The sequence below is a fragment of the Populus alba genome, chromosome 9, assembly GCF_005239225.2.
Source record: "Populus alba chromosome 9, ASM523922v2, whole genome shotgun sequence".
In the NCBI taxonomy this organism is placed as follows: Eukaryota; Viridiplantae; Streptophyta; class Magnoliopsida; order Malpighiales; family Salicaceae; genus Populus; species Populus alba.
The window spans coordinates 10412053-10533948 of NC_133292.1; the positions used below are offsets into that span (position 1 = coordinate 10412053).

General features: G+C 36.3%; 17 protein-coding genes and 2 pseudogenes across 22 annotated transcripts; 9 read left to right on the forward strand and 10 right to left on the reverse strand.

The window, feature by feature from the left end:
• The first annotated feature begins 10756 nt into the window (after positions 1-10756).
• LOC118058762 (auxin-responsive protein SAUR21-like) lies at positions 10757-11499 on the forward strand. Its single transcript, XM_035071514.2, has one exon. It carries the CDS (start codon positions 11026-11028, stop codon positions 11320-11322), a length of 297 nt encoding a protein of 98 aa, XP_034927405.1. The 5' UTR covers positions 10757-11025; the 3' UTR covers positions 11323-11499.
• A 3002-nt stretch (positions 11500-14501) lies between these two features.
• Positions 14502-15102, forward strand: LOC140955963 (auxin-responsive protein SAUR21-like). The gene has a single exon (XM_073411455.1). It carries the CDS (start codon positions 14806-14808, stop codon positions 15100-15102), a length of 297 nt encoding a protein of 98 aa, XP_073267556.1. The 5' UTR covers positions 14502-14805.
• Positions 15103-37452: 22350 nt separating this feature from the next.
• Positions 37453-41342, forward strand: LOC118058764 (uncharacterized). Its single transcript, XM_035071515.2, has 5 exons — positions 37453-37997; positions 39796-40092; positions 40196-40414; positions 40543-40671; positions 40772-41342. Exons 1-5 carry the CDS (start codon positions 37716-37718, stop codon positions 40976-40978), a joined length of 1134 nt encoding a protein of 377 aa, XP_034927406.1. The 5' UTR covers positions 37453-37715; the 3' UTR covers positions 40979-41342.
• Positions 41343-41434: 92 nt separating this feature from the next.
• Positions 41435-42862, reverse strand: LOC118058765 (uncharacterized). The gene is made up of 3 exons (XM_035071517.2): positions 42721-42862; positions 42487-42580; positions 41435-42315 (listed from the first exon to the last, which is right to left on the reverse strand). The coding sequence occupies exons 1-3, from the start codon at positions 42795-42797 to the stop codon at positions 41563-41565; spliced, it is 924 nt and encodes a 307-aa protein (XP_034927408.1). The 5' UTR covers positions 42798-42862; the 3' UTR covers positions 41435-41562.
• A 4592-nt stretch (positions 42863-47454) lies between these two features.
• Positions 47455-49225, reverse strand: LOC118058766 (uncharacterized). The gene is made up of 4 exons (XM_073411456.1): positions 49076-49225; positions 48859-48974; positions 48636-48723; positions 47455-48447 (listed from the first exon to the last, which is right to left on the reverse strand). Exons 1-4 carry the CDS (start codon positions 49223-49225, stop codon positions 47695-47697), a joined length of 1107 nt encoding a protein of 368 aa, XP_073267557.1. The 3' UTR covers positions 47455-47694.
• A 385-nt stretch (positions 49226-49610) lies between these two features.
• On the reverse strand, positions 49611-50257 carry LOC140955946 (aquaporin PIP-type-like; annotated as a pseudogene).
• Positions 50258-54860: 4603 nt separating this feature from the next.
• On the reverse strand, positions 54861-55945 carry LOC118058767 (aquaporin PIP1-2). The gene is made up of 2 exons (XM_035071519.2): positions 55864-55945; positions 54861-55707 (listed from the first exon to the last, which is right to left on the reverse strand). Exon 2 carries the CDS (start codon positions 55609-55611, stop codon positions 54958-54960), a length of 654 nt encoding a protein of 217 aa, XP_034927410.1. The 5' UTR covers positions 55612-55707; positions 55864-55945; the 3' UTR covers positions 54861-54957.
• A 1674-nt stretch (positions 55946-57619) lies between these two features.
• Positions 57620-58446, reverse strand: LOC118059032 (aquaporin TIP3-1-like; annotated as a pseudogene).
• Positions 58447-59787: 1341 nt separating this feature from the next.
• LOC118058768 (uncharacterized) lies at positions 59788-61415 on the reverse strand. Its single transcript, XM_035071520.2, has 3 exons — positions 61261-61415; positions 61065-61146; positions 59788-60713 (listed from the first exon to the last, which is right to left on the reverse strand). Exons 1-3 carry the CDS (start codon positions 61341-61343, stop codon positions 59958-59960), a joined length of 921 nt encoding a protein of 306 aa, XP_034927411.1. The 5' UTR covers positions 61344-61415; the 3' UTR covers positions 59788-59957.
• A 6791-nt stretch (positions 61416-68206) lies between these two features.
• On the forward strand, positions 68207-73141 carry LOC118058772 (5'-methylthioadenosine nucleosidase). 5 transcript variants are annotated; one of them, XR_004689231.2, is made up of 9 exons: positions 68208-68497; positions 68584-68647; positions 69362-69453; positions 69821-69927; positions 70282-70356; positions 70788-70862; positions 71372-71464; positions 71741-71845; positions 72352-72491. XR_004689231.2 is itself a non-coding variant. In XM_035071526.2 (8 exons), exons 1-8 carry the CDS (start codon positions 68410-68412, stop codon positions 71704-71706), a joined length of 609 nt encoding a protein of 202 aa, XP_034927417.1. In that variant the 5' UTR covers positions 68208-68409; the 3' UTR covers positions 71707-71825. The 5 variants fall into 5 exon arrangements, 4 of the variants coding, with proteins under 4 accessions (XP_073267384.1, XP_034927417.1, XP_073267385.1 ...); XM_035071526.2 differs by lacking the exon at positions 72352-72491 and having other exon boundaries at positions 71692-71825; XM_073411284.1 differs by lacking the exons at positions 71741-71845; positions 72352-72491 and adding an exon at positions 71695-71721.
• Positions 73142-73281: 140 nt separating this feature from the next.
• On the forward strand, positions 73282-75373 carry LOC118058769 (type III polyketide synthase B). Of its 2 annotated transcripts, none has more exons than XM_035071521.2 (2): positions 73282-74072; positions 74268-75373. In XM_035071521.2, the coding sequence occupies exons 1-2, from the start codon at positions 73889-73891 to the stop codon at positions 75257-75259; spliced, it is 1176 nt and encodes a 391-aa protein (XP_034927412.1). In that variant the 5' UTR covers positions 73282-73888; the 3' UTR covers positions 75260-75373. The 2 variants fall into 2 exon arrangements, with proteins under 2 accessions (XP_034927412.1, XP_034927413.1); XM_035071522.2 differs by having other exon boundaries at positions 73931-74114.
• A 136-nt stretch (positions 75374-75509) lies between these two features.
• LOC118058770 (uncharacterized) lies at positions 75510-78785 on the reverse strand. Its single transcript, XM_035071523.2, has 6 exons — positions 78424-78785; positions 77610-77809; positions 76787-76927; positions 76610-76690; positions 75863-75987; positions 75510-75763 (listed from the first exon to the last, which is right to left on the reverse strand). The coding sequence occupies exons 1-6, from the start codon at positions 78644-78646 to the stop codon at positions 75715-75717; spliced, it is 819 nt and encodes a 272-aa protein (XP_034927414.1). The 5' UTR covers positions 78647-78785; the 3' UTR covers positions 75510-75714.
• A 335-nt stretch (positions 78786-79120) lies between these two features.
• LOC118058773 (probable alkaline/neutral invertase B) lies at positions 79121-82554 on the reverse strand. Its single transcript, XM_035071527.2, has 4 exons — positions 81686-82554; positions 80883-81314; positions 80219-80777; positions 79121-79657 (listed from the first exon to the last, which is right to left on the reverse strand). Exons 1-4 carry the CDS (start codon positions 82121-82123, stop codon positions 79362-79364), a joined length of 1725 nt encoding a protein of 574 aa, XP_034927418.1. The 5' UTR covers positions 82124-82554; the 3' UTR covers positions 79121-79361.
• Positions 82555-85619: 3065 nt separating this feature from the next.
• On the forward strand, positions 85620-92123 carry LOC118059033 (uncharacterized). Its single transcript, XM_073411457.1, has 13 exons — positions 85620-86063; positions 86202-86720; positions 86954-87270; positions 87834-88500; positions 88606-88752; positions 88926-89266; positions 89334-89478; positions 89577-89605; positions 89712-89850; positions 89993-90076; positions 90157-90175; positions 90462-90528; positions 91751-92123. Exons 1-13 carry the CDS (start codon positions 85620-85622, stop codon positions 92121-92123), a joined length of 3291 nt encoding a protein of 1096 aa, XP_073267558.1.
• A 5469-nt stretch (positions 92124-97592) lies between these two features.
• On the reverse strand, positions 97593-100973 carry LOC118058775 (triosephosphate isomerase, chloroplastic). The gene is made up of 9 exons (XM_035071530.2): positions 100634-100973; positions 100213-100239; positions 99861-99930; positions 99432-99555; positions 98908-98992; positions 98669-98801; positions 98399-98572; positions 97924-98006; positions 97593-97776 (listed from the first exon to the last, which is right to left on the reverse strand). The coding sequence occupies exons 1-9, from the start codon at positions 100829-100831 to the stop codon at positions 97720-97722; spliced, it is 951 nt and encodes a 316-aa protein (XP_034927421.1). The 5' UTR covers positions 100832-100973; the 3' UTR covers positions 97593-97719.
• A 4043-nt stretch (positions 100974-105016) lies between these two features.
• On the reverse strand, positions 105017-107717 carry LOC118058776 (transcription factor bHLH121). The gene is made up of 7 exons (XM_035071531.2): positions 107563-107717; positions 107399-107487; positions 107100-107212; positions 106402-106529; positions 105841-106320; positions 105542-105724; positions 105017-105362 (listed from the first exon to the last, which is right to left on the reverse strand). The coding sequence occupies exons 2-6, from the start codon at positions 107476-107478 to the stop codon at positions 105554-105556; spliced, it is 972 nt and encodes a 323-aa protein (XP_034927422.1). The 5' UTR covers positions 107479-107487; positions 107563-107717; the 3' UTR covers positions 105017-105362; positions 105542-105553.
• A 253-nt stretch (positions 107718-107970) lies between these two features.
• Positions 107971-111508, forward strand: LOC118058777 (protein XAP5 CIRCADIAN TIMEKEEPER). The gene is made up of 12 exons (XM_035071532.2): positions 107971-108245; positions 108377-108442; positions 108564-108628; positions 108713-108825; positions 109447-109525; positions 109661-109737; positions 109823-109884; positions 110015-110146; positions 110250-110303; positions 110746-110811; positions 110948-111022; positions 111225-111508. Exons 1-12 carry the CDS (start codon positions 108075-108077, stop codon positions 111273-111275), a joined length of 1011 nt encoding a protein of 336 aa, XP_034927423.1. The 5' UTR covers positions 107971-108074; the 3' UTR covers positions 111276-111508.
• A 982-nt stretch (positions 111509-112490) lies between these two features.
• LOC118058778 (translocon-associated protein subunit alpha) lies at positions 112491-116495 on the forward strand. Its single transcript, XM_035071533.2, has 8 exons — positions 112491-112714; positions 113293-113457; positions 113561-113611; positions 113794-113882; positions 115085-115162; positions 115273-115476; positions 115861-115932; positions 116136-116495. The coding sequence occupies exons 1-8, from the start codon at positions 112654-112656 to the stop codon at positions 116184-116186; spliced, it is 771 nt and encodes a 256-aa protein (XP_034927424.1). The 5' UTR covers positions 112491-112653; the 3' UTR covers positions 116187-116495.
• A 2321-nt stretch (positions 116496-118816) lies between these two features.
• Positions 118817-120561, forward strand: LOC118058779 (proline-rich protein 2). Its single transcript, XM_035071534.2, has 2 exons — positions 118817-119064; positions 119277-120561. Exons 1-2 carry the CDS (start codon positions 118899-118901, stop codon positions 120251-120253), a joined length of 1143 nt encoding a protein of 380 aa, XP_034927425.1. The 5' UTR covers positions 118817-118898; the 3' UTR covers positions 120254-120561.
• Positions 120562-121896: the final 1335 nt, after the last annotated feature.

Sequence of the window (121896 nt, forward strand, 5' to 3'; positions counted from 1 at the left end):
CACTAAACAATTTGCTCTTTTGGACCCTCTTGCTACTAGAACTTATATATTAATTGGATGCTAATTTTTAGAGTAGCTTGGGTAAGATTTATCTTAATCCTAAACCCTGTTTTGTGTATATATATTTTCTCTCGTAGAATGAAATTATGAGTGTTCACATTAATATTAGAGTTTATATTAAAAATTATTAAGGTTTTAACTTTTTTTATTAGCATAAAACACAAATCATCACATTAAAAAAATAAATGAATGAATTGTCTCCAGTACTGAAAGATGTTCAGAAGGAGGGATCGACAGCAAATCATAAATCAAGCGTGCATATTCATAGCTTATCAGAAAAGGAATAGAAATGCAAATTAATTAGTTCGTCAATGGTTCAAGTTAATTTATGTTGGTGGGAGGAGCCACTGGTGGTGGCTTTGAAACACTCAGAGGGGATAAAACACACTGGTTTTATTACAAAAACTGAAGCTTACAATTACAACAAAACAAAAGCTTAACAATTACACGCCCTCTCTCTCTCTCTTTCTCTTTCTAGTGTTCCTTTCAATTCTCTCCACACGAAATAACATAACTGAGCACCCTATTTATACATAAATTCAGAATACAAAAATCTACTGTTCCAGGTGTGAAGGCGGCTGTTGACCGGCGGTGTGAAGGCGGCTGGCGGCTGGCGGCTGGTGGCTGGCGGCTGCGGCTGGTGGGTGGTTGCCTTCCTTGACTATCTAGGTGCTTCTAGATTGAGTTTATTCAACAAATCTCCCCTTTAAACTCAATCGAGGGATGTCATGCCAAGCATGAACTTTAATCTTCATTGCCTTCTCTCTGCTTGTAGCCTTTATCCACTAATTTGGCTTTCATCTTGTAGACCCTTTTGACACCTATTGCTTTCTTCTTTTCTGGTGGGTCCTTATCTGCATGGAAACAAAACAGAGTTGTATCTTCCATGACCTGAGTGGTATCGTACAACTCTTCAAGATTCCACATCTTTCTTGGTCCTTCTGACGAGGATGCTGATGGTGGTGTTGATGATGATGCTCCTGGTGTGTTCCTCCTGTTGAATACAGGAAAACTGTGTACCGGACTTTGTGGTTCAGCTGCTGGCACAATTGGTTCTTCGACAAGTACTGTTGGTACTTCTTCACCTTCAAGGATCAAATCCATGTTGATCCATTTGACTGCTTCTTGATCACCATTCCATTCCCAAGATTTATCTTCTTCAAAGATAACATCTCTACTTGTAATCACCTTCTTCGTGATGGGATTATATAGCCTGTATCCCATCCTTCTTTCACCATATCCGACAAAGATGCATTTCTCGCTCTTATCATCAAGCTTTCTCCTTCTTGCATCTGGGATCTTTGCATATGCCACACAACCAAAGACTCGTAGATGAGTAACACTTGGTTTGTGACCACTCCATGCTTCTTCTGGAGTAATACCTTGCAAACTTCTGGTTGGGCAGCGATTCAACAGATACACTGCACATGATACAGCTTCAGCCCAGTATTGCTTGGGCAGCTTCTTTGCTTTGAGCAAACTTCTGGCCATGTCAAGAATCGTGCGATTCTTCCTTTCTGCTACACCATTCAGCTGTGGTGTATAAGCTGGCGTTGTCTGATGTCTTATGCCTTGTTGTGTACAGAAGGCTTCAAAATCATTGGCTGTATATTCTCCTCCTTGATCAGATCTCACTGTTCTGATCGTATAACCAGTTTGCTTCTCCACAATTGCTTTAAAATCTTTAAAACAATTGAATACTTCTGACTTCCTCTTCAGAAAGTATATCCACGTCTTTCTACTAAAATCATCAGTAAAAGTGAGGAAGTACCTATTTTGTCCAGTCGACATAGGCGTGATTGGGCCACACACATCTGTGTGTACTAACTCCAGTGGCCTCTTTGCTCTCCAGTTGACTTCTTTAGCAAAACTGGATCTGTGATGTTTGCTGAGGACACAACTCTCACAGACTTCATCTGGATGATCAATGTGAGGCAAACCTTTGACCATCTTCTTGCTTGCTAGCATCTTCAAACTTGTGAAATTCAGATGTCCAAGCCTCAGGTGCCAAAGCCATTCTTCACTGTTGGTGATGGCGCTCAAACACCTTGCTGCATCATACTGGATGTTCAAAGGAAACATCCTGTTCTTGGACATTTTCACGTAGGCCATTAATCTCCCATTGTTGTCTCTAATTGCCAGATGACAATTCTTCGAGTAAAAACTATATCCTCTCTCCAAAAGTTGGCCTAAGCTGATCAGGTTCTGCTTTATGGCTGGGACATAATACACATCGGCGATGTAGCTGGAATCGCCATTCTTCAACTTGACTGGGATGTTGCCTTTACCTTTGAATGGAACCTTTGTGGTATCTCCAAAAGTAACTAGACCTTGCTTGGTCTCATCTAGATCACCAAATAACTCTCGGTAGCCGCACATGTGATTGCTGGCTCCAGTATCTAGATACCATATGTCCTCCTTTTTCTTATCAAGTCCTTGTTGGACAAGAAATGCAGTTTCTTCTCTGTCATCCTTCTCTACATAATTGGCTTGCTCACGTATCTCCAACGGAGCTTTTCTTCTGCATTCAGTGCTATAGTGCCCAAATTGATTGCAACTATAACATTGGATATTCCTCTTGTCACGGTTATTGTAACCGCCTCCTCTTCCTCTGGGAGTGAATGCTTGTTGTTGGCCTCGGCCTCCTCTGGTGGTGTTTCTACCACCTCTTCCTCTGAAGCTTGTATTCCAAGATCCTCTTCCTTGGAATTGCTGGAATCCTCCTCTGGATTGTTGACTTCCTCCTTGAGTGGTGTAGCCACTTGATGAAGTCTCCCCTTGCTCATATCTGTCCTTGAGGGACAACTTTGCTTGTAAGGCATGCTCAATTGCCTTATCTCCATTTCGCTTTACAATCTTCTGCTCATGAGCTTGCAAAGAACTCATAAGCTCATCTACTGTCAACTTGTCCACTTCCTTGGACTCTTCAATGGCGACAACAACATGATCAAATTTTGGATCTAGGGATCTCAAAATTTTTCAGTAATTCGAGCATCGATGATGGCTTCTCCATTTCTCCTCATCTGGTTGACTATCACCATAATCCTTGTGTGATAATCAGAAATAGACTCCGAGGACTTTATTTGTAATAACTCAAATTCACCTCGCAAAGATTGAAGACGAATCTTCTTGATTCTGTCAGCACCTTTGTATTTCTGTTGGAGAGCCTCCCATATATCATGTGATGTTTCAGCGGAAGCTATGATCTCGAATGTATCTTCATCAAGACCTTGGTAGATGATGGTCTTGGCTTTGTTGTCCTTCTTTCTGTTGACTTTCAAGGCTTGCTTCTGAGCCTCTTGTAAAGCATCTTCTCTTTCTTTGGACTCTGGTTCATCATAACCAGTTTGTACAATATCCAAACACTCTTGTGACCCAAGAAATGCCTTCAATCTGATGCACCAACTATCATAGTTGTCTTTGGTCAGCTTAGGGATGAGTGTATGTGTACCTTCTGTAGTCATTTTGTTCTTGGAATGACTATATCACCTCTTTGGAAGCTGAATTTGGGAAAACGGACACTTTAGATCGATCCGGAATGGTCCAAATAGCAGGGAACCGGTCTGACTTTGTTGAAATCGGGTCAGAAAATGGGTGAACCGGTCAAAAAATCACTTCTGTACGGCGGGCGGTTCGCTGGGTTGAACCGGGAATATTCTGTGGAATATTCTGGGAATATTCCTTCGGCTCGGCTGAGGCTTGAAAGCGGCTCGGCTCGGCGCGAGGTACGGCTCGGCTTGTGGCTCGGCTGGACTCGGCGTATACGGCTCGGCTAGGACTCGGCGCGACTCAAATATGGCGCGCGTGTGGCTCAGTCGTCTTCAACCTCGTAGCGCGTGGGATGCGCGTGGGCGATCTGGCTGAATTTTCAGGCGGCGCGTGTGGGCTACCCCGAACTCCGATTTGGCTGATTTTTGCGGCAGTGAGTTCGTCTTGATGAGCTCTACACTGTGGAATGATTAAAACTTGTTTTTGACAATTTTGAAAATTCGGATATACCCCAAAACACTTCTGTTTTCCGACGAACGGGGCTCTGATACCAATTGTTGGTGGGAGGAGCCACTGGTGGTGGCTTTGAAACACTCAGAGGGGATAAAACACACTGGTTTTATTACAAAAACCGAAGCTTACAATTACAACAAAACAAAAGCTTAACAATTACACGCCCTCTCTCTCTCTCTCTTTCTCTTTCTAGTGTTCCTTTCAATTCTCTCCACACGAAATAACATAACTGAGCACCCTATTTATACATAAATTCAGAATACAAAAATCTACTGTTCCAGGTGTGAAGGCGGCTGTTGACCGGCGGTGTGAAGGCGGCTGGCGGCTGGTGGCTGGCGGCTGCGGCTGGTGGGTGGTTGCCTTCCTTGACTATCTAGGTGCTTCTAGATTGAGTTTATTCAACAATTTACACAATCGATTTTTCCTACCAATCTACGAGCTACAACAAATCAGATCATGGAAGACTTGCTCACTGCATGGGATGGTGAGACCTCCCATGGGATGGTTAAAGCCATACTCTTCTTCAACATGTCTAAGCAACTTCTGAAATGAAGGGTTCTTCAAGTAGGAGATGGGAACAACACATCTCTTTTGAGTTTCTCCAACATACACAACAAAATGGCCTCTTGGCACATTACTGCGTTCTTCTGAAGACAAAAGAATACGCCTCACAACCTGCTTAGCATTGAACAAACGGATACCCATGATGGTCAGAGAGGTAATCAAAAATCTCTGATGGAAAGAGATGAACGTGGAGCTAAAGAATCTGAAAGTGTATAAGAGATGCTATAAGTTGCACTGAATTGGCTTATCGACGTATGGCTTAGGGGTTCATATATAGGGCAAAATCTCACAATATAGCTGGCTAGTCAGTCACTCAATAGATTAATAATTGGTGAAGATCATACTGTTGCAGTGGGAGCAGTACTTTGAGGACATGTCCGTGGTGAAAACACGGTTTACGCGTCGGAAATGATGAATCTTCAATGGATATTTCGTGTATATATAGCGTACGTTAGGTTGCAATGGCCTACCACGTTGGAAAAGAAAGAAACAATGGTGGCCTAGCTGAAATTATTAAGGTTCTGTTTATGGTCTCCTAGCAGTACAATGTATAGCAAGCAGGGCACTTGGGAGGAAAGACAAGCCACTGAGGGCTAGCTAAGATTTCTTTTTACCAAATGATATGTCTCTATATATTGATCATTTGATAAAGTTATTTCCAATCGAATCATGGATCTTATTCTCCTAGCAGAATGGTAGATATTACGGTATTCTTCCTTAAAGATTTCGTTCTATCAAGTCATTCATATTCTTTTAGCAAATGGACATGTCACCATACTACATGTTTCTTAAAAGTTTTCGATTATATCAAACACACAGAGCTAGTTCAACTAGTATCATGTTTGTTAATAACGACCTACCAGACACAAGAGCAGACACATGAGGGGAGAGTTTGTTGTGATCACATGAACCTTTTGAAGGGGTGATAGGTTGAATGGTAGCATATCAAACTAGCCGGTCGAGCATATAAGTATACATTATTGCTCATAATAATTTCATGACCCAGTTGACTCGAACCTTAAACCTAGTAATTAGAGAAAGTGGCTTGAATTAAGACTTCAGAAAATGCATTTAGTGTCAGGTACATGGTCGTCGTAATGGATATTTAACATTATCCACAATTCTCCACCTTCTATAATTAAAACCTTATATGTTCTTGTTTCTATTCGATGTTGAATTAAATTACGCGTTCTCGGTCTTAAACTTATCCTTGTATTTATGTTTCTATATATGAATATTGGATTAAGTTTCCGAGCGAAATGATTTCGCAGACAGATCCTACATGTATGTAAGCAGGAATTCCTCGATTGGAACACTTTTTAAAACGTCTTCTTCCTAAAAAATAAAAAATTGAAGGCACACCAAATGCCATGTTATCCTAAATAACTAGTTCATTTCGAGGATTCAATCCACTCAATATTTCTCTGGCATAAAGCACTTCATTACTTGACAAAACATCGAGTCAAAGTGGCCATTTAATCAGTAATTAGACCAGGAGATATTTAGAATCACTGGAAATATTTGTGCGCTTCGATCTTCCACACCAATCTGACTGCCAGAAATACAAATTTGATCCTAAATGGGAAATATTCAATTTGAGTTCATGCATATATGGTTAGCTACCTGGGAGCATTGCACAACAATATTCGTGGCAGGTGGGCTGGCTACTCCGACATTTCAGACAAGTTACGAGATAAGAACCTGCGATACCATGTATATTGAGCTTTCTTGTCATTTTCTCTCTACGTGAAAGTCAAGGAAATAACTACCACTACTCCATGTCCATGCATCCATCCTCCTATGTCACAGCTAGCTTTGTTTTATCTCCCGGTTTTTCAGGACGCCCATTTGTTCTCACCTGATCTGGACAAGAACGATATTCATAGATAAACGAGTAAAATAGCACCCCTACCAACGAGATTTGTTGTCTAAGGGCATGGTGTCACTAGAAGCAAACAAAACAAGCCATGTGAAACTTCAACTAGTCCTTCATTTCCTAGTATCTTGGTTTTAAAACTTGATCAGCATCTAGAAAAATCGTTGAATAAAACGATATTTGGGCTTTTATAAGTGGATAGAGCAAAACCTAACCTTGATATAGAACTATATAAAAAAATTAAGGTTAGCCCAGACCCTCTAAACTTCAACTAGTTCTGTTTAGTTTCTTGTGTCAACGGGATTGAACAGAAGCGGAAAGGGATCGAGTCAGCAACGAAGGGAGAGGCGAGGTTGAAGACAACCCAGTTGCGTTTTGACCGGGTTTATCCCGGGTCAACTAGACAATGGATTCACTCAGGTTTTTAACCGGGTTAATCTAGGCTATTCCTTCTATTATTTTCGAGTTCTAGATTAACCCATCATGCCAGTTTAATTTTTAATACTATGCTTAATATTCCTTTAAAAAGAGATTTGTTGTTCCAATATCATACTTGAACCATCCTTTGTTCAAGACTTGCTAAGCTGAGGAAGAATTCGGATTCGATCATCAATGGATGGTCTCACAATACCTTGCAGTGAAGAATTAACCTCACTTCATTTCTTGGAGGTACTTCATAAATATTGAACCCACAAATCACATGATTTTTCTTGGTTCATTCATCGTTCTTACCCGGCATTAGTTTATAAACAATTTGCGATGACAAGCCTGTCTCTTGATCAATTTTGTTTTTAATAATTACTGCTTTGCATTTCAGTTCTACAGAGGTATTCTGTAATTTGTACATCCACTCTTTGTCATAAAACTTTCTTAATTTGCTCCAACTATAGTGGTTTAGCTTCGTTAATCGCAATAGTTAATTGCTCCATTCCAGGTTTTATGCATGCGGTCACATCACTAACAGAGAAAGAAACACGCATACAAATATAAACTGGACTTTTTCAAGCTTGCGATGATCATTCATATATCTAAATTTCTTGGCAAAAGAAATTAGTTTACTTTGAATTTGGCCTTTTAGATGATCAGTAATCGGTGAAGACACTGTTGCAGGACATGGTGTAGGTGCATGCGCCATCGAAAGGATCCTGCATATGGATAAGATCTACCTAGACATTTCATGGGATACCTTTTACTCTCCAGATTCTCATGTCTATCTCTTTCAAACTTACAAATGCTGGCCCACATGAAATTATGAACAATCCGTTGTGGCCTGCTCACACAATTGAACTTTTGTTTTCACACCAATGGGTCATTTTCCTCTTGCAGGATGAAAAAGGGTGCTCGTTTTTCTATTAATGCCTGAAATTTTTATTTGTCCATGTACTTTCCGGTTTAAGAATATATTTTTCATCAAATAAAAAAACTTTTCTATTAGTATAAATATTATATTCCAGGATACTAAGATTTTGCCAATTTTTATTTAAATATGTTTTTTTTTCTTTTTTTCCTGTCAGCCAAAGACAAAGAGAGTGTTCAAAACATGGACAAACTCACGTTTTCAAAAATTAAAAAAAAAATTTGTTAAAAATTAATTATTTATTTTATATTTAGAATCACACACTGATTTTAAAAATTAATTTTTTAAAAATAAAAAAATTATTTTAATATTAAAATAAAAAATATTTAAAAAAATAACTATAATCACATTACCCAAATTATAACGCAACACCTCTCTCGCAAGTATTGCCGCATTAAAATATTTCTCACAAAAGTCTTAGCATCGATATTTAGCATTAAGGAGTCGAGACCATCTTGGGTTATTGCAGGGGAGCTCGGGCCTAAGGTTGGACTAGTTGGGCCAATGGCCCAGATGGCCCTTGTTATTATCAATGAGGAGAAATAAAATCACATGGAACCACCATATAAGAAAAAATTAGTAAATCCGCGTATATTTAAATCAGTAATATGCATATATATGAAATAAATAATTAAATAAAAACATTTAAAAAAAATTTAGTACTGAGTATATCTGAATTAGTAAAATTACAGTAAGATTAAAATACTAAATTATTTTTATAAGAACTTGGGGTTATTATTTTTTTGTAAATAGTATCCTTGGAAGAAATCACTAAACCGACCTCGTTCGTCACCTAAAATCATAAACCAGATTTATCATAAAAGTTAATCGTTGCTAATATTATATCTAGAGTTTTGGTTATTGTCATTTATACACACTCATTTGTAATTGTAAATTAGTTTAAGAGATTATTAATCATAATATTATAATAATAATCTATTTAAGTAAGAATTTATTATATGTTGTTTGTGGATCATCCATGATCTGAGAAATGATGAGAAAAGGAGTCCAAAAATAGATGATTCTTGCTCCTAAGGAAATATATGAACAACGTGGGGAATTCAGTCATTTTATACATAACTAATACCTAAAAATAATTCAAAATATAAACATGGCTCTAGCTAGCTAGCTAGCTCGTCATCAACCATTCAAGTGCGAAGAGAGAACATTAATGAACTTATCTTCGGCACATGGAATGGTAAGACCACCCATTTGATGATCAAAACCAAACTCTTCTTCAGCTTGACTTAACAAGATCTGAAACAATGGATGCTTCAAGTAAGAAACTGGGATCACAAATCGCTTCCTCTCCTTCTCTTCCTCCCCGACATAAATTGCAAAATGGCCTCTCGGCACGTCTAGCCTTGCTGATCTCTTATGCGAGAGTTGATGATGATTCAGTGCAGACGTTCTTCGAATTTTATTTGTAACGTGAAGGAACATCTCCTTCAGTCGATTGGTGCCCATGTTGATCTTGTTCCAGCAGTCAGGAAATGTTGGTGGGGTGAAAAAACAAAATTAGCTCGGTGTAGTTTTTCAGTGTTAGAGCTGTTTATTCTTCTCTACTGACCTTTATAGGTTCGAGAAACATTACGAAATGTAAAACAAAAAATTAAATTAAATTAAATAGAGAAAAGAAAAGAAAAGAAGCAATTATCGATGTTGCCACGGTGCAGCAACTAGTACTTGGATGATTTTAAGATACCACGAGGATAGCTTGGATATGTAGGGTCCATTGATAATATGTATATATATACAACCCACTGTTTTCTTAAAACAAAAATCTTTCCATGGCCTTTTATATAATTTGGGCATGTTCTTGTTGTCAGTGTGGCTCAACTGATTGGCTGCTCGATCCAAGAAATGATCAACAAATTAATGGCTTTCTTCATTCTCTTTCTTTGCATATTGTTGTTCATTACTGCGGCCATTTTTAACCCAAAAAAAATAAAATAAACCCAACCTCTATTATTGTACTCGATTTAAATTAACGGGTTAATCTAGATTTTAGTTTAAATTAAATTAAAAGTTAATTTGAAAATTGATATGATATTATCAAAACCTGAATTCACTTTTAAGCTAATAAATTCTATAAATTTTTTTGATTTTTTTAATGTATTTGTCATTTTTTAATACAAAAAGTAGGGTAATTTGTCTTAGAAGTAATCTGAGCTTTACCCAAATCAGGTTTAATAATTTCATACTTTAGCCGCTCAAACTTGTAAGAAAAAAAAATAGTTAATAAATTAAATATGCAAAATTGTCAGAGTGACCAGTCTCTCTATCCATGTGCTTATGAATGATGGCCTCAGAAAACTGGCACAAACGTGCAACTTCAATTTGCTTGATATCGGCATTGATTGAACAACCTCGCCAGAGAGATATACTTCTTTATTTTAATTTCTTTTTTCCCGAAGATATATCTCAAGTGATTCATCACAATTCTTTGGTGACCTACGTGTAGAGCTACCATTGCATCATTGATAGGAAATCAAACTTTTTCGTGGGCATATTTCGATGGAAATATCATCATTACCAAATATCAAGTGTTCTGCCTTCAACTCAGACTAATTCAGTGTATAGACCTCGAAGTTGTTGCCCAAACTGACGTTGCTTCCTACATTATTATTTTGAAGTCACAAATATAAGAACCTAGTTACTTCAAGTTTTAATATAAAAAAGCTCGATTTCTTTTTCTTGTTTCCCAGCACTCGTATCAGGAATTAAATTATCAGGATATAAACTACTCCACAAATTCCTGTACAAGACCTGAGGAAAAGCATGTGAATCTCTTGAGATCTTATCATAACACTATTCATTAGACAATCTTTTTTGACAACTTGAAAATGTTGCCCTAGCTAGGCTTACCAGTGTACGGCCCCCTGTTTTATAAAGCATCCAATATATATAAGCAATTTGATATATAGCCTTCAGCAAAGCCATGTGAGCCTTTGTTGCAATGGGTCCTCCTATAATACCCAAAATAGCAAAACAGCCAAAAAGCTGCGAGTCTCCACTGGAAAAGTATGGCAGTTCACTCTTCAAAAAACCTATAAAATACAGACTCAAAACGAGCCTTCCAACTCCACAAACCTGCACAACTTTCACCACAAAAATCGATTTCAAATCATTCTCTCGGATTCCTCACTGAAGCTTAAAATCAAGCATGGGTATCCGTTTACCATCCATGATTATCAGTGTCAAACATGTAATAAAAGGGAAGTCTGTTCATGGTAGAAATCAGCCTGATGTACCCAAAGGACATGTAGCTGTATATGTTGGAGAAATGCAAAAGAGGAGGTTTGTGGTTCCAATATCATACTTGAGCCATCCTTCGTTTCAAGATTTGCTTAACCGAGCTGAGGAAGAGTTTGGCTTCAATCCTCCAATGGGAGGTCTTACGATTCCATGCAGGGAAGATGCCTTCATCAAGCTTGCCTCTAGATTGCAAGCCTCATCATGAATTCAAAAGGAAGAAGAGAGCTATCTTTTCCAATTTTGTCTTTGTTTATGTATTTATTTTAATTTCTAGTAGAATAGTTGTATTGATTTGTGTAGAGAAGTATTTAAGGGATGTCTTCGATAATTCTCCATTTTTGTGAATTATTATTTTTTATCTTAATTATTGTTAAAATCTACAGGGAGGACTCTTATTTAAGCAACTCTTTAAGTCCTTATAAAGGAGTTTTAAAAAAAAATATATATTCTAAAAAAGTGAATTATTTTTAAATGTTTGGTAGTATTATGAAAAATAAGTTAAAAAATATTTTTTAATATTTGATTATATCATGGAAAATAAATTGAAAAATAACTTATTAATTTTTTTTCAAGTTTATTAAAAGAATAAGAAACAAATTTTACAAATTAAAAAGTTGAATGAGAATAAAATTGAAATAAAAAAATCTAATTTCATAAATGGTCTCAAATAAAATAAATAAAAATAAAAATAATAGAGATCAAATTTGACAGATAAAAAAATTAATAAATAGATTAAATTTAAAAAATTACAATTTCATAAATTATTTCAAATAAAATAAATAGCAATTAAAAGAATAAGAACCAAATCTGATAGATAAAAAAATTTAATTAAAAAAATAAAAATAATAATAATTAAAAAATAAAAATCAAATTTGATATAATCAATAAATAATATGATATTTTTAAGTTTTTTCTAACTTTTAGAAAGTGTTTTTTTACTTTAAATAAAATAAAATATTTTCTTGAAAATTAAGTTAATTTATTTGAAGTAAAACTTATTTTTTATTGATAAATTTTTTTATTAGCAAATAATTACACAAAAATTTTAAAAGTAATTTTTTAAAAAACTACGGCCTAAGGAAATAACAGCAAAATTTCACACGAAACAAAGTGCACTGCGTAACCAATGATGAATATTACGGGCGGCTATTTAAACAACGAATTCGACACCACACAGGTGATAAATCCTCAATAGAGTAATTATTAACAGTGATAAATTATTAATGATTGCATTAAGAGGCACGGCTATATATATATAAATTATTAATGACAACACACAGGTGATAAATCCTGATCAATAGAGGAAGTATAAATCCACAAGAAATAATTTTTTAATGATATTAAATTATAATATAATAAAAAATCCTTTTATTTTTGGTATAGCAGATCAGTTTTTTTTCTATTAAATTTGTTCCTTTTTTTATCATATATTTAGCTTTTATTATTAATTTTATTATCTTTCTAATATATTCTCAATGATTAAAAACAAAAGAAAAAAGCCATGTGAATATTTGATAAAGGGGCCTACCAAAGCCAATCTTTTCTGAATATGTTGCCTTGACTTGATGGTGTACGGCTGTTTCTTTTAATGCATTTGATATAGAGTCATCAGCCTTGAGGTAAGCCATGTGAACCCTTCTCGCCATGGGTCCTCCCCTGAGAAAAGAAACAGCCCTTCTAGAAAAATTAATTAGTTTAAGGTTATTTGTTTACATGAAAGTAATTTTTTTTATAAAGTGAATTTTAGGGAAAGTAAATTTATAAAAAGTAAATTTAAAGAAAATATTTTTTTATGTTTGGTAGTGTTATGGAAAATGAATTGGAAAACACTTTCCAGTGTTTGGTTGTATTATGAAAAATGAACTGAAAAATAATTTATTAATGAATTAATTTTTTTTTCAAGTTTATATAATATATATAAAATATTTAATCACTTACAATTGTTATAACCTAATTTTTGACCTTTTTTATTTTTTATTATTTTAAAAAAAGATGATGAAAAATAAAAATAAAATAAATGAAGAATGAATTAAAATTTGGGTTAAGGGCAACATGATTGGAAGTTTAAAGATTTAATTAAACTCTTGACTAGTTTAATTAATTAAATCAAGGGTTTAATTGGAGAATTGATTTAATTAAATTTTAGATTATTTTAATTAATGAAATCAAGAGTTTAATTGAAGAATTAATGAGTTTGAGGACTTAATTAAACTTTGATTTAATCAAAAACCCAGGACTTAAATAAAATAAACCAAGAGAACCGGCTTCGTCTTCATTTTCAGGAGCAGCAAACCACAACTTTGCATTTTAATTCACTTGCTACTGTAGCAGTTAATTATAATTCATTAGGTAGACGTGTGCTATGCACGCCAAAAGGAAAGTGTTTTCCTTTCTTTAACAGAAGGAAAACACTTTCCTTTCTCAAAGCAGCGATTTTATGTTGACCGGAATTAAGTTTTTGTTGACTTACTATTTTATATTGTTACCAAACATGAAAAAGTAAGGAAAATGAATTCCAGAAATTCATTTTTCTTGAAACAAACAAATCATAAGAATATAATTGCAATTTTTATGCTAAAAACTCAATCTCAAAAGCCCTCGTACACCTTCTCTCTCAGTCCTTGTGTTTTTCACGCCCCTAAACCACTCACCTTCTCGCCTATTTATAATGGTCAAAATATTTAAAATACAAAGAAAGAATAAATTTGATGAGCAAGAGTACAAAGCTTGGAGTCTACTCAGCACTCTTCTTTAATCCTCACTCCATTTACTTGCCTCTTATTTCAAGGGAAAAAAACAAAGCCAAATCACCAACAAATCTCACCTTGGCAAGCTGTTTTCAACCTCTTGGATGATTTATTAACTTCGAGCTCTTGTAAATACCACAAAACAGAAATAGAAATAACCATTGATCTTGAATTTTTCCATTTACACATGACCTAAATCAACAAACAATCTTAAAATTACGAATTCATTTCATAGGTAACATCGAATGCCTTTATCCTCTTTACTTGGACACAGACATTGTTACAGAGTATATATATCATTAAAATCTTAATATGAATAATATTCACAAAGTCATCCATGGCATTAAAGGGTTTTTAGTTCATTTCAATCATATCACAATTATGACTTGAGATTTCTGTTTAATGGTTTTAGTTTTAGACCTTGGAAAGAGTGGAAATCTAAAACTGAAGGCGGGTTACTTCCTATAAGACCGTTGGAACCAGACAAGTACAACGTGTAGCAACGGGCAATTTCTGGACTTAAATAGTAGACACCATTGATGAGTGGCTCTTTGCCTTCGAGAACAAGAATCATAGTGTTATTAGATGCATGTCCATAAATATACCAGTGTTCAGCTGCCTGTTTTGAAGAATTAATAGTGAGTGACGCCAGGCTTGGACCAAGATGTGTGTCTCGATTAGGTCTCCAGGAATCAAGTGGTATCTGTGGATAAATAAGAAAGAGAAACTCAAAAACGCTGTCGAGCTTATCCTTGCTGAGCTTAAAGCCATCAGCCAAGTGGTGTGTGAAGCGTCCCTTTTGGAAGAAATACAGGCACCCATTTCTCATCTCTATAAATGCAGCTACCTCATTTGACCCTTCCAACTCCCAAGGTGCTTCACTTACAAATTCTCCCCTTCACTACCAGAACCATTTCTATTCAAATCATACATTTCCTGACATGGGTATCCTTAGTTTTCCCTCTGTGGCTCGTAATGCCAAGAGAATCCTCAAACATCAGTCTCTTCTGAGTAGAAATCACTCAAATCTTCCGAAAGGGCACGTTGCAGTGTACGTTGGAGAATGCCAAAAGAAGCGGTTTGTGGTCCCAATTTCATATATTAATCATCCTTCTTTCCTAGCCTTGCTTGATCGATCTGAGGAAGAATTTGGCTTCAATCATCCAATGGGTGGTCTTACAATTCCTTGCAAAGAAGATGCCTTCTGTTGCTACCCAATTTTTGACCCATCTTTTTAATAAAGTTTTTGAAAAATTCAAAAATAGTGAAAAACAACAAAAATCCAAAAATATGTTTTTAATATATTTGCAATGTTTTTAGCATTTTCAACGTCGTTTAAAAAGAATTTAATTTTTCAAAAGATTTTCAAACGCGTTCGACTTTTCACGCGTCGTTTTTAAAATCATTGATTTTCCTCATCGAGTCGACGTTGATATTGCTCGTTTTCAAAAAAATACAAAAAAACAAGAAAAATCAAATTTTACAAAAAAAAAAAAGAAAAAAAAGAAAAAAAAAGTTAAGAAAACAATTTTGAGACCCAAATAATATTTTTGCAGGGAGTTTTGAATATTGGAGGGGGAGGCAACCTAAGAACTTTTTTTTTTTTTCTCTTCACCCGAAAGCAGCCGCTCCCCTTGGCCCAATAACATTTAATCCCTCTCTTTTAGCTGAAAATTAGGGACTTAGCCCCCCACCCATGGTCTTCTTTTCCTTGTTTCCAGCCGACATGGAGGCCCCTCCTCATGAGGAGAGCCCCTATTTCTTCTCATCCCCAGTGATGTCAAAGGGGGGAGAGAGGGGGGATTGGTGAATTTTTTGGGGAGGACCCGAGGGCAGTGGGCAGAGACCAACGGATGTCCCTCACCTTTTGAGTTTTCTTCTTCTCCCTGAACCGGCCAAGAAACACAGCCGAGAGCCCCCTCCAAAGCCATTTTTTTTTTCTTCTTCCTCAGCCTCCCGAAGACCCCACCTCCACCAGACCTCCACTTTACCCATCGCAGCCACCGAACCAGCTCCCCCTCACTCTCTTCATCAGACCACAAGGAACAATAACCCAGCACAGCCAACACCCCAATTCCCCCGTCTCCCTCCTGGCCATATATATATATATATATTTTTTTTTTCAGCCGACCCACTCTGCTGTCTTCCTCACCCTCACCGGATAAACCAAGAGCAGCGTCCTCTTCTCCTCTGATCTCATTAGCAGCAGCCGGTCAACGAACAGAGCCCATAACAGCGGCGGCCGAGCTCCTCCAGCACACCGAGACGCCGCCCCTCACCGCTGATCTCCCTTCCACCAAGCCACCGATCTGCAGGCGATCTCCTCAGCACCGCCACCGATCTCCCCACGATTGAAGAACCCAGCTCAGCCACACCGCGAGACAAGCTCCCCTCCTCCAGCCGTTTCTCCAGCGGCGGCCCGCAGCAGCGCCGTCCACAGATCGGCAGCCACCGCCTCCAATACTCCTTCCACAACCACCAGATCAGCCGTAAGAAAATGGCAGAATAACGAAACTGAACAGCAAAAAGGAGAAGGAGACCCGAAACAAAGAGGAAGAGAAATAAATTGAAAACAGAGAACAAAAATTAAAATCGACTGGTGTGCGTTCTTTGCTTGATCTGCAGGTCGGCGCCAGCGAGGAAAGAAGAGGGGAAGAAGTCGATCCGGACCCCCCTGCTGTTGGATTTTTTTTTTTCTGGTGGCGCCACGCGCCGCCCCTGTTCCCGCGCCTAGAAATCCTGCCGAACACTGTTCCCGCTGCATCCCTGTAATTTCAGTCGATTTTGGGGTTAATTTTGTAATTGTAAAATTGTTTAATGTAATATTTGTGTAATTTTGAGTTTATTTTTTTTATAGTTTGTATTTTATGTAAATGTGGATGACAAAGAAAAAGAAAAAGAAAAAGAAAAGGAAAGGAAAGAGAGTGATAATAATAATAATAAAAAAAGAAATGTTTGTGTGTGTGTGTTTGTATTGTTTTTGTTTCTATGTATGTTATTGAATAAAAAAAAAAACAAGGAATTTAAATGTTTTTTTTTTGTTTTGGGCGGGCTGGAACATCAGCTCAGTCTCTTTTCACTCCGGGCTGGAATATCAGCCCAGCCCATGCGGCTGGGCTGAGTCCATTTTTTTTTCTTTTTTGGGCCGGAACATCAGCCCATGCCCATGGGTCTGGGCTGAGTTCATATTTTTTCTTTTTTGGGCCGGAACATCAGCCCAGCCCATGGGTCTGGGCTGAGTCTGTATTTTTCTTTTTTTGGGCCGGAACATCAGCCCAGCCCATGCGGTTGGGTTGAGTCCAGCCCTGTTACCAGAGGGCTGGAACATCAGCCCAGCCCATGCGGCTGGGCTGAGTCCAGCCTTGTGGCTGGGCCAATACAGGCCCAGCCCAAGCTATTTATTATATGTATATATATATTTATTTATTTATTTTGTGTTTTTTTTTTTTTTTTACATATAATTTTTTTTTTATATGATAAAATTGCAAGAATAAAGAAGAATTTAATATTCTGATTTCATCACGGATAAAGAATCATGAACTTACATGTAAGTTGTATTTTTTGAAATTCGATGAAAGAACAGAATTTTTAAAACTTCTTTAACACATCAAGTCCACAAAGCAGCTTACCTCAGGTAGGGTGCGTTAGGGGTGCTAATACCTTCCCTAACCACAACCAGTCCCGTACCCGCGATCTCTGACAAGACCAGTACATCAGGTTTCCTAGTAGCCCTCAATGAATTACTAGGTGGCGACTCCAAAGAACCAAATCAGCAAAACAGGACGAATAATCGCCAGCCGATGCCGTGCGCCTGGTTTTTTTTGGGGTGCGACAGAATGGCGACTCCACTGAGGAAGGTATTGTTTTCAACATTATTGGACTAAGCTTTGTATATTTGATGTGTATGTTTTTGCATTTTTGTGTTTTATTTTTATTTTTTTTATCCATGCATTTTGTAGAATTATCTCATGCATCACATAGTTAATTTTTTTTAAAGCACACACAAGCTTCAGGTTAGGAGGGGGACTAGCAGCTTACCTTATGACTTTTAGTCAAGGTTTAAGTTTGTGTAAACCCTAACTCTTCGTTGAGTGCTTAGACTGGTAATAGTTGGACACATACCATCTCATTGCCTACAAGCCCCCATATTGCCTCCACGAGGGCGATCACTGGGACAACAAGAGACCTTTTTTAGAGACCGAATAGTAAACCTACCTTTTGTCTCACTTAAAAAGATTAGAACCTGCCTGTAGGATGTATGCTCCGTAAATATTTGTTTTGCATCCGAGCAAACCCTTCTTGAAGCATCTTGAACTCAAGACTTGTGGGTGACACATTGGTCGTCACTCCGAAAATTTTCATTGTAGAGTTTGGGCAAAAATCATGATTCTTGTTCCATCATACAAGAGTTACGACCATATTGTCACCCCTCGAAGGGCGAGTTCATCATATAGATTACATATTCATAAATTTATCATGCATGTACCGGGTTGAAAGGTAGGTCCCCCGCACAAGCTGTGCTGCACGTGATTGAAGAAAGATGATGGAAGTGAAGAAAGGTGTCGGATAGAGGCTCATTATCAGATTAAGGTTGAGAGCCTCAAAGGTGAAATAGCTAGACTCAGATTTGCTTGAACAAGTGTTGAGTATTTAAATGGAAAGAGAATGTCTGCACAGTCTTCTGTGGGAACACTGTTTGTCCACGTCCAAGTGAAGCTGTATCTCTCCTTTTCAGTCATGAACAACAGCAACAATGCCTTCAGTCATCAACTAATGACAACTCTGATTCTTGTCCAGTTGTACTGTTAAGTGTTCATCGCCTCCACATCATCTAATAGAACCAAACGACTACTAGTCTCCTGTTCATGGTGCATTAGTCTGCTTTGAAGTTACCCCAATTATGAGCTCAATTCCAATTCAGCAACACAAGGTGTTAGTCTGAAAAATCATGATCAGATACTGAACTTCTAAGTGTGGCACGAGCAAAACATTATACTAGGCAAAGGAGTCAGGCCTAGTCTGAAAATATGAGTAGTTGTCGAACTTCAACGTGGCAGAGCTCTCTCTACAAAAATTTGTTTATGATGCTGCAAGTTGAGAGTGCAAGAGAGGATCTACTAATTACATATGCTACAAATATTTCTCTCGTCAATTTCAGCACGAAGAAATTATAGCATGTTGAAGAGCCAGATTTGGTTTGAAAACATGGAGCAGACATCAAACTTCAACGTTGCAGAGATCTCTCGGCAGGAATCTACTTGAGGATTTGTAATTGGGAAATCCAAGAAGGGATGCAGTGGTTTCAGATTGTCCACAATTTTCTCCTACCAGTATTGGCATTAAAACGCAAAAGTGGCTGTTTGCTGCACCGTCAATGAGGAATCAAAGAGAAAATAGAGGAGTTGTGGATTCATCAGTTTCTCTTCCAATTTTGACAATATATGATTCCATACATTTTTGTTTTTGCGCACTGCATGGATTACCTAGATATTGACGGGTTTCCAACAATCCTAAAACCACAACAACATTGGAAGATTGAAATGATGTTGTGAGGATTTGCCGAAGGATTGAACAAGCTATGAAGAGAGGAAAGATTGAAGGATCTGCCATGGATTCCAGAACCATGATGAGAGGTGAATCAAGAGATGACTTTGACAGTGTGAAACCTTAATTATGTGGTCTAGCCAGGTCTCACGGTAGCATCAATTGCTCAAATGTCTTTGCCAAGTTTGACATTCCTCTGCCGCTTAAGTTTGTCGACCAGGATCTACCAGATTCCAGAATTTTGCTTGACTCCGACAAATCCCATGTAATCACTATTTTCCAGGTGGTTCAATCCAGATAAGAGATGTGATGTCATGGTGGGGTCCTCAACCATTTCAATGGAGCAATTGCAAGAATTTCAAGAAGCGATTCTGAAAGTTGGTGAGCAAGGGACAAGTGGAGCTTGCAAAGGAGGGTGTCATTGGCTATATTGTCCCCCGAACATCATCAAAATGACATGTGATCGAAAGTGCTTAGGCAAAACACAGATATTGCCAGAAAAGCTGATTCAAGAATGGTGATGAACAGTCAATCATATTGTTTTGGAATTCTGCATTTTGTTTTGATATCACATCTCATCCTTCAACGAAACATGCCTTGCTTTTGTCTCTTTGTTGTTTTGAAATCAACAGATGTTTATCATTTTATTCTGATAAAATATTTTGATCAAACTCCAACATGCAATAAAGGCTAATCAATCCAGAAGATTAAAAGTGTTTTGATTACAGAAATGACTCGATGCTTGAAAATAACATGAGGTGACTAAACAATTTTAAACTCATACCTCCTGAAACTGAACCACACATCATATAGCTAAGTTTTAGCAGTATGCATAATGACATGTAGTGGATTCGGTAGTTATGGACTCGTGAATCATGATTCTTACAAGTCCCAATCATTACATTGGATGAGGTCAAAATTTATCAGTTCTAACCGACCTTGCTTGAAATGAGAAAAGGCCATCTTTGATATTCCCTTCACTTTCTAAAAATTATATCCCTTGTAGTCCCATTTTGAGCTTGATAGAATATTTTTTTTTTTATGAAAACCCTGACTAGGATCACACCCCACACTGGGGGCAAATGAGAGATATTTTGAAGACATTGATGTAATTGATGGATAAAGGGGAAGGCTTAGAACAAAAGTCCAATGATTGAGAGAGAGATAAAACAAAACACATAGACTGGGGGCATATGGGAAATTTTTAAGGAAGGCTATGATAAAAAAAAAAAAAAAAAAAGAAGTTGAAATTGCCTTCACTTAAAGACAAGTCAAAGATAAAGGAAGGAGAACACCTATCAAGTCTATGAAGAGCAAAAGAAATTTCAATCAAGGAAAGGCACAACAAAAGTCAATACCAAAAAAAAGACTAAGTTATAAACGTGACTTTCGGTGTCCATTATAAAGCCTCTGATGTTATCAGATGATTAAGGTTGGTTATTCATCAAGGAAAGGTGGATTTGCATTATAACTTATGTTAAGAAAAGTCTGAACTTTGAGGATAACAAGGTTATGTGTCATTTCCTCTACAAAGACAACAATAGAAAACAAGTTGATGAATAATTGATGTTGATCCTAGGTTTTTGAAACCCTCAAACACCTTTTGAGCCTTTGAAATTCCTTTCTTTTATAGCCATGAACCATAGCCTGCATTACGTGCTCTTAAAAGCCCTTTTTAATCAAGCAAGCAATTTGAACCGATAAATGACGCTCTCAAAACTTGAAGAGCTTTTCCATAAGGGTCGTGACTTCATGAATTAAGCTATTGGTTATTATGCATGCTGATAAAACAAGTGCTAAGAAAAGAAATAATCTTTCTTGATAAAGCCTAAGTGTTGACTTGGGTGCCTTGCTTTTGAAATTCATAAAAAGGTCACCTCATCATAGACTATCAAATGATATACTCAATATCAAAGATTCAAATTGATACAAAGAACCATGGAAAAAGCCATTTTAATCCTACAACGGGTCGATTTCTGTTTTCAAAATACAAGACAATCAAAGGACTGTGTATTTCGAATAACGTGTGTTGGGTCTTTGATCAAAAAGCTTGATTTTCAAAAGATTTTCAAAAAAGGACATCTCTGATTTCATTTCAACAAACTAGACTTTGAATAGACATGATCTTTGAAATATGAGAGTTGATTCCAGAACAAGGAAGATTATCAAACACAGAAGAACATTGATTGAGTATGCAAAATCATTGATAGAAATGACATTGAAGTCCTCGACACTCCTTGAAAAGTTGAGCAGCTGGGGGCAATACAGTGGACCTTAAGAAGGAAAACAAACAGTATCCAGATCAGCTGGGGGCAAAGAAAGAATCACATGATGAGTCATCAAAGTCCATCAAAGTCGTCCCTGGCATTCACAAAAGCCATTTGGTTGTAAACAAAAGAATGAGCATGTTCAGATCAACTAGGGGCAATGTTGTTCAAAGACAATCCATGATTTAGTAAACTTCAGCAGCAATTGATGAGCAACACTGCACTTGAAGGATATTTTCATATCTTCATCTTGGGTCACCCTCTGAAACATGGCTATGACTCCTGACAGATGTTATCGGGTGAGTGCATTTGAATGAACATCGAACATATGCACACCACCAAGACTGACTATGGAACAATGCTGCACTTGAAGGACAATCTCATATTTTCATCCTTTGAAACATGGTTGTCGACAGACGTTACCACGCAATTGCATTGAATGAATGTCAGAAAGGCACCCACCCCGAAGACTGACTGTGTGGGACAATTTGTTTTGAAGCCAGATGAGCACTTCACCACATGAGTATGGGTGATAAAAGCAACATCATTGATGAGGCTGAGACATTTCTTTTCACAATCTGATTAGAAGAGTTGAAAGGAATCTATGAGAAGAGCACTGAGCATACAACCATGAGCCTTTGTACTGCAAGCTATGAGATGCATGTCTGGATGACTGATTGAGTTCCAAGGAGGCTGATGATAACATGTACTTGAATAGTACTGTTTCAACTAAAGGCCAGTTCATGACTGATTAACAATCTTGATGGGTATTGGCATGATGCACACAATCAATCAGAGGATAATTCTCAGAAGAACCCAGGAGAGAAAATCCTTCATGATGAATCAAGCAGTACCACATTTGGGGGCAGGGTCAAGCTTGATGAACGATGCAAGCAGTAATTGTCAAAGACAGCCCGAGATGGGCACTGCATTTACAGTTGAGTGGATAGCTAGCACATGAAGGAGCCAATGTATCGGAAGAACAAACAATGCTTTGGGATACAAACAAGGGCACCCTATGACGATGGAGCATCAAAGAGGGGGGGACCTATATTTCAAATCAGGTAAGGATGCATGCATATCATCTAACCTAAAAAAAAAAAAAAACATTTGCACATATTTTTGAATTGTTACAGGAAAATCCTTAATGAGGTCCAACAAGATGGTGGAAAAAGAAAGAAGCATTGTGGTGATGATGATAATAAAGAATCAGTTTTGATCATGGAATAAAATGGAAGATGGGATGAACCCTACCATTAGGGAAATCCTAAAGAAATGAAAAGATCACCCTTGTAGTCAGGAAACACCGAGTTTTCAAATCCTATGATCGGGAAGTATCAGGAAGCACCAAGTTTTCCAGCCCTTCTTCTGTCATCCCCTCAAAGACTTCGCCAGGTAAGTCCTATTTTTCACACTTGTCATATCACATTCTTTCCATCTGGGTAGGTCGCCCATCATAATAAGACCGTTTTACACTTCATATTTTTTTCCTGGGTAGGTCACCCATAAGAATGAGACCACTCTTCCTCTTTTCCATTTGGGTAGGTCACCATCACAATGAGACCACCATTTTTTTCCTGGGTAGGTCACCCATTATAATGAGACCACTTTTTACACATTCTTTTATTCCAGTTGAATGAGGTCGCCAGATGAAATCTCATATAGCTTTGGTTAAAGGGAATCGCCAGATGGGGTTTCAGGTTGACCGAGCTACACACATTCCTCGGTTATGGTTAAAGGGGATCTTTAACCTAATTGGAAAGGATTTTGGTTCTGGTTAGAGGGGATTGCTGAAAGGAATCTCAGTCTAGCCCAACCCTACACATTCCTTGGTTATGGTTAAAGGGGATCGACGAAGGGATCTCAGTTTAACCTAATTGGAAAGGATTTTGGTTCTGGTTAGAGGGGATTGCCGAAAGGAATCTCAGTCTAGCCCAACCCTACACATTCCTTGGTTATGGTTAAAGGGGATCGACGAAGGGATCTCAGTTTAACCTAATTGGAAAGGATTTTGGTTCTGGTTAGAGGGGATTGCCAAAAGGAATCTCAGTCTAACCCAACCCTACACATTCCTTGGTTATGGTTAAATGGGATCGACGAAGGGATCTCAGTTTAACCTAATTGGAAAGGATTTTTGGTTCTGGTTGAAGGGGATCGGCGAAGGGATCTCAGTTCAGCCCAACCACACAGACCTTGGTTATGGTTAAAGGGGATCGGCGAAGGGATCTCAGTTTAACCTAATTGAAAAGGATTTTGGTTCTGGTTGAAGGGGATCGACGAAGGGATCTCAGTTCAGCCCAACCACACACACCTTGGTTATGGTTAAAGGGGATTGACGAAGGGATCTCAGTTTAACCTAATTGAAAAGGATTTTGGTTCTGGTTGAAGGGGATCGACGAAAGGATCTCAGTTCAGCCCAACCATACACACCTTGGTTATGGTTAAAGGGGATCGACGAAGGGATCTCAGTTTAACCTAATTGGAAAGGATTTTGGTTCTGGTTGAAGGGGATCGACGAAGGGATCTCAGTTCAGCCCAACCACACACACCTTGGTTATGGTTAAAGGGGATTGACGAAGGGATCTCAGTTTAACCTAATTGAAAAGGATTTTGGTTCTGGTTGAAGGGGATCGACGAAAGGATCTCAGTTCAGCCCAACCATACACACCTTGGTTATGGTTAAAGGGGATCGACGAAGGGATCTCAGTTTAACCTAATTGGAAAGGATTTTGGTTCTGGTTGAAGGGGATCGGCGAAGGGATCTCAGTTCAGCCCAACCACACACACCTTGGTTATGGTTAAAGGGGATCGACGAAGGGATCTCAGTTTAACCTAATTGAAAAGGATTTTGGTTCTGGTTGAAGGGGATCGGCGAAGGGATCTCAGTTCAGCCCAACCACACACACCTTGGTTATGGTTAAAGGGGATCGACGAAGGGATCTCAGTTTAACCTAATTGAAAAGGATTTTGGTTCTGGTTGAAGGGGATCGACGAAGGGATCTCAGTTCAGCCCAACCACACACACCTTGGTTATGGTTGAAGGGGATCGGCGAAGGGATCTCAGTTTAACCTAATTGGAAAGGATTTTGGTTCTGGTTGAAGGGGATCGGCGAAGGGATCTCAGTTCAGTCTAACTACACAAGACCTTGGTTATGGTTAAAGGGGATCGGCGAAGGGATCTCAGTTTAGTCTAATCACGCAGAATCACTAGATGGGATTTCAGGTTGATCGAGCTACACACCGATTTTTGTTCTTGTTAGATCGCCAGATGGGATCTCAGGTAAAACCTAATCAAAAGGGAAGGTCGCCCGTGAAAATAGACTAGTGTGAGAGTGTGGGTCGGTCGCCCCTGAAAATAGACCAGAGTGAGTATGTGTGGGCAGGTCGCCCGTGAAAATAGACCAGTGTGAGTGTGTGGGCAGGTCGCCCCTGAAAATAGACCAGTGTGAGTGTGTGGGTAGGTCGCCCCTGAAAATAGACCACTTTGAGAGCATGGGGGCAGGTCGCCCGTGAAAATAGACAAGTGTGGGTGTGTGGGCAAGTCGCCCAAGATATTGAAATCATTTTCCTTTTGTTTTCTTTACAAAGCTTACTATGCAAAATTTTGAGGAATTTTGCTTCGTAAGCATTGTAAAGAGGGGGCAACTGTTGCTACCCAATTTTTGACCCATCTTTTTAATAAAGTTTTTGAAAAATCCAAAAATAGTGAAAAACAACAAAAATCCAAAAATATGTTTTTAATATATTTGCAATGTTTTTAGCATTTTCAACGTCGTTTAAAAAGAATTTAATTTTTCAAAAGATTTTCAAACGCGTTCGACTTTTCACGCGTCGTTTTTAAAATCATTGATTTTCCTCATCGAGTCGACGTTGATATTGCTCGTTTTCAAAAAAATACAAAAAAACAAGAAAAATCAAATTTTACAAAAAAAAGAAAAAAAGAAAAAAAAGAAAAAAAAAGTTAAGAAAACAATTTTGAGACCCAAATAATATTTTTGCAGGGAGTTTTGAATATTGGAGGGGGAGGTAACCTAAGAACTTTTTTTTTTTTTTCTCTTCACCCGAAAGCAGCCGCTCCCCTTGGCCCAATAACATTTAATCCCTCTCTTTTAGCTGAAAATTAGGGACTTAGCCCCCCACCCATGGTCTTTTTTTCCTTGTTTCCAGCCGACATGGAGGCCCCTCCTCATGAGGAGAGCCCATATTTCTTCTCATCCCCAGTGATGTCAAAGGGGGGAGAGAGGGGGGATTGGTGAATTTTTTGGGGAGGACCCGAGGGCAGTGGGCAGAGACCAACGGATGTCCCTCACCTTTTGAATTTTCTTCTTCTCCCTGAACCGGCCAAGAAACACAGCCGAGAGCCCCCTCCAAAGCCATTTTTTTTTTCTTCTTCCTCAGCCTCCCGAAGACCCCACCTCCACCAGACCTCCACTTTACCCATCGCAGCCACCGAACCAGCTCCCCCTCACTCTCTTCATCAGACCACAAGGAACAATAACCCAGCACAGCCAACACCCCAATTCCTCCGTCTCCCTCCTGGCCATATATATATATATATATTTTTTTTTTTCAGCCGACCCACTCTGCTGTCTTCCTCACCCTCACCGGATAAACCAAGAGCAGCGTCCTCTTCTCCTCTGATCTCATCAGCAGCAGCCGGTCAACGAACAGAGCCCATAACAGCGGCGGCCGAGCTCCTCCAGCACACCGAGACGCCGCCCCTCACCGCTGATCTCCCTTCCACCAAGCCACCGATCTGCAGGCGATCTCCTCAGCACCGCCACCGATCTCCCCACGATTGAAGAACCCAGCTCAGCCACACCGCGAGACAAGCTCCCCTCCTCCAGCCGTTTCTCCAGCGGCGGCCCGCAGCAGCGCCGTCCACAGATCGGCAGCCACCGCCTCCAATACTCCTTCCACAACCACCAGATCAGCCGTAAGAAAATGGCAGAATAACGAAACTGAACAGCAAAAAGGAGAAGCAGACCCGAAACAAAGAGGAAGAGAAATAAATTGAAAACAGAGAACAAAAATTAAAATCGACTGGTGTGCGTTCTTTGCTTGATCTGCAGGTCGGCGCCAGCGAGGAAAGAAGAGGGGAAGAAGTCGATCCGGACCCCCCTGCTGTTGGATTTTTTTTTTCTGGTGGCGGCGGCGCGTGGAATCACGCGCCGCCCCTGTTCCCGCGCCTAGAAATCCTGCCGAACACTGTTCCCGCTGCATCCCTGTAATTTCAGTCGATTTTGGGGTTAATTTTGTAATTGTAAAATTGTTTAATGTAATATTTGTGTAATTTTGAGTTTATTTTTTTTATAGTTTGTATTTTATGTAAATGTGGATGACAAAGAAAAAGAAAAAGAAAAAGAAAAGGAAAGGAAAGAGAGTGATAATAATAATAATAAAAAAAAGAAATGTTTGTGTGTGTGTGTTTGTATTGTTTTTGTTTCTATGTATGTTATTGAATAAAAAAAAAAACAAGGAATTTAAATGTTTTTTTTTTTGTTTTGGGCGGGCTGGAACATCAGCTCAGCCCCTTTTCACTCCGGGCTGGAATATCAGCCCAGCCCATGCGGCTGGGCTGAGTCCATTTTTTTTTCTTTTTTGGGCCGGAACATCAGCCCATGCCCATGGGTCTGGGCTGAGTTCATATTTTTTCTTTTTTGGGCCGGAACATCAGCCCAGCCCATGGGTCTGGGCTGAGTCTGTATTTTTCTTTTTTTTGGGCCGGAACATCAGCCCAGCCCATGCGGGTGGGTTGAGTCCAGCCCTGTTACCAGAGGGCTGGAACATCAGCCCAGCCCATGCGGCTGGGCTGAGTCCAGCCTTGTGGCTGGCCAATACAGGCCCAGCCCAAGCTATTTATTATATGTATATATATATATTTATTTATTTATTTTGTGTTTTTTTTTTTTTTTTACATATAATTTTTTTTTTATATGATAAAATTGCAAGAATAAAGAAGAATTTAATATTCTGATTTCATCACGGATAAAGAATCATGAACTTACATGTAAGTTGTATTTTCTGAAATTCGATGAAAGAACAGAATTTTTAAAACTTCTTTAACACATCAAGTCCACAAAGCAGCTTACCTCAGGTAGGGTGCGTTAGGGGTGCTAATACCTTCCCTAACCACAACCAGTCTCGTACCCGCGATCTCTGACAAGACCAGTACATCAGGTTTCCTAGTAGCCCTCAATGAATTACTAGGTGGCGACTCCAAAGAACCAAATCAGCAAAACAGGACGAATAATCGCCAGCCGATGCCGTGAGCCTGGTTTTTTTTGGGGTGCGACACCTTCATTGATCTCACTTCTCGGTTACACGACTCGTGAACAAAACCAAGAATGAAACGAAGAAGTTCTCAACAATTTTGATAGGGAATTCTTTTCTTAATTAGTTCATTTTCTTGGACAGCAGAATCTTAATAGGAACTGGCTCCTGCATGGGTTTTTTTGTCTATCTATTTTTCGGTTTTATCATTGAAATGATGCACGTATTATTAATTGGTTTTCATATTAATTTCTTATAATTTCTCTGGTTAAATAATAATAATTAAAAACATATATGAACTCTTGGCTTCTCAAAAATCTCTCAATGAATGACAGGCTAGATGTAGACTTTCGTATTGCAGTAGCTAGTTAGGGGATGCTGAAATTATTAGCTGCTTCATTATTCAATGGATCAGACCAATTAAAACAACGGCAATTCCTTATTTTTGTTAATGGGAAGGTCCAATAAACCTTATTTATATATTTAGATTGTCATCCGCTACTGCAACAATCCTTTTTATTTTAATATTTTTTCTAGTTTTTAGTTTTTATGGATAAGATTTTTTGTTTCAGAAATTTCTTTTATATGCATGATTTATAAAAAGAAAAACTCAATTTTAAAAACTTTTGTTTAGAAAGTTCAAAATTTTAATTTTTCTTCGATCATGATCCACCAAAACCTTGAAGTTTTTTTTTCACATAAACGTGTGTGCGCGCGGAATCGCCAACCTTCTCTATTGCCTAGAGAGCTTCGCCGCTATTTTCTTGCACATGAACATGTCTTCAATGTTGTCAAGAGATCAAACTTCTGGGTAGTGACGTGATTGGTTGACAACCCGTTGTCAATGAATGAGATGACAACAGGAAAAGTGTCATGAACGTTGAGAGAAGCTCGTGCGCGGTATCTTAAGATAGGAAATGATGGTTAAAAAAAGGCTATGGACGCAGACAATGCTTTACAATTTTAAATCCAGTCCCCTCTCGTATAATTAAATTTGAATTTAATTACCCATAACTCAGTCCTCTCTCACGCAGGCAAAGGTTTTTATTTTCATGGAAAGACCCTCGATCCTTCATAGTGTGCAAGTGGAAAATCAGCGTTCAAGTTAATGAGAATTACAAGGTGAATATTCCCTCTCTAGTGCAGTATTCTCAGGGAAGAAGATCTTTTGCTTTTCAGCAGAGAGGCATGGGGGAAAATGCTTCTTTTAAACCTAAATTTGATGCAGATTCTACCACTGATTGGTTCGCCCCGTATATAAAAGGTGTAAAAGTCTTCTCTAATAGGTTCACTAATGGCTTCATAGTTAATAGCTAGAATAAGAGATTCACTAGACAACTCAGAACCAGACTCAGTTCCTTCTACACTTTTTTCCTGTGTCAACTCAGCCATCTTTGTTGGAAAAATAAGAGGTAGGTCAGAGCCTGATTCCCCAACCACCGACTTCAGTTTCTTCAACAACCATGTGAACACAAACATTAGAGCAGCAAAAGTAGCACCAGAAGACTCCACTACTGTCTCCGTTGAAAGTGAACTACCATACAAAGACGTAGTCTCCTGAAATTGTGCACGTGTCTCTTTTTCCTCGAGCTTGTGGCTATTTTCACTTGCCTTATCCACTGATTCTTTGCTTTCTGCTTGAGGGGCTTCTTTATGAAGCTCTCCAAAATGTAAAAAATTGGGTTCCAATCATCTGGTTCACTATGTTTCTTCCTAATTGAGATAGTGCAAGACTTGGAGAACCTAATTCCTACATCATGGCAAGATATTAGAATTGATTTATTTTTCCAATTAAAACTCAACTAAATTGCAAATTAATTTAACTCAAAAAAGGTAAATTTGGCTAGTAGTAGAATAAAGTAAAATTAAATTAAAATTAAACTGATTCCATATCTTAAATTCACGTAAGCCATAAAACAATTCTTCCCAAAAAGAGTAACTTCGCGAAGAGCTAAAATCCTCTTTAATTTTGATTTCACCTTATTATTAGTATTAATAATAATAATTTTTATAAACATGATCTAGCCTAAAGAATCAACTTGGTAACTGGGTGACCATATCCAAGTTGAGTTTCAAAATAAATTGGGTAGAAATTAATTTTGTCAAGCCTGATAGGTTAACTTGCGATTTGATCGACCTAGTTAAAATCTTATATAATTTTTATAAAAAAAATCAAAACAACTTCATTTTAATTTTTTCTAAAAAAAAATCTTGAAACAAGTAGTTTTAGATTTACTAGTTTAGCTCAAGAATTAAACCCAAATTTAATAATAATAATAATAATAATAAACTCTCAATTTTAATTTAACTCATCAAAACTCTGATTGCTATTGTTGTTCATGGCTATGATGATTTTATGTAAACAATTAAACCAATTCACAATTTTTTCCGTCCAAAAAGGCAACTTGAGCAAGTTACATATAGGAAAATTAAATTAACTATTCCATATCTTCTAAGCTCCTGAAAATAGATGGTAAATCATTAAATTTCGAAATTCAATAAAACAACACATTCAGAGAGAGACGCTGAATTTTGAGATTTACATCAATCCTATGATTCCTATCTCTTTGAACACGTAATTTCCTTCCACGATATCGAAATAGTCGGCCACCACCACCAGGAGGTCTCATCAGCTCGTGGCCAAAGAAACCAAGAAATTGACGATGACCTCTTTGATTTATGAAGGTTAGTGTGGAGATATGAGTTAGAGTTAGGGTTTGTGATTTTGACAGCTCCATTCAAAATTTTATCGGCGAGATCGAGGATTCGAGAGGGAAGTGTTATTATTTCGAGAAATGATGATGGAGGTATACCGACATTTGGATATTGTTGCTTACGTGGAATTATGGCACTGAATTTTTTCAACGGGCTTTAATCTTTTTATTTTGGGCCCCCTTTTCAAGTTCTATAGTCTGAGGAGCTTCCGGTTTTTGTGCATATTCTGGTAAATGTTATATTTTAAAGTATATTTTTATTAGAAATATATTAAAATAATATATTTTTTATTTAATTTTTTTAACATATTATATTAAAATAATTAAAAATATGCTAAAAAAATTAATTATTTAATAAACAATATTTTAATCTCAATATCAATTATGCACTTTGTATTTAATTATGGACTAGTTAAAAAAAAGGTTTTGAAACAACATCATTGAAGTCTATAATAAGCAAATTGTTCTTCTCTCCCTATTCTTTGATCTAATCCAAGTGAAGTGTTTATTAGTGTTTTTTTCTTCTTCTTATTTATTATACAGTTTATAGTTCATTTAGTTCAAATTTTGTAGTTAATATATTTGATCATATTTAATATCCTAAATTTAATACTGCAAAATTTAATAACATTTATGTATATTGACATATGTATTGATTTAATTCAGCTTTCTTGTAAGAAAATCAAGCTTCGGCATAGAACATAATAATTATAGCAATCAACGATGACGATGATGTTGTAGGCTTCTAGTATAATGATAATCGAAAAAATGAGGTGGTAATAAGACAATAACATGCAGGTGGAAAATGAGCATGATATGATAACGGTGATGGCAGTGCATCTACATTTAAAATAAAAAATAATATTTATAAAATTCAAATTATACTATAAATAGAATATAATTCCTTTTATTTTTTTTATAATTAGAATTCCTTTTATTTCAAAAAATGAAAAAAAAATAAAAACCTGCAACAGCAGAGAAATTACCTTTTTGGGCCTAATTTTCAAGCAAACCAGCCCATGGCAAAGTCTAGCTACGAAATCTCGAAACTTTGTGCCGTGTTCATTTAAGAATCTCCCAAGCCGTGGCTAACTACTGTAAATCTAAATTCAATCTAAAAAAATGGTTTATACCCAGCTGGAATAGGATTGGTTTTGCTTGATAGCAACAGGATTATAGGTCAACTCAGATGAGATTACTAAGATTTGACTGAGTTAATGTTAAAATTAATTTAAATTAAAATCTGATTGGAACTATTATCTGTATTGTCGGTTTAACAAGTTACATAGTTAAGCCATGTCGTGTCAGATAACTATAACCAAAACTACTTCTATCACTACAACTTCTCTATAAACTTTTTTTTTTCTGTTAATTCCTCGACTTCGATCATTAAACAAGGAAACATACAATTCAATCTTTTGTCATACTCTAATGTTCACTTCTTATTTTTCGCTACATTTTCTTTCTAGAAAGTTCCTAAAAAAATCTTAACTTGGAACATTCCATGTTAAAATAATTTTTTGTCTCATTGCCTATACAAGAAGCAGAAGAAGAAGCAGCAGCAGCATGATGAATTGCCTTCTGTATCTTATGAGATTATTAGTACATTAGTGAATCATATGCTTTAGGATGATAGAATAGCGATGGTCACATAAAAACTATATTGTATATAAAACAAGCAAAAAGACTTGTATTAGACAAACTTCATTTAAAGTTTTTGTTTTTTGTTTTTTTTTTTTGTTGCTAATCAAATAATTTTCATGTGGCTGTTGCATTATTTTATGTTTTGGCCTGCATTAATAGTTTAGGTCTTTATGAGTTTTTAAGTTTTTGGTCGAACCCATGTTGTATTTTTAATTTTTGGGCTTCGGCATTCAAGGAATGAAATTTTCTGTGTTCTTGATCAAGAAAAAGGAAAAGGAGTTATTGTATTGTACTTGATGTGCAACGCAACTTCGACCATTATTCTGTCTTTCGATTTATTTTAATGGTGGCGAGGTATTTCGTCTGTCTATCTACTGATTTTATTTATTTATTTTTCATGCTTTGGATTTCAGATTGGATTGTGTGACAAAGTCGATACGATTGCATGGTAAGCAAACAGGATGATTGGAACATTTCTATGATTTTTGGTTATGCCTACCCGGCCTATGGGTGTTTTAAAGTAGCGGAGAAGAGAAGGACAGACATTGAGCAACTCCTGTTTCGATGCCGGTACTGGTATGCATTTTCACACTTCATTGGAAAAATTCTAATGTTTTTAAGAAATTAATTACAGTTCTGATATGGTTCTTGCAAATTTCTGTAGGATTTTAGTTGCAATGCTTGCAGTTGGTGAGAGAGTAGGAGTCATCTAATCTCTTGGTATGATATCTTGAAACTTAGCTTACGGTTTTTTGTAATAAGTTTCATGCTGTTCTGTTATGTCTATGATTTTGTTTCTGGTTTTTCCTGTCTTGGAAAGCTAACTGTGTACAGTGAAGCAAAGCTGGCACTCTTTATATATCTTTGGCATCCGAAAACAAAAGCATGTATAGTCATCCTAAATCTGTAAAGCAGCATCATCCGGTCGGTTTTCTATCTTTTTATTAGTTATCCCGATCGACTGGCTTCTTCTTTTGACTGCTTCATAGCACATAATATGTTTGTGGCAGTTTTTTCCGGCTTTCTGTGGCAAAACACGAGACCGATATTGATTGTAACTTGTTGGAGTTGAGGTGAAGGCTGAGAAGATTGCCCTTATTTATTGGCAAAAGGCTGCAGCTTGTGGACAGGCTATTTTTTTTATAAAAAAAAATTTGCAGTATGTTTCTTCTCAATCACTATCACTGCCTCATTCTGATTAGGTAACCTTAAGCAAGTTTAATGAGATTGATGATTTTGTGATTCTGTAACCTTTCTTCTAGTATAGCCTTGATTCTGCCTGCGTAGTTTTCTTCATTCTGGTCTGATATGAAAGCAGCACAATTCCTTCGTCTAAATCATTATTGTTTTCAGTTATTTTTGTCCCATTATTTTGAATCCATGATTCTAGTACTGCAATGTTTAAAGCCACGCTAATTGATTCCAATATGCCAATTCTTTTCCTGCAGCAAGAAGAGCCAAATGCTAAAAATGGAGAGCCTGATCGTGCATCAGGTTCAAGGGGAGAGTACACGAAAAAGAAGCCCAATCTCATCATCCTTTGAGAATGGAGATTCAGATGCCCCTCAGCAAGAAGTCGTTTTAAAGAAATCAGTCCAGCTAAAACATGGAAGATGGAAACCTTTCCAGAGCCCACAAAAACAATCAAATTCCTAGTTTCTTACCTACATGTAAATGCCGGGTTCTAAGCTGAGCAAACTGTTGGTAGCATCATCTCTTCCCATTGCATAAATTATAGACACAAACATTAAATTTTCATGGTAGATAGGAAAATGCATGGAGAAATGCAGACCAGGTTAAGTTTGAGGTGAGCATGGCAGCATCGGTTGTTGCTGAATGCCTTGGCAGGAAACTTGCAATTACATGACTAATGTAAGAAATTAAGACCATGGCAACTTCTAATTTCTGGACAAGATATATCAGTAAGATTGCAAATTCCTTGCGCGTGTTCTGATTTTAGTTAAAATCTATGATAAATAAGGCAGTGGATTTTCTTGCAACTTAGATTAATTTAACCCCGTGCTCAGGTCTACTGCATCTAGGGCACTGTTTTGGACTTGTTAAATGGCTATGCATTGCAATTGCGAACACATGTAATAAACACTCAGGGCTCGGTGCTTTACGCCAGCTATCTTGTGATCAATTGTATGCCTTACTAACCAGCTAACTCCGCACAAATTTTATACCAGTGCTGTTAAAATTGTCCTCCGACGAGCCATGCAACTAAGGTCACTGTCTGCTCCCATCCGGACATATCAGTGCAACCGAAAGTCCAAAGTTAAAAGGCCAGCGAATCAACATGGTCCTGGTGTTGATTCTAGCTAGACATAACATTCCCTGTTGTTCAACTTGTCCTGAAATAAGAAATGAGAGTGCTGATGCAGCACCAGAGAAATGGACAATAATTATGTCATTCTATCCTGGCAGATAAATTAAGGCACGGCCGCACAAGGCTAAACACCGCCAAATCTCAAAATGTTAAACCACATGATTAGTTGATTATGGCTATGTTTGGGGCTATTTCGATTACTTTACAGACTTCAATTAATGCCAAACTGGAGAGGTTGGTTTATACTCCCTAAGTCCCTCCTCATTAAGGTCAAGTTTGATCAGTTTGGCATTCAAGTCTCTGAAGTCTTAACAAGAATTTCACAGCCCATGATTACGTACGGTTCAAATTTCAAAACCATTGAAAAAAATCCCCATAGATTGATTAACCTCGGTATGAATATCCCATGTTTGATAAAAATTAAATAATTTTAGTCAAAGATATCATAATTTGATGTACCCAGTTTGCCTCACCATGTTGACCTAGAAGATATCATATTCAAAACTAATATCAAGAGGAAAAAACTAAACAAAACATTATAATTTTAATAAATAAAAAAAATTTGATCCGATGGATTAAGGGTGTAACTAGTAATCGGGTCTCACAACTATAAAACATAGAAAGTTCATCTTAGGCTCCGTTTGTTTGCAGGAAAGTGGTTTCTTTTGGAAAGTGAATTCCGGGAAAGTATTTTTCGATGTTTGGTAGTGTTATGGAAAATGAACTGGAAAACACTTTCCAGTGTTTGGTTGTGTTATGGAAAATGAACTGGAAAATAATTTATTAATGAATTAATTTTTTTTTTCAAGTTTATCTAATATATATAAAATATTTAATATCACTTACAATAAAAAAAATTGAAATCTAAAAAGTATAATGATGAATTTTTTTTATTATATCTTATATTCATACATAGCTTATTTTATAAAAATATAACTATATATGTCATATCATATTATAGAGAAATAAGATTGTGAAATATTTTTTTACGTAAAACCTATTAATATATATTTTTTTAATTTTAAAAGCTTAAAATAAGTTTTTTTTTCCATATGAAAAAAGCCAAATTAGTTTATGGTAAGAGTTATATATTTGGGTTTTTTTTCTGTATAAAGAATTTTTTAAAAGATAAATACATACAAAAATATTTTTATGGGTTTTTTGGATAAATATTTTTTTTGTACAGGTAAATGCAATTATCTCTTTAATATTTAAAAAAAAAGAAAAAAAAAAAAGAAGCAATCCCCACCAAAATTATTACAAAACCAAATTATTACAAAACCCCACCAAAATAAATAAATAAATAAAACCAAATTATTACAAAACCCCACCAAACATTCCTATCACTACAAGCACTCCCTCTCCATAACTGATCCCAAACATTTTTTTTCCTCCTTTCTTAATATTTCTCTCATTCATTCATTCCCTTCCAATCTCACTCAAAATGAATTCAAATTTTACACAACACACACACGCAGAGTAATTATTGTAAGAAATGGCGATGGCGAGGGCAAGCTCTGGCCCCACATACCCGAGCGATTCTATGCAGCTCTCTACCAACAGGTTCCCTCTCCAATTCTCCATTTCCATTCCCGGATCCAATGCCTTCCCTTCTAATTGAATTGAATTCATCATATTGTTTGTTGTGACAGTGGTTATTGTTTGTTGTGATAGCAACAATGGCGAAAGGAAATAATTTAGCCGTGTATGTGTATGGGTCTGTGTTTGGTTAATTCTGGGTTCAATTTCTAGGTTTGCTGTGGTTGATTTTTCCTTGTGATTTCGGTTTGCTATGGTTGAATGGGTTGCCTTCCCATGGGTTTCGGTTTACAGAGGTTCCAGTGAAATTAACAGAGCATGGGAGGTTGCAGTGAAATACCCGGCTTCTAACCATTTACAGAGCATGGTTGCAGTGAAATAATAGATAAACAAGGGAAAAAAATTACCTGGAAGATGAAAGATGCTTGCAGTAGATCTGCGTGAATTATTTGGGAGAGATTTTGATATTGAGACAAAGAACATTTTTTGCTAATAAAAAAAAGGAAAGTGTTTTCCGGTTTTAAAAACAGGAAAACACTTTCCTACTCTAATGTATTAATTTTTTCGTTGACTGAAATTGAGTTTTTTTTAATTGATTTTTTTTATGTTTGCCAAAGAAAAGTGGAGAAAGTGGTTTCCAGAAAAATAAATTCATGAAAACAAATAAGGTAACATGGATGGAATATCAGGTTAGGTAAAAATTAAGAAAAAAAAAAAAAAAAACAAAGACGCGGAGCCGATTCAGTTGACAAGTCCACGTCTATCAAGGACGGGCCAGCCAAAGTGTAATAAAGGACAGTGAGAGGCAAAGACTTGTAGGTGTTTGGTCGGCCTGCTATCTAACCTTTTATTTTAAAGGCTCCCTAACCGCCCCACGTGTCCTATCCACACAAAGGATTAGTGGTCACCAGCCACCCTCTTGGTTTAAGGGCCTGCTTAGTTCCATCTCCAAATGTGTTTAAGGCTACTGATTATGCTTAAGGGGATTTATTTAACGTTAATTAGAAGAGACTTGTCATGTTCCTCGAACCCAAGTTTCTATTAAACAATTATTAAGTGAGATGGAGCTCAATTATTATTATTTTTTTATCAATTTAATCCCTAGCTTCTGTTTGTATATTCTTAAAAGAAATATACGTCCATATATTTTTTTAAGTTCTTATATTTAAAGAAATAAAATTAGTAATAAATGTTAATATTTTAACAACTGCTAGCATCCTCCTACCTTTAAGTTTTCTTAATTCTTTCTTTGGCCGACGTCGTACACTAGAAAATGCTTCTTGAAAAGGAAAAGGATAACGTGCCGTAAATGAGCCACACTCTCGCAAAGCAGAAACGCCACTCTGATGATCCCATTCTCTCACATGTTTAAAAGCTAAGGACCCAAGAAGCAGAGAAAGCAGCAAAGGGAGACGAGACTCACCTAGAGCAGACCTTCACTTTAGCTCGTGTGTGATTCACGAGATATATACACACACAAAAACAAAGCCAAAGAACTCACAGGAAAGGAAGAAAAGAAAGGGAAAAGGTTGTGAGAATTGATGGAGAAGAGTAAGGGTAGCAGTAGCGGTAGCACAAGCACAGAAAAGATAATGACAAGTGGGGGAAATGGACAGGTTTTAGACGGTTCAGATATAATGGAGTTGGTTGGGAATGAAGAGGTGTTTACCAGTTTTGTGGATCATAAGTTCCAAGAGCTCGATAGGGATAGAGATGGTAAGCTCTCTTTGAAAGAACTTGAACCTGCCGTTGCTGATATTGGCGCTGCCCTAGGCTTGCCTGCTCAGGGTTCATCTCCTGATTCTGATCATATCTTCGCCGAGGTTAGTAATATTTCATCGCTCTCTCTACTTTGATTCCTTGTTTTCGTCCTTTCCCCCCTCTCTTCAACGAGGTCTCGTTCTTTGAATATAGACACAAGTTAATCAATCATAGGTTTTATTTATTTTTCCCTTTTTTATTAATCAAATTAAGGACACAATTAATCCTAGCTGCCACAATCTAGCTGCATTAATATGGTTTAAGAATCAATCTAGATATACCCTAAAAAAAAAAACACATAAACGTTTTCACTGCGCTTTGAAAACCTAATTCTACCTTGAGTTTTATAGCCTTTTGCTGGCTATAAAATTAAGTCATTCATTAAATTTATTTTCTCTTTAAAAGATCTCAAATTTAAATCTATATATGTATATATAAAGAAATATTCTAGAAATAATCAGAATTTTGTATTTTGCTAGCTTGAAGCCAATGTAGGAGATGGGTGTGTTACGTATGATTAATTTGACTTTACATCCCCTCATTACGTCTTAAGTTGTATTTTTAATTGCACTAGAACTCCTTTAACTTCAACAATAACCTAATAATGTCTCATCGCTTTCATCATTCTTTCGTAATTTTTAATTAAGTTAATTGCTCCCAAACTTTTTTCGGATTCGTTGTTTATGACATTGATGATCTAATAAACTTTCAAGTTTTAGCAGCGAAATCACTAAAATATTCTCCATCTTTAGCTTCCCTCGAGAAACACCTAAACTGTTTTTCGGTTTAGTCGGTGTTGTGGCCGAGCTTTTCAGTTCGCCTTTAGTACTTTTCCCACTTGACTTCTATCATTCTTTTCCCTTTTCTTTTTGTCATTACATGTTGGAGAGGAATCTGCAGATGAATGTTGTGCAAACGACATGAACATTTTCCTTTCTTTAGTGTGTATTAGATTGATTTCTGTGAGTAATAAAAGATGATTTGTTAGCTCAATGATTTCATAATACTTCCAAACTTGAGGGTAATTAAGTAAAACAAAACTTATTAGGGTTGGTGTATGTAATATTATTAATTAGAAGTTAAGAAATTATATACAAGGAAATTTCTTTGCTTGATTGAAGGGGGGAAAAACAGTGCAAATACCCCGTGAAAAAATCGAGAGTTGAAATACTGTCAATTGAAAAAAAAAAGATATTTATAATGTGTGTTTGATATATATTGTAGTGCGGAATAATTTTTACGTGAAATACTATAGAATATTTTTTTTATTTTACATTAGTACATTAAAATTATTAAAAATATATTAATTTAATATTAATTCAAAATAAAATATATTTTTTAAAAACATTCAAAACCAGAAATTACCGTACTCCAACCAAGTTCTTAGCTAATTGACGAATTTAGAAATACATATTTTTATTTTTATTTTGAGTTTTTATATGTGACCGAGTATGATTTTTCTGTTTGTCGGCCTGCTTAGATTTAAAAAGGCAGTGCTTTAGTGTGGACATGACCAAAAATAGGAATGTATAACCAGCTGCTCCTAGCATCGTAATTAATTTGTGGAACCAACAGCTCCATTGATGAAATTATGAATGCAGGCTCCATATCATATTTTAACCTGTGATTGAGTGCATGATAAACGTGGGAGCAGTAAAATATCATCTCATGCCCCCAAGAACATGTAGAATTGTCTAGCTAGGACCACCACCGCAATAAATTGTGATTTGTCTCTTTCTAAGAATCCAAAAGGGTTTGAGAAGTTAGGAGTAGGGAAAAACTTATAATAATGTTGCATCAAATATCATGCTTGTTACAGCTAGCAATTTCTTGTAGTAATAATAATAATAATTATTGTAGGTTCTAAATGAATTCACACATGGCAAGCAAGAGAGAGTGAGCAAGACTGAGTTCAAAGAAGTTCTATCAGATTTTCTTCTAGGCATGGCTTCTGGTTTGAAGCGAGACCCCATAGTGATCCTCCGTATTGATGGAGAAGACCTCTTAGAGTTCATCAATGGACCAGATTATGAAGCAGAAATGGTGCTCTTGTTTTCACAGTTAGAATCACCTGATGGATCTCTCCATGACCACATTGTCAAAGTTTTGGAACAACTTACAGTAGATCAAGGGATGCCCCCGTCTTCAGATTCTTGGGTAAGTAATGGAATTTTATACCATGAAATTAATTCATTGTTGTAACATTAGTTAATATGGGGTTTCAGTACAAATTGTCGGAGTTATTTTCTCATGTTCGCAGGTAATGAGCAACATTGTGGAACCAGCTTTACAATCTTGTACTGGTCAAGATCATGACAAGCCGCTTTCTCAAGAGACATTCCTGGCGGAGTTCAGGAAAGTGGCGGAGACTGTAGCTCAACATCTCAAAGAGCAGCCTGTGATTGTTGCACACTGTGAAAACACCTTTGATGGAAGTGGAATTAGGAGACTATTATCCAACAAATTTGAATTAGACAAGGTTTGGATCTTACTACATAACCTCTCTCTTTTTCCATCATCATACTAATCAGCATTAATTTCATATTTTATTGAGAAAGATTATCATAATTACTATTTAAGTTCTACAATTCATTATGAGCTTGGCAGACACTAAACACAGCAACGGAGAATGCCCCAAAGGATCGCAATGGGAAAATATCTAAGGAGTATTTGCGTGTGGCACTAGATGCGGTCGCTCCGTCAGCTGGCCTGCCTCCAATCGGTGCGATCCAAGAGGTAGCAAAAAGCCAGCCATTAATAATTCACAATTAAGCTTTGCTACTCTGGTCTGAAATGGGATTAAAATGTCAATTACTTTTGAACTTCAATGTTTCAGATGGACGAGGTTATAGGCGAAGTGTTTAAGATGATGAATGCAGATGATGGGAAACTGGTTAAAGAGGATGAGTTTAAGAAGACGTTGACTGAAATCATGGGAAGCATAATGTTGCAGTTAGAGAGCAACCCCGTCTCCATTTCTTCAAATTCTGTTGTCCATGAGCCCCTCGCTTCCTCCACTACACTTTTGCAGCCATCTTCCTAGTTACAAAAATCGAATCACAAAATCTAAGTTCTTGTTTTAAGCATATCGAGGAAAATATATTTATAGTAAAAATAAAATAAAAAGTCGAATAAATGTTTGTTTAATTAGGGCTAAGTCGATCAGTAGTTCGGTTCTTGTGCTAGCCTCTTGAGTGTGCAGATATAATAGGATAGAGGGTCAAGGCGTCGAGCAGTATTTCAACGATAATCCTTCCCTACTTGGTGTTCTTTGTTCTAATTCCTTGATATACTAATCTATCTTGCTAGTCCTTTATATTGGCAGGGTGTTATGATCCAAGTCATATAAAGTTTTAAGTGTAAATTTATGTTGATTTTAAGCAATCTAGTGATTTATAACATGTCCACTGCAAACTGTAAATTATAGCACTTTGAAGCCATGCAAGCAGTTAGTTAAGCCTGATCAATGATTTGTATGATCAGTTAAGGACGACGACTCTACATCTTGATGATGATCATATTATTTCAATCCCATTCAGATACAAACATAGACAGAACTTAAATTCCCAAACTGAACATAACCATCCTCTTCCATATCCTTGAGGTATTGTTGAATATAGTTTTATTCTATTCTATTGTGTGGGAGAGCTGAGGTGGAATTAGCTTTGTGTAGAGAGCAAAAATCACAGAAGCAATACCAGGCCCAACCCAGAATACCCAATGACCATCCCAAAGATGGCCCCCTCTAACAATTGCTGGCCCTAAACACCTTGCTGGGTTCAGCCCAGCCCCAGTATAGCCTTTCGTAGCCGTGACAGTGGTTGAAATGTAAACAAGAAGACCCAAGACTACTCCGATGATGATAAAAACATTAACCCTGCCTAAAGCCTTCGCTTGGCGTCGATCGAAGGCCATCCACACTGAAGCAAAAAGAAACACAAACCCACAAATTATCTCCAGCCAAAGGGCCTGGCTTGTCTCCAAGCCTATCACAGTACTCTGCCCATCTGGCCCTGGAGCAACGACGGTGAGGGTGCAGCCACCAAGTGAAAAGGTTTGTTGAATTTCGCTGTTTACCACAGCTTTTAGCGCTAGGGCACCAAAAATGCCACCAACACATTGAGCCAAAACATAGATGATAGCTTTTGACAGAGAAACAAGGCCAGTTAGCAAGGCAGCGAAGGTTACAAGAGGATTGATGTGGCCACCAGAAATGGGAAAGGTAGCTAGTATGAGAATTGTGATAATGATGGCAGCAAGAATTGATAATACGAGGTTTGGTGTTTTTGTCTCGATCTGAATAGTTGAAATAACGATGGTGTCCAATGTAAAAACAAGAACAGCTGTGCCTATGAGCTCTGCCACCGATGCTCTCCATACCTGAGCAGACACAACCCTGCATGGTAAATAAATTTGCTGGCCTACAAACGTAGCATGTTGCCTATACCTATCAACAACAAAGTCTCGATGCCTACTTATGTTGTGCTTCTAAAATCAACAGTAATAGTGGCTGGTTTCAAGGTTGTGAACGACAATTTAAGTACTAATTACCGTCAAAGAAACAAGGTCTTCCAAGCCCAATATCTCGCTCAATATAGTGGATTTTTGCTTCTTCATCCCCTTCTCGTTCTTAACTACCTCTGCCCTGCAAAATTATATGGACAAAAAAAGGCTTAAAATTAAATATTATAGTTAGTTTCTAGCAACAATACATCATGATCTTGTAAATTATAAAGGAGAAAAGCATGATATGTCATAGAAGTAATAATAATAAAGTGGTGGTACGTTGGTGTAGTGGCAAAACGTTGTATTTTGTTAGCCCTAAAGAGGTTTTCTTCATCACCCTCAGTATATCCAGCCATCTTTTCCTTCTGTCTATAGCCAGAAACGTAACCTTGTTAATCAAGGAGACAAGGGATTTTAAATAATTTATTCTATCACTTGATTTCAAGTTTCATTTCAATTTGCTGCTGATTGGTTTGGTGTCATTCCAGATGACCAGTAATTAATTTTGATAAAGTCAAAATTGCTTTCACCTCGTCACATCTAAATTAAGATCCATTATGCCATTACAACTTAATAATCTTGAACTACAACATTATATCATATGAAACCACATTTCCCAATTGGATTAATATCTGTTCATGTGATTTGTCGAGATTAATCACTCCTGTTTTGACCCACTACTCACAGTTCACAAGTGCATGTATATGTTGTGTATATCTATACAGATCCAAGCGCGCATGATCGTGATCCCTCCAGTCCTGGGATCATGATCTTGTTCTGTATAATTATCTTCCAATAAACATGATTTCGCCCTTTGACGGAACAATTTGGAAATATTCTGATTCCATCACACTCATTTCTCTAATTTTTATTTTGACAAATCAGATAGCAATGACAACTATATAAACAGATCGATATTACAATGTGTTCGATAAATATTGGGGTCCTGAAGCATCTGATTAAATCCAATTGTGTGAACGTGGTATGAATATTATAGGTCAAGGAAAAATGTTTTTAATTTCTTTTAATTTTCTTGGGGAAGTTGAATTAGAAGAATAATGGATCTGAATGTAGATTTCACAACGAAATATATTAAAATCTTACAGCTAGATATGTGGAATTGACACCAAATTAACAGTTAATTAAAATTTTAACCATCATTAATGAACATGTTCTAAACTTTAAACTTTCACTCTCCATGTATTACAATAGTACTTGCATCAACTGAAAGAAGAAATTATTTAAAGCCCGATTGCTGGCTAGCTTTTAGACTTTGGTTAACCTGGTTTCTGGGCTACATATTTAGAGTGCAAAAGAGGGAAGAATGGAAAGAGAAGAATAAGATGGGTGGATACACACACACAAGAGCTTTTGAGGATATTGAAGAAAGCCTCAGTGGTAACAAAACCCAGCCTTATGCCACTACACCACTGTAAGTTCAGAAGTTGATGTTACATAAATTGTAGAAACAGATGAAATTAATTAAGAAAGGATTTGAGCGTGGACGGTATAAACCGGAAATCAAAAGTAAATCTCGAAGTCTTAAGTGTAAATTTGATAATACTGTGCAGAATACTTTTTGAAAATATTTTTTAATTAAAAATAAATTAAAATAATATTTTTAATATATATTTTTTTATATCATGACATTAAAATCCTTAAAAAATATCTAAAAATATTTATTTATATAAAAGATAGTTTCAAAAACATTTTAAAAATCAGGATAGACTGCATCTCTAGACTCACTTAGAAAAAAAAAAGTAATCTTATGCATCACACTTCAGATTCCTAGCCGTTTAATCGGAAATTGATTGGATGTAATAACCATGAAGCATAATTGCTTAATTTTTAAAAAATATATATATAATTTTTATTATGGTTAAAATCGTGGTTCAAATATCAATTCAATAAAAACTTGAAAAATAATAATGATATTCTAAAAAATCTAAGTAATCTAGAAATATAGTTTTCGAGTTGAATAATTAATTAATTAATTGGTCCTGATAATTTTATTTATTTTTCTCAACTAAAGTAGTTGATAGCTTATAATTATTACTTGGTGAGCTAAAATGACTTGTGCCTAGTACCTATAAAACGTCCCTTTTGATAGAGGTGGGGACTCTTTGATAATAAAATTAGTAATTTTATAAAGAGAAAAATTGTAATGATATTTTAGATAAATAAACTCTAAAAATATATATGATAGAGAATGAAGAAATAGTGAACCTTTGACTTGAAAAATTTATGATATATTTATAGTTCATGAATCTTATCATTTTGTGGAGAGAAGAAGCTAAAATGTAATTTCACTTTTATGATATTTTGAGTTGTATTATACTCAAAATAATATGTATTGGATCAGTATAAAATAATGAGGGACTCCCATAGAATCTTGAAAAATTATTTGGTAAGTATTGGGTTCACACCTATTAGAGATGAAAAATAAGTCTACGTGCATTGCCTAAACCCAAATATGTTAGCCTTGGGATGCGCTCCCGAGCTCAAGTTCACAGGAATGCTAGGGTGCACGCCCAGCTTGCTCGGCATGTCATGCACACAATGGGTGTGCATCCAATTAGACAAACGTCCTGTATGGAGTTGAGTTTCTTGACCTAGCTCATATTTTTTAAGGAGTTAGACTCGGGCTACAATAAATACCCGAATTAATCTTATTTGGATTTTTTATTGTATATTGGGATCAAGCTTAGTATAATGAGTATTTTTATGATTTATTTAGAGAGAATTTTTTAGGTTTGTCTTGAAAGGATTGTGAGGGTATATTTTATTTCAACCTATCAAATACAATGCATCTTCGAGCGAGCGAAAAACCAATTCACTCGAAGAGTTTTTTATTTTTTAATCAAAACTCACTTTGACGTACGTTACCATATATATTTCCGAATAAAGAGGCCAATTATATATATATAATGCATTTTCGAGCGAGCCAAAAACCAATTCACTCGAAGAGCTTTTTATTTTTTTAATCAAAACTCACTTTGACGTTACCATATTTCCGAATGAAGAGTCCAAAATACGTCTTCCATTGTTTTGAAGGAAGGTATGTGTGTGTATACATATATAATGCATCTTCGAGCGAGCGAAAAACCAATTCACTCGAAGAGTTTTTTATTTTTTAATCAAAACTCACTTTGACGTTACCATATTTCCGAATGAAGAGTCTAAGTGTGTGTGTGTAAAGGGAAAGATTCCAAAAAATGTCATGTCAGGTGCCAAATTCAACCAGCTCGTGGGATCATAATGAGAATATTGAAACATAATATATGATTGAATGTCGTAATTATAACATTTATGCTTTCTTAGATATAATCATAACATTTTTGCTTGCTTAGATCATTTTCCACCATGACATAGTATTCCACTGCAAATTGAGCAAAGGTGGTATAAATATCTGTTGTGGGTTGATTAAGAAAAAAATTGTAAGCATGCGGTTGTTTTTAAAGTGTTTTTTTAATAATAAGTTTTTTTATTATTATTATGAACAGAAAATTTGATATATATATATATATATATATATAATAAAATATTTCAAGAATTAAATACATTAATAAATACTATAAAATTGTTAACTACATTAGAAAGCTAATTTTTTTTAATTACATGGTAACAAAGTTTTTATAAACAAAGCAATAGTTTAATTCCATTAAAATAAAATAATTTGTCAAGATAATTCCTCATTTTTTTTATTAATATTTTTAACTTTAACTAATTTTTTACTGTGTTATTTATTTAATAAAAAAAATAACCCATATTAAAAAAAGTTTGTAATTTCATGCTTTTAGGTGTTTATTTTTATGGCTCAACCGTTGTTCTAAAAAAAATGATTTTTTTTTGTTTTAAATAATTTTTTATTGTATTTTTTATTATTTTGATATACTAATATTAAAAATAAATTTAAATAATAATAAAATTATTATTTTAATATACTTCAAAATAAAAAATACTTTTTAAAAAAAATCATGATTAAATGCTAATCACTACCTAAGATCCTCGACAACCATGCTTTTCTTTCAATTCGATTTCAGTTTTTCCCATTCTATTCTATAGAAGCTTTATTTATTTATTTATTTTATAATCATCGTAGAAGCTTTTTCCATTATATATTACCACTCTTTGATACTTACCTTTCCTTGTATTTTTAAATAATAATAAAAAAAAACCCCTATTTGCAAAATTTTGTTTACCCTTTTTTTATCATTTTCCTATGAAGAACTATGTGTGTCCCTATTGCCCATGATCAAAATCCTTCAGGCCTTCAGCAATTTTTCAATTACACACTGGGATTTTTATCTAAGCTGGCCCATCTTCAAGTCTAAAAATGACTTCATCTACCATTCCAGCAGACGACAAGGGAGCATAACAAGAAGAAAGATATAGCTATAATTAACGAGGATATATTGTCCTGCTCCATATGAATTAACGTCGTGCTAAAGAAAAATTAAATCTAAAAATTTTGCATGAGGGAAAAACCCCATAAAGTGCAAGTAGATCAAGTTTATTTCAAGGCATTGATGAATATCGATTGATGAAGAAATAAGATTATACCTCTAATGAAAAGAATTCATGGGTAGTATTAATGTACTATGTAGAAAATATTATAGCCTTACTCTCTTGTTGTAACCTCATTATTATTATTATATATTGCCTACACGTATATATAGAAAAAGATTGACTAACCAATAAGTTAAACCTCTCAATTATTCTCAACTTAGTATTAGAGTTTTCTGTCATCAGAACTCTCATTCTCTTCCTCTTTGCAGCCGACATTTTTTCTTCTTCTCTTAAATGGACTCTGTTACTGTTGTCGCCGCCTACTCCCCTCACCAAAACGACAGTGCAGCCCAACCAACTAACTACTCTAAAGTTGTTGTCGCTGGTTCTTTCTCCCACTAGCAACAACCCCAACTTGCATAGCCGAACCTTGGCTCTTTCTCACATGTTTTCGTTGTTCACCTACACATCATAGAGACAACGAATCATCCTTTTTTTTTAATAACTTTACATCCTTCTCCTTATTCTTTAACATAATAATCTTTAACAATATTGAAAAAAAAAAAACTATAATTCGTTATTCTACTATTGAAATGAGAGATCATTCTTGAATCAAGCATAATAATAAATAGCATTAATAGGACGGACATGGTGATCTTATTACATCAATCATTACCGTAGATAGTCACACTCAAATTTAAAATCTAAAAAATAACATGAAACAAAGATTTCTACTTAATGCTTTTATTCTATGGTGTGGGCAAGTTGGCGTGGAATGATCTTCGTGTACACGGCGAAGGCCATGCATGCAATAGCTGGTCCAACCCAGAACACCCAATGCCCATTCCAAAGATGACCTCCTCTTACAATCGCCGGACCCAAACACCTAGCTGGGTTCAGCCCTGCCCCTGCATAACCTTTCGTAGCAGTGACTGTGGTGGAAACAAACACGAGAAGGCCTAAGACTATTCCCCCGATGATGAAAACACTAACTCGGCCTAAGCCCTTGGCTTGGCGATGATCCAAGGCCATCCACACTGAGGCAAAAAGAAACACAAACCCACAAATTATCTCCAGCCAAAGGGCCTGGCTTGTCTCCAAGCCTGTCACAGTACTCTGCCCATCTGGCCCTGGAGCAACAATGGTGATGGTACAGCCACCAAGTGAAAAGGTTTGTTGAATTTCTCTGTTTACCACAGCTTTTAGTGCCAGGGCACCAAAAATGGCACCAACGCACTGGGCCAATATGTAGATAAAAGTTTTTGAAGGGGAAATAAGGCCAGTTAAGAAGGCAGCGAAGGTGATAAGAGGATTGATGTGGCCACCAGAAATGGGAAAGGTAGCTAGTAGGAGAATTGTGATAATGATGGCAACAAGGGTTGACAGTATAAGGTTGGGCATGCTCGTCCCTGTCTGAATCGTGGAAATCACTATGGTGTCCAAAGCAAAAACAAGAACAGCTGTTCCCACTAGCTCTGCTACTGATGCTCTCCATACCTGAGCAAACAAAAGATTATTTGCATGGTAAGGCGTTGCCCTAAAAATTCGACATGCTACTTCTGTAGTTCTGCAGACAATAATGATATTTAGATCTCCCGCACCAACTTCTAAGACAATTTCAATCCGCATGAGCCCATAAATCCATGTAATAATTTATCACTTGCAAGATGTAATAATATAGTTACCGTCAAAGAGAGAAGGTCTTCTAAGCCCAATATTTCTCTCCATGTAATTTGCTTAGTCTTCCCTCCCTCGTTCTTAAGTGCCTCTGCCCTGCAGAATTATATGAAAAACAAAAGGCTTATTAGCTCCATTGACTGGCAAAATCTCAGGACATTACAAACTGGAAGTGAGAAAAAAGGAAAAAAAAAAAAAAAAAGAGAAAGAAATATGAAGTTGGGCACTTGCATTGGCGTGGTGGCAAAAGGTTGGTTTCTATTTCCACTCTCGAGGCTTTCTTCGTCCGGAATAGCCCCTGCATATCCAGACATCGTTCTCTTCTGTTTGCATGTGTCCTCTTTGAACTGTACAAATATATGTACCCAGAAACCAGAAACTAATCAAGTCTTACAATAAGCTGGCAGAATTAATAAATAATTATTAAGAAAGCCATGGTTTTCAGGACCTGCAGGACGTCTGCCTCGACACTTTCTACTAATGTTTTATTAAGAAAGCCAATTTTCCAATAGAACCCTATCTGTAAAACATCAAGTTCGTCATCTCCCCTCATCATGACGTCCCTGTAGGCAAGGTCAGAGTGAATCCATAAAAGCATCTCCGCTATTTTGAAGAGCTAAATTAGCATTTTAAATAGTATAAATATAGTTTTTTTTATTATATCTACTTCAATAAAAAAACACTATTTAAAAAATTAATTATATTAGAATAGAAAAAAAAAAATATTTTATTATTTCTTAATAAATTTGATGTTATTTTTTTCAAAATAACTATATTTAATTGATTTATATTTTTAGTGTTTTCCATTTTGTTGGTTTTGACTCTTTTAAAAGATATATAGGAATAGTATTTGTGGGAAAGAAAAAACATTTTATTATTTTGTTTAGCATTTTCTTTAAAGTATGTAAATTAAATATAAAAAAATTAAAATAATATTTTTTTTAAATATGTGGCTTTTCATTCAACACATCCGTTGTATTCCTCTAATAAACAATACAAGCAACAAAACGACGTCCCACCCAGAATACCCAATGGCCATACCATAATCGGCCTCCTTTCAGTAATGATGACCCTGAGCACCTTGCAGGGTTCAAGCCCACACCAGCTCTTCCCGTTACAGATATGGACACAAAAAAAGCGAGTGCCATTGCCCCTGCCAGTATACCACACACCATTTGTAAGCCTAGCTCTTTGCATCTTCTCTTGTCAAATGCATCGGTTTCACCAACAAATAGCACAATAAATGTGCAAGAGAATTCTAATATAAATGCATTTGTAGGGCTTATCCCTTCCCCATTTCCAGCAATCATGCACCCACCCAGGGAATATTTTTCTTCTGCATTTTTGTCCATTACGCTCTTGATTACAAGATAAGCCACGATTGAGCCTACACATTGACAGGAGTTATAACACCTTCAAGGGCAGCAATAAATGTGAACACAGGGCTCATGTGACCGCCTGATAAATGGACTGTGGTCAACAGGAAGAAGAAGGCAATGACGAAGATTGCGAATGGGATTAGAAACTTGGGCTCGGCAGTGGTTGATTCCAAGCATGAGATTATGGAAGTGGTTAATGTGAATAACAGGCAAGCTGTTGCTACTAGCTCAGTTAGGGTTGCCCTCCACATCTGGAAAAATGAAGGCACACGATAGCAGTTGCAAATTAATAATCCTGTTTTTGCTAGAAAATTATAAAGAATAACTTGTAGTCACTGATATAACACTAGACATTTGATAAATCAAGCTGACCTCTGATGATGAAAAGATTTCGTGGGCACCAATGGAATTCAGTACTTTTATCATTATGGATTTTTTTTTTCTTTGAAGTCTGTTGCTTCGCAACCCTCGAGCGATTTTGAAAATTCTTGATTACCATCATCTTGGTGGTGGCGGTGGATGACCACGTCCATTTGGACTTCAATTCCAGGGAAAAGTATGAAAGCTCCCTACGTGTATATATAAAGAACTAGGTTGCCAGGAATATATGCAGAATAATTCGTTAAAAAATAGGATAAAACAAAATAAAATGGACAAAATCAAGAGGAGGAGGGCCATTGTCTTTGCCATTGGTGGTGGGTTAAGTGACTTGATCTATCCGCCATGTCCTGAGTGAAAAGTCCGAGGACATTCTACATTAAAATCCTCATGCTTCGATGCAAACAAAAAATGTTGCGGTTAAATTATGAGCTAAGGTGACAGGATATCCATTATAAAAAACTAAGGATTCTTTTGGATAATGATTAGATATATCTTGCATACAGCTAGATCTCTAATGAGAGGCAAGGTTGCTCCGATGCATTGACTACCTGTTGCCATAGTTGAAATATAGTTTCATCATAGGATATAAAATTCAGGATCAGCTGCAGGTTCTTTCAATATTGTGCAAAAATCTGCATCCTCTTTGATTTCATTTGAACTATATACTAATTTCTTGCTAGGTTTAGCGGATTAATATGTTCTTCAATTCAAATTCAAACTCGATGTCCAAGTTGTAGACCTTGTAGACTGTTTAGGTCACCTCGTGGTGCCATAAGTTTTTTAATAACTATATACATCAATGTGACGAGATTGATATTATGGGATAGGTTTTTTTTTTTGGAATGAATACCACTAGAGAGAGGATATACTCTAAAAATATTAAATATCATTGTCGCATCCGACATTGCGGCGGCCCTAAAAATTAATTCTCTTGAATTATAGAAAAAGAATAGATTTCTGGTATCTTGTTCTTTTAGGGGAAAGGTCTTTTTTAAGGAGTTGCCACCTAGTATTATGGTTACTAGGAACCCTAACTGGTCAACAGAGATTCCATGGTACGGGATTGGTTACGTAAAAAGAAAGATATTATCACCCCTTAAACGTTCTGCCTGAGGCAGACTGCATTGCTGGTTTTGTCTTAAATTGCTAAATATTTATTAGTTTATGCTATGATGATTTGTTTATAATATTCCTGACTCTGGCGCCAGTGAATATCTGAGCTCGAATAATTCCAACTCTCGTGTTGGTAAAAATTTGTAGCTACGAAAAAAATTAGATCAATATTTTTTTATTCCCTACTCTAGCATTCGTGAATAAATAAATAAAAACAAATTTATTTTTACGTATGCACATATTTTTTATTTATCTGGCTAAATAAAATAAAATACAACGAATAAAAATAATATAAATTTAAACCGGTACTTTTATTACTGACTCTGGCGTCAGTGAATAAACCAATAAATTTACATTATTTTAGTCATGCATACATATTTTTTTTATTTTTTCTACTTTTTTTGTTTTTCTATTTTTTTATTTTTATTTTTATTATTTTATTCTTTTTGGCTGGATGGTAAAAAAAAGTTCGGGTCACTGGTCCAAACCAGTGACCCGGCTGCCACTGTTGCATGCATGCGTGAGTGAATCTCGCATGCATGCAACAGTAGCAGGGTAATTAATTTACCAAAAGAAGGAGAACTGAAGCACTTACCTGGCAAGGCTGAGGGACACGGCTGCTTCAATGGAGAACTGATGGATGCTCACGGTGTGGAAGAGCTGCTGGAGTGGTGCAGCTACGGGGTGAAGGCGAAGAGTTAGCTCTGGCCGGACGATGTCTGCTCCCTCCTGGTTTCTTGTCTCTCCCGGTCTCTCCCTCTTTTCTCCTTCGCCTTCTGTTCCTGGAATCTGCTGCTTTGCAAACGAAGATGGCGGTGTGGAAAGGCTGTTCCACCAACACTGCTTCCTCTCCTCTGTTTCAGCTTTCCTTGTTCTGTCGTCTTCTTCTTTTCTGTTTCGGTTTGTTCCCCTACTCGTCGTTCTTTTTCTTCTCTTCTGCTCGCGGCCTCCTCTGTTTCTTTGAGAAGAAAACAGAGGAATGCAAGTCTGCTCTTCTTTCTCCTTCAGCCCCCCCTGGTTTCTCTGAGTTATTCCTCTGTTTTTTATTCATTTACGATCACTTTTCTGTTCTCTCAATTTTGCCTTTCTTCCCCGTTTCCCTGGTTTGTCTTTCTGCCGTTCGTGGCTCCCCTCTCCTTTCGGTTCTGCCCTATTTTCTCCCCAGTTTTTCCCCGGTTCTGTCTTTTTTTCTTCCCCTCTCCTGGGTTTTTTCGTGTCCTTTCCTCCTTCCTCTCGCGCTCTCTCATCTTCTCTGGCTTTATAGCCAGGGAATGCCAAGCATCTTTGGAATTGAAACGGCTTCAAAGCCATTACTGCAGAAACCGTTCCTGTGGAAGGAGACGAAGAAGGCGATGGTTGGTTTCTAGAAACGGCGCCGTTTGTGTGATGGGAATGGCCATTTGCAGTCTAATCACTGAAGTTCTGAAATCATGCAATCAAGCCCCTGGATAAAATGTAATTGGATCCTTGTATTTCCGCGCCATTTTCAAGCTGGTCTTTGGATTTTAAGTTTTGCAATTTGGACCCCAATTAAACTCTAAACTTTGATATTCTTCAATTAAGTCCCTAATTTCATTAATTTAATTAAATCCAAAGTCCAATTAAATCTCAAAACTTATCGATTCTCCAATTAAACCATTAATTGGATTAATTAAATTAATTCCAAGCTTAATTAAGTCTCAAAACTTATCAATTCTCCAATAAAACCCTTAATTGGATTAATTAAATTAATTTCAAGCTTAATTAGATTAATTTCAAATTTTAATTAAACCCAAAACTTCCAATCATTTTGCCATTAACCCAAATTTTAATTCATTCTTCATTTATTTCATTTTACTTATTTTTTTCATCATCATTTTTTTTATCATTTTCAGTAAATAAAATAATAATAATAATAATTAAAATTAAATGGTCAAAAATTGGGTTATGACAATCATTATATTTATTAAGGAAAACTAATATATATAAATATATAGTGGCATAATCTGATCTTAAGATCAAACAAGCTTGTATTTTTAATGTGTGTTCTGATCTCAAGATTAAACGAGTTTGTATTCTAAAAGCATATTTGAGAGTCTTTTTATTTATACTTGTACACATTTTTTAAAAAGTACTTTTAAATTAAAAAAATATTAAATTTTTTAGTATTTATAATAATTTTAATGTGCTAATATTAAAAATAAAATAAAAACTATTATTTTTTATATATGTTCAAGCAGAGAGTTATTAATAAAAACATATTATTAATTTATATTTTTAACTTGAAAAAACCTAAAATTAATTTTAAATAATCAGAAAGGGAAGAAAGCTCTCATTATTTAATCAGAAAAAAAATATGCAAGATGGAGGTATGTTTCCACAACGTTCAAGATGATAAGGAAAGTCCCAAATGAATCTTAAAAGTAGTATTTTGGCTTTCTGTTGAAGAGAAAAGTTTAAGTTTAAATGAAATATCGAGGTTACTCTTTTCTGATTTAGGTTACTGATATTGAACAAGCTGATGCGACCTTGGTTAGCCCTTTATGCAGGAATATCGAAGCGGGACATTTAATTAATTAGTTGGGAGTGGCCTGATGAAGGTGGATCAGACTAAATTCTGATGATTCAAGTCGAGGCTCACCTGGGAAAGCTGCTGCTTGAGGTTTGTTACGGGATAGCAGTGGTCGGTAATTTCTTACATGGTTTTGCTGCTAACCTGGGGATTTGTTCTTCTCTTACAGCTAATGTATGGGCAGCCTATCATGACTTCAGCTAGCATGGAATTTCGGATGCCAAAAAGTGGAGATTGAAGTGAATTCAACGATCTTGGCTGCTGCTATGTTGGGGAAAAGTGACAGATTGATAAACGACCTGTGTTTAAGGAAATTCAGAGTAGCTGCTGCTTCGTCCTTGGCAGGTCCGTGTATTCTTCGTGAGGGAAATCGTTTTGCTGATTAGCTTTGCTTATTTTGGCCATGTTTTTTGGCTGTGTCGTCACCGGCTACATACTGTTCCTGAGGAACTATTTACTTGGGTGCTGTATGCAAACTTGATGGGAAGGAGTTATATATAAACAACTAACTTGGTTAATTAACCTGATGATCTCTATACAATGGAACATAATATAATATAACTAAGCTTATATCTAAAATTATGTTTAATAAAAATCTTACTCGTTTGAACAATATAATTTTGTAGTTTTTAAACTTTAACCCCTTGATTTACAATAAAAATACTCTTCACGAACAAGAAGGAATTATTCCATAATCATCTTTAACAATATTGAACAGGAAAAAAAAAACTATAATTCGTTATTCTACGATTGAAATGAGAGATCATTCTTGAATCAAGCATAATAATAAATAACATTAATAGGACGGACATGGTGATCTTATTACATCAATCATTACCGAAGATAGTCACACTCAAATTTAAAATCTAAAAAACAGCATGAAACAAAGATTTCTACTTAATGCTTTTATTCTATGGTGTGGGCAAGTTGGCGAGGAATGATCTTCGTGTACACGGCGAAGGCCACGCATGCAATAGCTGGTCCAACCCAGAACACCCAATGTCCATTCCAAAGATGACCTCCTCTTACAATTGCCGGACCCAAACACCTAGCCGGGTTCAGCCCTGCCCCTGCATAACCTTTCGTAGCGGTGACTGTGGTGGAAACAAACACGAGAAGGCCTAAGACTGTTCCCACGATGATGAAAACACTAACTCGGCCTAAGCCCTTGGCTTGACGATGATCGAAGGCCATCCACACTGAGGCAAAAAGAAACACAAACCCACAAATTATCTCCAGCCAGAGGGCCTGGCTTGTCTCCAAGCCTATCACAGTCGGTCCATGTGGCCCTGGTGCAACAATTGTGAGGGTACAGCCTCCGAGTGAATATGTTTTTTCAATTTCGCTGTTTACCACAGCTTTCAGTGCCAGGGCACCAAAAATGGCACCAACGCACTGGGCCAATATGTAGATAAAAGTTTTTGAAAGGGAAATAAGGCCAGTTAAGAAGGCAGCGAAGGTGATAATAGGATTGATGTGGCCACCAGAAATGGGAAAGATAGCTAGTAGGAGAATTGTGATAATGATGGCAACAAGGGTTGACAGTATAAGGTTGGGCATGCTTGTCCCTGTCTGAATCGTGGAAATCACTATGGTGTCCAAAGCAAAAACAAGAACAGCTGTTCCCAATAGCTCTGCTACTGATGCTCTCCATACCTGAGTAAACAAAAGATTTTCATGGTAAGGCGTTGCCCTAAAGATTCGACATGCACCAACTTATAATACAATTTCAATCCGCCTGAGCCCATAAATCCAAGTAATAATTTATCACTTGCAAGATATATTTTGTTAGGAAGTATGCTATATAGTTACCGTCAAAGAGAGAAGGTCTTCGAAGCCCAATATTTCTCTCAATGTAATTTGCTTAGTCTTCCCTCCCTCGTTCTTAAGTGCCTCTGCCCTGCAGAATTATATGAAAAACAAAAGGCTTATTAGCTCCATTGACTGGCAAAATCTCAGGACATTACAAACTGGAAGTGAGAAAAAAAGGCAAAAAAAAAAAAAAAAAAAAAAAGAGAAAGAAATATGAAGTTGGGCACTTGCATTGGCGTGGTGGCAAAAGGTTGGATTCTATTTCCACTGTAGAGGCTTTCTTCGTCCGGAATAGCCCCTGCATATCCAGCCATCGTTCTCTTCTGTTTGCATGTCTCCTCTTTGAACTCTATACATTTATATAACCAGAAACCAGAAACTAATCAGGTCTTACAATAAGCTGGCAGAATTAATAAATAATTATTCTATCACTTGGGATATTGTTTTAATGGGAAAATATCTTACGTTTGAAACAAGATTGATATTAAAAAATAAAGAAAAATGCGCCCAGTATTTTCACATCTAAGATCCATCAATTAGGCTTCCAGATAAAACGAAATAAAAATAATTTTCCTTGAGCCATGGGCAACTCAATTACCCTTTTTTTTACTTTGCTTTATCACATTAATTGGTCGAACTGGATTTAATTCCAGATGATGCAATACACCAATTATAAAACAAAATAGAGTAAAGGTGTTCATATTGCAAGCTGGTTTGCCAAATAACTGAGGCATTGACTTATCCACCAAATAATCTTCAAAAGGCAAGAACAAACAGCTATAAGCCGATGCTTGCCTTAAATGCACATGCATGTTATCAATAAGGATCACAACTTGATCCTATCCCTTGAGTCTTGGGATCATAATCGTGTTTAATATAATTCTACTCCTATGCCAGTGCTACACTTTTCGTGCACGATTCTTCATTGTTATTATTTTAACCGTCCTACATTTTGGGAGGACTTGTTATGGGGAGAAATTAATTTGAGATTGAGATGCCCCTAGTAATTCCAGCACAATAATCGATCATTCCTTGAAGCTCAATGTCTCAAGAATCGGATTTGAAACAATTCATGACTTGATGTTTATGGAGATGTGTGTGTTTCTTATCCTTCTCCTTGCGTATTATGATTCAAATTTTAGATAAAAAGCGAAAGTGGAATCGTCATGAATTTTATGTTTTTGATAAAAAGAAAAATCATATTTAATAAAACTAAATAGATAAATTAAGTTATTTATTTATGGATGAAACTACTTTCTAATCGGGGCTTTTGCATTGTTTTTTCAAAATCTGTTGATGATATGTGCCACCAATGGTCTTTTATGGTTAAAGACAAGCAGCAAAATCTCTCATGGTAACTTCTTTTCTCATGCGTTGTTTGGAATCTTTGGCTTCATTGAAATGATGTTATTTTTAATGATGTTATCCCTAATCTTCAAATCTGTTTCTCTACGATGCGTCAAAGTATTGCTTTATGATTGAGGCTTGATTTCAACTCTTTAGAGTTTAATATAGAGAATGTTTAGTCGAGAGGAGTTGGTTTCTTATAATTTGTTTCTTATAATTTTCAACTATTAACCAAAAACAAATAGATAAATTAAGTTTTGATATATAAAAGTGAGTCGATACATATCAACTAGCTATAAAAAGAAAAAAAAAAGATCGAAGAACCTGAACTTGATATATAATTTCATGGACCAAGATTGAATCTCTCATCTAGTAGAAAGAAAAGTACTAAGGTACAGGATGGCAAACATTTCTTCTTTTTCTTGTAGCTGGTCGCCATGGTTTTCAGGACCAGGACGTCTGCCTCGACACTTTCTTCTAATGTTTTATTAAGAAAAACCGTTTTCCAACAAGAACCCTATCTGTAAAACATCAAGTTCGTCATCTCCCCTCATCATGACGTCCCTGCAGGCAAGGTCAGAGTGAATCCATAATAAACAATACAAGCAACAAAAGGTCCCACCCAGAATACCCAATGGCCATACCATAATCGGCCTCCTTTCAGTAATGATGGCCCTAAGCACCTTGCAGGGTTCAAGCCCCCGCCAGCTCTTCCCGTTACAGACATGGACACAAAAAATGCGAGTGCCATTGCCCCTGCCAGTATACCACACGTACACCATGTGTAAGCCTAGCTCTTTGCATCTTCTCTTGTCAAATGCCACGGTTACACCAACAAATAGCACAATAAATGTGCATTAGAATTCTAATATAAATGCATTTGTAGGGCTTATCCCTTCCCCATTTCCAGCAATCATGCACCCACCCAGGGAATATTTTTCTTCTGCATTTTTGTCCATTACGCTCTTGATTACAAGATAAGCCACGATTGAGCCTACACATTGACAGGAGTTATAACACCTTCAAGGGCAGCAATAAATGTGAACACAGGGCTCATGTGACCGCCTGATAAAGGAACAGTGGTCAACAGGAAGAAGAAGGCAATGAAGAAGATTGCGAATGGGATTAAAACTTGGGCTCGGCAGTGGTTGATTCCAAGCATGAGATTATGGAAGTGGTTAATGTGAATAACAGGCAAGCTGTTGCTACTAGCTCAGTTAGGGTTGCCCTCCACATCTGGAAAAATGAAGGCACGTACACGATAGCAGTTGCAAATTAATAATCCTATTTTTGCTAGAAAATTATAAGGAATAACTTGTAGTCACTGATATAACACTAGACATTTGATAAATCAAGCTGACCTCTGATCGATGAAAAGATTTCGTGGGCACCAATGGAATTCAGTACTTTTATCATTATGGATTTTTTTTTCTTTGAAGCCTGTTGCTTCGCAACCCTCCAGCGATTTTGAAAGTTCTTGATTACCATCATCTTGGCGGTGGCGGTGGATGACCACGTCCATTTGGACTTCAATTCCAGGGAAAAGTATGAACGCTCCCTACGTGTATATATAAAGAACTAGGTTGCCAGGAATACATGCAGAATAATTCGTTAAAAAATAGGATAAAACAAAATAAAATGGACAAAATCAAGAGGAGGAGGGCTATTGTCTTCGCCATTGGTGGTGGGTTAAGTGACTTGATCTATCGGCCATGTCCCGAGTGAAAAGTCCGAGGACATTCTACATTAAAATCCTCAGGCTTCGATACAAACAAAAAATGTTGCGGTTAAATTATGAGCTAAGGTGACGGGATATCCATTATGAAAAACTAAGGATTCTTTTGGATAATGATTAGATATATCTTGCATACAGCTAGATCTCTAATAAGAGGCAAGGTTGCTCCGATGCCTTTACTACCTGTTGCCATTGCTGAAATATAGTTTCATCACAGGATATAAAATTCAGGATTAGCTGCAGGTTCTTTCAATAGTGTGCAAAAATCTGCATCCTTTTCTATTTTATTTGAACTATATACTAATTTCTTGCTAGGTTTGGCCGATTAATATGTTTTTCAATTCAAATTCAAACTCGATGGCCAAGTTGTAGACCTTGTAGACTGTTTAGGTCACCTCGTGGTGCTATAAGTTTTTTAATAACTATATACATCAATGTGATAAGATTGATATTATGGGATAGGGTTTTTTTTTTTTTTGGAATGAATACCATAGAGAGAGGATATACTCTAAAAATATTAAATATCATTATATTTACTAAGGACAACTAATATATATATACTATATATATATATATATATATAGTGGCATAATCCGATCTTAAGATCAAACAAGCTTATATTTTTAAAGTGTGTTCTAATCTCAAGATTAAATGAGTTTGTATTCTAAAAGCATATTTGAGAGTGTTTAATATTAAAAATAAAAAAAAAATATTATTTTATGCATTTTTAAGCAAAGAGTTATTAATAAAAACATCATTATTTATATTTTTAACTTAAAAACATCAAATTAATTTTAATTTTTTTAGTATTTGTAATGATCTGGATATACTGATATTAAAAATAAAATATAAAATATAAAACTATTATTTTCATACAAGCAACGAGTTATTCATAAAAACATCATATACAACCCAACCCCCCTAACTCCAGAACATTGTGCCCATGAAACGGCAAGAAACATATTATTACATTGACAGAGACGCCAGCATGATGCACCGTATAAAAGCCTCTCTATTTTGATTCTGCTCCAATGAGGTGTTCCCGTGGAATCATCTTGGTGTAGAGTGAAAACGTCACGCTGGCAACTAGAGGCCCAACCCAAAACACCCAATGCCCCTTCCACAGATGACCACCTCTAACGAGTGCCGGACCTAAACATCTAGCTGGGTTCATCCCAACTCCGGCATAGCCTTTGGTTGCGGTCACCGTTGTCGAGATGAACACGAGAAGGCCCACTACCAGCCCAATTATTGAGCAAAAAACAACTCGGCCCAGGGCTATGGCTTGCCGCCTGTCAAATGCGATATATATCGAAGAAAATAGAAAGACAAATGTACAAATTATCTCCAGCCAAAGGGCCTGGCCCGTCTCGAGCCCTATAGCAACAGGCCCACTTGGTCCTGGTGCAACAATTTTCAGAGTACAGCCTCCAAGTGAAAATGTTTGCTCTATGGTGCTATTAACCACAGCTTTCAGAGCTAGTGCACCTAGTATGGCTCCAATGCATTGAGCCAAGATGTATATGGCGGCGCGTGAAGCAGTGATAAGGCCTGCAAACATAGCCGATAAAGTGATGGCCGGGTTGATGTGGCCGCCGGAAATGGGAAACGTGGCTAGGAGGAGAATTGCAACTGTTATGGCTATTAAGGTTGCCATTATAAGGTTTGGTGTTTTGGTTTGGGTCTCGTAGGAGGAAATTACGATAGTGTCCATTGCAAAGACTAGGACTGCTGTGCCAAAAACCTCTGCCAAGGATGCTCTCCACACCTGATAACACCAATTTTGTATGTTAGTTGCTGCCTCTGATTAAATGTTAAGGTTCCGAGGACTCAGATAATTTAATTTAAAAGACATAAGAAGCAGCAGCTAAGCTTAAGCTAACACAGGAAGAATTTCAACCAAACCCAGATAATCTTGGGCTAGCCATCTTACTACCGTGAACCCCGGCAAACCCGCCATGTTTACTGGACTAGTTCGCTCAGGGCCGAAGGATGAATTTAGGCATTGGAAATTAGAATATTCTATCTGGTTATATAGTAACCTAACAAGCTTTGTGAAGCTTGACCAAGGAAATTAGTCAGATGCAAAGGTAAACTGCACAAGCTTGAAGGTACTGACATTCAAAGAAACAAGTTCATCCAAGCCCAGAATCCTGCTCAATGCAGAGGAATCTCGCTTCCCTCTCTCAGTTTTTGACGGCCTGCAAAATGAAATGATTTACCTTCTAGTTAACAAGAAACCAACCCTCAAAAAACTAATAGTTAAGGTTAAGATTAAGAAGCAAACCAGAAATTTAAGACATTCTGACTCTTACCTTGGCGTAGAGGCAAAAGGTTGGACCTTGTTCCCTCCATAACCAATTTCTTCATCCTGAACAACTCCTGCGTTTCCTGCCATATTTTCACTAACTTTCTAGCATCATATCTTTGCAACAACACATACACAGAATAAATAAACAAGATTAATGGTGGTTGGATAATAATATCTGTATAGGTCTATCACTTTTTCTCTCAACTACTCCTTTTTCCCCCTTCAACAGCATTATCGGCTACAATGCAACTTCACATTTATTACACTTAGATATCTCCGGATAGCCTTATGGCCCTTATCACATGCCTATTCAATAATCAATTAACCAAAAATACAAATCAAGTTGCAAATTGGAGTAACTGTGGTACCGAAGGTCAACAACATGTAGGGATAATCCTTGCACTGTTGCGCTGAGCACATTAAAGCTATGCCGTTGGCTTTTAATGTTATTGTTGAGAATGTGAAAGAGCAGGTCTAGAAATGTCAGAGAAAATGTCCACTTGTTCGAAGGAAAAAAACAGGATATATCATATTCATAGACCAGAAACCAACCTTTTCTGCCTTTGGCACTGTGAGAATTCCATGGTTATGACTGTTATATGATGGCACTGGTATCTGTAGTCTTGATACTTGTGTACATAAACTAAGTAGTTGCTCCTGATTCAATTGCCTGATAAGTTTGGAAAGCGAAATTAATTAAGTGGCAGTCCCTCGCCTAACCCTAAAAGTCAAGTAATCTTGTTATTTGTGAAAGTCAATCAGTATCTAACAGCTAATCAAGCTATTAATTCTTCAAACGAAAATCTGGGAATTACATCTATAAGAGTTGAAGTTCTAGGACTGTAGTAGTTAGTAAGTAAACAGAATAGGGAAGCGGTGGAAGTGAATGAATATACTAATAAATAAGTGTCCATGCACCGTTTCCTGCGACGTGCGCGCCATTCTGAATTGGGGTGATGTATCTTTCTAACAGTGAGAAGGGTGCGCAAAACCTCAAACCAGACCCTGCTTCTGTCATCCTTACGTTGGCATGTCCTAGCATAATAGTCCAGTGCGAGCAACTCTATATCTGACAATTCAGCTCTTCCAGAATATCTTGCATCACTACGTCACAGTAATGTTTGCTCATTTCTCTCTTAAATCAGCATTAATGCCTGGCAAGATAGTTTTGAATTTTTAAATTCTCGAAACAATTACTGGATGGCTGGCTGGCTCTAGGAATTCATTTTATTCATAAACTATGTTTCTGGTTTGAGAAATTCTCATTGTACAGTAGTCATGTTTTTCAGATAGAATAAGAGTGCCAAATACTGAGCAATTCATAGTATTTGCAAGATACCTTTATATGTTTCACTAATCTTGCTTCCATCCGTGCTTATAGATAATCCTGAAGAATATGATCTAAGGAACCATTTGAAGTTACAGAATCATGGAACAGTGAACTGCTGTTAATTTCAGGTTGTCAACACATCGTTCTTGTAGGTTATGTCCTCATATATGGGTCATCAAGTGCAGCATAAATGTCGACCTAAAAGAGGAGATAAAGATAATAGGAGTATTAAATAAACAAGAATGTCTCTCTGATCCCCCCCCAATGATCGCGATGAACACTATTACAAAATGGAACGAGAAGGGTTTTATGAGCCGAACAGAACTTGCCTGGGCGTCTTAATTGCAATTTCTCCATCTATTATATGACAATCAGTATCTACCAAAAGTTAACGAAGAATCTCCAAATTTGTCATCCTCCATGGACTTTGGCCAGTTTAGATTAGAATATGCATGCTCGATTGATATTTCCAATGATTATTATTTAATGTCATCCATGTTGTTGCGAGTACTGACTACACTTATGATGGCACCAGATGGAAATTTCCCTGTTGATGTAGTTCCTGAAGACCCTTTTTTTTATCTCATGCATTTAACTATAAAAACCTTTATATCTCTCCCTATCTTGGCAACCTTTATCCATCTGAATCCATTGATCCGCAAACGAAGATGGAAATAATTCTTTCTTGCGTACGGTCGTCTGCGTTGATGTTAATATTTTTCCTTTCTACCTGCAATTTATCAGGCATGAAACTTTTCCTTGCTTTGCTTCATAAAAAGCTAATTAATAGATTCTTGTTAAATTATTCTTACTTCTGTTCTGATTGCTATCCAAATGGAAACATTAAAGTTACTTTCGATATCCTTGATCAGAGAAGTGATGGATAAGTGGTCAGTATGTTTATTCATAACTTGGTTTTGTTTCAATAATTCCACCACACCATGTACAACATATAAATGGATAATTTGTCTGGCATTCTTGAGATAGGAATTTGTACATTATGATCTATGCGTCACAAACAAGGATTAAAAGCTGAGAACAAAGAATTTGGGAAAATGTAAAAAGCTAAGGATTGAAAAATGCCAAGGATCGCCACAATTGTATCCAACAAATTTCACTAGTGAAAGCCTGAAAGGGGAAGAAGTAGATAAAGACAACCTGACTTGACCTCATGATAGCTTGTCGAAAGCTTTGCTCGAAATAGAACAGAAAGGAGGAAGTGGATACTTGTAGATGAACCTAATTAGTTTGAAATTGAGACTTATTAGTTAAATTTAGTGTTTTTATTTAATTAACTCTGTTTTCTTTATTTCCAGCACTTTGTATGGTCAACTTGTTTAAACCCCATATATGTCTTTAAAGTCTTCCCGTCCATACATGTCTGTCTAGGTCAGAATGCCCAAGTTTAAGAAAGTTTCCTTTCTTTTTTGTTTCTAAGATAAAATATGCAATGGAGAAGAATCTTGATTTTACTAGATGATAAAACTTGCGGGCAAGAGTAACTATCCAAAATTACTAAAGTATCCCCATGTTGATAAACCACTAGCTGATAAAATTTGCAGGCAGGAGTAACTATCCAAAATCACTTTCAGTATCGCCATGTTGATGAACCAGGTTGGAATATAGGGTGGTCATGGACCAACAAGGAGATCATCCGGTAAATGCTTGGTGCATTCGCCACCAAGCAAAGGCAACTGCTCATCCGTTGAGTACCAAGGCGCTCACTCTTGCATGCCAACCTCTGTCATTGCCGATCTCATGGCAGACTCCCCACCGATGAGAATGTCCGAGAATTACTGCCATGTTGGCCTTCTTTCTACCTGAGCCATTGATCCTCTGAGGTCATTCTCCTCCTTTGAAATGACAGTATTCAACTTGAATGGGAATTCTACTGTCTATCCACCTGCAAACCTTACATTATTGGCACCAGGTCCCTGTTACAGTTGTGGCCTGGTTGTAGAGACGAAACCAAGTCTCTTCAGATATTGAGGGTAGAAGCGAGTTCAGGTTTACAGTGAGTACTCCATCCAAAATTTAGCCTGGTTTAACATAAGACTTTAATGGCTGACAATTTGTTGACATAGATCCATTACAATGTTCCCATTCCTAAATTGCTTCTGCTCCATACAATTCTACCAAGGAAAATTAAATGTTAGATTTAAAGATGGCTCTGTAGTTATTGATAGCTATATGTCAGCAGACACACAGAAATCAGTATTATGGAATTGCCTTGTAACGATCTAATTTTGTCTTTGGCTTTCAAATATGCTATGCTTGAGAGGATTCCCTTTTTTAATCCTAGAATGATATGTTTGCCCTCATTTTTACTGTCACTAATTTCGCAACTTTGTTGTTTCAGAAACATGGAAATCAACATGCACTTGCCCACTTTCTTGGCCAACAAAACACCCTGGTTGTTGTGTTTCGCTTTTCTCTATAATCCTAAAATCACAGCGTGCCCTGATTTCAGTTGTGGATGCAGAGATGCAGACCGAGGTACTGTTCCATGTGTACGGTACATATCTGTAATTGCCTAAATTTTATCATGCAAGCAAGTAGTTCAACCCATTTTAGGAGTTTCCTAGTTATCTGTTATCATAAGACAACAGTTTGCCAGATTAGATACAACTCATCTCTCTGTATGGAATAGCAATGAAGGTGATTCCTTGCCACTATCAAACGTGGAAAACGCAGACATAGGGCAATGCACTAATCAAATGCGCCCCGTCATAGTTCATTGGCTGTGAAGAACAATTATATTGATCATTGGAGAGTGGAAATGGCAATTTCTAACCACAACAATAAGAGAAATTACTCAGACTGGAATGTGCTGGTACAGCATCTGGTTTCAGGCAGAAATCAACTTAATTAGCTTCAACAGCAGATTGCTCCCTGCTGTCGGGTTTGCAGGTACTTATTGTCATTACATATTGATTTCTTTTTTTTTTTCTTAAGTAAAGAATTACAACGTGAAAATTAGCATCACAAGGAACCATGAAAATCATCTAGAATAGATTTTGAATGGAAATGCAATATAGCTAAGCTGCACTCTTTTTGGTTCAAGCCTGGAAATGGAAACTCCCATAGGGCTGAAATTAATAGGCCTGGACATAAACTCAGAAAACGATGGATTTGTTGTCCTGCAATTATGGCAGCCACGCAAACATTGGAAATTAACTATGGTTTCTTGGACTACCCTGTAGTTCAAGGGTGGTTGAATAATTGATATATGGGATTAACTTAATTATTTTACATTGACCGGACGAATAATGCACTCTTGATACTTCTCCGATCCCTTGTTACTCTCTTCCAACAGTAGCAACAGCAGTGATAGGCAACACCAATCCCACCTCCTCTCTCCTTTTCTTAACAAACAAAAAGGCCACAAAAACTCCATTTTGATTTTGAGGTTGTTTCTCATAAAGCCATGGACTTGTTCCTCCAACTTGACTCCATTAAGGTATATCATCAATGGGTCTCTTTCAAATTTGCTGTAATATTCTTTATGAGATTACTATTTGTGGTTTTTGTTAGTAGGGTGATATACTTCTATGATCGGAGATAGAAAAACGCCATTTACGAGGGAATTGGCAAGGTTTTTGGAGTTTATTGATGAATCTGCAGTTAAAAGGCATGAAACAAAGAGAAACAAAGTAAGATGTTTCGGTGAGAATAATGTACATGTACTTCACACAAAAAGGACGGTGAAAAATTTTGAGAAGAAAAGTGCAGAGTCGGCTGTGGTGATGATGGAAGACAAGGCAACAAATGGTAATCATTCTTGTCTTTTTGCAACACAACGCACCGAATGTATCATCAACATTGAATATCTAATCAAATTACCTGACAGACCAGAGGTTCCTTAACTCATCTTCTCTCTGTTCATCTCAATTATACGTACAAGGTGTCAAATCTAGTTAAGACAAGCATATAACTTCGAACTTTCTCCCCCCTTTGTCGCTCCACCTAACAGCTTTTTGACAAGGAAAGATCAGCACTTAAGCTTCAGACAGGTCGCAAATAGCTTCTGAATTTACAATGCGATCATCAATCCTTCACGGAACTCTATATATGTTCATATAATTTTAGTAGCAAATTACGTAGTGTGCTTGTGCAGACAAACTACGTCCGTGGGTAAAGGCTGCACGCAAACTAGCCGAATCAAAACAAAAATCGTGCTGTTTGATTTAACTTCTCCGTTCAGCCATGTCGTATAACCACAAAATAAACATGATACTTTGTGATAAGATTTTCGAATGAGAATTTTCATGACCACCTAAGCCACTACATAATATCTTTGTTTATGTTTTACTTGATTTCATCTTTGCTTATTTAAGATTACAAGTTTATGTAGATTCATGTATTGAAAAATCCTTTGACTTTCATGAACCAGGTGCATGAGGATCAATCATCAACAAAATATATATATACACGAGCACGCAAACACGCATCTTTACATGAATTAGATTTTTGTGAGCAAAATCACTTTAATTATCAGTTTGGTCCAAAAAGATGGGATTCTAAGTACTGTAATAATCCAACTTTGTGACAATCAAATCGACTTGGATTCATGGAATAATTTGAGCACTGATAATTTATCAAATGATAAAGAATGATGTTATTTTTTTTTATTTTATTATTGTGGTAATAGTTTTTTTTTATTATTATTATTTTAGAAATGTATTGATATAATTTTTTTATTTTTTTAAAATTTATTTTTTTAACATCAATACATTAAAAATTTTAAAAAAATATATAAAAACATTAATTTTTAAAAAAAATACTTGTAAAATACAAAAACAAAATTTTTCATTATTAAATAGAAATCTCCTTTTCTGTTCTTTTCATTTTTCAAGACAAACTTGAACTGCTGTTCCTGAAGGCAAGGCAATGATAAATAAGACCACATGCTTGCGTGGACTTCCCCAATGATAATGATTAATAGTACAACCTTAAAAGATTCTGCCTTGGAAAAGGTCCTTGTGCTGTGCTGTGGATGCCCTTTCCATTTATGTCCTTAACAAAAATATATAAAGTATTTTATTGTCAGATCAAGTTTTATTTTTTTTAATTAATATGAATGTTTGGATTTTGTATATAATTAGATTAATTTTATAAATTTTAATAATTATATAAGTTTCCAGTAATTATAATAATTAGAGACCCAAACCTAAAATTACAGAGAAAATAAAGATTTATCCTAAGCTTTTATTATTAGAACTGTATGATTGACAGGTTCCATTTTAACAAATACGTTATTAACCCCTGCATTTTAATGGTGGCCAGGCCCCACATCAATTTTTTTTAATGAAAATAATTCCACATTTCCTTCTTACAAGGATAAAAAATGCACAAGAGATTTGTATGGTTGCAGGACATAATTTATTTATTTTTTAATTTTAAATTATTATTTTTATTTATATTATTTTAATATATTAATGTTAAAAATAAAAATTTTAAATAAATTTTTTTTTAAAAAAAATAGTCTTCTAAAAGTAATTTTAAAGTATTTTTTATTTAAAAATATATTAAAATAATATTTTATTTTATTTTTTAAAATTTATTTTTAATATTACCACGTTAATATAAAATAAATAAATTTCTTTCGAAAATGCAATTATACCTCATTGCCACGAAGTACCTAAGAGATTACTTTATCTCGCTGTTTCTCTGAAAGTTCGTCTGTTCGATACTTCGATTATCCTATAAAACAACCACTAAATAAAGAACACATCTGTCATCACTTTCTCTTACATGCCAGTAATACAATCCCTTTTGTTTTCATCTTCATTTCTCACATAGACACCTACCAATCACACAACTATGGCTCCTCATGGTGAGGGATCAGAGGAAGCCATGGTTGTTCAAGATGAGAATCGCAAACCCATCTCCTCCATCCTTATCGTCATCGGTACTATGCTCTCTTTCTCTGTCTCGTATTTATCTATCTTGGTTTCATTTCATTCCTTTGTTTATGTGTTTTTGTGTGTGTAATAGCTATGCAAACAGAAGCCATGCCTATTGTTAACAAGCTTCAGCTCAAAGAGGACCTTGATTCTGTGTGAGTTGATATTTTTTTTCTTTTTGTTTATATTGTAAATGGATTTGATTGTGGGTTGCTGTGATTGATCGTAAAGATGGTTCTATTCATTTCAATGAGTGACAAAGTTGCGATCTTTTTTTCACTGTTGTCTGTGAATTATGAAATACTTAAAAGATCGTTTTTTATGTTGTTTTATTGTACAAATTTCTTTTTTTTTTTTTTAAGTTTGACTGTTTGTTAAAAGAATCAAGTACAGTCAGTAACGGTGGTATATGATAGATTACCAGATCAAGGAGTATTTTTGTTGAATTTCAATTACTAAAATACTGAAAGTTTTGTCCCTTTTCCTTTTGCTGAGTGATATATGGGTAATTCGTTTTTTATTTTTCTAAATGAGGTGATTCTCTTTAATCTACAGTAAATAACCTTTTCTTTTTTAAATTCTGCGGGGTCATTATTAGAAGGTTTTTATTTTAAGCTTGAACTTACAAGTTTGCTTTCGGACCTTTATTTACTGGAGAAAGATAGATACTGGAAATGACTATTTTTTCATTGTTTGTATGTTGTTACCCCTTACTTCGTGTTTATTCTGATAAAACTGATATCATGGAGATTTATAGGGTATTCAAGTTTGTGAAAATGTGACGTGCTTTTGTTTTCTATTTGATACCATATATTATGTGTTGCTTGGTTGGGCTCAAGTCTTATACGCCAAAAATGATGATGATTCAGGTTTCCAAAAGGGGTGCCTTGGGTCAGATATCATGGCGTTTACAAAGATCTCCATATCAACTTAGTATGGCCTGGAAAGGATTCAACTCTGGGTAACTTATTTAGCTCTTGGGGGTTGTTGTTTTTATTTTCTAATTGTGTTTAAAGCATCAACTATGCCTTACTTGCACGACCACGATACTGGGATAACATGTTTATCAAACATCCATGTTTTGAAAGTTTATATTCAGGCTGTTATGTACTGAATTCCTTAAAACTATAAACTTCCATCTCCATCAAATTCACACATTCCAAGACACACAGTACCAGTTCTTGTATTCACCTGTTCAGGACATGGATATGGGATATGCATTCTATCTAGGTTCCTATTGTCATACAATAACTAATTGGGTGTCAAGGAACAAATGTTCTTTTATCTGTAGCTTCCTATAGCATAATCATTCAAACATGTCTTTTCAGGGGTTGATAGTGTGGGCACAGTTTCTGCATCTCTTGTGACCTATGCCGCTATCCAAGCATTACAGCCAGACTTAATTATTAATGCAGGCACTGCTGGTAGTTTTAAGGTATGCTCTTCCCCTATGTTGTATGAACTGAAGATTTAATTATTTCCAAAATGTTACTGGTCTTCTGGCATTCCATTTTTCATTTAATATTTCACTGTTAAGATTATTTTTTTCTTCCACGTAAGCAAAGTTCATTCTTTTTTTTCTTTTCTTTTTCTTACTGTTTGCTTTTGATATAACACACCAGCTCTGTTTTTTATCTGCCAATGCTAGTATTTGCTACTATTGAAAAGAGTTCACCCTCCTTTTATAAAAGCAGTAAAATACTGACTGCCATTCAAAATACTCATGTGAAACAAAATAATGCATTTTCTTTTAAATTTCTACCAAAAGCTGATTGATGGAAGCTTGCAGGTCAAAGGAGCATCCATCACTGATGTGTTTCTTGCATCTGACGTTGCTTTCCATGACAGAAGAATACCTATTCCTGTAAGTGTTCCTTGCGTTTTCCAAAAAACATTTCTTGCAACTGTCAATGAGGCAAAGGAACCTAAATTTTTGTATTCTGATGGCCAAAACCAAAATTTGGAGGCCATTAACAAAACCTATTGCTCATTTTATTCATAATATCCTATGACCAAAATAAACTACGTATCTCATCAGTGAAACCTGCACTCTGGACATAAAGTTGTGTAGATGCTACTGGTTGCTGGAAGTCCTCATGAGCTTTGGTACTCCAAGTGAAAAAAACTCAAACAAAACTATGAAAGCACATACAAACTCCTAGCAGATGGCTAGGTTGGGTGTGTGGTTTTTAATTCTGCTTCATAAATGATAATTTTCCTTTTTCTGTACTGTATTTTTCAGTATCACTACTGTGCCTAATCCTTTTCTGCCTCTTTTTTTCTTTTTTCTGGTAGGTTTTTGATCTCTATGGAGTTGGCTCAAGGCAGTCCTTCTCAACGCCTAATCTCTTGAAGGAGCTTAACCTAAAGGTGATTTTTATTGAACATTTCCATCCCTTATCTGTATGTGCTGGATGCTTTCTTTTTGCATTAGTTTTCAGCTAGTTAATGCTTTTAGGCTCTTACCATTTATGAGATTGGGTCCAAATAATTCTAAAGGTTCCCAATAATATATAGTCTATTTCTTATGGAGCTATAGTCTTGTTTTTCTGAAAAAAGAAACCATGCTTTTTTGGGATTTGACTGGTGAACTTTACAAATTAGGTTCTTAACCTTTTGAACATGGTTAATGATCCAATATCACCTCATCAATAAACTCTAGGAAGTAGTGTGCACCCGCATATTGCATACTCTGCCAATGATGATGCAGTACTAGTTAACTGATGGCAGTGAATGATTGAAATTCTGTTTGACAGGCATATATAAATAAACTATGCTGAATATTTGCCTACTGCATGATATGGAAACTTTCTGCATTGTTTCATCTGGACACCTCTAATGACCTTCAAAAATTTTAATACACTATGTTGATGTTTCAGGCTGGGAAATTATCTACTGGAGACTCTCTGGATATTTCCCCACAAGAAGAAGCATCAATTGTTGCAAATGATGCTACAGTTAAGGACATGGAGGTAAAGTTGAATTCTTTCCTGATAACATGGGGGCTGAAACATCCCCATCCGGATGAACTGAGTTATGGACTATGAGATTTTTTTTATTAATTGCTTGGTGCATATTTAAGACTTAACCTTCAATGATCAGGTTCTGTTGATATTACTGAACATGTCATTTGCCTTTTTTTCTTTTTTCTTTTTCTTTTTCTTTTTCTTTTTCTTTTTTTTTTTGTCTTGGAGGACAGAAGAAATGGGACTGAAAATGTTGATCCTTCCTGTATTGCTACATGCCAGATGTTTGTCTGCAGGAGCTTCCCCCGCTATGATTCTTGTTAAAATTGGAATGCCTGCCATGCACATGGACTCGTTTCTCTAATAATCTAGTTAGACAGATACAAGGTCTTGGAAATGCTTGTTGCCGTTGCCTTTCATTCTCCAATTAGTCATAAAACATGCACAAGTACCGGACCCCATTTCTATTTAGCAAATGGAGTTTAACCAGATGATGGGAGTGTTAGTGTACAAAAATGCATAACTTACAGGATACATTGAATGCAATTTCCTTCGATAAGTTCTGATGAATCTTCAACAGCAGTGTACTATATACAGCCATACATCATCATATCTTGAACACCTTTATGCATATTAAACTTGAATTTCATTTGTTCTGGAGTAATGTACACCGGGATTTTGCTCTATTGCTCCACAATGGCAATTTTGGGTTCTCTCTGGAACAAGGAATTTCTTGCAATTAGCTTAGCTTATCATCCTTTTAGTGTAGCTCACAACCTTTCTCGCTTTATATGATAGGGAGAATAACACATTAACTGAAAATACCATTCTCATTCCTAAATTTTATATGTTTCTTGGGCTCCTGAATAAGTATTTGATATATTTGGCTTCAGGGAGCTGCTGTTGCTTATGTGGCTGATCTTTTAAAAGTCCCTGCAATATTCATAAAAGCTGTGACTGACATAGTGGATGGTGACAAGCCAACTGCAGAGGAGTTCTTGCAGAATCTGGCTGCAGTGACTGCTGCACTTGACCAGGCAGTCACCCAAGCAGTTGATTTCATTAATGGAAAGTGTCTCTCCGAACTTTGATATGATGTGACCTTCACTGCCTGATTCTTTTGAAGATATATGTGAGGAAGTGTCAGATGAGCCATTGTCCTATGAGATATTCAATATAGGTTTGAAGAAATATGATATTCAGCTTAAAATCGTCATAGTTCATAGTTTGAGTAGGACCAATGCTCTTAGGTCTGGTGATTTGGTTTACATTTCCCACCACTCGACCAAGGTTCACGCATTGGTACCAACAACATGGTATGAGTAGGTATATACTGTTAATCTGCCAAAAAGTTGATATGCTGATTGTTATTTGTTCAACGACACAGTTTGGATTATCTGGTTCTAAGCAAAGTGTGGGTCATTTGGATGATGGTTGTAGCTGGGAAGCTTCTTATAACAGAATAAAGAAGGTATAATCAAGGACTGTTCAGTTAGTTTCTATTGTGGCAGTGAAGTTAGTTTCAGTGAAAGAGATGTCGTGACTGCTTATGTTCAGTTGCATGAACTGGCTTTTGAATTTTTCGATGACAAGCATTGTATATTCTCATTACTATTGATAGACATTTGCACAAATATATTCATGGTTTGGTTTTGTTGTAATAAAAACTTCCGACTTCTATGATTTGAGCAACCTCAGCCTGCAATTCGTGGACTTATCTCTATTTGATGGCCAGCCACCTGCAAACAACATTCTATTAAAACATGTTAACCTTATTGTTGCGGAAACCTTAGTTTCTAGCATAAAAAGGGACGTTCGCCATTATACGTAACGTGCTTTGAACCCGAGTAGTTGGATATCCAAATCGGGTGATCATCGAAGATAAATTATTATCTGGTTTTTAAAGAATGGTCTGAGGGAAGGTTCAAGTTGAACCCTCCATTATTTCAGTAGAGATGCGATTTTTAGATTTCACATTACCCTCTGTTGACTTGCTCCTATTTTCTGTCCACCTTATCTTTTTGGTGCAACAAGAGCTAAACGATGTAATAATAAAAGGCTGGTGCATCGTCTTCTTTTTTTATGCTTATTTTATGCAACGATTCGGGGCTGCATGCTTGGATATAAGTAAGCACAACATCAATGCAGCAAGTTGCAAAGGCAGCTCCAACTATCAACCAAGATCTTTAAACATGATCTGCATGGAAGCCTTGTTTCTCAACTACTGCCTTTACCCTAAATAAAAGAAGGCAGATTTATGTATCACTCTGTATGAATGAAAATACAATTATCCCATCAATCTTATTTTAATATCTTCAACATAAAATGCAGCTGTATATATGAGACGCCTGCCTTTGCTTCAAAGGGAAGTGAGGGGGTCTGTATAACATCTTCTAGCAAGTGTATCGACATTCTTCGAACAGCGAAAACATGGTGTATGAACAGATCGTGCAAGGAGGCTTGACAACAAAGGCCAATCCTGGCAAAGCTACAATTCTGGCTCTTGGCAAGGCATTCCCTCACCAGCTAGTCATGCAAGAGTTTCTGGTTGATGGATATTTCAAAAACACCAATTGTGATGATTTGGAGCTCAAGCAGAAGCTAACTCGACTCTGTAACACTGCTAACTTTTCTTCCGTTTAGTTTTTCACATCCAGTTAACTACTAGTGAATGCATGCATATCCATATCTATTGAATCTATAAATTAGAGATCGTGTGGGGGGTATGACACTCCTTACAATATATTGGTTAATTTATGTGCATCTTCTAACTGAAAAACTCACATTTTCACTTTATGGAAACTTGCAGGCAAAACAACGACTGTGAAAACTAGGTATGTGGTCATGTCAGATGAGATACTAAAGAAATATCCTGAACTTGCCATTGAAGGCCTCCCTACTGTCAAGCAGCGATTAGATATCTGTAACGATGCTGTCACACGGATGGCTATTGATGCTTCACGGGCTTGCATCAAGAAATGGGGCAGACCTGTATCTGATATAACTCACTTGGTCTATGTCTCATCGAGTGAAGCTAGGCTACCAGGAGGCGACCTTTACCTAGCAGGAGGTCTTGGGCTCAGCCCTGAAACACAGCGGGTTATGCTATACTTTGCAGGTTGCTCTGGAGGTGTCGCTGGCCTTCGCGTTGCCAAGGATATTGCTGAGAACAATCCTGGAAGTAGAGTTTTACTGGCTACTTCTGAAACTACTATTATCGGGTTCAAACCACCAAGTGCAGATAGACCGTATGATCTAGTCGGGGTCGCACTCTTTGGGGATGGTGCTGGAGCTATGATAGTAGGCACAGATCCAACTCCGGTCACCGAAAGCCCTCTCTTTGAGCTTCATACAGCAATCCAGAATTTCTTGCCAAACACTGAAAAGACTATTGATGGGAGGCTAACAGAGGAGGGTATCAGCTTCAAGCTATCAAGGGAGCTTCCTCAAATAATTGAAGATAACATCGAGGGATTCTGTCACAAGTTGATAGGAGACGCCGGACTGACCGACAAGGATTACAACAAGATGTTTTGGGCAGTCCATCCAGGCGGGCCCGCAATCTTGAATCGGATGGAAAAGAGATTTGATTTGCTGCCTGACAAACTAAATGCTAGTAGAACAGCTCTAATGGACTTCGGCAATGCTAGCAGCAACACCATTGTGTATGTGCTGGAGTACATGATAGAAGAATGCAGGAAGATGAAGGCAGGCTCTGAAAATTGTGATTGGGGCCTGATACTGGCTTTCGGACCTGGAATTACCTTCGAGGGTATTCTTGCAAGAAACCTAGCCATGTAATATATGATATGATGGTGCCATGAGTATTATAATAACTTGGTTCTCCTACAGCTAGTGGCATTTTCTTGGCCAAAAACCTCCTTTATGTAACTTAACAGCCGCATCAATTCGTTTTTAACTATTTATCAAAATCTCCCCTAAGCCTACTCAAGACATGCTCTTATATCAGTTTTGATGGGTATCAGAAGTTAGCACCTCATAAAGGTAACTAGATTTGCATCAACTCTCACAGCATGAACAGAAGAGAATATTTGCGTCGAAAAATTAATTAACCATCCATTAAATTATATTTTAAGTGCAAATATCCAACCAAAGTTTCTGCATCCCCGGCTTTACAAGTGAACCCACTTTTCTCCAGTCATGATTTGATAAAGAAATTTAATCGTGTGGAGAACAAAACAGATATGTTGCCGGTGGCAACGTTGCTCTTCGACCACACCATAAAAGAACTTCAGTCACACCACTCCAGAGGGGAGGCGGAGAACAAGCTGCCCTCCAAATACACTGCAAGAAAATTACAATCAGATATCTTGCAAAAAAAATTGTACCTTGATGTTTCAGATGCTCTTCTGGTAAAAGAATGAAATTCAAACATTAGCAAACCTTTTGACATAATAATAACAGAAATCTGCTAAGATGAAAGTCTGGACGATTTCTGAGATAAGAACCATAGAAGGCCATAATCCATACCCCAAGGCCACCAACAAGTGTCCACGAGTATCTAAAACCTGTTTAAAAGAAACAAGACTTTAATGGTAATTGCAACTCTAATCAGTTTATATTTTGATGGAAAATTTTGTTTCATCCAAGATTAAGAGGAAACAATATGAAGTACTTCTTTTTAGACAAAAAAAGAAGTGCACTTGACACATAAATTTTGTAAAATGACTCCTACAAAAACTGTGCTAGCATCAGGTTGGCATGTTTAATAGTAAATGGGATGAAGAAAGAGAATCTCTGCCCATTCCAGTATCATTGATAACCACTATTCAATCCTATTCAGTAAATTGATTATTTTATCACAATAAACAATATGTGGTTTTGTAAAGTCTGTCTAAGACAGCAATGTTCCGCATTCTGATTGCATACTCAAAACAAACTTCTTGAGACACCGAAATCACTTCATGATGTGGCTAGCTATCTGAAAGCATCAATAGCATCTAAAAGCAGCAATAAAAGCAGAGAGATACCAAACACAAACACACTGGCAGAGCACCAAACGAGTCAGAAATTTTCAAGAACACCTAATCTGATAAATTTAGGCTCCCTGGTTCAAAACATTTTCGTATGTTCCCTTTGGAACACATTCTAAAACCAGCTACATGAAGATTCAGATCTGCAAGAACAAACCTGGAGAACCCAATGGGCACAGCTCAAGAACCTTGCAACACCCAATGCAAATACATAATGAGCAGTGAATGGCTCAACAATCTGAAAGTAGAGGGAAAAAAAGACATGAGTTGCAACTTTCATTTTGAAAACCTGCTAAACTAATACTTTTTACATAATGAAATCAAAGCACCAAACCTTGGTGTTTTGCATGACCCGCAACTGAGGAAGCACAGAAACAGCTTCCAGGTATACACAGAATGCCCAGAGGATCCGGTTCAGTAGGTTATGAGCTGTTGACGGATGAATAAGCAAAGCCAAAACAGCACAGGGTGCCGCCTGCATCCAATTCAAAAGAAGGGTATGAGTTAAAGGTATTGCATGAGTTAAAGGTCTAATCATTAACAAGTAATAAATATTCATAATCATTCCAGAGAAAGAAAGAAAGAAAGAGAAGCATGAAAGAAAGAATTTGAACTTGAATGTGAGAAAATCTAAGCAGCAACCTTAGTTGCATCCACAAGTTTGTGAGAGTATCATAAGGAGTATGCCATTGTCATGGAGTAAGCAATTAGAAAAGAACAAGAACAAAGAAGTATAAAGGAGACATTACAACTAAATAGTGAATATTGAAGGGAAAAAAAATTAAAGAAGAGAAAAACATTATACTAATTCAACTTTCTAAATATAAGTATATAAGTGAAGGGATGTACAAAAAAGATAGCTCAAGGATGCCTAAAAAATCATCAATCAAAAGGTACAGTAAAAAAAGAAAAAAGAATTGACTGCTACAAACATATTCTCGGTAACATTAACACCTAAGCTCGGCTTGTGAACAAAGTGGTATTCATTCCCAGGTGAAAGAAGCACTAAACTTGCCAGAAATGCCTTTATTTTACATTTAAACTTACATTAATACAAACAAATGCAACTGTAACAGGAAAAATTAAATAGTCTTTCCTATTGAGTAACCAGAAATATACCTGTTAACAAAACAATGTGGAGTTAATCAAATACTCACCACATAATATAATGCAAAGTTGTCTTTGTCCTCCATGTAGCTCGACTTCAGATTAAAACGGATCATATAAATAACCCACAGGGTTGTTGCCAACGTAGCTAAATCCAGTATGGTATGTATATCATATTCCATTACGAAGCTGCAGTACAACCTTACAGCTAAGAACATGGCTGTCAGCTCCTGAGTTTTCAGAGACAATCCTGAAAAACATTAAAATAATGTTAAAAGACAAAACTTTGCATCCAAAAACTAAAGATATAACCACAAAATAATTGAACCACAACAAGTTCCAAAATTTCGTAGAAAAATCCAAGCTTTCTTTCTAATTACATTAGTTCCCATCAAACAAACAAATTTATCAGTTATACAACAAAAAAAAAAATTCCAAAACTTTATTTCAAAAGCTAAAGATAAAACCACAAAATCATTGAAACACAACAAAAGAAAACCCAACATTTTGCGCACCAAATCTCTCTGATTCCATCAATTCCAAACAAAATTTTATCAAAACAACAAAAATGATCAACCAATTCAATTCCGAATAAACAAAAAATACATAACAACTCGTTGATCAACAAAAAAAATTACTGAAATTTACCACAAGAATCCTACATTTCCCTCTAATTCAACCAATTCCCAATAAACAATCAATTCATTAATTAGAAAAAAAAAATTTAAAAATAAACACTAAATCAGTGACGCACAATAGAAAAAATCCAAAATTCAACAAAAAATCAAATCCTTCTCTCTGATGAATAACTCCCATCAAACAAAAAAATCAAAACCCTAGAGATTTGGGATCCCGTTTAATTACCAGCACAAGTTTTCTCTTTCATTAACTTATAAATAAGCAAAGAGATTCCAATGGAGTGAACAGCCTCAGCAGCCACAAAGAGGTTATCGTGATCGTGTACGATGAATCTGAGGAGCACCAGCGCTGACATTCCAGCCACCACCGCCAAAAATGCCTTGACCTTCGGAGGCTGCCGTCGCACCCACGTCGTAACCACATGGATCGGTCTCCTCGGTGGCCTCATCGTGGAATTCGATATGATTTTCCTGAGAAAGTGATGGAAATTGAGGGGAAATTAGGACGATAGATTGAAAAAGGGAGGGGATTTTTTTATTGGGCTTTCACGGAATTATTTTCTTTCCTGTTATCTTTTGCTTAATTGTAATTTTTGTCTGAAAAGAAAGTAAAAGTCAGCAGAGTCACTTTAGTTTCAAATAATTGATTAATTCAACCCATACATTTTAGTTTTATTCAAATTATATCCTTTGATTCTATTTTAAGGTAACATGTACTAACCTTCTTATTTAATCGATTCAAGCAAAAATAAATTTTAAACTAAAATCTCGATTACTCACCACCCCAAATTTTCAAGATTTCCTGAATCAATCTTGTTAGAAGTCTTGTGATTCTAACCATTTAAATTATTATTTTCACATACAAAATCTGCAACATTTTAACAATATTTTTTATTTCCAATTACCATGAATTTGAAGTTCCAAACACATACCAAAGTTTTAAGATGTTTAAATTTTATGATCTTGAGTTTTAAATAATATTTGACAATGAAATGATTTCAGATGTGGGGTAGATGATTTTGGAGCCAGATAATGGCACAAGGCAGAATCAAGACTCTGGAAAAATCAAAATACGAACATGAACTGTAGGCAGGAAGCTACAAAGACGAGGTTAACATCTGAAAAAGACCGAGGGGTGTCTGTAGATAAGCTAGACAAGTTACATCAGAAGGTCCATGAATTTGATCTTCTAATGGGAGGCTTCATTTGTTTGTCTTCCTCGAGTGCCACCGTACCCAAATGAGAAGGGTCTTCCAGCATCATTTTTGCAACCAAGTAACCAGCAATGGACCAGGTTTGGAATTTACGAGCCTGTTTCCCAACGAAACGACCAAGTTTCCCATCATAATATTCCGGCCAGTTGTCTTTTATCAATCTTGTCTCGGCGAGCTCGATAGCACGTCTTGCGATTTGGGGGCGGCCAGTCTTGATGCATGCCGCGGTGAGAAGCCACAAGAGCACTGCATCCATTGCAACAGCCAAAATGTCTTAAAGATGATCTCAGCAGGGAAATACAGAAAGGTTACATCAGAGAGCTCAACATGGTTGACAGAGTAAAATAATGAAGATTTTAGGCAGGTATACGAGTGGCGTGAACAGTATTTAATAGCGTAGGTACAAAATATAACTGTTGTTTCAATCGAAGGCCAAAATTCATGAAAGAATTTGCATAAAAATAGTTTAAGCTCTCTGATCAATGACTTGATGCATGAGTGGGATCAGATTCTCCAACAAAAAATGGGGTGCTTACAAGGCCTTTTTTTCTCTGATAAGAACAAGAGACTCTGGATCGATGTGGTGGGGATTAACATTCAGCGTTTTAAAGGGGATAAAAATCATGTAAATCCTGATTCAATAAAAATTCAAGCAACGGCGTGGCATAGCAACGAAGTTAATCATTTTGGGCCTCATTTTATCAAATGCATTATGCAGACCAGATCTGCAATCAACCAAAAAACCATGGCAGATGTAGTTGCTTTATGAATTTGTTAACCTAAGGAAAATGTAGTGCAGTAGCATACCTGGCCAGGATCCTCCATTGTGGTAACTCCATCTAGTGTTTTTTGGATCACATCCTGTAACAATCCGCCATTCATGGCTCTCTATTGCTGGATAGATTACCTTGAGTGGCATTTCTCCGACCAATTCCTCCCACCGTGATTCTATAAGATCCATTATTGCGGTGGATTGTTCAGGGGTTGCCAAGGATGACAGAATTGCAATACAATTACCCAAGCAAAACCAACGGAAGTCCATTCTTGCAGGACTAACATTCCCGATAAAGTAACCACCACGGACTGGCATAAAATCAAAAATCCATTCTGGAAGAGAATCAGGTATTACATTAAACTTGTTAACAGCAGTATGAGAATATTCCTCTGTTTTATAGCGATATATATCATTAAGCTGTTTCAGGTCAATCCAATAATAACTCCTCATGTGAAAACTTAACGCGTGAAGGCGTTTTGTAATCCGTTCTACAAACTCATTCCCCTCCTCATCTTGCTTCAGTAAAAGCAAAGCACATCTTAAAGCCATGAAGAAGAGTGCTTGAATTTCAATGGGATACCCATAAACACCCTGAAAGATGCATAGCCAAAGACAATACATGATTTGAACTTGAAAAATAAGCAAAGGATGAACATAGCAACAAAAACTCATTTGTAATTAACCAATGAAACTCACCATTCTGCGATCAACCATGCAGCATCCATCGGCGCAAAGAAGAGTCGGGAATGTGTCAAACCCCTCTGAAAGACATAAACTCAAAATTAGGCGCATGCCCTTCTGACATTCTGGCTTTTCAGCCAATGATGTGTCGCCTGTGGACTTGGTGTATGCTCGGAGTAAGAAAATCCACCAAAACCCAGAATCAACAGGAGCCACTCTTCCTATTGCACTCTCACCAAAATCTGCCATCAAAGTCTCATTGTGCGTGACAGGATCGTGGAGTACTTTAAAACTTGCAGGCATTACCCCTTCTCCAAGCTGGAATCTGTCAATCTTTTTCTCCCATGATTGAAGGCGAAGAGTCTTCAAGATGAAATTCTTGACTATTTCAGGTTCCCCGTTCATCAGAAAAGCCAATGCACTTGGGACAAAATCTCTTACAAACACCTATGAAAATAAAGAAACCAAATTAATGTACAAACTCTAAAAGATTCCAAGACGCCGATTAAAAATGAAAGACTGTCATTCTCATGCGATAATATCAGATACATACATGCAAAAAACATGGAGTGGTAGAAAGGTTGACTTTGGAACACGAATCATAATCTCATTATAGACACAAAGATAATCAAAAGGCAGAACGAAAAGGAAATAAATATCCCCTGAATGCAGCTGCAAACAAATCAAGTGAACGGTCAAGCAAAAATGGCAGCCATCCAACTTGCAACAAAATGATTCAATCTGCAGATAGTTAATACCCTAATAAACAAAATATCTTATCATATAAAACAAGGTAGTAAAAATCACGGGGTCTTCACCTGATCATAATTCACCTGTTCCTCAGAATTATCCAGTGCTGCTATGGTTCCAACAGGTTCACCACGAAAATAAACCAATGATCTCCTCAAATCCTCCCAAGCTTCAGCCACAGTTGGATGTGTCTCAACCCCAAATTGTGATAATGGAGTATTAAACCCTGACCTTCTACCGGGAGAAGGCAAAAAATTAAGGTGGTCAATTAACCTAAAATTATTCTCAACTCTTGACGAGGGACGAGGAGAAGGAATTGGCAACCCAGTAGACAATTCGCTTAGGGACCTTTCATCGCATGATCTTTGCCTATCCATATTCAAAGGCCTTGGCGGCCTATCAAAAATCCTTGAGAAATCAATTTCTTCAATTTCAGCCATATCACAAGGGGTATCAGCATTTCTCAAGCTTCCTTTTAGAGACACATCTACATTAATACTAGACATTTGTCGGATGTTTTGCCAATGACAAAACACACAACTTTGAGTGCAACACCTTGTACAAACAACCTGCAATTGAATTCACCAGAAACAACCAAACTCAATGCATGTAAGAGAAAAACTTGTAATAACCGAGACGGGTTTTTCACTCTCTCCTTGAAAAACGAAAAACAAAGATTCAAGACTCAACCTTTCTGATCAGTTTTGACAAGTTTTCTCGTCAACCAAACAGAAAGTCTTAACTTTCACACACCAAGCCCTCAAAGTTTCAAACTTTTTATTAAAAAAAAACAAACAGCTACAACAAACCAAGTTATTTGCCGAACAAAAATAAGACCAGCTCCAAAGACAGCTTCAATGACCCAAAAAAAGGGAAACAAGCAGAGAGCAAGAGAGAGAAAAGAAGACGAACGGGCTTGCTTTGGAGAGGGTGACGAATGAACAGAACCGAAAACCTTTTGTATCAAGTGGGCCCAAAATGCAAAATGCGATACTATATTGGTAGAGCATGACAGACAGGTGAGGCTGCATGCATGTACGGACGGTTCGTGGGTCCACGTGGGATTCAAAACTCGATACTTGTATATGGAGAAGACAAACCTCAAATTTAGTTCCTAAACTATTGCTCAATTATCAATTAAGTCCTCACACTGAAACTCACCTTGTATTAGAAATTCTTAAATTAGTCCCCATTCAAATCTGTTAAGCAAGTTTCGGCCTAAAGTGCATACCTTGTGCTAGTGCTATAAAATCCGCTCTGCCTAGATGGTTAGTCTATTGAACTAACACCCTGGTTGCTTGATCAGGCTGATGGATGGACCAAGTTTTAATATACTGTTTAATTTAAATATCAAAAGGATGTTGTCTCGACGATGATTTAGCATCATAGAAGAGGATTTAATTAAGAAATTCGGTCAGTAGAAACTTTATTGGGAACATGTTTAACTTAAGATCTGACAGCAGAACCGATAGACATTCTGGGGACTAGTTTAGGGCATCCTTATAACGAGTGTGTGAAGGTGCACGAGCTTTGGAACTTGAGCCATGAAAGTAAAAAAAATGAAATGGACACCAGTCCGTGACGTAATAATGCAAAGGGATCTCCTCTTTCTCTACAGTGTGGAAAGATGTCCTTTTTAGCAGGTCGACAGTCTTCGTCATATCCAATAAGAGTTGGCATTGGTAGTTGGTTTTTTTTGCACCCATTATGAGTTGGGATCGCCATGGCATTTACTGTTCCCAAGTTGGCATGAACAATAGGAGAAGCAATGAAATGATGTCTGTTACTCTGTTACCCATCACTAGGGAAATGGTTATAAATAGGATATATGAAATGGTTATATATAGTATATATATATATATCGTAGTCATTGAAATTTGACAAAAACCTAGATATTTGACGACACGAAAACACCTTAAAAAGAAAAGGAAAGGGAAGGAAATACAATAACTACCAAAAAAAAATTTACATGAAAGTAAAAATAGATTAGTAAAGATTATTGCATGTTACATAACGATAATCATTCACAAAATTTCACAGATGAGTACAGAGAAGCACAGATAACAAGAAAGATATGTTATATTTATAAATAAATATTAAAAAGTATAGCATTAACTAGTCATCCTAATTTTTACTTTTTAAAGATTATCAGTTTGAATCTCACAAATCTCAGGGTTACTTGGAGACTTATATAATTATTAATTTTAGTGTTCATGGAAATTAATCAAGGTATACGCAAGCTAGCTCGAATACTATATTAATAATAAAAAAAAAGTTAATTTGAAATCATAAAAAAAAAAAAAAAAAAACTAGCCTTCTTACTAAATAAATATAAAAAATTGTATAAATGATTGAATTACATTTCTAACATGCATATTAATGTATAGGACTAAACAAAATTTAAAAATAATACTTATTTATTGAAATACTTTAAAATTAATAAAATTTTATTCTTTGTTCTTAAATTTTATTACTTATTACTTGGTGTAAAAAGATTTTCTTAAATAAATTTATTATGATTTCAACAACAATATCTTGTTTAGATGCACTGTTAAATAAGATTCAATAAAATAAAAAAATAAAAGCTACACAAGACACTTGTTTATAGAACTTGAGATCCAAAATATGTATTGCAATCTATGAATCTTTATAATTCATGAATGTTCATTAATTATGATAAATGTTCATAATTTATGAATATTCATGAATGTTTATAATTCATGAATTATTCATAACTACATTCATTCCCGCACACATAATTAATATATTGATCCATGTACTGAGACATGTGGAGACTATAAGAAATTATCAATAAAACACAGATTTAAAGGCAAATATTTTTCATTAATCAAATCTAGGCTCATGCTCCAATCTACATAACTATTTTGAGTTTGAGATTTTTGTTATCCAAATACAATTCTTTAACCAGAGGCATATCATCCACTAGTGGAAAGACTATAATTCTTGGCTGAGGAGGTTGATTAGCATGAAATTCTCACTCAAGCAAACTAAGCTAGAGAGTAAAATATAGATTTTATGTGCGTTACAAATCAAAATATTCCTGAGAACTTGGAAGGTCAGGGAAATTAGGATCTCGCGGCCTCCATAGGCCTCCCTTAACTTTTAGACCAACCTCTGCCTTTCTGCGAATTGAATAACGACGATGCGCAAGAGGGAAGCTTGCTTGGCCCATCAACTTTCGACGAGCCTTCTCACATAAAGAGATTTATCGATAATCGATAATTGCTTGGCCCGTCAACTTATAAGTGTTTTATCAGTCCCCAAAAAAATAAAGAACCTACCCCTTAAAGAAATTATTTTAGTTCTTTTTTATTTTTATGTTTATGATGTATTAAATTTTCATTTCTCTTTCTCTTTCTCTTTCTCTTTCTCTTTCTCTATATCAAGGCCTGACGAAGTATTTATTTATTGGAAATTTAAAATTTAGAAGTGAAAAAAAAAAAATTAGGAGTACTCCCTCAGACACCGGTTACGGACCCAGTAATTTAAATGCAGAAAAAAGAAAATCACTTTTCAGTTCTTCTGTACAGATTACAGAGCCTCTTTCGCCGGAGTTGAATGGCTACGTTCAATATAAATTGGAAGTCAGGCCTCTATTTTTGGATGTTTACTGCACAATGAAATCTATCAATAATCTACTAGCCTGCTTTTTGCGTGAAAAGCTATACATAAAAACATATATCTGAAGGAGCTTGGCCTTAATTTCTTGAAGAAGGCTTACAATGCTATCTTGTCATTTGCCACCAATTAACTTTATTAACTAGAGACCTTAACTTTGATGGTGGTGATGATGCTGAGCTAAATTATGATAGAATAGGATTCAGAAAAATTTCTTTACCACACGCATCATATGCAAAAGCAGTTGAAACGTTGTTGTGCTCACATGAGTTTAAACTAGCCATCCGTAAAAATATATGCTCCATACCAGAAGAGCAGGCGAGCCAATGTATTCGGAAGTTAACAGTAGATCTATCAGAATCTATGGAATGGATGAAGAGTACTTGCTCATTGGTTGACGGGGAAGTGTTTGGTGAATCAAGTGTGAATTGCAGTATGCATGGTTTTGATTTGCAAGTGGAACTTTTCGAAAGAGGATTGTCTGAAATATATGTACTGGTGCTAGATTCACTGAATGTCACAGTCGGGAACAGCAGCGTTGTTGGGCGAACTATAAAGGACTTGATGGCTGTAATCCGTCCTTACATTAGCATTCTGGTTGGACCGGAGCCAGAGAGTGTCAATGAGTTCATCTCTTCTGTGACAGGAAGAGCTTCTGATGTCAGGCTTGCTGGAAACACAGCTGATATGCTGAAATCCACCCACTGGGTCCTTGTGTTCTTTTCTCGCATGTACATGTCCTGCAGAAGCTTATACAGGCAAGCAATCACCCTTGTGTCTCCAGATGTATTAAGAAAGATGTCAACGGTAATGAGAGACCCATTCACAGCATACTCTGCGAGGGATTGGATGGGGAAAACTGGTTGGACAGATGGGGGCTATTTTTCTTGGATTGTCCTCTAATTTAAATTAGGAGTACATTCTGTTTCTTCCATTTATCTTCAGGGAAGCATGGCAGATTGCTGTCCTCTAATTTATGTATTTCATACTATGGCTCTTCAGAGGCTAGTTGATTTGAACAGGCAGATAAAAGCTTTAGAGTATATGCAGCAAAGCAATGATAATTTTGTCCGATTCAAGTTGCTTGATGATGCTGGCTCATCACTGTACCGCGAAAGGAGCAGAGAGTGGAACAAACACATTAACGCTGTGAAGCAGGAGGCAACAGATCTTACTGGGTTCATGATGAGTTACCTCTCATTATTGATTAACGAACAACTTCCAGTCTACTCTTCCAATGCTAGAACTTGTCTAGATAACTGCAACCAAGCTATGCATGAAAGTGATAAATGGGTTTTGGATGTCTGTTCCGTGATTGAGAAGTCATGGCCTGCTGCAATTTGGTGGATTATTTTCCGAAATATCGATATATGGTCCATTCATGCTAGTAAGAAGAAGTCGAAGATGTTCCTCAATCATGCAACCCTTACTTCTCTTCCATCTATAACAAAAGGCTGTATAGAGGTGGAAAGGCACCATACAAGTGAAGCTGGTATACTGAATACAATTTCTGCTCATTAAATCTCAGCAGAACTTCTGTCCGAATCTCCTGTATGAACATAAAGTAAGGGGCAATTTTACATGCAACCCCCCCGTTCTCATGTGAATGCACACATCATAATACAAACATTCAGTTCTGAAGCCAATTGTTGTTTTTCATAGTGTTGAAACTGCCTCTTCTCCTAGTTTGTTCGCAGGTATTGGAGAAATCAGTCCTACCACTATTTGGGGACATCGAACTGAATGCGTCACCTAAATGGCAAGAGGATTTAAGTGCACTTGAAAACTCAAGTGTTGTTTCAGGCAGAAAATCATCTACATGTGATGAGATTGCAGTGGGGAAATCGATTTCCCATTTATTGTCTGAGATGCCTGCAGATATTTCCAGAGAATTGGCCATCATGAAATTTACAGCCTGTCAAAGTTTGCTTAGGCTTTTGTGTTGGATGCCAAAAGGATATATCAATTCAAGATCATTCTCACTTTATGTCACTTGCACACTCAACCATGAAAGGTAAGATTATGCCCCTCGTCATTTCCAAACCATTATGCTTCAACGTGTCTTTTTTTCATGTTTGCTTCGATTTAGCATACGCAGATTGTTTATGTAGGTTTTCCGCATGATAGCACAGTAGATGAATAAAAAACATTTTCGTTATTGTCCTGCACATTGCACATGTTAAAATTGTGATGTCCACTAGTTTGGAGTAAAGTAAGCAGTATCCAAAAATAAAATAAAACCCTTAGGCCCTCACTAACCCTCCATTCCCCTCTCCGTATCCTTGGAAGTATATGTAATGGTATGCGCTTGCAGCAATTAGTCTTACTTTCGCTTGAAGTTTCTGTTGATACATATACTATGTATCATGCAACATATGCTGAAGTTTCACCCATCTGCTGTCTACATATAGGCGAAACCCCCCCCCCCCCCACACACACACACCATCTCTGTGTCCTTGATTATATGATATAATATGTGATTGCAGTAATTAGTTTGAAGTTTCTGTTGATACATGTGTACTTAGTATGATGTAACATATGCTTAAGTTCCACCCAGGTGTGATATCTACATTTCAGGTTTGTGATTGGCCACTTGTTAGAATGCGGGGACTCGTTCTTCTCACGTAAACAGTATGAGCTTTTAAGGTTGCTGGTGACCTGCCGGAAGGCCCTGAAATACTTAATTATGGCGTACTGTGAGGAGAAGATTGCTCAATCCTCACTCATTCCTATTCTGTCTGAGGATGTACGTTCTGTATTATGGCTTTTCAAATCAATGTCTGTGGTGTTTAGGCTTCAAGAGACACTGTCAGAAGATAATGCTTGTGAAGTTACAGATATGATCTTCTCGTTGATGGATCAAACATCATATGTGTTCCTAACTCAAAGCAAATATCAATGTACTTGTGCAGTTGATTCCATAATCGCTGAGAAAACTTGCACAGAGCTACCCAATTCTGATGTTGCTCAGGAACAGAGCAGCGTGAACAAATCTAATCCATGTTTGGATACCTCCAATGACTTTGAAAGCTGGAAAAGTGTCATCATTATCGCTGAAAGTTTGGAGGAACAGACACAAGACTTGATTATTTCTTTGAAAGATGCTCTTTTTAAGAACGCGGGAGATGAAATTGATGCTGTTGATTGGAACAAATTATTTTCGATAGTTTCTTGCTTTTGTGGATTCATGTGGGGCCTAGCATCTGCGTTGGACCACACAAATGCAACAGATAGTGATTATAAGGTGAAGCTGTTGAGATAGAAATCTGAACCCATCTCAAAAATTAGTCATTGTATAAATGTGTTCGCTGATTTTATTTGTTTTTCCTTCCACATGCTGTTTGTTGAGGATGATCACCAACCTGAACATTTATATGATGCTCGAAATTCTGTAAAGTCTAATGATAGCAGCATTGTACTGGGTTCAGGTGACTCCTGGAAAGCTACTGTGGATAAACATAGTTCACAGCCGGATAATTGTTCCACTATTGCCAGCGTTCTAAGTAAGCTTGACTCATATGAATGTCAACCATTAAATAAGGATTGGTTGCAAAGTTTTCTAAAAGGTAATCTTCCTAAGGCGGCAGTATTAATCAGGCAGCTATTAATTGCTGTTTCAGCTATTCTGAGGCTCAATTTACAGACTAAGTGTACTCTCTTTTTGTCTAGCATGGTGCCAAGTTTTACTGGCATGCTCAAGTCTTGCTCTTGAAGTTAGCAGATGGCACTGAGGTGCCAAAACCATTCTCTTTTGTTTGGTTAGATGGTGTTCTGAAGTATCTGCAAGAGTTAGGGAGTCATTTTCCCATAACGAATCCTACCTTGACTAGAAAAGCATATGCAAAGCTACTAGTGTCACTCTTGAAGGCTTTAGGAAAATGCATATCTTTACAGGGGAAAGAAGCTCCTCTGGCTTCTCGCGATGAACAGTCAAGCACTAAGACACTCCACAGTCATATAGGATCAGCATCTCTTTCTTATCCATACCATTTAGATGAATTTAAAGCTAGGTTAAGGATGTATTCCAAAGTATGATAAGAACACCATCATAGTTGCATCTTTTGTCTGCAATACAAGCTATATAGAGAGAGCACTGGTTGGAGTCCATGAAGGCTGCCCAATAGTTTATGAGATTAATACTGGGAATGTAGATGGTGGTAAGGTATCTTCAACTGTTGCAGCGGCATTGACTGCTTGGATCTGGTTCTGGAACATGTTTCAGGTAATACTCTGATTTCCTGACTGCTGTATATTGAGTAATGATTTTTTCTTTTTTTCTTTTTAGTAAGTCAAACCCGATTCTCCCTGCTTGCTAAACAGGCCATCTACCATTCTGCTAACGGGGATTGGCACATTGCATAATGATGTCCAAAATTTTTTCTCTTGTAATTGCAGATTGTTATACTAACCATCTACTTGCTATACATGTCATAAACGTTTAAATGTTGTTAAAAGGAACTTTCATAGTTCAGTGGCTGCTTTGTTCAACATAATTCTACATGTGGAAAGTCCATTAATTTTCTATGGGATAGCAATGGGCAGTGATAGGGATAAAGGACCAGATCCAGGAGCGGTCATTCTTGTCTGTGTTGAGGTACTAACTAGAGTTTCTGGAAAACGTGCTGTATTTCAAATGGATTCCTGGCATGTGGCAGTCTTTACGTATACCAGCGGCACTTTTTCAAGATTTTTATCAACTGAGAATTTCTGAAGATCCAGCTTTATCTAATTCCTAGTTCTCGGACAACCAAGATCATAATCCTGTGGCAGGCATGAATTCCTTTGTTGCAGATCAACAATTCTCTGTGGAGTTATACACTGTATGCTGCCGATTATTATACACGATGACGTTTAGCTCAATCTCTGAAGAACCTGATTACTATGTTTGTAAATGTTGCAGATACATCTGCTATCATCAGGCCAGACTCGACATGCATATATATACTCATAAAAAAGAAGTAAAAATGACAGTATTCGCATATCCTACTTTGATAGTTAGTGTTTGGTTTTTTTTCTTCTTCCTGACACCTAAACACATGCTAAAACACCCAATTGTAGACAGTGCTTTGGTTCAGAATGTGTCTCTATGCTACGTTATAGTTGTCTCTGCTCGATCATACAATCCGCATATATTATCCTTTTTGGTATTGTTTTATCTCAAGTTAATTGTTACATGTAATCATGTTGATAATTTTTGCAATCCAGTGAGTCGGAACGGTGCATTGCTTTACTTCAAGAATCTGAGCGTGTTCTTCTTCGCTGTTTGGAGATGGTGGGTGTTGATTTATCAGTCTTATTCTTCGAGGGGAGTTCAAGAGGGGGTAAAATGTGCTTGTTCCCCCCAGAGGATCGATCTATGAGGAGGTGTTTGATGATATCTTCAGCTTGCAAGATGCAGTGAACGTATAGCTTGTGTTGTTTGGGCAGGTGTTAGATGCCATATTAGATATTTTATGTCTCTTGAAAATCTGCTTATCATCTTCATTCTATTCTAAATAAAAGGAGCAAATTGATTTGAATTAAATTTAAAAATAACATAATTTATCTTGGGTTTTTTTATTTATTTATTGTTCATTATTATATTTTTAATCTTATTATTTAATTAATCCGATGTAATGAATTTAGTTAAGTTAATTATTCAAGTTTTAATTTTTTTTTTTTTAAAATATGTTAATCTGAGCTATAAAAAAAATTTAAAACTTGAATAATTAACTTGAATAATAACACATGTCATTATACTATATTTGCTTGAGTTATTTTTTTTTAAAAAAAAATTATTTTAATTTTTTAATATTTAGTTGATTTGAATTGAGTTCTCAATTTATTTTTATTTGAATTCTATACCCAATCAAAAAGATTAAATATAATTAACTCTAATTAATCTAATATTAAAATTTATTTTTAAAAAAATATTATTTAATATATTATCATTTTAATATTTTAAAAAAAAATCATTCGGTCTAGCTTTTGACTTTCTAAGTTTTATATTTTTTTATAAAATTATATGTATAAAAAAATCTTATTTGCAGCGTAAGACGATTAAAAAAAAAACTAGTGAATTTCTTGAAATGCATTTTAGTTGGATCACCATGCCTAGTGGATGAGTAGCGTGTCATTTGTTAAGAGGGCTTTAATGTTATTTCTCAAAGAGGGTGCATTATGCTTTATGCTTTTATGATATTTCTACTGCCGACATGAATTGAATACGCGGTAATTTTAAAAAAATATCTTTTTGAAAATATATTAAAGTAATTTAAAAATCTTAAAAAATATATATTTAAAAAAAAACACAAAAATAAAAACAAGAGGTAACACACACTAGACTTTTTAAAATAAAGTCTGAATAGACGAATATAAAATCAGCACCACATGATCATTTAACCAATTGTCAAATCCATCAAATCAGCACACATCAGCGGCTCAGAAAGTTCCTATACAACAATCAGACAGTTTCTTTGCTATAAAAACAACTTTTGCGAACATATCCATACCAGGGAAAAGAAAGCAGCGATGTACGACAACAGGAGAAGAAGTGACATCATCCATGATGCTTTCACTCTAAATCCTCTACCATATCCAGTTCTCTTCATCTTTGCAGTGATATCATTCTTTTTCTGGATATCTTGGTACTTGCATCATGAAGACATTGTGGAGACTGCTGAGAAAGAAGTGAGTTGGCTCATCGTGGTTGTACCGTTAGTGCTAATAGCCATAGTTCGGTGGCTCATGACACCGTGGGACAGGAGCCGGAGAGCACACCAGCAGCCATCAGAAGGGAGCTCTCCATGGGGTGTGGCTGCTTTCATTGTATTGCTTCTTGTTTTGGTGCGGTTTCAATCTACCTTTCTTGATAGCTGGCTTGGTTGACGCTGTACTAGTTAGTATAGATTGAAGAATAGTTTTGTTCCATCGCTTTGGTAACTTGGTTTATGTTTGAAAGACAGTTTAGAGTTTGAAATAGAGTAATATATGTAACCGTTATGTGTGTATGTGTTTGTGTTTATATGTATATATGTGTGTGTGCATTAAGATATATGTGATCGTGGTTTGAGTATTCATGTCTTGTTAGATTTTTCTTTGGTGGATCAGATGTTAATGAAGTTGTCTTTTCTTCAGTAGCTTATTTGGGCTATGTCAAATTTGTAGACGCTCTTTATTTAGCTCAAGTTAGAATCTTGATTAAAATGATCTAATGCCACTCTGCGGACAGAATATTTCTGTTTGGATGCTGAGAAAATGGAGTTTCAGTTTTCTGGGGAAGTAAGTGGTAGAACTGTACTTGTCCTGGCGCAAAAGGTAAACTTCACTTGAAATGAGTTTCCTTTTCTCGCATAAACTCTCTCCTAGTACCTCAGCAGAAACCTTGAAGATAAGATCTTTTTTCTCGGTTTATTTTAGTGCGGATATTAACTTTGCTTGATTGATCAAGACTAGTAGTAACTTACAAAAGACAAGTTATCTCTCAAGACACTCTCACCTGAATCTAAAGTCAAGTGGGCATTAGCCAAATTTGTCTTGTTCTCAGAAATCATCACCTCATAGAACAAATAATAAAGTAATCTGCCAAGCAAGGTGGCAAGATCAATGGGTCATGCTGTGTCCACTGAATATTCATGAGTTCCAGAAATTACGAACTCTATTAGAATCCAATCCATTTGCAGATGTCACTGTCTATACCTAAATGCCTAGCTAAAAGCAACACTTTTTTAATATCTCTTACTATTTAGCTATAATGACAGTAATAGTGTGATTGCAACAGGCCGACTTCATGTATCAACTCAGTAGTCTTGTCTTAAGAGAATCAATCCCCCATTATATTCAAAATATCAACTAGCAGAAGGAGATAGACAATTCACAAGGGAGTTCTGGGACATGTTAAGATAACAAACCAGGGGTAGGATTGGTGCAAAACACATTTATACCCCAGCTATCTCTCAATAAATTATTAAAGTATAAACAAAAAAAAAAAAACAAAAAAAGCAAGTTTGATCGATGAAGAAGCTCACCATATTTATATTCTTGTAAATTTTGTGAGTTGTGATTGGGTTGTGGAAGAACAGTTCTTCATTTGTGACAAACATCAATTGTTTATTTAATCATCCAATCCTACGACTCCCTTCTTGGTCCGATGTTAATCAAGCCTTTTGCAAGAAAAAATCATCAAACATGCTTGTGGGGTCTAGCTCTGCAGTGACAATTTCTTGGCCTTGTCAGTTCTGATTGAATGGCCATAACGCGTCTTCTCTTATTCTAAGCCTGAAAGCTAGGGCTTGGAAGGACTTTGATTCATTCAACCCCCTTTCATATGGGAACACACGTAAAGCATAATTGAATATAATGATTGATGTTTGTCTGAGATTCTTCATATTCAAATCTTACAGATTTACCCTTTCCCAGGCTACAGAAGTCATCTTGGCCTCGCCGACATATATAGACTTGTTTTCGTGTGTTTGTCCATACCAAATGTTGCAATGAACGGTCGTGGGCATGGCGAGAAGTGAAGTGTTGAGCATGCCGGTGATTCGGTTGCTGCCGACCTTTGAAACCAGAGGAACAAACAGTAATCCTGACCAGAATGTTGATTTTGATTGAGTTGGACTTCAGAGATGCATTGAACATTTTGCTCACAACAGTAAGCAAAAACCGTATAATACAAAGCTTGTTGAAAAAAAAAAAAAAGATGGATTGCTTGACAAAGAAACTCAAAAGATTCGATGATTATAAGCTAAGATATGCACATCCGTATATCTTTAACGTTGTAATTAACAAACATTAAGCAGAGTTTGTCCTTATCTTTTCGCTGATTTATACTAATAAAACAAATTAATCTGACCCCTGAAGAGGTCCAAACCACTTGGAATGAAATGTAGATCGATAAGAGAGCAACATTAAAAGCACCACCACAAAAATGGCAATACCCCAAGGAAAGGAGCCTGAGGAACGTGGATCTGGATCATGCTGTGAACTTCTGAGCCGATAGTAGAGCAACCAATTAGTAGAATATGAAGCCATGAATAAAATCAGGAGGATAGGCAGCAAGACAAGGAATATTTGGAGGTTGATTGCAGAGTGGTGCAACTGAGCCTTATAGCCCGTGTAATGGGAGAGCCATAACAGGGAAATGACAATGCCAAAAATAGCTAGCAATGGGAGTGGTGGAGAAGACACTGAGCTCATGGTCTGGCCTGTCCACCCTTGTTTCCACTCAGGACCCCTTCTCTTTGGATAGAACCACTCCATCTCTTCTTGTTTTTTTTTTCTCTCTCTTATCTCTAAATTCAAGAAATTCAGTAAAGAATCTTGTTGATGCAAGGGGGTGACGGGCTTTGTTTGCTTTAATATCAAAGTTGGCTATGGAATTTTGTGCTTTGAGTGTAGAATCCTCAAAGAACTTCTTCTTTGGTCCTGCGCACTCAAGTGTTTGATAAAAAAGGTTTTGAACCACCTTAAAGAAGAGAATGTGATTGCTATTGGGCCTGTCTAGAAACTTCAGACCACCATTCTGGGCCAGGTCGAAATTCGAAAATGTTGTAGGCAACAGTCATGCACAACATGAAGAACATCAAATATATAATAACCACATTAAAATCCCTTTTTCATTGAGGAGATTGTGTGGTTATTAAAAAATGAAAGCAAAAAAGATACTCCAAGGTTAACAGCCATGGATAACAGAGCCCTGTGGCAACAACAGAAAAGGAGGATCCCAAGCATAGGAGAAGTTGACAGAAGCTGATGCCTCCAGGGAACTGCCATTGATGAGTAGGCAGGTATCACCTTGCTTCGAAAGGATTGATGGATCAATATTTTCCACTGTTTGAAACCCCGTGCAAGACAACTGTATTTGGCTTTGAGCACATTGGCAGTTGTTTACCACAGTCACGTTCCATTCTGCCTGGCCACTTATTTCTTTCCCACTTCGGACTGTCCCAATGTTGATGTTGTTCAGCGAGCAATCACATGATCCTGTATTTTCATTACAGCAACATTGGAAACCAAAAATAAGATGTTTTCTTCAAACCATCTCACAAGTGAAGAGCAATGCCAATTTGCAAGACAGTTTCAAGAAAATCAAACCCTCCTCCTAAACTCATGTGTAATCATAATCTATATGGACCCAACTGATTTGATCAATCAGCAAGTGAGATGGGTTTTGAGATTCTTCTGTGGGATTAGATTTTTTGGACGAGATGATGATATAGCACCATAATAAGATTGCTTTAGATTAAGAAGGAATAGAAATAGTGTTTTTTTTTGTTATAAATGGATTGAAATAATATTTTTTTATATATTTTTTAAATTTTATTTTTTCATATTAGTATATCAAAAGAATCTTAAAAAAATTAATTTTAAATTAAAAAATCAAATCTTAGACAAATTATATTACGTTTCCAATGTTAAACACACCATAAATAAGATTCTTCAATCTGAAATCGGGATTATATTAATTTTTTGATAGACAACATGATGATACTGTAGTACTATAATATAATTGTATTTTGTTAGTGTTTCAGGAGGGGAGAGGCAAATATATTAATAATAGACGGAGATAAAGATATAAAATAAATATTTTTTTAGAGTAAATTTGTGTTGTTTTAAATTTGGTCCTTCTATTTCTTTTAAGATAATAATAATAATCAAACGATATCTTATTATCTATATTTACTAAATTATAAAGTGAGATCACCTATAAATTATTTACATCCATAATAAATCTAATTGGTCTTAGACATGCTTAGAATCCAATCATTGAAGCATATTCACCTTTGATCTCGAGGAAAAATGTTCATGATTGATTTTCTTAGTTTCAAATTGTTATATCTACTCTACAAAAGGTAGCAATTACCAATACCAAAAAGGGCAAAAAAAAAACGTAGAGAGGGCATCTCCCTTGTCCAAGAAATCATGAAATCAGCTCATAGATTTACCAAAGAACTGCGAGTGTTCATAACACAGCCGAGTTGTATTCCTTTTTTAAAAAAATTGATAATAAAAAAGAAAGAGAAGCATGTATTTGAGCAGGAAAAGATAGATTATTGAGACAAAAAAGACAGCTTTCTTACCTCTGGTAAGTAGGCATAAAACAAGAGTCGCAGCAAAAGCTTTGATGAGACCTGCCATGGGCTTTGTAATCTCCTCTTCTCGATTCCTGGTTTGTGTTCTTGAGGGGAAGGAACCTCTTCTCCCTGACGACTTTGATAGCAGGACAGTGCATGCTCAGTTACTTTTTTATTCTAAAAGTAATTAACCAGCCAGGATAATTATGCTATGACCATAAGAGCTGATGTTGAATATATTTATTCCTCCATTGGTCCCGCCTTCCTAGATAGTCACAGCACCAATAAAGCCTGATGTTGATTTCTCCTTTTCAACTACATTTTTCTTATAAAATTATCAGTGCTCGCCCTTTTTTATATATTTTTTCCCTCGTTAGTCCATGGTTTTAAACAAAGTTAGATGTTTTTATAAAATTATTTTGTTTTTGTGTTTTAAAATTTTTTATTTTTTTATAAACTTTAAATTAATATATTTTTAGTGTTTTTAAATTATTTTAATGTGATGATATCAAAAATAATTTTTAAAAAATAAAAAAATATTATTAACATGTATTTTGACATGAAAAATTATTTAAAAAATAATCACAACTACAACTAAGCTCTAAAATTAAGTAAAAAACTCTTTTAAGGCTAATGCCTTCACGAAATAAAAAATTGCACTTCCATTACTTGGGTTTGAAGCCAATAAATGATAATTTAAACAAGGAAACAAGTTGTCACGTTCTTTACTTGGGTTTGAACCGTAGAATAAGCCTCCAAGAATATATAAACTATTGAAGCTTATTATATAAATTAATCACATGTACTGGATTCTGGATTAATGCCAGCCCAACAGTTGGCTTTTCAATTTCTTCTTCTTTCAAGGTCTTATTACTACACTTAGTTCAAGGAACACGAGCGTTGCATTGGGCTGTGGCCATTTCAGCAGTTCTTTTTGATATACAGGTAATGTTCTGTCAGGGCATATGTTCTAGGTAATGAACACGTGTTGCGAACATGCTGACTGGTTAAATACCTGCTGTCTTCAAGCATATCTGTCTTTTTTATAGCTGCTGAGTCGAAGACAGACACATATGGCAAGTGCTGGTCGGCATTCAGCATTTGAGTTCCTAGGACCACTTTGCACATCAAAAGAAATCACGAAAAGAAGAAATTTTACCAAAAGATAAAGAAGGGGGCTTCATCGAGATCACAAGCATCAACCTGATTTATGTTTTATGCCTTTTCAAATGAGAGATAAAGCAAAGGGGCTTGTTTCTTTTTAGGATTGGGGGGAAAAAAATGGATAAATCATCAAAACTCCATTTAATACTAACTCATGGGTTGATTACAGTAAGCTTCAAACTGAAGCAGCTCCTTTTTAGCCCTTTATTTGCTAATGTTTCCAATACCAACTCAACTTCACAGAATTAAGCAGCAACTTTCTTGAATGTTACAGAATTGACAATGGTAGCAAACTCGGGGCCCTGCATCATGGAAAATCGCAGTGTCATTGTAAATACCTACCAAATTCGAAGTGATGGAGAGTATACTAGGTACTTTAATGACTGCAAGACAGGTTTTTCATTGTGATAATTAAATTTTGAAGCAAATGGTTAATGGCAGAAGCATACCTTCAAGGATGCACCACCAACAAGGAAACCATCAATATCTTCTTGCTTTGCAAGTTCAGCACAATTGCCTCCATTTACAGATCCTGAAAAGGAAATTCAGTTGTAATTAGATTATGAGCAACACAAGTGAACAAGATCTACAGAAGCAGGCTATTGTGAGAAGATCAGAAGAACTGATACATTCAAACCAAAGTAACAGTTTATAAGTGGTGACAACCACAGAGCCAAACCATTAACATGACTTAATGACAATGGTTCACAACTGAATATTGGTATGGATTAGCCTCCAATTAGAACCAACATAGCCAATCCAACCCTGCAGGTTATGATACTGCCCCCTTTTGCTATAGTCTAGTGGGAAAAGGAGAAGAAGAAAAGCTCCTTATACCAATTCATTTGCAAGTTCATACATATTTTCCACAATCTAAGCAAGAGAACTGACAGGTAAAATTTCAACATAGACAGAGTGAAGTACCTCCATAGATAATACGTGTTTTTGATGCAACTTCTGCCGAGACATTGTTTTTAAGCCAATCACGGATAGCTACATGCACTTCCTGAGCCTGCACAGGTGTGGCCACTACACCAGTACCAATAGCCCACACAGGTTCATATGCAATAACAATATTATCCCAGCTGGGCACAGCATCTACAGGTAGGGAATGACACTGCTGATGTTAGGACATGGTTGTAACATTTTAATCTAACATCTCATATTTCAAGAAAAAGAAACATCAGCAATAACCTGCAAATGCCTTCAGTTGCTGATAACAAACATCAAAAGTTTTCCCTGCTTCTCTTTCTTCTAGCAGTTCACCAATACAAGCAATTACCCCAAGACCCTGGCTTAAGGCATAAGCTGCCTTCTTTCCTATAAACTGAAGTTAGCAAAATTTCTGTGAGGTTCTACATATATCACATAGTAGCAAAAGGAATTGTTATCCCCTTACAACCCCTGGAAAACCAAGTACTTTAAATTTTCACCTGATTGTCTTCACCAATTACATGCCTACGCTCAGAATGCCCAAGAATAACCCACTTGCAGCCAATATCTTTCAATTGTTCCACACTGAAAATAAATTAAAGAATCATTTTGAAGTCACCGGGAGAAGAGCAATAGCATAGATGCCTCATATAGGTTTAAGCTATAGAACAGAATAACCATTACTTATAATTCCTGCTCCATTCAGTATTAGCACTGTGGTAAGAAAACCTCAGGGATGTGAGTGAGCTAAACTTAACTTGCACTTGATGAATGTAGCCTAAAACAATGAGTGTATGAATGATGGACTCAAAAAGAATTTCTCTTGGATGAGATGTCCAACCATGCCCAAAAATCATGGAGCAGAGTGCAATTAATCACCATGCATTTAATTTGTAAAACATAAAGCGCTAAAAAGGTTTTTTTTACGATAAAGTTGGTTTCATTGGTATTTTAAACAAATTGAGTACCAGTCGCCACCCCATTCAATCAAAGTGATAATTGGGAGAGGAGGGGGCTAGCAGACCTGATTTCTCCTGTGAATGCCCCACCTTTACTGACCCAAGAGTTTTGGGCTGCTATCTCAATTCTGTCAGTTAAGGAAGACTTCACCTGATCGATGTAAACAAAGGGAGGTGCTACAACAACATCTGCACAACTCACAGTAAAAATGAAAACTTAAGAACCTTTTAACAGCTAGGTTAAATTTTTGCCTTTAAAAAAAGAATATAAAAGAACATTATATAGATTCCATGATATAGAGATCCCCGCCCTACCAAGAACAAGGGGGCCACCATCAAAACCCCATGTCTAAATAAGTTCGAAAACTGCGGTACAACTTGAAATGTGAGTCTATTGACGGTACAAGTCAGTCTAAACAACAATAAGAAATGAATGCCCGACTTGATAGCAAACAGCAGATAAATTCCTAAAACACAAGAAAAGATTAACTCACCAACATCAGACTCCAGCTTCGTGCTGTTCAAGTCTGAAACAAGCTTGGTAATGGACTCTTTTGTTCCATTCTGAATACATTAACAAAGACGAAAACTGGATCAGGATAAAAATTAAAAATCTAAGAAGTCATCCAGTACCTATTTATCTCATGGCATAAAAGACACTGGCAGAACAATGTCCAAACTACAAACAAAGGCATAAGAATTTAAACAGTGCCCCTTTTTTCTTTTTTAATAAGCAAGGGCATTTCCAATTTAATTAGTGAACATAACAAGAATTAATGGTGAAAGTTGAGAAAAAAGAGATAAAAACAAGAAATCAGTGAGAAAGTAGAGAAGGGAAGTACTTACACATTTCCAATTTCCTCCAACAAAGAACTGCAAGCATGAGAAATAGGAAAATCAATTAACCAATAATCAAGTGGAAGAATCTATCATGCTAAAAAAAAATATGGAAGATCATAAATAAGAAGGTACATAAAAAGTGAAGAGTTTCATAGAGAGAACCAACACTCTTTTTATGCTAAGCAGTCAAATTTCCATTAATAATAAAAAAAAAAAACTTCGATTTTATTATTCTCAAACAACAATATAGCAAAGACTATACAGTAACCTCACCTACTGCCAACCGAAAAATGAAAACGAATAAATAAATAAAGTAAATTTTATAAAGGTTATAAATATTATTGATAGTTAATGAAGCGAAATCTAGAGGAGACAGGGGCATTGGGTAAAGAAGCAAGATGTGGAAAAAGAAATGTTAAAAACGCACCGTTCCAGTGCCAGCCATGGCAACAACGCTTTTAAGAGGTTTTCGGGGAGAACAGAAGCGAAGAAAAGACTGGGAATGAGAGTTGCTGCTGCTGCTGTTGTTGCTGTTTGGACATAAACGGCGAAGACCGGAGAACTCAGGTGCGCGATACGAAGTGGCGGATTTTGGACCGGAAAGTGAGGTGGAGAGCATTGCCATGGCTGCTAAAGTCAAGCTTTTTGGATTATTTTTTTTTAAAAAAAAAAAAAAAATCTGTTCTGTAACTGTTTGCTGGGAGTGATGGAGCAGATGGGAGGAGAAAGAGGCAGGCAGGCAGGTTTGAAGCTGTGGTTGTTGTGTTATGCTTTGTGTTCGTGGGTTTATCGTTTGTTGTGAGGTGGATAGTTGTTCGTTGCACGCGACTTTCCAGAGCGTGCGGGTTTAAACCTTTTCTTTTCCTTCTCGTTTGTTTTAACTGTATTTTGGGGTGGTTGAGAGCTACCCCGACAATGGTTTTTTAACTTTTTTTATTTTAAATTATTTTTTTATTTAAATATATTGATATTAAAAATAAAAAATTATTATTTTAATATATTTTATATAAAAAAAATTTTTAAAAAATAATTTTTACCGTGGATCCAAACATTTACTTTATTAAATTGGATTTGGAGGATAAGGTGATTTTTGCTATTTTTCTTTATTAATGATTGTTTCAAAAAAATATTGTTCTAAATATATTAAATTTAATTTGGTAAGAGATGTTATAAATTAGTGGAGTAGCATCATCATCCCTTAATATTTTAAATAAATAATATTTATTTTTTATTATGAGTATATTTAATTTAATTTTAATTGATATTTTTCTTGTTTGCTACTTAATTTAACCCTTTTCAAATAATTAGTGTTTGATTTTAATTTTATAATTACATTAAAAAAAGGAATTAGAATATGCTAATAAAAAGCTTGTTTTACAGTACGAGCGGAATTAGACAAGCAATTGAAGTAGTAATAATTTTTTGGTTGTTGAAATGTTTCACGCGCTTGGAGTGCGCGGGGTTAAGGATTCAAGCTAACCATAACAAAAAATATCGAAGCTTTTTACATTTGTAGGTGTCCCTGAGAAGACATTATTGGCCAGGTAAGAAACTTTTAAGAAACGACTACGAGTCTACTGCCATAGCAACGTCGTTTCTCACCTTCACCAGTCGTATATGATATTTGCTTACTCTTCACCACTGAGCGTCTTTCCTTCTGCCACGTGGCTTAACGGAGAAAAGGAAAGGATATGCAATGGATAAAACGCGGTGGGTCTAAATGAGAATCTGTGGTTGAAGGCCTCTGAGACCGTACACGTGGATATTTTCATCCATGATTATACCACACACATACACAAACCAGTCTTTAAGGTTTTTTTTTTCTCTCTCTCTCCCTCTGATTTAGACAGTCTTAAGAAATATATGCTAATGATAACATCAAAACGGATGTAAAGGTTTTTGAATTTGACGAAATATCCGAAGAAAATAGATTTAATAAATAAATTATATCAAAATAAGTCTAACAAAAATATTTACTAGGCTTAGGCTTGGTATCTCGAGCCCAAAGTATAACAAGGGATCAAGGAAAATGGGTTCGAGCATGATAGCCTGAGCTCAACTTCCTAAATGACATGAACTCGGATAAAAAGCTAAAACCTATGTTAGGCGTGCATCTCAACACCCTTATGGACTCAAGATTACATCCCGATCTTAAAATTCATTGTAGATTTTTCTAAGATCTCATGTATGTCCTTCAATATCTTATACTGGTCTAATACATATCATTTTAAATATAATAAAACTCAAAATATCACATAAGTTAAATAATACTCCAAACCTTCTCTTCATGAAATGATAAGATTTATAGGATGTAGTTATATCATAAACCCTTAAAATTAAAGGTTCACAATCTTTTTATTTTTTATTGTATATATATACTCAAAAGCATCTCTCTTTTCCTAATATTATTTCACTCTCTTTCTCTATAAAATTATTGACTTTATCATTAAAGACTCTACACATGCATCAAATTTGATCTTTTGCAGCTACCAGTTACCGATTACTTGGCTTGCCATGCACAACATACTGTTACCACAACTCACGGTCACCTAACTTTCTAGATACCACATGCTATTATAACAGCTACCGATTACTTGACTTACCAGACATTAGTTGCTACCAGTCACTACTCCTCTGGACTTTTCATATCAGGTCATAAAATATCTAGATTGTGAAAAATAGATTAAATCGTTTGAACCAAGAGATTAACCAATTATCAAATATGTCAACCTTGAATTTAAAAAAACACATCAAAATTGTTATGTTTTTTTCACCATGGAGACAGAAAAAACTTTTTAGTTATTATCCGGAGACATAAAAATCTAGATGGCGAGGATAAAGAGTATTTTCTTATCCTTTTTATTTAAAATTAGATGTTAACAGTGCTATCATGCCGAGGTACGAGACAAGATTGTGAGATAATCCTAACATCAAAGTATTTTTGAAGTTGGTTGATGAGTAGGTGATTCACCTAACCTTTAATATTTTATTAAATGTTGCTAGCAGAATGGTGAGTTCTCTGAGACGGTGAAGGGGATCCGGAAACACCAGGGCTTCCCTTGATAGGTTAAAATCGTATGGAGGAGTGACTAGAATTTCAGGTGGCAGCGAGCATGGGCAGTGGAATCCAAGAAGGTCCGGCCACTTGTTGGAGGTGTCATGTTAGCGGAAAAAAAGGGGAAACCAGCCTATCCTCATTGAAGTTTCAGTAGAAATCCAAGAAAAACAGTTGCGACGGTTGAGACAATGAGATCACATCAGCCTCCTTTTTTGCCTCTGCTTCAAGCAATTTCTCGACAGAAAAGTCCGAACTGAAAATAGAATCCTAAACAAACATTGGTAATAACTGGCAGTGACAAAATGTAAGATATCAAACCAGGCGTCATCCCCACCACTCCCTCAGCTCAAGCATTCTTTTCTGTACGTTAATGGCGAAACGATCTAATCCGGTCGGTGTGTGTTCTTCTCCAACATTAAAGATAACTAAGATAAGATAAAGAGTTCCCTGAGTAGATAGATATTAGACGACGACTTCAACTAACCATGAACAAATAGACCCGATCGAAGGTTGAGAACCAATTAGACAATGATCCAAATTCCAAGACCTTCGTTTAATAAAAAAAATCTAAAAAACAAGTAATACATATTTGATAATTATACTTTATGAATTGAAAATTACTGTCATTTAATAAAAAAAAATCCAATTACAAAATAAAGATTGTCAAAGACTCACTTGTTATACATACATAAAAAAAAAACAATAATAAAATATTTTAATAGATTTTATTTATAATTTTAAAAAACCCTTACTAACCTTAAACCGGAAACATGTCCTGATTGCACTTGAAAAGTGACAATGGTGCGGCTAGAATTAATTCTAACAAGGTCTAGATTATTGGTATATTTGAAAGCAGGAATCTTTTAAAGTATTTTTTTATTGGAAATATATTAAAATAATATATATTTTAAAATTTTAAAATCATATCAAAATAATAAAAAAAAGATATTAAAAAAAATTACTTTGTAATAAAATTTTTTATTTTTAAATTTTGATAAAAAGCAATTTTAGATTTGGGGTTTCAGATTTTTGTTTAGTACGAGACCTTCCTCTCTGAAAGGGCCAGGTGGGATTCCGAACTTCGAATATTAGTATAGTGACAAGCAAATATCCTCCTCGGGAATGGTTAGGATATTCAAGTTCAACCAAACACACATCTATATCAGCAAATTTGAGGTGAGCATACAGTGAAGTCCTTTTCAGCACTCGACGACAAAGACTACGGTCCTCGGGCCCGTTTGCAACGCAGTATCCCGACTCGAAACCTACTGGACCCTTTCCTTTCTATGAATTAGCCCGTACTTGGGGGCTATTTATTTTTTGCAGGGTTGAAACCAGGTGTTTCATGATTTTTACAGGGTGACCCAAATATCTTTTTCTTCATTCAAGTCACTGGTCTGCTCATGCAATCTGATTGCAGCAGCACCAGCACTGCGCTTGTATCACCGCCCATAATTAAATGGCAGTACAATTCTCCCTAACCCAGACAGCCCATCTTATCCATTGCCCTTTACCTTAGATTATAATACTTGAGCATCACAGATACAAGTAAGCTAAGAACATTAGCTGAGACCCTAGTCACCACTCCACTCCATTGGTTCAAAGCCAAAAGGCGTGCATATGACAATGCAAGAATATCAGAAATCCAAGGACAATCACATTAGGAATCGGTCAATGTTGCAAAAGTGCGATACAAAATGTATAATAGATGAAAACAGAGGTAGCAACCAAATATCTTTGCATATTGAGATCGATATCCAAACTTCCCTACATTATATTGCATACTGGACTTCATTAAAAAGTTGTTCTTAACTATTTACTTGCTATGTACGTACAATTAGGCTGGAATCATTACACAGAATATTGACTTCGTTAAATATCCACACGTCACTTCATTAAATAATTTCTTATGACAGTCGTTTACATTCAGACGTGGGTGACCATGCAAACTTGCCTTCCTTACAATCAATGAGGTCTCGCACTTACATTTCGTTTGAACCGCACTTAAGGATTGTTCTTGTCCTTGAAAACAAAAGTTGGCAAACATGATCCCAACCACCGTCCCTGGAAGTTTCTTCAATTAACGCAAGCATCCAGCCTTCAAAAAAAAAAAGAAAAAAGACTCAGTACAGAGACAATTAGATACAGAAGGGATTAGAAACTAGTATATAGGGCAGTGAAATGAAAAAAAAAAAATTAATGAAGAAAGCAGATTGCATATAATAAATCACAAATGGAAATGGATGATGAATATGCAGAAGTTGGAAACAACGTAACTCCCGGTGCTCATCAATTATCTCGTTTGTCTAGATCACCGACATTTGTGTTGCCAACTACACTGTTGGATGAACTATCCTGTACACTACGAGAAGAAGAACATCTACTTGAAGAACTCTCTTTTGTAACACTGCTTTCCTTCCCCATGGATTTTTTAGATTTTCTTTGTACTGAAGTTAAGTCCTGCAAACATTATTATATTAATTAATACACAATTACTAATAATGAAGTCTAAGACGTTTCCAATTCCTTGTGTCTCTCAGAAGTCAAAACTAATCTGAAAGGCTGCTGCAATTTACCTGATCTGCTGTGGATCCCGGAGTCTTCAATTCCAGGTCCGTGGTAACATCATTAGAATCCTCGCTTTTCTCAATCTTGCTCTCTCCTGAAGATTTATTCTTTGAATCCTGTTTCACTGAAACGTGGGATCGACTAGCAGACTGTGCTAGAGAAGAAACATGCTGGGCAGACTGCTGATCAAACAGGGTATTAGGGGCTATGTACGGAACAAAAGTTGAACAAGGGTTATGAATGACTGCAGGATTCTGATTTCCATAAAAGGGGTATGGCTGCATGGACGGATGCATTGGAATTGGCCCGGGAGGCATTGGCACTGGCATGGGAAAGGGATAGGAAGGTGGGGCCATCATAACCGAGTGATCCATGGCAGCCCATGGGTATGTAGCCCTGAGCTGTTGCTGACACTGAATATTAAGATTCTCAACATCTGATTTAAGAGATGCCTTCTCTTCTCTAAGGTCATTTTTTTCTAGCATCAGCTGTTTGCGAAACATTGCAAGATTAAGCATACCATGCCAATCACCATCATGACTAAAAAACTACAGAAATTAAAAGATTACCTCACGAGACTCTTCACTCAATGCAGCATGCTCAGCCTTGAGTTTGTCAACTTTTGAAGTCAAATCCTTCAGCAGCTGAACTGTGTCAGCTAGAATGGTTGCTTTGTCATTTTTGGGTCTATCAGGATCTGTCATCAAAATCACCACATGGAGATCAAAAGGACATAACCACATACCACTAACAACCCATTCTGATTGCAATCATATGATGCTTCAATATCAAACCAATTAACAAACATTTTATCTACAATTTAAAAGACCCTTTAAGTGATCTATAATATCAACTTTTGCTTTCATTAGAAAAAGGAGACGAGTGAGGTGAACAAATATGTCAGATCCAACCCCTCAATCTTCATAATACAAGCAAGCAATACATTCAACAACCAGTACACAAGTAAATAAAAGCGAAGGATTCAGAACTTGTAGCTATCAGTAGCTTTCTTCCAAAACAGTATACGAAAATGGGTCCGGCTCAAATCGACAGAGATCAACATGCATAATTCAAACCCATACCAAGTCTTGAAAACATAACGCAACTCTTACATTGCAAAATCAATCAATACAGTATCCATCCAATCACTAATCTTGGCAAAAATAAGTGTCTAATCTACTCACAGACTTAATAAATCCGGTAATAAAAAGACATGTTACTTTCATTAAAATTATAGGAATAATATACAAAAGCATTGAGTATTTACCTAGGGTATTCCCCAATTCAACAAAATGCTCATTCAATCTATCTCTCCTCAATTTTTCACGGTCCGCCTTTTGAATTTTCCTAGCAGCTACACTATCTTTAAGCTCTGCCTCGCTACGAAAAATAAAAATGCAGTAAAGCAAACACAATTGCACATATTCCAATTAAGCAAAAATTAACAAGCAAAAAAAAACAAAACCTAGTTAACCAGCTTCAACAGCTCGTCAAATTGAATAAAGAAAACCTAGTTAATCAGCTTCAACAGTTCTTCAATTGGAATAAAGATTATTTAGAGAGTACCTAGATATCGGGTCGGGGTGAGTGGACGGCACGTGCCGCGGGACAGGAGGAGGAGGATTGAAGTCGGTGAATGGATCCATTAGTGGATTCTGAGAGAGCGCCAAATAATCAATAGCTTATCTGCTGTTCCAAAGTATTATGAATTTATGATAAACCTTACTTACATGAGACTCATTAGAGAGTTAAATGATAATCACGTGACTGGATCTGTTCATGGGCTGTGCTACCCGTCTACGCCCGACTGTAAATGGACAGGCCTGGGCAGGGATTTTTAGCCCGCATGCCCGGCTCGACATCTAACCGGATTTTGCATTGACAAAATAAATGGGTAGATGGGACCACAAAAGCAACCTGCGACTTGAGTGCTCGACTGATGAGACATTGCAAAGGTTTTTTTTTTAATAGATCACACAGTACGCGTGGTTCGTCTGAGTATACGACACGTCGTCTTTTGGTACTTTAAAAAATAATCGAAACCAAAGGTTCTTCAACTGAAGCAAAAGTCATATGATCAAACGGTAAAAATTACTCCTGTATAATTCTACATTAAACCACCACCTACCATATCACCCCCACCTCCCTATGTAAATAAATTCCAAATCGCCTGGCGGTTTAATTTCATCCTCTCTCAACCAAAAAAACCCGTATTTTGAGAAACAGAACCCGAAAAGCGAAGATGTCGGGCATGGGAGACGGGTACGTGGGCACGGCCCAAGACGCCGTGAGGATCCGGCGGTTACAGAAGCAGAGAGAAGCTGAACGCCTTAAAATCCAAGAGCTCAAAACCAAGTCTGCCTCCGATAACGGCCAGCCTGGTCTCCTGCAATTCGGGTCAAGTACCTCCGAAGTAAATTTCTAGGGTTTCCTGAAAAACAAATCTCATTTCTTAGGGTTTTAATCATTTTTACCTGAATAATTGTTAGTTAACATCGATGATGTTTGTTTTGATGATTATCTGGGTTTAATTTGTTCTTTTAGATTCTTGAGACTGCATTTAAGAAGGAAACTGTGGGTTTGGTTACAAGAGAACAGTACGTGGAGAAGGTAATAACGTTTATTATTTTCTTTTCTTTTCCTTTTAATTTCGCTCTTTTGTTAATGTTAATTAAATTGTTGAGATGCTTGAAAAATGTTGTTGCTGTTTTTGTGATGTGGGTTTACACAGAGGGTTAATATTCAGACCAAGTTTGAAGAAGAAGAGAAGGAGAAACTAGAAAAGCTACGGAAAGAGTGAGCTTGATTACTGCGTTTTTGTTTTATTTTTTGGGTTTTGAATATGAATGTCGGTGAAGATTGATATGTTTGTATTGCCAGGGAGGAGGATCTTCAGTTGCAGAAGCGTAAAAAGAGGAAGATTAAGGGGAGTTCTAAGTTGTCTTTTGCGGATGATTTTGAGAATGGAAGTGACGAAGAGGATGGTGAAAACAGTAAGAAATCACATGATTTAGCGTAGTAAGCTATTTACTTTGTGTATTATCTGGATTTGCGTTGGCTGCATTTTTGGGTAAAAAATGCCTTTTGTTTCGACTAGAGCATTGTCCGCTATGGAAGTGCTGGATATTCTAATTCTGTAATGGACATTTGCAGTCAAGTTGTACTGCATCGACCTTTCTAACTGGTTGTTGATTGTCCTATTATCAGTCTTTTAGCATACAGTTCACCTTATATTTTATTGGTAGCTGTTAAGGAATCAGGTTGTTTAGATGGGTTGAAAAGGCTTACATTGAATTTTCATCATGATCAAATCACACTGTGTATGTTGAAAGTGCTTGCTCCTGGCATTTAAATCGTGGTCCTTTGTTTATTTTTAGAAAGAGTGAACATGAATAATAATATTCTGGAGCAATAGAGTAGCCATTGTCTTTTATGTGTATGTGAGAAATTTGGATTTTCTTATCCATGCAGAACTCACTTTGTAATTTTTTTGCCCTGCTGCTATGAACTTTGTTTGATTTTACTTGTATCCTTCTTTTCAGTAGCCATAGGACTGGACTACAATTTCTTACGTTTTAACCTCAACACTTCTCTTTTATCAATGCTGTCTGCAGAAACCTCAGAGCCAAAGAATTTAGTGCGGGGCAAATTTGGAAAAGATCCCACTGTGGAAACAAGCTTTTTGCCTGACAGGTGTAATATTTTTCCCTCACCCTCCTTCCCTCTTTCTACCTCTCCCTGTCCCTCCATGCACCTTCTACTTTGAAAGGCTTTTGCATGGACTTGGAACTAACATATAACTTAGGGGTGCTGAGGATGCTGTTTCAGTGAGCGAGAGGCAGAGGAGCAGGCTGAGCGTGAAAGGCTGCGGAAACAGTGGCTTTGTGAACAGGAACAGATTCAAAGTAATTATTTTCCTGAACCTCTTCTGTTTAGCATCGATCCATTGAAACACGCTTTGTGCTAAATCATTTTTCTCTAATGTTTCAGATGAGCCCCTTGAAATTACTTACAGCTACTGGGATGGAGCAGGCCATAGAAGAGTGATCCAGGTTAGTTTGACTTCACTTTACTTTTCAATCTTTTGACATGCTTTCAATTTCTTTTTCTCAGTATTGGTAAAATGTTTTACTTATCCTTTTTCTTATTAATTCATCGTTGGCTTACTGTTTTATCCTGTAGGTTCGTAAAGGTGATGCCATAGGAGAGTTTCTTCGGGGAGTTCAGCAACAACTTGCGCCAGAGTTCAGAGAAATTAGGACTACTTCTGTGGAGAATTTGCTTTATGTGAAAGAGGATCTTATCATTCCTCATGTGAGATAATTATTAAGTTTAACTTTCAACTACAATTTTTGCACTTGCTATCTTGAATTCATGCTAACAAATTTATAACATTTTTGTGGCTGTGGAATTTCAGCAACACAGTTTCTATGAGTTGATCGTTAACAAAGCTAGGGGAAAAAGTGGACCGGTAAGGCTAATTTCACACTCTCTAACTATCCATCGAGTAGCCAATAAGAAAAAAAATGAAGAATTAGACATGGTGACTATTTAGACAATCTGGTTACTGATATTTTTCCTGCCATCTTATTTTTGTATTGACTTGAACCGTATAAGAATTGAAAAACTAAGTTAATGGTTGGTTTTGGAAAATGTTCTTTTCATTAACAAAAACCTAACAGGGAAAGTGCTGCAAGCAAGTTGGTCCTGGCCTACCCAATCACATTTTTGTTGCTAACCAAGATTCTTTTACTAAGATTGTTGGTGCTTTCAAAAAAGAACTGCCAGTTCTTCTTAGTATAATTTCTCATAACTGGAGAGCTTGAGCTAAGTCAAGCTTGCATCTAGTGTTATAAAGTTTATTTCACAAACTTGATTTGAATTATTATGTTTTATTCTTTTACTTTGACCAGCTCTTCCACTTTGACGTGCATGAGGATGTGCGAACAATTGCTGATGCAACCATAGAGAAGGATGAGGTATGACTTTCTTGATACCATCTTTTTGTTGTGTCTATATTGATTTGCGATTTCCCCCGTTATAGTGTGCCTAATTATGTTGTCTAATCATACTTGCTTAAACTGCCATGCTTATGTGGTCTCTGTTCTTGAACAGTCCCATGCTGGTAAAGTTGTTGAGAGGCACTGGTATGAAAAGAACAAACACATCTTTCCTGCTTCGAGATGGGAGGTGCTCTCTCTCTCTCTCTCTCTCTCTCTCTATTTGTGCGCATGTGCGCATAACTTGTATGCATGTTTTGTTTCCGCACTCATGTTTCACATTCTGTACGGTGTTTGTGGGATAGCTGCCACTAATGTGGTGGAGCCAGGGGCAGGTTTGAGGATCAGTTTTCACCTCAAGTTCTTACCATTTTCATTTGTGGTTGTGGCAGATATATGATCCGACAAAGAAGTGGGAGCGTTACACCATCCACGGGGATTGATAATAGCCTAACATGGTTGCTGCCATTTTTCCAAAGTTTGTTTTGGGAAGGGGAAGTGGAAGTGGAAGTTATTATCAAATTCTGTGAAGTTAAGATATTGAGTTAGATATTTAATACTTCACTGTGGCAGTTCTCGTTTAATTTTTGGAAGCGAGTGTGTGGAGTTGCAACATGTATTCATGAATTTATTATTGTTTTTAGTTTTCATAAATATGATAAGTATTTTCCTGCTCCATGAATTCCGAGGAAGTAAAAAAAATAGCTGGCTGAAATCTCGTTTGAAGGAGAGAATAAATAATTGCAGTAACATGACGTTAGGACTTGGGATTGTTGTTGTGTTAAAAAAAGGGGTTAGGATTGGTATAATTTCCTTCCATTATTACAATACAAGAGGCAAATCCAAGTAGATGCTGGTGTGTACCAGAGACCGTCTCTTTCCAAATTTCAAAAAGCAGATCTCAGGCGATTAAAAATTTAGTTTGTGGGTTTCCATCTCAAAGAATAGATAGTGTTTATTTAATTTTAATTTCTTTTTTTATTAAAAAGTTAAAAAAATAATTATAAATTAAGGGACGTTCATTAAACCATAACGAAGTAGATAACAAAGTGGTTTTTGATATTAAAAATATTATTTTTCCAAAAAACTTTTGAGATATAATTGTATCGGATAAATAGTTTCTTTCTAATAAGTTTTTGCTAAAAGTTTCTCAAGTAAGAACTTGTTTTTTTATTTATGTTTCTTTTTATTCATATCATGTTTATATATATATATATGTAAGAACTTGTAAAATTAACTCTTAATAAAAAAAAATTTCTTATGGTATATGCAATGATTTGAGAAAATTATATAAAAAATTTACAATAAAAAATTAGATATTTTATTTTTATTGAATATTCATTAAAAAAATTATGAGAATACAGAAAAAACTTCACAGTGCGATTGTCTCTTAGTGAAAAATACATGTGTACTATCTGTTTTTATATAATTGTAATGTAGAAGGGGTAAGAATTCTTAGTTTTATTTTATGAATAAAAGAAAAAAAAATACAAAACCAGGCTATACAAATATGGCATAAAATCCAAAACGTGGCATATAATAGAAGGCCAAACGAAGAAGAAAACTGGGGGTAAAAATGCAATGTCACACGTCGAAACGACGGCGTATGTCCACATCCTCAATTGATTCATCAATCAGAAACAAGTACGTACGCAGTTTCATCTTAGAGAGTCGATAGCCAAGGTGGTTTGGTCTCTGCTGCTCGAGTTCCAATAAAAACAAACAAGCTGAAACACCATATACTGAAATAAAAAATAAATAAAAACAACACCAGCAATAATTTAAATCAATCAAGCTAAGAATCCAAACAAGGCGTTAACTATGGAGAATCTCAGGTTTTTCTTCTTCGCTCTCCTCCTCCTCGTTTCTCCTCTCCTTCAAGGTAATCTTACTTTCTCCTCCTCTCAATTCCTAGATCCAGAGCCCCACACACATGCAAAAATCAATCTTGTTTTTCTTTGGCCTGCTTGCGAATTCACTTTTTTTTTTCACTTTATTTGTCTGAAATGGAACTCTCATGCTGCTTAACGGTTCGTTTTCATAGCGATGATCTATTGAATTGAGATCTATCTGATTTTATTGACATTTCGATTGTAATGCAGCGCCCATTTTCTTAGGTTTCTGTTGTAGCTCGTCGTTATTGATTTGTTTTTTGATTAGATTTGCTTTCTTAGTGGAGTTTGACTTGATTTTTTGCTTTGTTGATTAAAAAGTTTGAGAAAAGTTGTCAGAGGTGGTTGTGCTGCTTTCTGAATGCAAATTGGACCTGCCTTGATTATTTTCGGTTAAATGAAAGTGAGAAAAATGCACTTTCCATGGCTAATAAGTAATAGATTTATGTCAGGTTTCGCTGGAATTGGATTGAATGGGATTTTTTGTTGCTTTGGATTTTAATCCACACATGTTTGTCAATCTAGTCTGTTTTTGTTTTGATTTTTTTTTCTTTTGCTGTTTGTATAGTTGCTAGGAGTCAGTCAGATTCAGATGCTGAAGTCGCAGGGACTGTGGAAGAAGTCAGTGATCTTGGGATTGTCGGGGAGAACGCGCAGGATTTTGGTGATGAGAATTTTAGCCAAGCTCTAGGGGTTGATGTAGTCTGTGTTTTCCCAAAAAACAGTGCACGTTGTAAGAGCTTTATTGATATCGCTTTCATCTGTGAAGATAATTGTTGATTTTTAAATGGATTTGGGAGATGAATGTGTTCTGTCTGTTTATTTATTTATTACAGTGGTGAATGCTGGAGAAGAGACTGAACTACTAGTTGGAGTGAGAAATGATGGTAATTTAACTGTTACTGGCATATTTTATAATGAGATTGTGATGCTGTTCTAATATCTCTTGATCGTGCTCCTTCTACTTCTCGATCAAAATACATCATTTGAATGTGCACGCGCACGTGTTTCATGCTATGTGCTTCTTTGCACTGGGATAAGCTTATTTTCTTGCTTGCATGAAATGTAGGGGAGTTGCCCATAACTGTCGTTGGAATTAGGGCCAGTGTTCATCTTCCTTTTGATCATAAGCTACTGGTTCAGAATCTATCTGCTCAGGTAATGTATGATTTCATTTGGAAATCAAATATCATTCCAGGTTAAATTTTAGTGTTATAAATTATTTCAATTGAATGTTTTGAAATTAAGCTCATTTATTTTCTTCAGTGTACAGTGTTTTGTGCTACATTACTTGTGTGTTTTCTGTCCTTTGGCCGTGTAATTGTGACATTGTGGTTTGTGTAGATAAAGGATAATTTTTATTACTTTGCTGCATGTATTACCAGCATGCATTCAATAAATCTTTTAGATATCAAAGTTCAAACATGCTCCAATATTACTGTAGGATTTGGTAAGATCTATAACATTATTTTCTGAGAAGAAGTCAATACTTTAGATGCCCTTGACTTGCACATCTAGTCCCAAATTATCTATTAGCTGGCTGTTTTGGTGATAAAAATAAATCTTCCCCATCTGAAAATTCAATATAGTCTTATATTTGATGATAATTAGTATCCAACATTAGACAGTGTGCGATCAAATGCTTTAAACTTGAACATACTTATGTTCATTGGTCTTTGATTAATAATATTCGAAGCTTCAACATATTTTAATTGGTCCTTAATTAATATCCAACATTATAAAGTGTGCAATCAAATACTTGAAACTTCAACGTGCTTATATTCTCTGGTCCTTGATTAGCAATATTTGGAACTTCAACATATGTTCATTGGTCCTTGATTAATAAATATTCTTCATGAGTTTCATATGTTTGATTAGACATGTGAATCTTTACACCATTGGTCATGTATTTCATGGCTCTGTCAAGGTTATCGAAAGCCACACCTGTACTCTTCAGGTTATTTCTTGTATACTGTGCATATGCTGTGTAGATCATGCGGAAAAATCTTCTTTTTTTATGACTATTCCTGCAACACTCTGCTTGTAATGCTGTTCCCAGGTTGATTCCCTACCAAAAGTGCAAAGTTATAGAAAACTTTTGTCTGGCTAGTTTATTTATTCTTTAATCATTTTTTGAAATTAGCAATATATTATTGTCTATGATCCTCTGTTGGTTGCTTTTGTCAGGCTATGCGTCCCTTCTTTATTGTCTATGATCCTCTGTTGGTTGCTTTTTTTATATTGTTTCTGTATTGTTGGATTTTTCATCATTTGGATCCGTAACTGCTTTCTTGTGTCTTTTATAGAGTTCATTGGGCTTGCTATTTGCTATTCACTCGCTTTCTGTTGTTTTAATTTAGGGCTTCAACAATGCAACTATTCCAGCATCTGCTCAGGCTACTTTCCCATACATCTTTGCTGTCAGCAAGTACTTGCAGGTACATGCATCAGCACTCCAAGAATTTTGTTCTTTCCCAACCATCAACTTTGATCTTTCATCCTTTATGTACCCCTTTCTTTGACTTACATGTTTATTCCCTTTGTGCAGCCTGGAAGTTTCGATCTTGTGGGAACCATCATTTTTGAGATAGACCAGCAACCATACCAAAGCACCTTCTACAATGGTACCATTGAAGTAGTTGAGTCTGGTGGTTTCCTAAGCACGGAGTCTGTTTTTCTTGTTACCCTTGGAATTGCTCTTCTTGTCCTCTTTGGTCTATGGCTTCAAAGCCAAATTCAGAACCTTTCTAAGGTACTCTTCAGTCATGATGCCACTTTCATTTTTACGTATTTCCTTATAAGCTAATTTATTACAGTAACTTTACTATAAATCTGTTGATTTATCATCTTAATGAATATTTTTCACCACTTTTGAGAAGGCAAGTGGTGGATGCTTGACCACACAATGCTTTATTTAAGTTGGCATTGTAGAAATCTTCTAGTTTCCACATATAATTGGAATATACCAATAATTTGATGAATATATTTGATTGGATAAATACCTGTCAGGCAGGGATCTTATTAGATTCTCACCTGTGGTCAATATCATTGCAACTATGCCTGCACCCTTATATATTGCTACTTTCATATGTTTGCTTCATGAAACTCTCTTAACTAGCTGCTTTTGTTTGGTCAGAAATCAAAGAGGGCTGCGAAGGTGGAGGTTGGAACTGGGGCCAGAGATGCCTCCGTGGATGAATGGCTTCAGGTGTGTGGCTTTAGGTTTGAATTTTGCGTTAAGAAAATTCCTATGATTCGCTGTCATGTCAATCTATTTGAAATATTCTCTTTCAGAATAGTTCCACTCCCCCCAACCTTCTTCCTTTGGGAAAATTTCCTAGCTTCAATTGCAGTATCATCTTTTAAGGGAGATTCTAGGTGTAACTGATAAGTTGGCGTTATAATGTTCAGGGAACAGCATTGAGTCAGTCACATTCCCAGAAGTCAAAGAAGAAGAAGTAAACAGTGGCTCTTACCCTGTTTCAGGCACTGTAGTAAAATGCAGACTCTTGTAACTCATAACAGGCACCTGGAGATTCTAAGAGAGCCCGTGAACTAAACTAGCTCTGAAATTTAGGCCGGTGAAGACCTAACTCCGAGGCCCAGTAAATTTAGGCACTGTAGTAAAGTGCAGACTCTTGTTTCCCTTTTTCTCTTTTTCGGAGAATTTTTGAAACTTAGAAACTAACTCCGAGGTAGGAATGACATGGTTGTCTTGAGCTTAGTTAATTTCCTTATATATATTTCACATTCTCAGTTTTCCTATTTAAATCATGCTTGCCAACTCCGAGGTAGGTGGGATGTAAACATAGAATAATGCTATTTGTCTCGAGTTATTTGTCCCTGGTGAGAATTTTTATATAATGATATCTGTTGTTGAATAAAGTGGGATCTCTCCAACGGGTTCTACAAAAGATCCACCATCAAGTGGCTAGGATTCTTCTGAAAAACTCATTAGGGGCATTCATTAATCATTATTACTGTGACGTGGGACTTGCTAGCTGTATACAAGTCAAGTAACCCTTGATATACTGGGGTCTTTGATTGGTTACCCCTCTCGAGGTATATGAATTTATGATGACGAATATCTTTATGCAGAGTAGAGTAGGGGTGGTATTTTTTATTTTGGTTTGGTTTTTATTTTAAAAAATAATTAAATTAAATTTTTTTTAAAAAAATAAAGTTAATTGAAACTTATCGGTTTTGGTTTAGTTTGATTTTTTAAAATAAAAGTTGGTTTAGCTCAAGTTATTATTGTTTTTTTTTATTTAAGTTTAGTTTGGGTTTTTCCGTTCCAATCTTAAAAAATTAAACTAGTTAATTTTTTTAAAAAGTTTTAATTGATTTAATTTGTGTGTGTATATAAAATTCAGTGTTTTTGGTTTTTTTTTTTTTTTTTTTTCACTTATTTATCCTTCTGGGGATTGCATGCTGTTTTAAGATTCTAGCCAGACCGCTCGATACTGGTGGCCCGTGAAAATGTTCAGAGCCCTTCTTTCATGGCGAAGTTCTGACAACCCAAATGGTGGGTATTGAAGTGATGACAACGTTGTGATCGATGGTTTTTAGTCCGCGGAGCTAGGTGGAATATCATTTCAGGGCAGTTGAATTTACCCAAAAATGTTTCCTTTCACAACCCTAAAAGATTGTTAGTATCCTACAATTGCCCTCAGTGCACAGCTCTCCAACATAACCTTTACTCTTATTATTCCTTCATTTTATTTTTTCTCGGGCAGCCATGAAACGAGGTCTCCATTTTCCAACGATATCAATTTCCACTCCTTCACCCACCGTCTTCGCACAGGCACCTTAACTATGTTAGGGCCTCACAATTCATGTTTCCAGGAGTGTTTGCGAATGCGGTGTAAACATGTTCCCCTAAAATTTGAAAATTTACTTGCTATATCATTATCATGATGTATATCTCAAGGTGTGTAATATTGTGTGTTAGCTGGAAATTAATGGAGCATGGCATGGGGCATCCCTACAGGCTAGACGCCGTGCGCATAGGCTAGAGGTCATGCATGCAGTAATAAACTAATATTCAACCTGTTTTCATCACATGATAGCATGCCTAGCTAGGAACACCTTCATATAATCAGAGACTAAATTCTTGAAAAAATCAAACAGCTTTCGCATGTCTTTTGATGCTTAGGTTGTGGGTTGGGAGGGCAACTCAGTGTTTGAGCTGAAATAACACCGTTTTGATAAAAAATTTCTGATTTGAAACTAAATCAATCTGGGCTAGACTCTAAATTGACGGGTTACCAGGTTAGCTTGCTAAGTCAGTCGGATTTATAACTGCGCGCTAAATTGTCTGTGGACAAATTACACGTAGGTATTTCATTTCAGTGAGTAATGCACAGTAAAGTTCTTTATTCGAACTTTTAAGAGCCTAAATTTTCAGTTGAGTTCTATAATATAGGACGTGACAGCAGCATGGACTTAGCCAAAAATGGGGTGCAAAACTTTAATTAAATAATGACTCTGATAGTTAAGTTTTTCTAACTTCTGATTTTTGCCTTTTCTCTTTTCTTTTCTAAATTTATTGACTGTTCTTTTCTGTAGCACCAAAATGACAACACCATTCGGTTTATCAGTGAGGAATGCATTAATAACTTGAATTCAAGAAATGTTCTGGCTGAAAACTTGGCATATTAGGTTGATTCACGAGAAGTTGTTATCTGCCGCAAATATGTATAATGTGTTCTTTCTTTTCTCTTCCAATCCCTACGAATTGAATTTGTGGTGCTACACACAGAAACCATGTATATATTGTTTTTTATAAAGAAAGAGATGGTTTGTAAATTAACGAAAGTTTTAGTGAAGTGAAGTATTAATGAGCAGCTGGTTAGTAGGTTTAAACAGACAGAGAGCACAGAAGAATTTAGCTGTTTACAGTTGAGAGCTCATTGAATGTAAGATAATGTCATGTGGGTTGATGAAGAAGTCGGTGTGCACGTTAATGTCTTTTTTTCAAACCAGAAACAAAGGTCATCTCTGGAGGGTCCCTGGCCTCATGTGATGCCCTTAATTTGGTGTCGGTGAGCCTTTGAATCATTCCTTCAACTGCGTTATATAATGAGTCTTCAGGTTATGCAATCCCTCATCAACAGCTAGCATCAAAGAGGCTGATTACAGCTTCTAAAGTCTTGCATCTTGTTGGTGCTCGCAATGCGGATTCTCCCCGTTTTCCGAGGAGCACTTCTGTGCTTCTACGTGTCCTTGGTATTTGCTGCAGCCTTCTGCTATGCAGATGACAGTACAGCTGAGGTAGTTGGGATAGGAGAATGTGCAGATTGTGCACAGAGTAACATTAAAACCGTCCATGCCTTCTCAGGTAAACATGTTTTTTTGGCATAGTTTAGAGTTACTGGCATTTATTTTCTGGCATCATTCAGAGCAGTAACTATTTTGTTTGATCCTATAGAGGTGCACTGTCATTTTTAAGGTCACAGGCTCGTGGCATGATCAGCTAGACCTCGTGACAATATGCATATCTTGCACCATTTGGAAAACGATAATAATCTGATGCAATATATACTTTTGCAGGGCTTAAAGTGACAATTGATTGCAAGCCTGAAAATGGAGAGTTTAAGACAAGAGGGGTTGGCGAGCTTGACGAAGAGGGGAAGTTCAAAGTGTCTCTTCCAGATGATGTTGTGAAGGATGGAAAATTGAAGGAAGAATGCTATGCACAACTTCACAGTGCATCAGCTGCACCATGCCCGGCCCACGATGGCCTGGAGTCCTCCAGGATTGTCTTCAAGTCGAAAACTGATGAGAAACACACATTCGGGCTGGCAGGGAAACTGAAATTTTCACCTGTTACCTGCACTTCTGCATTCTTGTGGCCTCATCCACCGATAACTAAACCGCTTCCATTGCCTACTTGGAAACTTCCACCATTGAAAAACTTTCACCATCCTTACCTATTCCCACCTAAGGTCTATCCTCCACTCCCGCCAAAGGTCTTCCCTCCAATCTACAAGAAGCCACCTCTACCTCATGTTCCGATCTACAAGCCAAAGCCACCAATCTTCAAGCCACCTCCATTGCCAATTTACAAGCCAAAACCAAAACCACCAATCTTCAAGCCTCTGCCACCTCCTATTCCCATCTACAAGCCTAAGCCAAAGCCACCAATCTTCAAGCCACCTCCATTGCCAATTTACAAGCCAAAACCAAAACCACCAATCTTCAAGCCTCTGCCACCTCCTATTCCCATCTACAAGCCTAAGCCAAAGCCACCAATCTTCAAGCTACCTCCAGTGCCAATTTACAAGCCAAAACCAAAACCACCAATCTTCAAGCATCTACCACCTCCTATTCCCATCTACAAGCCTTTACCACCTCCAGTTCCAATTTATAAGCCACTGCCTCCAATCCCAAAGATCCCTCCATTTCATAAGAAGCCATGCCCTCCTCTTCCTAAGCTTCCTCCTTACCCCAAGATTCCTCCAAAGTACTTCCACCACCCCAAGTTCGGAAAATGGCCTCCCTTGCCACCATATTCTCCCATTCATTAGGTTATTCTGCAGCATTCTTACAAGATGCAAGTAGGATTAAATATTACTTCTCATAATTATTTATGACTGCTAGTGTGAAGTTCTCTATGATGAACTGCATTAAAGCCTTCAAGATAGGTTAAGGAACCAAAACATGAGATCATGGAGAGGGAGGAGTGAGAATTAATATTTATTAATTATTACCTTTATTATCAATGAACTTGAATTGATTGTCTGTGTGAATAATCTCCTCTTTTCTTCTTGATCACTTGTAAATTTCATCTTCGAATGCCTTTGCAATAAGAGTACACATGTCATTTTGCTTTGTACTTGCCTGTTGCATTGCTGCATGCATGACTAGCTAGTACAGTACTTTAACTTTGTTGAACGTCTCTTTCTAGTTTGATACCTCGTTTATTTGCTGGAAAAGTAATTTTTTTTTAAAAAGTGAAATTCCAAGAAAAAATTTCCAATAAAATATTTTTCGATATTTGGCAGTATAATGAAAAATAAGCTGGAAAAACTTTCCAGTGTTTAGTTATGTCATGGAAAATGAGCTGGAAAATAACTTATTAGCATTTTATTTTTCTCAAGTTTATTAAAATAATAAGAAACAAATCTTACAAATTAAAAAGTTGAATGAGAATGAAATTGAAAAAAAATATAATTTCATAAATTATCTCATATAAAATAAATAATAATCAAAATAATAGAGATCAAATCTAAAAAATTAAAAAAATAAAAGATGAAGAAATTAAAATAATAATAATCAACATTTCATAACTTATTTCAAATAAAATAAGCAATAATAAAAAGAATGAGGACCAAATCTGATAGATAAAAATTTCAATAAAAAAATGATAAGAAAAAAGCAAATAACAATTATAAAAATAAGGACCAAAGTTAATATAAAAATAAAATTTTAAGAGATGAAATTGAAAATAAATATTAAAAACACAATATATATATAGCGATCAAAAGTTTGAGGATCAAATTTGATATAATCAGCAAATAATGACATTTCTAAATTTTTCACAACTTCCGGAAAGTGTTTTCCCCCAACTTTTTTAGGAAAACACTTTCCTGAAAACCAAGCCAAATTTTCCTTTTACTGAAAAGTATTTTCCATTGACCAACTTTTCTAATAGCAAACAAACACAAGAAAGTTTGGAAAGTGATTTCTCGGAAACCACTTTCCGGAAAACAAACATAGCTAAAAGAAAAACACTTTCCTGAAAACCAAACCAAATTTTTCATTGACTAAAATTGACTGAAAAGTATTTTCCGTTGACCAACTTTTTCAATGACAAACAAGTTTAAAATTAATTTAAAAACCAGTTTTCAAAATCAAACGAGACCTGAAACCATACATCCATAATTAATTTCTTGAGTGCTGTATTCGATCACAAGCACGATTAGCTTGAGGCCAAGCAGCTGAGCTGTCAAGAAGCGTCCCGTTATCACAACTCTTTTCGATGCTCAAAGAACTACTGCTAACAAAGATATTGAATTCAACATGGTATGATTGTTTAAAACAGGCCTTACGAGTACCATAACTCATTTTGATGCTCAAGAACTTACAGTTTTTGGTTGACAAAATTGACACTCCTAGTCCAGGCTATTAACAAGGAGGAGACATGGTGTTTTCACAGGCTAAGGGAATT

Coding starts and splice junctions, on each gene's coding strand:
- LOC118058762 (XM_035071514.2), top strand. CDS start 11,026: ATGGGTATCCGTTTACCATCCATGATTATCAGTGTCAAACATGTAATA.
- LOC140955963 (XM_073411455.1), top strand. CDS start 14,806: ATGGGTATCCTTAGTTTTCCCTCTGTGGCTCGTAATGCCAAGAGAATC.
- LOC118058764 (XM_035071515.2), top strand. CDS start 37,716: ATGGAGAAGAGTAAGGGTAGCAGTAGCGGTAGCACAAGCACAGAAAAG. Junction 37,998..39,795: donor CTGATCATATCTTCGCCGAG/GTTAGTAATATT, acceptor TAATTATTGTAG/GTTCTAAATGAATTCACACA. Junction 40,672..40,771: donor CAATCGGTGCGATCCAAGAG/GTAGCAAAAAGC, acceptor TCAATGTTTCAG/ATGGACGAGGTTATAGGCGA.
- LOC118058765 (XM_035071517.2), bottom strand. CDS start 42,797: ATGGCTGGATATACTGAGGGTGATGAAGAAAACCTCTTTAGGGCTAAC. Junction 42,581..42,720: donor CGTTTTGCCACTACACCAAC/GTACCACCACTT, acceptor ATAATTTTGCAG/GGCAGAGGTAGTTAAGAACG. Junction 42,316..42,486: donor AAGACCTTGTTTCTTTGACG/GTAATTAGTACT, acceptor GTGTCTGCTCAG/GTATGGAGAGCATCGGTGGC.
- LOC118058766 (XM_073411456.1), bottom strand. CDS start 49,225: ATGCTTTTATGGATTCACTCTGACCTTGCCTACAGGGACGTCATGATG. Junction 48,975..49,075: donor TCGAGGCAGACGTCCTGCAG/GTCCTGAAAACC, acceptor ATATTTGTACAG/TTCAAAGAGGACACATGCAA. Junction 48,448..48,635: donor AAGACCTTCTCTCTTTGACG/GTAACTATATTA, acceptor TTGTTTGCTCAG/GTATGGAGAGCATCAGTAGC.
- LOC118058767 (XM_035071519.2), bottom strand. CDS start 55,611: ATGCCCAACCTTATACTGTCAACCCTTGTTGCCATCATTATCACAATT.
- LOC118058768 (XM_035071520.2), bottom strand. CDS start 61,343: ATGGCAGGAAACGCAGGAGTTGTTCAGGATGAAGAAATTGGTTATGGA. Junction 61,147..61,260: donor CCTTTTGCCTCTACGCCAAG/GTAAGAGTCAGA, acceptor TTCATTTTGCAG/GCCGTCAAAAACTGAGAGAG. Junction 60,714..61,064: donor ATGAACTTGTTTCTTTGAAT/GTCAGTACCTTC, acceptor TGGTGTTATCAG/GTGTGGAGAGCATCCTTGGC.
- LOC118058772 (XM_035071525.2), top strand. CDS start 68,410: ATGGCTCCTCATGGTGAGGGATCAGAGGAAGCCATGGTTGTTCAAGAT. Junction 68,498..68,583: donor CTCCATCCTTATCGTCATCG/GTACTATGCTCT, acceptor TGTGTGTAATAG/CTATGCAAACAGAAGCCATG. Junction 69,454..69,820: donor TGGAAAGGATTCAACTCTGG/GTAACTTATTTA, acceptor ATGTCTTTTCAG/GGGTTGATAGTGTGGGCACA.
- LOC118058769 (XM_035071521.2), top strand. CDS start 73,889: ATGGTGTATGAACAGATCGTGCAAGGAGGCTTGACAACAAAGGCCAAT. Junction 74,073..74,267: donor GCAGAAGCTAACTCGACTCT/GTAACACTGCTA, acceptor GGAAACTTGCAG/GCAAAACAACGACTGTGAAA.
- LOC118058770 (XM_035071523.2), bottom strand. CDS start 78,646: ATGAGGCCACCGAGGAGACCGATCCATGTGGTTACGACGTGGGTGCGA. Junction 76,928..77,609: donor ACTTTGCATTATATTATGTG/GTGAGTATTTGA, acceptor AATTGGATGCAG/GCGGCACCCTGTGCTGTTTT. Junction 75,764..75,862: donor TGTTATTATTATGTCAAAAG/GTTTGCTAATGT, acceptor ATTTTCTTGCAG/TGTATTTGGAGGGCAGCTTG.
- LOC118058773 (XM_035071527.2), bottom strand. CDS start 82,123: ATGTCTAGTATTAATGTAGATGTGTCTCTAAAAGGAAGCTTGAGAAAT. Junction 81,315..81,685: donor AACAGGTGAATTATGATCAG/GTGAAGACCCCG, acceptor TTATTTTCATAG/GTGTTTGTAAGAGATTTTGT. Junction 80,778..80,882: donor GCATGGTTGATCGCAGAATG/GTGAGTTTCATT, acceptor TGCATCTTTCAG/GGTGTTTATGGGTATCCCAT.
- LOC118059033 (XM_073411457.1), top strand. CDS start 85,620: ATGGAATGGATGAAGAGTACTTGCTCATTGGTTGACGGGGAAGTGTTT. Junction 88,501..88,605: donor CAACAGATAGTGATTATAAG/GTGAAGCTGTTG, acceptor CTGTTTGTTGAG/GATGATCACCAACCTGAACA. Junction 90,529..91,750: donor TTCTTCGCTGTTTGGAGATG/GTGGGTGTTGAT, acceptor TATCCATACCAG/GGAAAAGAAAGCAGCGATGT.
- LOC118058775 (XM_035071530.2), bottom strand. CDS start 100,831: ATGGCAATGCTCTCCACCTCACTTTCCGGTCCAAAATCCGCCACTTCG. Junction 99,556..99,860: donor GAAGCTGGAGTCTGATGTTG/GTGAGTTAATCT, acceptor TGAGTTGTGCAG/ATGTTGTTGTAGCACCTCCC. Junction 98,802..98,907: donor TAATTGGTGAAGACAATCAG/GTGAAAATTTAA, acceptor TGCTAACTTCAG/TTTATAGGAAAGAAGGCAGC.
- LOC118058776 (XM_035071531.2), bottom strand. CDS start 107,478: ATGGATCCATTCACCGACTTCAATCCTCCTCCTCCTGTCCCGCGGCAC. Junction 107,213..107,398: donor CACCCCGACCCGATATCTAG/GTACTCTCTAAA, acceptor TATTTTTCGTAG/CGAGGCAGAGCTTAAAGATA. Junction 106,321..106,401: donor TGAGTGAAGAGTCTCGTGAG/GTAATCTTTTAA, acceptor TTTCGCAAACAG/CTGATGCTAGAAAAAAATGA.
- LOC118058777 (XM_035071532.2), top strand. CDS start 108,075: ATGTCGGGCATGGGAGACGGGTACGTGGGCACGGCCCAAGACGCCGTG. Junction 108,826..109,446: donor CGAAGAGGATGGTGAAAACA/GTAAGAAATCAC, acceptor TGCTGTCTGCAG/AAACCTCAGAGCCAAAGAAT. Junction 109,738..109,822: donor TGAACAGGAACAGATTCAAA/GTAATTATTTTC, acceptor CTAATGTTTCAG/ATGAGCCCCTTGAAATTACT.
- LOC118058778 (XM_035071533.2), top strand. CDS start 112,654: ATGGAGAATCTCAGGTTTTTCTTCTTCGCTCTCCTCCTCCTCGTTTCT. Junction 113,458..113,560: donor CCCAAAAAACAGTGCACGTT/GTAAGAGCTTTA, acceptor TATTTATTACAG/TGGTGAATGCTGGAGAAGAG. Junction 113,612..113,793: donor AGTTGGAGTGAGAAATGATG/GTAATTTAACTG, acceptor CATGAAATGTAG/GGGAGTTGCCCATAACTGTC.
- LOC118058779 (XM_035071534.2), top strand. CDS start 118,899: ATGCGGATTCTCCCCGTTTTCCGAGGAGCACTTCTGTGCTTCTACGTG. Junction 119,065..119,276: donor AACCGTCCATGCCTTCTCAG/GTAAACATGTTT, acceptor ATACTTTTGCAG/GGCTTAAAGTGACAATTGAT.